Below are 144,179 nucleotides of genomic sequence, written 5' to 3' on the forward strand. Positions count from 1 at the left end.
TCAAATATGGACAATATGAAAAAAAACGGTATGTTACTCAATTCTGAACATCAATACTCTAAAAATGATAATATCTTAGAACAAGCTCTGAAATTTCATTTTCCCTAATAAACATCAAGCTTTGAACATCTTCATTCCCCCAAATTCGCAATATTTTGTACATTGCCCACCCTGAAAACCAATGTACAATGCGCTATTATATACATCAATACTTTGTTCCTTGACTGAACAAAAAAAGAGTAAATTCCACATCCCCCAACACACACACCAAAAAAAAAAAAAAAAACAATTTTCACATACACACTCTGTTAGCATTCTGTCCAAGTATTTGACAGAATATGCCCATGTGCTTTGTCAAATATTTTAAATACCCTGAAATCCCTTTTTCTTCATTTGTAGGGTGATTTTACGCTTTTCCATATACTATTAAAAATATGTCTCCAATTATGATCTTCTCCAGTAAATATCTTAACCATCAAAGTAGACCGTCAAAACCAGTCCACTAATCTTGAAAATCCAAGTACCATTCAAAGGTTTCAACTAATCTAGGCCATAGGAATGGAATGGTAGATTAAACTAAATACATGGTCCATCAATGTGGTGTCATAATATCAGTCAAATGATCTTCGTCCTTTTCTGCATCATCATCCAAGTCTTACCCCAACTATATAGGGTCAGCTACATGAATCTTATTTGATCATTCCATTCTATTTAATGTCATATCCATTGTTAAATTATGAGTACTTAAATCATTTTTTACTATTTCAACCCCATATCCCTTTTGCTCTACAACTGGCCCTTCTAGCCCCTTCAACTTGCAACAAATCACTTCTTACATGCGATGCCAATTATCATCCATACATGTGACCAAACCATCTTAGCATACCTCCTCTCATTTTATCACCTCTTAGTGCTACCCCTAGGTTTCTTCAAATGACTTCATTTCTAACCGAACCTTACTAGTTTTTCAACTCATCACAGCATACAGCCATACGCATTTCAGGTCAAGTAACTGATGTACCAAAATCAACCCAAAGATCTATGCCATCAAAGTCATCTCTTAAGATTTGTGAATTAACCTCAGTCATCCAGGTGGTGTACCAAGGTTTCAATAAATCTGAGCACATCCAAATGAATCAACCCAATAATCGATGCCATCAAAGTGGTTTCTTGGAAAGAACGAATTAATAATGCCCATCCAAGTATGTAGTTATATACCAATATTTAAACTGATCTCAACCATCAATATAAATACATTAAGTTAGAATGTGTACTAAAGAAGGCATGAGAAAGCAAGAAATGGAATCTAACAGTAAATTTTGCTTCTTTTCCTTTTAAATTACAAGAATGCCACTCTCTCTCTTTTGCTTTTTTTCTTTCAAATTACAAGAATGCCACTCTCTCTTGCTTTTTTTCCTTCCAAATTACAAGAATGCCACTCTCCTTATAAAATACAAGAATGTCATTCTCTCTCTTGCCATCTCTCTCTCTCCTTATAAATTACAAGAATGCCACTCTCTCTCCAACTAAGGGAGACCTCAGCTCAGCATCTTAGCTGATAGGGGTCTTGCAATCAAAGGTAGTCAAGCTCAAACTTTTGAGCTTGAGCTCAAGTCTCTAATTTGAATCAAGCTCGAGATAGACGATACCTCGACCACTAAGGAAGACCTCGGCTCAGCACCTCGACAATTGAGGGAGACCTCAGTTCAGCATCTCATCAACTAAGGGAGACCTCAGCTCGACACTTCGCCTGCTAGGGAAACCTCAACTCGACACTTTAGCAGCTGATGAAGACCTTAGCTCGGCACCTCGGCTGCTAGGCAGACCTGCAATCAAAGGTCTCAAAAACCTAATCGAGTGTCTACATAGGGTGTCACCTCGGCTTAGCACCTCGATCACTAAGGGAGATCTCGGCTCAACACCTCGACAATTGAGGGAGACCTCAACTCGACACCTTGCCTGCTAGGGAAACCTCAGCTCGACACTTCAGTGGTTGAGGGAGACCTCGGTTTGGCACCTTGGCAATTGAGAGAGACCTCGGCTCGACACCTCAGTTGCTTGAGAAACCTACGATCAAAGATAGCCGAGCTCGAACTTCCTAATTTTTGACTCAAGCCAAGCTCGAGCTCGAGCTCAAGTTTCTAATTCAAACTGAGCTCGAGCTTGATAGTTTATGAGTGAGCCCCTATAACGCAGGGTCCCTTCTGCTAATAAATATATTAAGCTGAAATGTGTACGTAAGAAGGCCTAAGGATGAGGGAAATGGAATCTAACAATATTTTTTTTCTTTTTTTCTTAGAAATTAGAAGAATGTCGCTCTCTCCTACCAACTCTCTCTTGCTTTTTTTTTCTTTCAAATTACAAGAAATGCCACTCTCTCTCCTACTAACTCTCTCTCTCTTTCTTATAAACTACAACACCATCTCTCTCTCTCTCCCCTTATAAATTACAAGAATGCCACTCTCTCCTACTGAGGGAGACCTCAGCTCGGCATCTTGGCTACTAGGAGACCTGCAATCAATGGTATTTGAGTTCGAACCGAGCCGAGCTCGGATTTCTGAGCTTAAGCTCAAGTCTCTAATTCAAATGGAGCTCGAGCTAGACGACACCTCGATCACTGAGGGAGACCTCAGCTTAGCACCTCCGTCACTGAGGGAGATCTCGGCTCAGCAACTCGACAACTGAGGGAGACCTCAGCTTAGCACCTTGTCAACTAATGGAGACCTTAGCTCAACACCTCGCCTACTAGGGAAACCTCAGCTTAACACTTCAATAGCTGAGGGAGACCTCGGTTTGGCACCTCAGCAATTGAGGGAGACCTCGGCTTGGAACCTCGACTTGACACCTCGACTGCTTGAGAGACCTGCAATCAAAGGTAGCCAAGCTTGAGCTTAAGCTCAAGTCTCTAATTCGAGTCAAGCTCGAGCCTGATAGTTTATGAGCGAGCCCCCGCAACGCAAGGCCCCTTCCGCTAGTTCAATTGATGCATGAACTTTTCTAAGAAAAAAATGGGTTTAAGTAAATGGTATATCAAAAAAACCCATAGATCTATCGTTAAAAAACATCCAAATGATGTATCAACTTAACTTTGAAATATGTTAGGATATGGCTAAAATATTGATACATTACTTGGATAGATGATATTAATCCACTACTCTAGGAGGCCACTTTAACAATTGAATTTTTTGGTTGGTTTCATACATTATTTTTGGGGACTGGATTTGCTGATATCTTGGTAATGTTACTTGGATTGTCAAGATCAATTCATTGATATTAAGAAATCACTTTGATGGCCTAGATCTTTGGGTTGATTTGATACATTATTTGGATGGGCCAGATTAGTTGGCATCTTGGTACCTCATTTAAATGAATAGACTAGATGAAAATTTGATAGACCATTTTTTTGGGGATTTTATTTATTTGATAGTTTGGGTCCTTTTATTTCTGTTTTATTTGAGTGTTGGGCTTCATGTATTGGGCCAGCTTAGGACCATCTTTCTTTTGTTAATCCTGTGATGTTACAGTTAAGGTTTCAAGTATTGAGAGAGGACATCTCCAGGAAGGGTATTGACATTAAAAAGTGGCCAGATGTCTTAACTCCTTGTATTTAGCATATTGATGATCCCGAAAGCCAATACATGTCAATTGGTATGCACCGACATTTTACAATATTTTGAACCTCAGGCTGTGTTTGTTTGTAATGCAAATAAATTTGCACTGATGCAAAACTATGATAGTGCAAATGATTTGAGTGTAAATTCTGACCTATTTTTGTTTCAAATTTTAGCTTATTTTATTTGATTGCAGTGCAAATAAAGTAAATAAGACATGAAAATTTTAGCTTATTTTCATGCACTACTTGTATAGCTAAAATTAATTGAAACCTCTGTACATTACTTGGATGGTTGAGATTAATTCATCCATCTTAAGAGAACATTTTGATGGTCTATTTGGCATGATTGGGTGCATTATCTGGATGGGCCAGATTAGATGGAATCTTGCTAAGGTACTTGGATCATTGAAATGTTGACTGATCTTAGGGAACTATTTTGATTACCCGGACTTTAGATATTATTTGATACTTCATTTTACATGACAAGGGTGGGGAGAAGGGGGGAAAAAGATTAAGGGGCTTTTTGATAATGGTTGAAGTAGCTGAACTAATTTACTTATTACATTGTCATTTAGTAGATAAAATAGCTAATTTACTTATTACATAGTAATCAACCCAACTTTAGCTTCAGCCATTAAGGAGCTTACAACCTCCTTAATAACTTATTATGGAGGTTATGTGAATCAGATGGGTTGTTTATTCTTTGTTGATCCTCATGGTAATGTGCTATCACCACCTAATGTTTAACTTATTTTTCTTTTTTACATTTCTAAAACACAAGACATAAGTTATTAAGCTCAGTCCCATTTCAGCTGTTATCAAATGGCCCCTAAAACTTAAAATGTCAACTGAAGTGCAGAAATAGTTCAATGAGCCACTTCTTTGACAGAAAATATATACACAAAATTGGACAACTGAACAACCTTACCCAAAAGTAACTCAATGTGCAGAACTTTTGTAGCTGGAGAAGATTTCAGCAAAGGACTAAAATGAAGATTCAAGTTTTTTGTTTTTTTAATTTAATGTATTTTTGCCTTTCAGAGAGTAGTAATTTTGGGACAACATTTTATATGTTGTTTACAACCCAACCTAAGATTTTGATTTTGTCTAAACATATTTTGTATTTAAAATTTCTTAATCAATGGTTCAATACAAAAGAACCTAGGAGTAGCTCCTATAGGTGATAAAATGAGAGAGTGTAAATTGAGATGGTTTGGTCATGTGTATGGTAGACCATCTACAGAACCTGTTAGAAAAAACTTATCTTCTAGAAGTCAAAGGGGCTAGAAGAGCTAGGGGCATACCAAAAAGAACTTCAGTAGAAGTGATAAGAAATGATTTAAGCACCATAATTTAACGATGGATATGGCACTGGACAGAAGTCACAGAACAGAATGGTCAACAGTGAAACAGGATTCATGTAGCCGACCCCATATAGTTGGGAGTTGGGACAAGGCTTAAGTAGATATTGAATTTTCTCATGATAGCTCAATTCTATAATTCTTGTTTTTCCTAACTCAACAAGATTTACCACCCATATAGCATGTGTATAAAGCACAAAAGCATAGAGTGAATCAAGTTTATTGAGTTCTTAGCTTATGCTAATACTGGTGAGTGATTCTCATGTCCTATTGTGATTCTAGGCAATGTTATCAAACTCATATTGGACTAGATGGTTGGACTGCTAGAATGGGGATCTAGGCACCCCCATATTGTGGTTGTAGGCAATGTGCCAATGTAGTCAAACTCTTAGAATGTTGACTTGGCCAAACTTACCAATTCACACGTTGTAATGTGTTAGGGCAGTTATGGTCTCTTTTTTTTTTTTGTTTTGAAAGGTGTGTATTTGTATTAGAATAAAAAGAGGGAGAAGATCCCTCAATCAAAAAAAGATTATACCAGGCTCCAAAACAGTTCTGTCCAATCTGAGTCTAAAAGCATGGTTACCATTTGCTTATTTCAAAAATTTTACATTTCAATTGTTATATGTTAGGACCACCCATTTCAATCTGAGTCTAAAAGTTGTATAGTAAAATGTGCAAAACATACCTGTGAAGAATCTATATGCCCTTGGCCGTGCCCGTTTTCTGCTACTAACAAATATTGTGCCTTTTGATGCAAGATAAAGGCCTGGATCAACAACGATTTGAATTGCCCTCTGATACCTGTGAAGAATCAATTCAATGTTTTAAAGTTTTATCAGTAACGAGACAAAATCATTGTTAACAAAAAAAGTTCAAGAATATGAAAGGTTTTAACTCTTACTCTTTCCAACCAATGTTACTAGTATGCTGAATGAAGTTAAAGTCCTTTGGCACAAAAGACAGGACATGGAGAAAATCTGTAAAAATAGGCTAAGAATGAAAAAATATACTAAACTAAATGTAGTAACTTAAGCACATTGAAAGAGGAAAAGTTTTTAGCAATTCATGTTATTATAAAACTCCACTTACCTTCTCACTGTCCATCCAGTGCCAAACTGGCCATAGCCCAGGAGAATTACACATATCAAACGGCCCTACTATCCCATAAACAGCATTTTCTTCGACAAATACATAAGAATATGACCAAATCTTTGGGCTCACTTTGCAAAGAGTGCAAATACAAATAAGTATGTGCAATGCAAAGTCTTGTACACTGTATTTCTAATCTTGTATTTGTACTGTACATATTTGCATTTGCACTCTTCCCAACTGAACCTTATTTCCTAAATCCTCGAATCACACTCCAATGGTTGGGATCGTTTGCCCAAAGCGTTACTATGAAAAGTGGCCGACCCTAAATGGGATGATCCTGTAAGTGTATATCATAAAATGAATGGCTAACCAGTTCTGGAAGCATTTAATATGAATGTATTCAGTATATCAAAGTGTACAAATTAACTATTCAATTGACCCGGAAGATGGCCTCAGAATATTAAAACTACCCTACGAAAGGAAATAACAGCAGAAATTATAAATGTTTTTAAAACGAGTAAGATAAGAAAGAATTTTGAAACATACCGTCCTGAGATATCAATGGGTAATCTGACGCAGCAAGATTAACAAACCAATCCCAATCCTTGGCATGCCTCAGCAGAACCGCTGCTCCGTGAAGCAGAGAAGCAATGGGCGTGGACCCGCCAGAATTCACACAGTCTGCCTTACCAACGACATTCACGTTTTCAGCAGATAGAAACGCGTCAACCGAGTTGACCGAGTCGGCGAGTTCCTCCCTCTGTCGCTGCGGCGTGCGGCAGTCAAGGTGCAAGAGGTACTGATTCCTCGGGTGGTACACGGCGTGAAGAAGTCTCACCATACGGGGACCGTCACCATCAGATCCCGATATAAAGTAGGCAACCCTCGGCGGAGGTGGGAAAGGGTTTTCCAGATCTGCATTGGGAGGGAAAATGCGAGGACGGTGAGGTGAGGTTCTGAAAGCGAAAAATAGAAGAGAGAAGATTGAGACGGGAATAATGGAAAAGAAGGGCTTTAGAGAGCGTTTCGCCATGGTCGAGTTATTTTGGGCCTCTCCAAGTTTTTTTCCTTTGTGCAGGGTATTTGGCGTTACGGCAGGGGAGAGACTGTCAATGAGCATGGAGAATGGAGACTTGGGAGTTGGGAGACAGGAGGCAGCGGAGTATTATTCTTGTCCCCAGCTTCCCCGGTTGCCCCGGCTGATAATGGCGACTTAAAGGCGGGCTTTGTCAATTTCCAATCTCCGTATACGATTCTCGGGCTACAATGCCAATCACGATATGACACGTAATACGGATAATAGCGTGATATGCCAATCACGTAATACGGATAAGGGAACGTGTACGATAATAGCGTGGTGTATCATGTCTGGGAAAGATCATAGATCATTCGGACCAAGAAGTGGTTTATTATGAGACCGGATCTGCTCCTACACCGCCGATCTCACACGTACATCCTACCATGCATCGACAACATTTTCCGTATTTATTCACCGTGGATGTATCTGTGAAGCGCCCATGTGTGAGGAGTAGATCCCGTTCCGTTTATTATATCAAAAAAGTCATGATAATAACTTAAGTAATAATCAAGAATCCGGATCTGCTCTCTACAAAGCGCGCCTCACACTGACCTCAATTCTCTGGCCGTACATCAATTACATCTTCTATATTTGAAATTGGGATTTGATTGGCGCCTCACATGCATATCTCATCTTACATTCGGATTCGGATAAGTAAAGGAGATGTCTCCAATCCACGATGAGATGTGCCTGTGAGGTTGGTGTGAGGCATCATGTGAGGAGCAGATCTAACCTCCCATGTTTGTATTTATTATTCATGGTCGTACATTAAAAACGTCTTTCATATTTATATTTATTATTGATGGAGAGACAAGGATGGTAATTTTCCCAATGGTCAACGGGTACCGGAGCTCCCTTACTCGAGTCGGGTATGGGGGTACATTGGCGGGGTCAAGGTAAGGGATGGAGTTATCGTTGAATTCCCATTGGATCCAAGGATGGAGATGGGGAATGCAATCCTCGCCCTGCCTTGCCCTCGATTAATATATATAATATTATATATTATTTATATAATATTACATATTATCCATTTATTTTATTAACAAATAACATTATAACAATTTCAAATAATAATTAATTAAAAGACAACAACTAAAATACTCTCAAGAGACGAGAGTCTCTCTTTTCTTCTAGACTTCCACTCGAGTGACTAAATAGAGGATAGAGAAAGACTCAAAGAAGAAAAACTAGAGGTAAACCCTAGTTCTTCCTTCGTCTATCGTTGCCGACCCCTATTGTCGGCCGAACGTTGGACTTCAATACTCAAAACCCAAGTTCTTTGTCTATCGATGTCGTAGGCCCGCAACTTGCAACGGTTCTCTCTCTCTCTGTCTATCTATCTATCTATCTCTATCTCAGTCTCCATGCTTTTGATTTTTGATTTTTGATTTTTTAAATTTCAAACAGATTACAGGTACATATCAGAATCTACTCTAGATCTGAATCTATTCGCAAGTTTGAAATATCTCTCTCATTTAGATCTGAAGAACAACTTTGGAAGTTCCAATAAAACTCACAAGTCGCAACTTGGTAAGTATAGACTCAGGGGCAATGGCGGTGACGTCAGAGGTGGTGGTCTCGGTATGGAGGCGAACCTTCTTGGAGGCCATTTTCTTCTTCTTCCCCTTTTGCATGCTCCCAAAGAGCTCATCGACGAGGATATCATCCATGACAGCTGCAACAAGTGATGAACTAAGTTATATACAACGCTGAAGTAAAACAAACAGGAAAAAGGTACAACAGTTAGCAACCTACTAGGAGGGCTTAGACCGGCTTGCACGAGCTTTATCCAAGGTCATGAAGTTTAAGAACTTCAAGCCAAGCTTTGCCCAAGATCAGACCTCCTTCATTGTCTTCGGGTACAGTTTGACGCCGGTAATGTTATTACAAACTACGAAGTAGCATCTCTTCCAAGCCGGGACTTTGTTCGGGAGCTCGTGCAACAGCTTGTACCCATGGCAAGGAGACATATAGTAACTTCGCCTATGCTCGGGTAGAACATAAGACAAGTTCTTTTTTATGGAAATGATCGAAGAAAATATGTTGAGGTCTAGAGGTCAGTTGTAATCATGGAAAATGGCAATGGTACCTACGATGTTACGAATGGAGTTCGGATGTAGCTAGTCTATGGCAATGTCAAAAAACTTAATGACTTCGATTATTAAAGGATGGAGTGGAAGGCCCAGCCTGACAACGAGTTACTCCTTGAAGACCACGATCTCGTCATGACCGTGATCCCAAGGAAAGTTGCCTAAGGGAATACTATATACAAAGTCATTGGGAAGTCTGTATCGAGCTACTAAAGGTAGGATCCAGTCCGTTGTCACCGTAGATGGACCAAAGCTATCCGGCAGGCAACCTCGCTGTGAGGTGGAGGCCGACTTGTCAGAGGCTTATCGCTCTCGCCGAGGTGAATCCGCCTCAGAAGGATTGGAATTCACATCCTATGTCGAAGTGCCCACCTCGACAGGATGAGGCTCCGTGGTCTGTGCCGAGGTCCCCACCTCAGTCCCAGCGGACTTACCGCTCCCATCTAAAAGGCTATCTAAGCTAAGACTAGACATTCTAATAGAATTGAAAGCAAGGGGAGATAAACTCACCAAAAGAATACCGAAGAAACAGGACAACCTTGGACCTAGGAATAGCTGACACTGAGCTGGGATACTTAAATGCAACCTCAAGGACTCTAGATTCATGGTTTTGTAGCAAAAAAAAACGGGCCCTTCGGCCCCTACTTATAACTAGTATATCTGGGAATCAACGACCAATATTTGCACGATCCAACAACTCATAGGAAAATCGGCTACAAGATTCCTGAGGTTGAAATCAATTTAGCGCATGTTTTGGCATCCGCGGAGACTATAATCGGCTTGATGTTTGTGCGTACCTAATATGCGATCTGGGTCACTTCCTAGTTGAGTCGAACGGTTGAACAAGTCCGACCAACAGTCTGCCCTCCATATCACCTAGACTTCGTGCCAAATCCACATGGTTTCGTTATGAACTCCTTGCGCCAGGTCAGGACCTCTGACACGAGGAGTGGGGGGCAATTGATGATGGGTGATTTGGCACGACCTAGTAAGTAAAGGTCACGTAGACGCGATTTGCCTGAAGAGTGACAACCAGGCAAAAGGAGCCTAGTCAGCAATTTTCAGAGTTCGGGTGTTTGGTCACCTCGACAGAAAACTATATCGGCATAAAGTCACCTCGGCATAGAGTCACCTCGGTGTAAAGGCACCTCGACACCTAATATAGTTTGGGGCCCAAGAACCGAAGTGACACGTAATCGACTCCAAAAGCTTCCTGATGGACTCCGAACCTCACGGGATCACATTGCATAATGACAGGCCTTATCCTCTCCCCACCCGGATCGGGCAGAGACAATAGACTTCATTAACTGATATGTTACTCCCCGACTAAAGCAAAAACGGATCTCATCTACTTAGGCCGAAGATCCTGGGACCGTTTTGTGAGACTCACGTTAACTCTGCTATATAAGGGCAATAACCCCTCTGGGCCTACGTACGCACGATTACTTACATTCAAGCTCTCTATCACTCAAACTTTATCTTGCAACAACAATAAGAATACTGACTTAAGCATTGGAGCAACCTCACCGGGTCATCCACCCTGGTCTCTCTGATCTTTGTTTTACAATTTTTTCTAGCTCGCCATGTGAACATACTCAAACAACCTTCCAACTATGAGCTTCCAAATCATGTATCATCACATAAAATGATAATTCCTATTGGTACCCGACCGGACTCTGGGGCTACCAACCATCTTAACGCTAATCTTCAAAATATGAAGCTGCACTTTGAGTACAAGGGACCTGGCCAGATCAGTTTGAATATCCTTCATACTATACTAGAAATCCCTTTATTCATCCTCCTACTCGTTTATTGGTTCTAGGTGACATACTACATGTTCCTGCTATCGTCATAAATAATTGACAGATTTTGAAAAATTAGGTATTGGGGTGGCACGATTTAAAATTTATTTATTAACTTGACACTACCCCTAAAATACAGGGTATTAATATTGATTTTTTCCTTGAAAGTTATGTTAAATTGTTATAAAATCATCTATTTAGTTCCTTACAATCCACTACTTTTTTCCTTGACAGTTAAATACAAAATTCATTCTTCGGTATTCTTTGATATATAATACCGCCACCCGCGACTTGTCAGAATTCAGAGGCAAAGCCATGAGCTCGGACGAGGTAGGGGCTACCCCTTACCCAGAGACTTCAAGCTCCCACCTCTGGACAAGTACAACGGGTCCTTCGACCCCAACGACCACGTTGACGCCTTTCAGTCGCAAATGCACATCGCCAGGGCTAGCGAATTGTGCATGTGCGTGGCCTTTACCACCACCCTCAGGGGGGTAGCCCGCACTTGGTACAGGAACCTGGCCCCCGGGTCGATAAAGTGCTGGGCCCAGTTCGTGCAAATCTTCACCACACACTTCATCACCAGCCGACGGTGCCCCAGAACAGAGGAAAGCATCTTCGGAGTGGTCCAAAGAGAAGGAGAATCTATTCGGGGCTACATCAAGCAGTTCAACGAAGCATGCTTGCAAATACCGCGGTTGGACCCCGTAGTGCAGCTCGCGGCGGCCAAAAGAGGAGTGACGCACAAAGAGTTCAAGTGGCACATGGTGGCCAACCAGCCCGCGACCGTGGCCGAATTCCTCAAACTCGCGGATAAGTTCATGAGGACAGAGGAAGAAATCAACCAACGAACCGAAGGCGGGAACGAGAAAAGGAAGAGAGAAGGCGAGCTCTCCAACCCGGTGAATAGAAAAAACCCGACCCGGGAGCCGAAGCCGAACCAGTCCTTCCGGGCCCCCCTAGCAGTTCGGACGGACTACACGTCGTTAAACACGAGGCGGACAAAGATCTTAATGACGATCAAAGACGCTCCGTACGTTAAGTGGCCACCTCGCCTAAAAGGAAATCCGAACGAGAGAAACAAGAATTTGTATTGTAGTTTCCATAAAGACCATGGTCATAGCACCGAACAGTGTAATAACCTCCGGGACGAGATAGAGGGACTCATCTGTCGCGGATACTTGAGAAACTTTGTACAGCACAACAATAACAATAAAGCAGGTCGGCAAGGGGAGCACGAAAAGGATGCCCCCGAGTCTAGCAACAAACTTGCCGAACTGTTGTAGAAGCAGCCTCCGGAAGAGAGGCCAGTTCGGGGAACCATCCATGTAATAGTGGGAGGTTCGATGGTAGCGGGGTGTACCTCGGCAGCAGCCCGGACTTCAGTTCGCGAAGCGGCACTCGAAGAACGGAACCCCTCAAAGAGACCAAAGACCGAAGAACCAATCTTTTTCACGGAGGACGACGCGCGAGGAGTCCACTACCACCATGATGACACGCTTGTCATTAAGCTAAGGATCAGCAACTTCGAGGTCAGGCGCGTTCTCGTAGATTCGGGCAGCTCAGCAGACATCCTCTTCAAATCGGCATTTGACCAGCTGCAGTTAAAGAGGAGCGAGCTGAAGCCCGCGAACACTCCCCTAGTAGGTTTCAGCGGAGAGGAAGTCAGGCCCCTCGGAAAAGTAACTGTCCCTGTGGAAGTCGGCACATGGCCTTGTGCGGTCAGACTCAACCATGATTTCCTGGTGGTCGCGACCCCCTCCCCATGCAATGCCATAATAGGGCGGCCGATCACGCATATCCTACAGGCGGCGGTCTCCACCTACTATTTGGCCATGAAGTTCCCTACGGACTTCGGTATAGGGGTAGCGCGGGGCGACCAGCTCGAGTCCCGCAAGTGCTACGTTGCCACCCTGAAGGGCAAAACCAAGGCGGCCGACGACCTCGAACTGGAGCGGCCGGCGGAGCAAGGTGAGGAGCGAGCTTCGCCTACGGAGGAAACAGTCGCAATCCCGACTTCAGCTACGGACCCAGCTCGCACACTAAGCATTGGAGCTTCCATCGAAGATCCCCTACGAGCCGAACTGGTGAGTTTTTTACTTCAAAATTTAGATATTTTTGCCTGGTCCGCGGCCGACATGCCTGGCATTAACCCCGGACTGATAACTCACAAACTTAATACTGACCCTGTAGTCAGACCCGTTAGACAGAAGAAACGCAACTTAGCCCCAGAACGCCGGAGAGCGGTCGACGAGGAGGTTGAGAAGCTCATCGCAGCAAACTTCATAAGGGAAGTCCACTACCCGAGCTGGGTGGCCAACCCGATGTTGGTAAAAAAGGCAAGCGGCAAGTGGCACATGTGCGTCGATTATACCGACCTAAACCGAGCTTGCTCGAAAGATTGCTTCCCCCTCCCCATAATTGACCGCCTAGTGTGACGCGACCTCGGGAAACGAATTGCTAAGCTTCCTAGATGCCTACTCGGGCTACAACCAAGTTAGGATGGACTCATCCGATGATGAGAAAACCAGCTTCATTACCGAGTTCGGCCTGTATTGCTACAAAGTCATGCCCTTCAGACTAAAAAACGCCGGGGCAACTTTCCAAAGACTTGTAAATAAGCTATTTCGGCCCCTGATTGGCACAAAGATAGAGTGCTATGTAGACGACATGGTCGTCAAGACTCAGTTTTCACAAGAGTTAATACAAGACTTAGATTTTGTTTTCCAATTTCTGCGTCAGTTTAGTATGAAGTTGAATCCCAACAAGTGTCTTCGGCGTCACCTCGGGCAAGTTCCTAGGCTACATTGTCAATCGGCGCGGTATTGAGGCCAACCCGGACAAAGTAAAAGCCATTCTAGATATGAAACCACATCGGAAAGTAAAAGAGGTTCAGAGGCTGAACGGTCGCACAGCCGCTCTAAGCCGCTTCTTGTCCAAGTCAGCAGGCCGCTGCCTACCCTTCTTCAAGGCAGTCAAAGGCAAAGGGTTCGAGTGGACCCAGGACTGCCAGTTCGCGTTCGACGAACTAAAAGGTTACCTCGCTAGTGTGCCAACCTTAGCTCGGCTCGAGGTGGGCGAGGTCTTACAACTGTACCTCTCGGCCAGCGACAAGGCAGTCAGTTCGGTACTAATAAAGGAAATAGACCGGGTCCAACAACCCATATATTATGTTAGTAAGATTTTGCAGGGAGCAGAGGCAAGGTACCCGGAGATAGAAAAACTAGCATACGCCCTAGTAATAGCAGCTCGGAAACTCCGCCCGTACTTCCAGGCTCACACAGTCATCGTCCTAACTGACAAACCTCTCAGACAAGTTTTAATCAAACCCGAAGTCTCCGGTCGACTGACGAAATGGGCCATCGAACTCAGCGAGTACGATCTCCAGTACAAACCGAGAACCGCTATCAAGGCCCAAGCTTTGGCAGATTTTATCGTCGAGTGCACTTTCAGCCACGAAGCCCCACAGGTCGAGCCCGAGGTCCCCATTTGCGGCGAACCCGGAGCTCTTGAGCCCATAGAGTTCGAACCCCGTGAAGTAGCATCCAATGTGGCATCTCTCCTGATTAGGCGAAGAGCGAATTGGGATGAGGAGCCTTGGATCCTTCACGTGGATGGTTCCTCGAACCGGCAGGGCAGCGGAGCTGGAATAGTCTTGTGCGGCCCGAGCGGCACAAAAGTAGAGTACGCACTACGCTTTGAGTTCGCAGCATCCAACAACGAGGTAGAGTACGAAGCACTGATCGCCGGGCTGGACCTAGCGCGAAAGGTTAAGGCAAAACACTTGGTCATCTGCAACGATTCTCAGCTCGTGGTAAACCAAGTTACCGGCGAGCATGAAGCGTGCGATCTCTCCATGATCGCATATTTGGCCAAAGTAAAAGAAGCCCTGCTCAACTTCCGGTCACACATCATCAGGCAAATCCCGAGGTCCGAAAACACTAAGGCCGACGCCCTGTCCCGGTTAGCCAGCACGAGTCACAACAATATGAGAACTGTGTACATAGAGGACTTACCTCGGCCTAGTATTCTCGGGGGGACAGAGGAGGTCGCTCCCATCTTAGAAGCAGAGCCGAGCTGGATCGATCCACTCGCGAGCTTCCTGATAGACGGAACCCTCCCTGCAGAACGCAATGTGGCCAAGAGGGTGCAGCGCCAGGCGGCCAAATATGTCATAATAGACGAACGGTTATACCGACGGTCGTACACGCTCCCCTATTTGCAGTGCTTGCGACCTACCGAAGCCGAGTTTGTACTCCGCGACACTCATGAAGGCCTGTGCGGCGGACACTTGAGGGGCAGAGCACTCGCCCAAAAGGCACTTCGACAAGGATACTACTGGCCAACGATGAAGGCAGAAGCTGTTGAGCTCGTCAGAAAATGCGACAAGTGTCAGAAGCACGCTAACATCCACCATCAACTTGCCTCCGACCTCAAATACCTCGCCAGCCCGTGGCCCTTTGCACAATGGGGCATCGACCTCCTTGGGCCATTCCCACCAGCAATAGGCAGAAGAAAATTCTTAGTTGTTGCGGTAGATTATTTTACGATGTGGATAGAAGCCGAACCTCTAGCAACTGTCACGGCTCGAAACATACAGAACTTCTTTTGGAAGAACATAGTATGTCGGTTCGGATTACCTCGGGTTCTAATCTCCGACAACGACAAACAGTTCGAGGATATCAAGTTCCAAGAGTGGTGCCAAGACATGAGGATTCGACAAAATTTCACGTCAGTCACGCACCCACAGGCAAACGGCCAGACGGAAGTGATGAACAGAGCCATCCTGCGCGGACTGAAAGCACGTCTGGATCGTGCTAAGGGATTGTGGGCCGAAGAGCTACCAAGTGTCTTATGGGCTCACCGAACGACCGAAAAAGCAGCCACGGGAGAAACCCCCTTCAACCTCACCTGCGGCACTGAAGCGGTGATCCCGGCGGAAATCGAAATACCAACATTGCGATTAGAAACATACGACGATCGGACGAACGGAGACGAATTACGCATCAACCTCGACCTACTGGACGAGGTAAGGGACCTCGCGCACATCCGAACAGCGGCATACCAGCAGCAGGTAGCTCGCTACTACAATAGCAGAGTAAAGCAACGAAGCTTTCGAGTCGGCGACCTGGTCCTCCGTAAGATTATGGTGCTCGAACCCGGCGTTGGAAAGCTTGGACCTAATTGGGAAGGGCCCTATAAAGTAAAAACAACGCTCGGGGGCGCATACGAACTCGAAACCTTGGAGGGCAAACGAGTACCCCGAACGTGGAACATCATGAACTTGAGGCTATACTACCTATAAACCACCTAGCGAAGTGGACAAAATCAGGCCATGTGCCACAAGGCAAGCCGAGGAACTTCAGCACATTATCAGCTCGGCAAAAATCAGTTCGCGACATAAAAGGCCACAGAAATTTAAAAACCCAACAAAGAAACAGCTCGGGGAAGGTGAGCAAGGGGAAAAAGACTCCATTGCAAGAAACAATACACTGGCAAAAAAAAAAAATTACATGCCCAGAGCCACTTCTTCACCATCGGAAGGCACTTCAACAACACCCGAAGGCCCTGCCTCTCCTTCAGAGTCCGGCTCGCCATCGGCAGCATTGGCCATCTCCTGAGTTATGCGCGAAGTGGTTATGGCACTTACATCGAGGTCGGGGTATGTATTCCGGATCATCCACCGGCTCAACTTGAACCCCCTCCTATAAGAGTCCACCATTAGATCGTCAAAACGCGGGGAGGCAATGTAGTCTTCAACTGCCTTCTTCTTGGCGTCTTCAATGCCTTGGGAAAAACTCTGTGTTCTCTCCCTAATGTCCTCCTGAAGATACTTGACTTGATGCTGCAAATCCAACTTCAAGTCCGCCATATGCTTGACAACTACCCCCATGGCCTCGGCGTCACGCTGAGACCTCGCCTGTTTGGCCATCGCGACGCGAGCAGCATAAGCAGCCGCCTCAGCAGCCCGGGTATTTGCCTCAGCAGCATGAGCGGCAGCCTCAGCAGCTCGCGCCTGTCGCGAGCTCCTCTCCACTTGGGCCGCCAATGCATGAATCGAAGAATTCACCTACCAAAAGAAACAAGTGAGCAAAATGACAACATAAGCAACAGAATAAAAAAGGAAGACAGAATCTAACTTACCACCATGGCATGCGTTACGGCACGGCAAGCGACCTGATTCAAGGGAAGATCGGTCCACGCCGCGACCTCCTCGGGGAAAGTAGCGTCCCTACTCTTCTGAAGAGCGTAGTTCGGCGTCAACACGCTCCTGAACTCCCCTTGAGCTCCCGAGCCTGAGGGCCCAGCCCGCGTATGAGCAGACCTGGAGTGAGCAGGAGCACTTGAGTACGCAGGAGCGCCCGTATGAGTGGTTTCAGCGTAAGGCGCCCCGGCAGTCTCGTGCACCGGTGGAGTCACTTCGGGCTCCCTAGGCAAATCCTCTGTCGTATGGTCTGGGGCTTGGGGCTCCTCATCCAGGGGCAGCTCGTTACGAGTTCGCTTGGCAACCCGCTTCCTCCTCTTCATACCTTGGAACAAACGCCCGCCGCGAGTTCTCTCCGCATCCATCACACCTACAGAAACGAGTTCGACATAAAAAAAAAAAAAGAAAGCCGCATAGCCAGAAACCTACCCGAACTCAGGCCGGTTGCAAAAAGCTTAGCCTCCGTTAAGTAGTGGTGGCACTTTGAGCCTTGCCGTGCCCACTGTCGGAGACCCTTCATCGTCTCTTTATCAAGAGTTACGCCCAAGTCGGGAGCAGCCTCACCCCACCCGGTCTGGAAGGGCCATCCTTGTGCACTTCGCACGCCGAAATAGTCCCACTTCCACGCCGGGACCTTGTTTGGAAGATCGTGCAGAAGCTTAAAACCCTGGCGAGGAGTAAGGTAATACGCCCATCTTCCCCCAGGAAGAGGACCCGCCTGTCTCTTGAGCATCAAGATAGAAGAGAATATCTCTAAGTCCAAGGGGAAGTTCTGCTCGCAAAAATGGGATATTGTCCCCACCAGGTTCCGAATAGAGTTCGGATGAAGCTGGCCAATGGTGACACCGAAGTGGTTTATGACTTCGATGAGGAGGGGATGGAAAGGAAGTCGCAACCCTGCAGCGAGCTGCTCTCGAAAAATCACGATCTCGTCGGGACCGTGTTCCCAAGGAAAGCTACCCGAAGGAATTAAATGTGTACCCCCCAGGAAGATTGTAGGACAGAAGTATGGATTGAAGCCCCTCAGGCGTCATGGTCGAAGGACCAAACCTGTCTAGCATCCGACCTCGGCGGGAGGTAGATGCCAAATTGCCCGAAGCAACTCGGCCCACGAATTCATAGTCTTCAGGCTCCACCTCAGGATCACTGAGGCAGTCTGGGGACACGACTCGGTTGGTGGAACCTACGTCGGCCCTACTCGAAGAATCGTCTGAGCTATCAAAGCTAGACATTGGGGGAAAGATAGATTCAAGAAAGTACTCACCGGAAAGTTTGAAGAACAAGCCAAAGAACCGTGAAGACTGTGTAACCAGCCTCGACGTGAGCTGGAAAAGACTTGGATGCGAGTTGAAAGGTTGGACGCGAACTTAGTAGACAAACCGCAGAAGTGACAAACCAACCGGGGTCCCCCACTATTTATAGCTACAGTAACCAAGAATCGACCGTGCAGACTGAAGACGATCCGACGGCCCACGTTCTTACCGACCGCACAACCCTTAAAGTCGAGACGTGATTGGTGCACGTCTTTCCGGAAAAAGCGAAACGTCAGCACGTCTTTTTTAAACCGACGTCGCTTCGACACACGTCTTTTCGAAACTGACGCGTCCCTGACAGTCGACGGCGCACGTACAGCAGTGGCGTGCCTTTTTGAAATGGCCCGCTGTCACGTCCCAGCGGCGCGAGTGGGTTTGAAATTTAAAAACCCACGGTCACAACCACCAGCGTTCTTGAGTATGCACGTTTCCTGCCTTCTCGAAAACCGAAAAAAACCTAGCAAAAGCGTGTCATACAGTGGAGGTTTGAAGGACGGGACAAATCTACGACCACCTCGTGAAAACTCCCCGCACCATGGCAAGGCCCTCGGCGCAAGGAGTGGGTAGGCAATTGATGAAGGAAGATTTGGCCTGACCTCTTTATTATGAGACACGTGGTAGAAACGACAGCTCGACAAAAGGGGGCCAAGCCTAGGCGGGAACAAGGGCACACTTCGTCGAACTAACCCCCCTTGTAACAGCTCGGGATAGACTTTGCCGAACTGCCACCTTGTAACAGCTCGGGATACATTTCACCGAACTGACCCACCTTGTAACAGCTCGGGACAGACTTCACCGAACTGACCCACCTTGTAACAGCTCGGGACAGACTTTGTCGAACTGCCATCTTGTAACAGCTTGGGATAGACTTCGCCGAACTACCTTGTAACAGCTCGGGATACACTTCACCGAACTGACCCACCTTGTAACAGCTCAGGACAGACTTCGCCGAATTGACCCACCTTGTAAAAGCTCGGGATACCTCCGAGCTCAAGACCGCCTCGCTCAGCACTTCGCATCATCTTTTAGGCACCAAAGCCAAACAAGTCGTACCATGCCTGACACCAGGGAAGTCCGTGCCCGAGGGCGCCACGCCTGACTGACTTGGGATCTGACGTTTGGCAGCAGCACTCTAAACGGCCACCTGCCACCGCCACTGACGCCGCCATCTCCAGTTAGACGGTTAGGCAGTGACGGTTCTGTCTCAACAGAAGGGACAACGGCCGAGTTGACTAGCGCAAGGGTAATCATACCTGATCTGACAAGGGCCTCGGGACGAGTACACGAAGTGACTATAAGAGCCCCCTGCCCCCCGACAACGGAGGTATGCAAAACTTTGCGCTATCTGGTATTACCTTGCTTTTGAAGGATTCTAACTTGAGCTTCGGAGCCTCTACACCAGGCTCCCCCCGGAGCTTTCCCACCTCTTCCGTTTCAGGTTCCCTGCTACCCCGTTCAGAAGCAAGGCAGCGGACAGCTAAGATCAACCGGATCGTGCTCCACCAATTTTCATTCAGATGTTTTAAAATTTTTAAAATTTTTTAAATACCAAACTACTATTTTTCTTATTTATTTGAGCAATTTATGATAATATAATATTGAAGTCATCTTGAATGGTCTAACAGATCGTTGCAAACTTTTGGTTAGATTCAATATTCAAATGAATCAATAGAGGGTTGTTTATGAAGAGATACATTCATGAAGGAGTGGATAATTTTTATATTTTGGGACGAAGAGAGACGTTCATGTATGTGAAACGAAATGAATTACTGCTATTTTAGCTGGCTTCATTTAAAGAAAAATAGAGGTATATTTTGGGTCAATTAGAGTTTTAAGAGGAAATGGAGAGGAAAGGAAAACAAGGACAGTTAGATAGGGTATTTTATGTTATCTAATTTAAAGACAAAGAGTATTTATTACAAAGTAAAATTTCAATAGGATCTCTGTTGCCAAGGCTTCGGAAAGAAGTAGAAATACAAATATTAGAGAGTGCAAAAGCTTGTATTTTGTACTTTGTACATTTGTTTTGTACTCTTGCCAAACTCAACCAAAGGACCTGTTTGGAAGGAGTGGAGTATAAATACAAATGTGTATAATGCAAATGCACACAAAATACCAGATTTTGTACTCTACATATTTGTATTTATACTCTTTTCAAATTGAGCCTTAAAAGGCTGCATTTGGTTGAAGTTCAATTTTGTTTTAATTAGCAAAGTGTATAAGAGTGTAGATGAAAAAAAAAATACAAATTCTGGTTTAATTTTGTTTTAGGTATTACTTTGTTATGCTTCTTATCTTATTTTACTTCATTTTTTTTTGCAACCAAACAAAAATTGAAAAAAAAAATCAGAATCTACACTCAAATCATTTGTACTATCATAGTTTGATATCACTACAAATAAATTTGCAGTGCAATCAAACGTAGTTGTAGACAATAAAATTTTCATGGGCCCCTAAATGGGCCATACCCCATAAACTCAAATTCGCTCGTGGACCTTAGTGTGAGTCATTTTATTTGGACCATGCCCATGCTCTCAAATATGTGCATCAGCTTTAACATTTAAGCTTTGCATTTGTAAGTCCATTATCATAATGAAATGGTCCACGTGGGACCCACTATGAAGTTATGTTCAAACTCGATTTCAAATGTGAATTACAAGTTTTATTGATTTATGAAAAAATCCAACTATAACCCATCTCAAGTTCCAATGATAAAAACCTAATCAATAATTAAAGATTGAATAATTTATTAAATATCATTATCTCTATAAATGATAAATTACCAACTCTTTTTTTTTTTAAGGCTCAGTTTAGAAATAGTACAAGTACAAATATGTATGGTGCAAATGTATACAAAATACAATGTTTTACACTCTACATATTTGTATTTGTACTCCTTCCAAACTGAGCCAAAAAAGGTAACTATAGCCAATCAAGGCATATCTTCTCGTAAATGGAAATTATAAACAACGATTTAAGAGAAAATAATAGATGATAAATTATTCTCTCAAAAAGTGACCTTTTCACTCTCTGAAAATAGTAAGAATATATGATCAAACTATTAATTAAGATATTATAACAAAAAAACTATAAACAGGGGTTCCCATCAAGAGGGGGGATTGGTCAAGAAAAAAAAAAAGCTAAGTGAAGTAAGAAAGCTCTTGGGAAGAACGAGTCACATATACCATCTTCTTGAGAGTAAAGCAACAATACTCTTAAAGTCTTGCAAAATCCTTATCTTGATCAGGCTTTCAAAGCTCAGTTGAAAATGAAGCGATCTCCATCATTGTCTAAAATACGGGAACACACCATACAGCCAATGGCTTTAATTCAAATCAAAATCTTTAAGTTGTAACAAGTACACCATCAATAGAGAATATGATTTTTTTTTGGGGTAATAGAATTCAAATCGAAATAATTTGTATTTCATTTATTTCAAATATATGAAAAATCAATTTATTTAATTTATCTTCATTTTTTTATATTTAACTCGACTAAGTACCGATGAAATACTACTATGCGTCTGTGGGTCGTCACATATGTACAAGAAAGCTAGTGGCCAAAATTTCAAGATTAAATCAACAGGGCTTAGTTTGAAAAAATACAAATACAAATATATACAATACAAATGCGTACAAGATAATACAAAATATAAGGTTTTGCACTTACACATTTGTATTATTACTCTGAGCTTAAAGCTCCAATTATTATCTCTTGCTTGACCAAGTGACCGTATCGTCGATTTAACTGCATCAAGTAACTGGGGTACACTGAATCCAAAAAATAAAAAGAAACACAAATTCGAGATTAAAAAATGAACTAATAAAGCTCCAATTATGGTATCTTGTTTGACCGTCGTAGTAACTAGTGTGAACTTTAGTAACTAGTGTGAATTGAAAAAAAAAAATCCGGAATTTTAGCACATAAGGGCAATTTTTAGCCCAAAACAAAAGATAAAATGCAAAGGACAGATTATTACGAATATTATCTGAACGCTATGATGTTTAGTGGGTCCATAAAAGTATGTTCGTAAAAGTACTTTTTATCGTAAAAGTATTTTTTTTTGTAAAAGTGCTTTTATAAAAGTATTTTTCTAAAAGTACTTTTGTAAAAGTAATTTCATAAGTGTACTTCCATAAATGTGCTTTTATAAAAGTACTTTTGTAAAATTGCTTTTATAAAAATAAATTCATAAAATTGCTTTTATAAAAGTACTTTCGCAAAAGTGTTTTTATATAAGTGTTTTTGTAAAAGTACAAAGTACTTTTATAAAAGTACATTTGTAAGTGTTTTCATAAAAGTACTTTTGTAAAAGTGTTTTTATAAAAATAATTTCGTAAATGTGCTTTTGTAAAGTACTTTTATAAAAGTGATTCCAAAAAAGTGTTATTATAAAAGTGCTTTCATAAAAGTATATTCATAAAAGTGTTTTTATAAAAATACATTCATAAAAGTACTTCCATAAAAATGCTTTCATAAGCGTACTTCCATAAAAGTGTATTTATAAAAGTACTTCCATAAAAATGCTTTCAAATACAAGTATTTTTATAAAAGTGCTTTCATAAAAGTATTTTTGCAAAGGTAAACATATATGACAATAGTTTGGTAGGTAGGAACGTAAAGTTTCCTTAAATAATGAAATGAACAAGATGGGACATGACTATTTTTCATGATATAGACTAATCAACTTTTGTGTTATGGAGCTGATTTTTCATTTAAAAAAAAATGTAGTAATTGACAAATAATTTGTAACTAAATACTCTATTATTATTCATTCTTGCTCATTCTTAATTAGAATAATCAAGAATTAAGAGAGTGAGGCACAAAACAATAAACTAAACATAAATAAAAATCATTTTTTTATTCAATTCACACCACTTACTATGACGGTCGAAGAAGAGATCATAATTGGAGCTTTATTAGTTATTTTTTTAATCTCGATTTTGTGTTTCTTTTTATTTTTTGAATTCAATATACCCCAGTCCTGAGATTGGTTTCAGTAAGTGCAAGTCTGTACTCACAGTGTTCATAATATATCCGTATAAAATAAAATACAAAAATAAGAAATAAGAAGATATTCCTAATGCAAGGCTCTAAAGCCTATTTGAACGGACTTTGCACTGACTTAAAAGCTGAATCCCCGGTTACTTGGTGCAGTTAAATCGACGATACGGTCATTCGGTCAAGCAGAGATAATAATTGGAGCTTTAACTCAGAGACTCAGAGTATATATAAGTGCAAAACTTATATTTTGTATTATCTTTATATGTATTTGCATTTATATATTTGTACTTGTACTTTTCCAAACGGAGCCCTATTGATTTAACCACTAATTTTTGGCCACTAGCTTTCCCTGTACATCTGTGACGACCCACGGACGCAGAGCAGTATTTCATCTGTACTCAGTCGAGTTCCGGCACCAGGGAGCAACTTCAATCGGATTCCACAAAGTCAGCCAGCCCGTCAAATGTCAACTGGGTTCGCTAGTTTTCTTGCCGTGCTTTGTTTCCTGTCTGCATTCTCTAATGATCCAGTTGAAGCTCGAATTATAGGGTTCAAGCCCAGCTCAGAAAAGCTCGACGTTTCTCTTGTTTATTTATGGCCATTGCCTTCGGAATTAAGTCATGGCAACGCTACGATGTCCGTCGATCCCGATCTTTCCCTCGAATTTGGAGGTGACAGCGGGAATTCCTCCATTGTTCGAGAGGCATTTCAGAGGTATAAAGAAATTATATTTAAGCACAGTTTCAGGTTTGTTGATCGTAGGTCCAGGACGAAAGCAGTTTATGACATTACCAAGATTAAGGTCACCGTCGTCTCCGACAATGAAACTGTGAGTCCAGTTCCCAGCTCCACTTACTTGCGAGATCTTTATTCTGTCCGTACTGAGGCTGCTTCTTGTTCAAAAACCTGTGTGAACAGCTTCATTTAGGTGTGGACGAGAGCTATTTTCTTTATGTAGCCAGAGAAGACGGTCATTCAATTGTGAGACAAGCTGCAATCGAGGCAAGTTGAAAACTTCCATCCTCTGTCTTTGTTTTTGTAGAATTGCAGTAGTTCGTGCACAGGGAGGTGAAAATTTAGATGTAATAATTCTTGGAAGTCATACTCTCTTCATGGAACTGAGACTAAAAAGGCTATTGTGATTACTGGTCAACTTTGTATAAAATGCTCGAAATTGGATTTACTACTTCATTGTGTTTTTTAATGTACAAATTAATAGAAAGATTTTGGACTTCGTGACAGTTTGATGATTGGGTAACTTCACTCTATTGATTTTTGACAAGAACCAACTCTGTTTTATTCCTTTACTACTTATTAATGTCTATATGAAGTTTAATAATCAATCAATAACCTTTCACATCTTCATTTGTTTTATTTATTATTCCTTTTCGGTTGTTATTTATTATTCATGATTTTTTAAGCTTTGAAGCTTGCATGTCCTAATTTCCCACTCTATCCAGTCAAGGGAATCTTTATATGTAATACATTTCAACTTCTTGTTACTGTCCTAGAACATTCCAATATAGTGTCTTGTTTTGTACCAATCCTCCAAAAAAGAAGTTAGTGTTTGACTTATGAAATTTTAAGTCAATTAATTACAAAGTTGGGTTATTTTATTTCTTTTATCATAAGGGGGGAAGTATAAGAGAAATATAATATAGGCTCTTTGTTATATGTTTAGGGAGAGAGTGGTTCTTGGCCAAATCCATATTGGATTTTGGTATGTTCCTCAGGGGTTTGAGAGAGGAAAAGAAGAGTTCTGTACATGAGTTGAAGGTTAGTTTTGGTGAAAATCATAGGGAATCTTAAATTGTTGTCCATTCTTTTTTTCATAGTGAGGAACAAATTTATCTCTTTTGTGGACGTAGACAAAAGATCGAACCATGTAAATTGTTGCCTTTTTTTTTTTTAATGCTTCTTTATCATTTTTTTGCTGTTGTTCTTTATTGTGGTTCTCTGCAGCGACAACGTTTGAAGCCATCGATCCATTCCCCAACATATATTTTTGGTAAAGGGGAAGAAAACATCTACTCTTTCAGAAGAATAATTACAATCCATGTTTTGGACCCTTTATGCAAGTAATTCTGACACCATTGTCATCCCTCAAGCCCGTGGTGAGCTACTGGATACAACATTGTCAGTCACAGGAATAACTCCAGGATTATTGGTCCAGACAGGCACTACCAGGAAACAAACACAAATGACAAAATTGATCATGTGACTGGAATGACCTAGCAATTTCCCTTCAATAAGTAGCACATATATACTCCAATTAAAAAAAAGTAGCACATATATTTACAAATATCAGAAGAATAAACGTTCTTTTATTCTTTTTTTGAATTTTTTAGGGGGGGGGGGACTGGGGATTGATAACAAAAGGTAAATCAATTCTCAGTTGTTGTTAGATTGACATGCCACCAGTTCATTGATCTCCTTGATTTGGAAGTTTAGATGCAAAGAACAAAAGTTTCCTCTTTTTGGTAATAAATAAAAATAAAAATTATTAAGAAATAAGAGTGAAGAGTGCAACAAAGGCAATTAGATATCACCTACACACACAAAAAAAAAAGAAAAAAAAAGAAAAGAAAAGAAAATAAACAACCCCCAAAACCAGCCTCTCTCCTCTAAAACCTTTGGACACAACCTTTCAAAGCCATATTAAGGAATAAAACACTCAAACCAGAACACACAAATAAGTGAATAACCCTATAATCACAACAGACTTGAAACTCAACCCTCCATCCCACAAGACATATTACCCACTCAACCTGACAACAAAACCATCAAACTTCCAACAGCTGACAAAAAATCCTATTACATATGACCACCATACTCCAACTTAACACTGCACAACAGATCTACCCTATTTCTGCACTGTTCTGTCTCCACTACAATCTGGAACCATCTTTTGTTCCTCTAGCATCTCCATTGGGCTATGCAAGCCCCTGGTGACTGTTTTAGGCCATATAAGGATTTCTTCAATTTGTAGACTTTCTACTCACTGCCATTAGCACAAAATCCCGGAGGTTGAATCATGTATACTTCCTCCTCCAAATCAACATTCAAGAAGACATTTTTAATGTCTAGTTGATGAAGTCCCTAGTCAAGGCTTGCTGCTAAAGAGAGAAGAACCTAGACATAATTCATTTTTGCCACTAGAGCAAATCAACCCATACACCTGTGTAAAGCCTTTTGCTACCAACCTAGCCTTGTATCTCTCAACTGTTTCATCTGCCCTATGTTTCATAGAGAGTACCCATTTGCACTCCACGGGCTCCTTTCCTTTAGGAAGGTCTACCAACTCCCATGTGCCGTTTTTGTGTAGGGCATTGATCTCTTCTTTCATAGCCTTTGTCCACTCAGGAACAAGTAAAGCCTCTGCAACACTCTTAGGGAGAGGAACACTGCCAATTTTTTTTATCAGTAAATGAGTATTTTATTTACAATAGGTTTAAGACAAAGTTTTACAACTTGTAGATGGGAATGTTGTTCCCAATTTAGTACACATTTCTGTCCCACTTTAAAGTGCAACCCAAAACATTTGTTGCCTTAGTGCCCCTTGTCTGGCAAGAAAATCAGCTAGCCCATTTGCACTCCTTCTAACCCATTTGAAATCAGCCTCTACCTCATTTGCAATATTTTCCACTTCCCTAATCACATGTTTGAAGGTCCACGGAGTAAGTCTATTGTTTGTAGCCCAAGAAATGACCACTTTTGAGTCCCTCTCCACCTCAATATGCCTAAGTCCTAGCTTAGCTAGCTTCAGCCCTTGTATTAGTGCCAATAATTCAGCTTTTAGTGAATTGCCAATGCCAATCAGTCCTAAGAACAAAGCCAATATCCTCCTTCCAGAATTTTTGATTGCTCCTATACCTGATTGTCCCGGATTTCCAAAGGAGCTTCAATCAAAATTCAGTTTAATCCTGTTGCCTTTTAGAGGTTTCCACTCCATCCTTACTTTCTCTTTCACTCTCGAAGACTGTGGTACTTTTGTCTAGGTTCTTAGAATGTCCATGACTGAGAAAACTTGAAATCTATGCAAGTATTTTACTTAGTGAGCTACTTTAATCATTATTGTGCTTATCGCTTCCTCCACTGCTCTACTTTTCTCCAAAAATATTCTGTTATTCCTTTCTTCCCATACCACCCAACAAATTGCTGCTTTTGTGGATCTCCACATTACCATCCCTCTTTTCTTTGGTTGGCTCAAGAAATCACTATTGAAAAGGCCTGCCACTTCTTGAGGGGGAACCCACCTGTAACCAAAGAAAACACAAAAGAACTCCCAAATGTGATGCACAAAAGAACAAAATATTAATAAATGTAAAAGGGTCTCACCACTTTCCTTACAAAGGAAGCACAAATGTGGAGAAAGAAAAGCAAAAGGCTTTCTTCTCTACAATATATCACAAGTATTTACCTTGCCAAGGAAAAGTTCCCAACATAAAGCTTGAATTTTGGGGGGGATAGGCTTACTCTAGATTTATTTCACAGGGAAATCCCCAATTAGGATGCTAGGTGAAGCAAGAACATTGAAGAAAGAAGAACAAGTAAATAGACTATCTGATGAGCCTACCCAAATTTTGGAATATTCCAAGGACAGGTCCAAGTGAACTTGTCCTAGTAGATCTAGTAAATGAACTAAGGACTCAAATTCATTTTCCCCAAGGCCCCTTCTGAAACCCAAATTCCAATTAACCCCATTTGGATTAGGTGTTACCAAATTAGACACAATTTCCCCCTTAAGGTTTGAGAGAGTATAGAGATCAAGAAATTGATCTTTAAGTGGGATTTCTCCTACCCAAAGATCTTCCCAGAAATGAACTTTATTACCTTGTCCCACATCAAATCGAATGAAGCTGAGGAAAGTAGGGTATTCATGAATTTCTTTCCAAGAAGAAGGTAAAGAAGCTCTCATAGGACAACAAATGGGTCATGGGGTGGTGTTTAGTGCATGATCTGACTCCCTTCCTTTTTACAATAGGGAGGTCCAAACCACAATTTGAGGTGTCAACATCAATGGGTTCAGGAGTTTCAATTGGAATAATAGTACCTGGGTGTGGAGAGGGAACCAACTCATGAGAGTTTGGTGGCATTGGTTGCATAGTTTCTGGCTGCTCCGTGGCTATTGAACTTTGTGGCCTTGGCTTTTGTAACGTTGTCTCTGGAAAACACAAAATGGAGGAGGGTTAGGAGGATAAGGCAATAAAATTGGTGTCTGTTTTTGTTTCTCCTCACCTAGACTCTCCCCTTGAGGGGAAATAGGAAAATAGGGAACATCTTCAAAGAAAGAGGCATCCATAGAGGCAAAATATTTTTTGAAAATGGGATCAAAGCAACGATAACCTTTATGAGAAAGAGGGTACCCGAGGAAAACACACACAATAGCCTTGAGATCAAGTTTGCCACAATTAGGAGAGAGATCATGAACAAAGCACTGACACCCAAAAATACACATAGGTATAGGGAACATTGGGGCCTTAGGAAAGAGAAGCTGATGAGGAAACCTATATTTCAACAATCAAGATGGTGCCCTATTGATAACATAGGCAATAGTCATAACAATATCCACCCAAAATCTTTTTAGAACATGCATTTGCAACAATTGTCCCTGAGCAACTTCTAGAAGATGGTGATTTTTTCTCTCTGTAAGACTGTAACCCCATTCTGTTGAGGGGTTCTAGCATAGGAGCTTTGGTGAAGAGAGCCATAGGAAGCAAAGGAATTGGTGAGGTCACCATGAAAGTACCCCTTGGCATTGCCTGATCGAAAAACTTAAATCTTTGTTTGAAATTGGGTGTAGACCATACGTTGAAAATCTTTACAAGTTTAGGGACTTCTTCTTGTGAGCGCATAGGGTAAACTTAAGTATATCGAGAAAAGTCATTAATAAAGGAGATAAAGTATTTGTAGTCATTCTCAGTTGTGATATTAATAGGTCCCCAAACATTAGAATACACAATGTGATATTAATAGGACTCAAAAGACATATGACTCAAACGATGGTGCAACAAAATGATTTGACTCTTACTTGACTGACTCAAAGACCCTGAGATCGCAAGGCCAACTTTATTCCCAGAACATAGAGACCATCAACCATGTTCCCTTTACCAATTGTTTTCCTAGAGGCCAAGTCTTGAAAAATACAAGAGTGAGGAAGAAATGTTACTGAATAGTTCAAAGCATGTGTAATACTGGTAATGGACAACAAGTTAATGGACAACCTTTTTTTTTTGATCAGCAAAGAAAAAATTTATTTGATATTAGATTTAAAATTTTACAACTTTGTGTATGGGATTCGAACTCCCACACTATTACATATTCCTGTCCCTCTTTACATTGTAGCCCAAAACAATTGTTGCCTCAAAGCCCCTTGTTTAGCAAGATAATCAGCTATCCCATTTTCACTCCTTCTAACGCATTTGAATTCAGCCTCTACCTCTCTTGTGACTTTTTTCACTTCCCTTATCACTTGTTTGAAAGTTCAAGGAGTAGTTCTATTGTTTTTAGCCCAAGAGATGATGACCTTGGAGTCCCCTTCAACCTCAATATGCCTCATTCCTAGTTGCTTAGCTATCTTCAGTCCTTGTAGCATTGCCATTAACTCAGCTTTTAGAGAGTTGCCCATACCAATAGGTCCAAAGGATAATGCTAATATTCTCCTATCAGAATTTCTGATTACTCCCCCAATACCTGATAGTTCCGGATTTCCGAAAGAGCTTCCATCAAAATTCAGCTTGATTCTGTTACCATTTGGAGGTTTCCATTCCATCCTTACTCTCTCTTTCACTCTTGAAGATTGTGCTACTTCTGTCTAGGATCTTATAATGTCCATGACTGAGAATTCTTGAAAGATATGCAAAGATCTTACCCAATGAGCTACTTTAACTTTAATTGTGTCGATTACCTCCTCAATTATTCTACTCTTGTCCAGGAATATTCTGTTCTTCCTTTCTTCCCAAATCACCCAACAAATAGTTGCCTTTGTAGCTTTCCATATAACCTTCCCTCTTTTCTTTGGTTGCCTAAAAAAATCTTGGTTGAAAAGTCCCGCCACATCTTGTAGGGAAACCCACCTGCAACCAAAGAAAAAGCAAAAGAAATCCCAAATGTGATGCCCAAAGGAACAAGATAATAATAGATGTGTCAAGGTCTTATCACTTTCCTTACAAAGGGAGCACATGTGAGGAGAAAGGCAAGCAAAAGGCCTTCTTCTCTGCAGCATATCACAAGTATTAACCTTGCCAAAGAAAATTTCCCAACAAAAGGCTTGAATTTTTGGGGGGATAAGCTTACTCCAAATTTCTTTTACAGGGAAGTCCCCATCCGGGTTATTAGGTGTGGCAAGAACACTAAAAAAGGAGGAACAAGAGAAGAGACCATCTGAGGAACCTTTCCATATTTTGGAATCTTCCAAGGATGGGTCCAAATGAACTTGTCCTAATAGATCCAACAATTGAACTAAAGATGCACATTCATTTTCCCTAAGACCCCTTTTAAATCCCATATTCCAATTAACCCCATTTGGTCCAAGATCACCCAAAATGTTTACTGTTTCCCCTTTGAAGTTTGGCAGAGTGTGTAGGTCAGGGATGAGATCTTTAAGTGGACTATCTCTGACCCAAAGGTCTTCCCAGAAACGAACTTTATTACCCTAGCCCACATCAAATCAAATGGAATTAAGGATTGTTGGGTAAGTTTCATAAATTGCTTTCCAAGGAGAATATGAGAGGCAACTTTTGCATCCCAACCATTTCCAAGTTAATGGACAACTTTAGAACTTGTAAAACATTTGATAATGAAAGGCCAAAAGGCAAAGATTGAATCCCTGACTAGCAACGGAGGAGAGTGATCCATCAACTAACTTTACTTTATCTTTGCTAGAGAGAAGGATGTATGATTGGAAAAAGGTTGACTTACCAGTCATATGGTTGGAGGCATTAGAATCAGTAGTCCACGGGAATTCCGGGGTATTAGTAGACACATGGAAAGCAGAGGCTAAGTGCCTGTTTGTTTCCTCTTAACTCTTATCTCTTAAGAGGAATCTTTTAACTTTAAGAGAAAAATGGTTGTTTGTTTCCTCTTATCTCTTATTTCTTAAAGTGCAATCATACAACTTTTTGTTTTCCAATGATACTCTCAAAAAGACAAACAAAAACTCTCATATATGTGGTCAAAATGGATATTTGATAATTTTTAGAATTCATAATTCAGAACAACATTCTCTGCCTTCAAAGTTTAGAGGAAAGAAAAGTTCACCAATACCAATATACTTCTTAATGTAATTATTGCACTTTCAGATGTCAAACTTCAGAGCAAACGAATAGGCCCTAAGTTACTTGAGAGGAAGAGGCAAACAAGGTAGAAGGTGTGGATCCAGAACCGCCTAGTTGATAGCCCTACCATATTGCTCCAAATGGTCACGGAAGGAGTTGATAATATCCTCATTGAGATCAAAATTGGGGGGGGGGATCCTAAGGAGAACTCATGGTAGAAGAACCACTATGAGGCTCATGAGATGCAAAGTTGGCTGAGGTGAACTTTTGGTTTGGCTTATTGCTCTGTTCTTGTGTTGATTTCTCGGTTAGATCATGTGCCCACTTTGGTTTCCCATGCAATTCCCAACATGTCTCACGGATGCGCCTGGATTTTTGACAGTGAGTACACCACAATTTACCTCTTACAGCTAAAGCCATGGTCTCCCCCTCAGAAGGATTTATAGCAGACCTCCTATTTTCCTTAGATTGAACCAATGCATATACCTCTTGGATGGAAAGAAAATCCTTGCTGCCTAAAACCTATACCTGAATGGGCTCATACATGGGGTTAAGGCCTAGTAGAAAAGCAAACACTTGTTGCTGGAGACCAACTATTTATAGGCTTTGGCATCTTTCTCACTCTCACATTCAATGCTTTGGTGGTAATCCAACTCTTTCCAGACTGATGTGAGGGCAAATAATAAGCTGATAAACTCCTCTCCCCCTGCTTACATGTTGAGATTCTGCTTGTAATTGGTAAATCCTTGCATAGTGCCTTTGTTCTGAATATGTTGCCTTGGCTTGTTCCCATACTTCTTTTCCTGTCTCAGCCCACATGAAGTTTTGCTTGACAGATGGTAGCATTGAAGTCAAGAGCCGTGACATAATCATGCAGTTCTCTTGGTCCTACTTATCATATTCAGCAGTACCAGCCCAAGGTTCCTTTATTTTTCCATTGATATATCCTGCCTTACCCCTGACTGTAATATACAGCTGCATCTCCTTGGACCAAGCCAAATAATTTCTGCCATCCAGGGGGTAATAGTCATTGGAAAATTCAAGGACTCGTGACCACTGTTCATCCCACCTTGATTAGAGGTGGTTCCTGAGGTTGCAGAATCCTCAGAATTCATGGAAAATGAGTCTACGTAGACAACGCTGTTTTTCTGCAGCCCACACACACAGAGAGACTCACACAGCCCTCACTTTATTGTGTTAACACAAAGAACTTCTAAAACAGAATACAGCCCCTGCTGTCACACTTATTCACAGATCTGATAGACCTCTTCCAAGGCTAATATAAGCCACAAAAAAAGATGCCATTCATGCAATACTGCTGCAACCTGTCAGCCAAACCAGGTCACTTATGACCTACAGGTTCCTTATACATACAGATTTCTGGGTCTTGAGACCCACAAAGAGGGTTAACTCCCCTTACACCATTCGGTCAAGCAAAAAACTTAACCTGTTCTTGGTAGCAGTACCAAGAACCAAGAAAAAAAAAGGTTTGGCTTCTGTCCCTGCTCAGTCCGTGAGGTTCTGAAGTTTCCAACTCAAGTAAAAAAAGAAATGAATAACACAATGACCACCAACCTCTTAAGAAGCCTCAGTCAATCCTCATCCACCGATTTCCGGAATCTATATTACACAGTTGCAGCCAAGAAATAGGAGAAGAAGATGCAGCTGAAGTGTTCTCAGATGCAGGTCGTACTTGTCCCTTCCATTCTCAGTCCAAGGAACAAGTGGAAGGGCTTCGATCAGAAGAGAAAATATTTACAGAGCACTGTCCCGCTTTGATACCATGTTTTCAGTTGATGAAGGGAAGAGAGAAGAGAGGAGGAGGAAGGAGAGAAGAAGGGAAGAAAGAATTGAGAGAGCCCAAAAAGTTGTGCTGGCGGCGCCAGACTTTATATTTATAGATTAGGGCAACCATACAATATAAAAAGGAAGAAAAGACCAAAGTGCCCTTTGCGGCACACAACTAATTATTTTTGTTGTTAGTTGTATTTAAGGTTCAAAGTATTGAGACACCTGATACACACATGTGTATATTAAGTGTTTCAAGCATGCACTGGAGCTTTTTCTAGAGTCTCTTTTTTTTTTTTTTTTTTTCAGAATTTTACAGGGGGTCGGCCTTACCTTGACCTACCCCCTGAAAACAACCAAAGCCTTAAGTGTTTAGCATAGTGGGGTGTATCTGACACACCCCAATATGTTGTGATTTTTTGAACCTTGGTTGTATTTATATGTACTTTCCCTAATTATTAGATAATCTGCTGTCACAAATCTGAGCACTGCCAGTGTGTTTGTTTTATACACCATTTAGTTATTTTTTGGAAATTAAATATATTACTTTGGTTTTGTTGCAGGCAAATACTGTTTATGGGGCATTACGTGGATTAGAGGTATGCAAAATGATGTATTTGTGGCCATCAATTGGAGACTAGAGTGATGCATACAAATAGTTATAAGGTTTTTTAATCAGGTGAATCATGTGGTCAATCCCGACCATTCATCCAATGCTGGACCTTTTGCATTGGCTATGTATTTAAGTGCTGTGCCCGAATCATATATTTACCTTATTTTGTATTGATGTTTAATGTTTTGGATGATTAATATTTTTAGGTTTAAAATGCCAATAAACTAAGAGTTAACACGTGGAGAGATCTTATGATCTGAAATTTACTCCATGAACTAAGGAGAGGAGTCTAGGAACTTTGTTAGCCCAAACTAAGTTGCCACATGGAACTTTCCTGGATTTTGTTCAGATTTCATCACTAAATGATCCTATTGGAAAAGTTATACGTAGATCTATGTTACCTGAGTATGGGGTATGGGCCTTGGTTCTGGCTTCTAAGTGTCAAACTTACTTGACCTTTTAGTCTTAGACTGTTGGATACGTCTATGGGAAAATATATCGTTTGAATTACTGTATGCACCTAGTTTGTTTTTCTAAATGTAAACGAGGTATATACTTTAATTAGGTGGATGGATACATAGCTAAAGTCGGGTGTTGCAGCCATAAATGAAATATGCATGTTTTTAATACCTCTCTTGTGCCATTATAAAAGGCTGCCATCTCTTAGTAGGTTTGATGGATATTATACATGTTGGCTTCAGTGATTTACCTTTTTTTATCTTTTTCAGACATTCAGCCAATTGTGCAGTTTCAACTATGGCACTAAAACTGTAGAGGTATACAATGCACCATGGTACATCCATGATGAGCCAAGATTTGTATTTCGTGGCCTTCTCCTTGGTATGATACAGTTTTATCTTAGATGATGACCATGTTTTGCATTCATCAACTTTGTTTAAGTGGTTCTCTTTAAATATCTTTGGGATGTTAATTCTCTCATTTGCAGATACTTCACGGCATTACCTACCAATTAATGTAATAAAACAAGTAATTGAGTCCATGTCCTATGCTAAACTTGTAAGCAATGTTATTTGTTGTTGCTTGGTCTTCCTCTATTGCTGTTTAAATTTTCAGGATTAACAAAATCCACTAGTTTAGTTCTGATCCTTTTGTTTTCTTCTATTGTTCTTCATGTACTTCTGATATTGGGAATCGCATTCAGTAGAATGTTCTTCATTGGCACATCATAGATGAACAGTCATTTCCTCTAGAAATACCTTCATATCCAGATTTGTGGAAAGGAGCTTATACAAAATGGGAGCGCTATACAGTTGAGGATGCTTATGAAGTTGTTAAGTAAGACAATACCTTTATGTTCACTTCTACTTTTATTTTATTTTTCTTGAGGAGTAACTGAAAATAAAACTGTACAAGCTCTCAAAAACCTAACTAATAGGCTGGCCACAGCCACCCAACTCTGAGTGAAGCTTCTTGTATCAGCAATCCTTTTTTGGCAGAGTCTGGACTTTGGAGTCTTTAAGGTAAACACAGATGGGGTTTTTTGGGGCCCAAATAAAGCTAGCTTTGGTGCAGTTATTAGAGATTGGAATGGTGCTTGTTGTTGCTTGGTTTGGTCCATGTTTGTCCTTTTCAGCCATCCAAGCAAAGGCAACTGCAATCAGGCAAGGTGTTTTGCTAGCTATTTGGTGCCCACATTTTCTTATCCAACCTGGAAGGAGAAAGAAACACATTTTTTAGGCTTTTGAAAAGGTTAACTTAGAGTTTATTGATAAATGATTAGAAAGTGAGGTATTTACAAAATAAGTAGTTTCTCAATCACTAGTTTCAGGCTAGCTCATCCTGGGGACTTGGATCTTTTTGAATGTATGCTGAAAACTAGAACCACTCCCAAACACTGTACCTTGTTCTACATCATGGGCTAGGATAGATCTCCAAAAAGTTGTTTTAATGTTTACAAGGAAGGACAAGCTTCCACTAGTAGCTCCAATAGGTGATAAAATGAGAGAGTAGATTGCGATGGTTTGGTCACATGCATAGAAGACCATATGCAGTACCTGTTATAAAAAGTGATCTGTTACAAGATGAAGGGGCTAGAAGAGCTAGGGGCAGACCAAAAAGGACTTGGGTGGAGGTAATAAGAAATGAATAAAGTGCCCATCATTTAACAATGGATATGCCAATGAATAGAACAGGATGGAAAAACAGGATTTATGTAGCTGATCCCGTATAGATGGGACAAGGCTTTGATTATGATGATGATTTATTTCATAAAATACATATTTGGATTTTTTAAGTGTTTTATGTGTTTCATGTTCGGAGAGGCGGCATCTCGCGCCTTCCCAAGGGACTGATTATGTAATTTCTTTCTGATTTAATGGAAAAATGATCTTTTATCTATAAAAAATACATATTTGGATTGTGATCTTAGCTTTTCCCATGTTTTGTGTTTTCTAAGAGATAATAAGGGCTGTAGATGTGATTTTTTTTTAATATAGTTTTGTTCTTTTTGTTTTATTGATAGTTTAGGGAGGTTGCTTTTCTTTTGATCATTGAATCTATTATACTAGGCTGTTTAATAGTTGATATAGGATTCAGATTAGTTAATCGGGAGTTCCTTGTTAGGGTGGGTTTGATTGAAGTTTAGCTTTCTGTTCTTCTCCCTTGGTGATTTCCTATCACCACCTCTTGGAAGAGAAAATTTTCTGAAGTGCGATCATGTACCCCATATTTCACACACTCTCTATTCTCTAACTTCACCTCCACTTCTCTCTCTCTCTCATGTGATACCAATCAATATAAATAGCTCTCCTCTTTTACTTACTTTGACATACACTAGTAAGTAGCAACATGTATATAATATATTCACAAAATTATGGTATTATGCACAACATATACACATACAACACTCAATGGATGCTCCAAAAGCTAGGAGCTTCTCAAGGGTGGTCATAGGTTGGATGAACATCAGAAATCAGATACCATGGCAACACCAAAATATGATGGAAGAAATACAAGATTTGGGAAGGGGCAGAATTTTAGTAAGCATATGGGTTCATAGATCAGCCAACTGTATAGCTCATGCTTTGGCTAGCCGGTGTGTAAACAGGGATCAAATTTTCTTGGGGATTTGTAGTGAGATTGGAGGGGGGGGGGATAAAAAGTGAAAACAGGGTGGGGTTTAGATGGCTATGCCAGACTAAAGTGAAGGTTTCCCTTTGTAAGTATTCTATTCATTCTTTATTTCAATATCAATAAAAATCAAGTTATCCATCAAAAAAAGCTAGTGGCTTCTGAAGTTTCAGAACAATACATTCCATGATCTGGCTACTTGGTATATAATGTTCCCTGAGCATAAGTTTATCCTCTCCATGCGAAAAAGCAATGGTTGGAAAATTATAAACTGGGTATAATTATTTATTTTTCCCTTTTTGAAAATTATACTCTCATTTAATGTGAGTTTCACCGTTCTGAGTCATAATATCATTTCCCTCTCTAAAATCATACATGTCTATGTCTGTTTAGAGAAGATAGAATTCTTACACATTTCTTTGTTATCTTATATACTAGGATTATTAGATATATTATAGTGAATCTTCTGTAGAATGCATTTTTCCAAGCTTTTTCCTCTTTCATGCTTCTTTAATTGGCTATCCCTAACAGTGCTTTTTCTGCTGCATGTCCCTTTGATGCATGTTATCCTGTGAAGCTTTGCCAAAATGAGAGGTGTGTTCATTAACCCTTTTCCAATTTGGTGACATAACCTCTTTACATACTATGTTTTCCCTTTTTGCATTGCTTTTGAAATCAAAATGTTTTTAAGGTGCATGGTGCATCCTGTTGTGAGATCCAGGAATTATAATATTCAAAATTTTTATACATAAAATGACAAAATCTAACTTATCTTTTTATATAGCATTCTTATCATCCAGTGTTTTAAAAGCGCAAGGTGCAGGGGTCAATTTGCGCCTGAGGCGCAAGGCACAAGGCGTGCGCCTTTTTGAAGCAAGGCGCAAAAATACAAAAAAAATGCTAAAAAATAAAAAAGTCAGAAAATTAAAAAAAAATATAATATTACTAAAAAGATAAAGTTAAATTTAAAATAATGCTTTAAAAAACCTATTATCTAAAATTAAAATACATAAGCATAAGATGTAAAGCATATTCAAATGAGAATTTAAAAATAAAATCAAACATATAAAACACTTTCAAGCATATAAAACCTCTAATCTCTTTTTTCACTCAATTGCAGTACTTCACATAGCTATGTAATGTAAAACATATTACATTTCTGATTCTACAAGCCACCTTTGTGCCACGCCCCTCGAGGCAAGCCCAAACAAGTCCACGTTAGGTCTTAAATTCTTTGTGCCATGCCTAGGTGCACCAGGCGTGCGCCTTTTGAAAGGGCTGTGCCTAGGACCTAGGCGAGGTGCATACCCTGAAATGTGCCTCACCTGTGTGCCTAGGCGTGCCTTTTAAATCACTGTTATCATCAATTATAGAAATTTGAAGTTAATTATCTTTCTGGTTTGAGAAGATGCCCTTGCATTTTTCTTTGATTATTTTGCTCTTGTATAACAGGCATCAACGTTATGGCGGAAATAGACATTCCTGGTCATGCAGAATCATGGTAACAAACAGTTTTCCTTTGTTTTTGTTTAATGATTGTTTCACAATAGCATATTAGGAGGGCTTAAGATTAAGCTGCTTAATGATAACAGCTATAAAGAGTCAGGCAACGTTTGGTGAGAACTTGGATGCTTTTGTTATTAATAAAAGATGATGGCAGTACAAAAGGAAAGAAAAGAAGCTACAAAATTTTAAAAGAAACAACACAAGATCTAGCCAAAGCTACAAAAAGAAACTTGAAGTAAGAGACATTCAAGTGGATGAATGGCATCCACCTCTGGCTCTCCATGTTTTCTACCAAACATTGCTTTTCAGATTTCCATTCCTGGAAGTTTGTGAAGGCTGAAAAGCAGTGGGGTAGCCATCTTATATTAGGGCTGAAAGTCAGATTATGCTCAACCTGAGCCCGCTCAAGTTGCAGCATTATTATATGGGTACTAGCTGGGAAGTAAGTAAATTCCCTGGAGAAGGAGATTTTTAAATGCTCAGCCTTTTCAACTTATCTATCTTATACATTCATGTCAACACCTAGGGGTTATGGCTTTGAAGTTTGTTTGTGCTGTTACAGGGCATACTGGAGATATCTTCTCCTCTTCAACACTTTCTTTGCTTGCTTCAACTTGACTAACCTCTTCTTCATTTCAATTCTTGTTGTCCTTATTGCTGCTCCAAAATCTTCTGATAAACTGCTCCAGAGCCTCTGTCATAATCTTCCAGTGGTGCCCCTCTCACCCTTCTTGTAAGCATATTGTCTCCCTCCTATTTCTACCAAATCTTTCGCAGAGTATAATGAACCAACCTTCAATATTATTTCATTTCAAAACCGTACACTTCTTGCAATCCCTACTCAATTTGTTCTTCCACCCTAATGTTTTTACCGACTGCACTGCTCCATCCAAGAAGCCTTTTTAGCCATTCAACTGAATCCCAACACAGCAGCACTGCGGATCTCTTATCCTCTGTAATCTTCAATGTTATGTTACCTCTGGCTTTTGTTTCTTCAAGTAGAAATCGTTTCTTCTCCATCATGATCTCCCTCTTCCACCTGGTAGCTGGGACAAAACCCTCTCCTGTTGTGATCTCAATCTCTATCTCATTCATGCTACCTGTAATCAGTGGATGTCGTGACCCCCCCATCATTGATTCATAGTCTTTTTTGCAGGCACTATCCTTTTTCTTATAACATTCTTGTGCCTCTATTATGTATAAAATCTGCTTGATCTGTTATTGACAAAAAAAATTATTTACTGTTATAACACAACAATATATGCAGTCAGTTGTTGCCAAGTTGAGTGGGGTCAAATGCAGTGTTATGCACTCTTTTGACCCCTTAGCAACAGCAAATCAAAATTTTGTTGGAATGAGTGGAAAGTCTCATTCTAGAAGATTGAATTGGCCAGAGGATGAAGTACTACTTACAAGAGAAGCTAGAAGGGTGTCACCTTATTAGAAGTCCACCTTGGGTGTGGTCCCCTCATATTCAGTTTCTCCCTAGTCATCCCTCCCTTGAAAGAGCATCTGTTATTTCCCTATCTTGGCATTCACCCGAGTGACAACTCAGGTTTGATAATAGTTGAAAATTACACCTACAGTAAATCAGATAATGCAAGAAAGAAGAAAAGAGAGAAAGAGAAAGAAGAAGAAAAGAAGTTTCAGCAATAGGTTGTGGAAGAAGAAAAGAAGGGAAGAGGGAAAAGAAGAATTCGAACCTCTCTCTCTATCCCCCTTCCATCACTTTTATTAATAATTCTAAATCTGAGTACAATTACTTGGATGTCCTTAATGGGGCGGCCAGCACTAAAGAAATAATTAAAGAAAATAAAATAAGGCCCATAACTAAGAAACATAACTTTTAAACACTACTTAAAAGAAATAAAGAACACTATGGCCCATTTGGCCCATTCTCACTACACTCCCCCTCAAGCCGAGCATAGAGGTCAATCATAGTTGTCAAGGTGTTGCCTAGGCGTCGCTTAGGTGACTAGGCACCCTTGGCTGGGCACCTCGCCCAAACGCCTTGACTTTTAGCAACTAGGCGCCCTTCTAGGTGACTAAGCGCTTACCTAGGCAACAAAAATGACAAGGCGGGCGCCTTTTATAATCTCACTTATATCAATTATACTTTGTTTTGATGTACTATTGAAATTTAAAAGATCAAAGGGTTTTGAGAAGAGAAAAAGAAAGAAAGAGGAAAGAAAGAATATAATAATAAAGTTCTTTTTTTCTATTCTCTCTCTAATTAAATAAAATAGAAACTCTATCCTTGTTTTTTTTCTATTTTACTTTCCATCTTGAATATTTATCATATAAAGTTAATAACCTTCTCTAGCTACAAATTATTATGAATTTGCTCTATTAAATACTTATTATAGTAGTATTGTTTTTGAAAATAATGAAATTAATATATGTAAAAGATTTTTATCTTTTAGATGTGATGATTTGCCACATTTTTAGAGGAAATTTAATGTTCTTAATAAAGAGATTTGCTATTTTTTCAATTAACATACATGTTGAATGGTATACAAAACTAGGAAACTAACCAAAAGTCAGTTTTTTATATTATAAAATTTTTATCGCCTAGGCGACTATGCACCCTAGTGTCGCTCAGAATCGCCTAGATGCCTTGAAAATTATGATGTCAATCATGCCTAGCTTGCTTACACAATGTTGAAGCTTTGCCTTTAGGACTCCCTTAGTTAGAAAATTTGCTAGCTACTCTTCTAATGCAATGAAAGGTAGGCACACCTCTCCTGAAGCCACTCTCCCATATAAAGTGTTTCTCTACTTCAATGTGCTTAGTTCTACCATGTTGAACTGGGTTGTGAGCAATGTTAATAGCAACTTGGTTATCACAATACAATATCAGTGGCCCGTCACATGAAACACCCATTTCATTAATGAGAGATCTAAGTCATAACAACTCAGAAACACCATGGGCCATAGTTCTATACTTTGCTTCGTCTGAAGATCTAGCAACCACTGTCTACTTTTTGCTTCTCTAGGAAACAATATTTCTGGATACCACAACACAATATCCTGATGTGGATCTCCTGGCATCCGCATTTCCTGCCTAATCAACATCTATATATGCTTCTACCTTCATGTGTCCATGTTTAGCAACTAATATACCCTTCCCGGGGGTTCTCTTAAGGAAGCATAACACCCTTTTTGCAACAGCCATATGTGTGTCTCTGGGAGCATGCATGAACTGTTTGATGACACTCACAACATATAAAATGTCTGGACAAGTCATACATAGATAAAGAAGTTTCTCTAGTAATCTCTGAAACACTCCCTTGTTAGCTAATAGTTCTTCATTCTTAGCTGAGAGTTTATGATTCACATAAATAGGGGTAGAGGCAGGTTTAGCGCCAAGTTTTCCAATCTTAGTAAGAAGGTCTAGCACATACTCCCGTTGAGAAATAAAGATACCTTCCTTGGACTTAGCAACCTCAATGCCTAGAAAATACCACAATTCTCCTAAATCTTTAATTTCAAATTCAGAATTGAGAAATTTCTTGAGAGCACTAACTTCTTCTGTATCATTGCCAATAACCACAATATCATCTACATAAACTATAAGAAATGCCACCAGAGTGCCTTTTCCCTTAACAAAGAGGGTATGATCTGATTGAGTCTGAGTGTATCCGAATTGAATAGAGCAGCCCTAAACCTGTCAAACCAAGCACGTGGAGATTGTTTCAGGCCATAAGTGATTTCTTCAATTTACACACCTTACCTTGCATTTCCTTGCCATATATACCAGGAGGAAGGGACATATATACCGCTTCAGTGAGATCACCATTCATGAATGCATTCTTAACATCAAATTGATACAGAGGCCAATCATAGATTACGTCTAAGGATAAAAGAACTCTCATTGAAGTCATCTTAGCAACTGGAGAAAAGGTCTCAGTGTAATCTATCCCATATACTTGGGTATATCCCTTGGCAACAAGCTGAGCCTTATACCTCTCAATTGACCCATTTACATGATACTTGATAATGAAAACCCACTTGCACCCAACATGTTCCTTCCCAACTAGCAAGTCAACAACATTCCAGGTATTATTTTTGTGAAGGGCTTTTATTTCAATACTCATAGTATCCCTCCAATCTGGTGTGGCTAAGGCTTCTGAAACAAACTTTGGGATGGATTGAGAGGAAATGGAGGCTAGAAAGGCATAGTAGGATGGGGACAATAAGTTGTAGGAAAGGTGTTTGGAAATACAATGAGTTGTACATTTTCTCTTACATTTTCTCAAAGCAATGGGTAGGTTAAGGTTTGGAAACGAGGGTGCTGGTGGGGGAGGTGATGGACATGTCCTCTCTTCAGTAATCGGGAGTACCTAAGTCTCAACTGGAAGTGTGGGATCAATCTGTGTTTGCCTTAGCCTTTGTCGCTGGTACAACATCTGGAGAATAGGATGAGTGGAAACAATTGGAGGACTAGCAGGAGGAGGGGGAGGAACAGGAGTGGAAGACCTCAAAGGAAAATACCCCTCCACAGGAATGAGGGTAATTGTGGAGGGTTTGGCACAAGACTCAACTGGAGTTGGCAAAGGAAGGGATGAAGAAAACAACTCGAGAGATCTCTCCCCCTCAGAAGGATGGCTATAAAAAGGAACTGACTTTGCAAAGGTGACATCCATGGAAATGAACCGGGTGCCACTAATGGGATCAAAACAACAATACCCTTTCTATGTGGGGGCATAATCAAGGAAGATACACTTCTGATCCTTGGGGTCAAACTTGTGTCTTTTGGAATTGGGAATTTGGACATAACAAGTGCAACCAAAGACCCTCAAAGGAATAGAGAAAATCTCAACATCAAGAAAGAGGACTTCAAAAGGAGATTTTAACCCCAAGACTCGAGAAGGCATGCGGTTAATAAGGTATATAGCTGTTAAAACTGCATCACCCCAAAACTTCACTTCACTAGAACATGGGTAGCCAAAAGAATGCTCCTTGCAACTTCCACAATGTATTTGTTTTTCCTCTCCTCTACTCCATTTTGTTGTGCAGTGCGGGCACAAGAACTTTGATGAATAACACCAAACTTTTCAAGATAGGAGGTAAGGTCATTATCAAAATATTCCTTAGCATTGTCTAACTGGAATATTTTGATGCAGGTATTAAACTGAGTATGTGTTCATGGAACTTCTGCACAAGTTTAGGCACTTCAGCCTGGGAGCGCACAAGGTAAATCCAAGTATATCGTGAAAAATCATCAATAAATGGATGAAATATTTATACCCACCCATACATGGTAAATGGTAAGGCCCCCACACATCAGAGTGAACAATATTAAAAGGAATAGTTGATCATTTTATTACTTGGAGGGTAAATGCTCTTACAATGCTTTGAGAACTCACAAGACTCACAATGAAGACTCGATAGACTAATTCCTTTAAATAACTTTGGAAACAACTGACTTAATAAAGAAATGGACAAATGACCCAAACGACTATGACATAACATAATATGACTAGTGGACTCTGAAACAAATACAGTTCTCTTAGATTGTATTTGGCTCTACTCAGGCATGTCTAACAGATAGATCCCATTCGCCTCATAGCCACTCCCAATCACCTTATGAGATTCCATGCCCTGAAAAACACAATATGAAGGAAAAAAGGTCACACTGCAATTCATGAATTTAGTCAAATTACTAAATGAAAGCAAATTGGTATTAAGTTTAGGTTCATGAAAAACAGATGATAAGGTCAGGTCATTAAAGGTCTTAATGTCTCCCTTTCGTGATAGGGGCTGTGAGCCATCAATAAGGGTGTTAGACAGTGTATGCCCTTAGCTCCAATCAGCCTGATGTACATTATGACATTTATTGTAAATGAATAAAGTACATATTTGATTCATGTTATTGTGGTGTGTTTCTGTGTAATACCCTTAAACTGGACACATATGTCACTCGTGTTAGTTTAGAATCTTCACAACCGTTGGATAGATCTGGGGAGATTTATCCTACCAAGGCTGACACTGGTGTACTGCTAAGTTGGTTGGGGTGGCTTGTCTCAGCTGCCAGGGTGAGACCTGAGGTACATGTAGTGTGGGTTTTCTTGAAACCCTGAACTAGACTAAAATTCCAGTATTGCCCTGAACCTTAGAGATAGATGGGCAAAACTGGAATGTTACACCTAACCCCTAGACTCGATTATGATATTGCATTAGGTGTCGGATTGGGCTGTCTTTGATGTGCCAATCAGTGAGAGATCCTTAAAGGGGGTCAAAACCTGGGTATGTTGGGACAGTCCGAGAATTCATCTGAGTGGGTGATCATAGTGACATGATCAACCCCTTTGTTGGACAAAGTGAATGATTGGGGATGCACTCTCTCTGATGGAAACCTAAACTGCTGGCAGTTGATTTCAATCGTTGAAATTTGGTTTTGCAAAATATATTTATATAGAGATATACTTATATATATTATGGTTTCAAAATGTTTGCAAAATGTTTTAATTCCCAGGATCCATGTGAGTAGAGAGTGCAACATTGTACCTTGTAGCCGAGGAAGAGGTCCTCTCTTGTCGGGTAGTGTTTGATCATTAAGGGCTGAGAGGTTAAGTATAAGACCATTGAGGGTTATACTTGATGGGCTAATCTTGTATCTGCCCACATTCCTTGGGCCTTCATAAGATGGCTGGACCCAATGACCATTTAATGTAAATGTTGGACCCATTAAGAACCCATGGTGACGGACTCAGGGGTTCACTGTATTTAGCAGTGAATTCGGCCAGGCCTTGTAACAGAGGCTAGGCTGAACCCATGTGGCTGATGTATAGATCAAGATAGGGTCCTACGCCGTACAAAGAGAGCCAAGCTAGCCAACATTGAAAGGAAGTGAGCCTGAAAGCTTAATGGGCGTAAAATCCCATTTTGAACTTGGTTAATTGGATTAATTAAATAGGGACAGATCTGGGTTTGGATCAACAGATAAGTCTTATCCACTTAAAGAGTCTAGATCCAAATAAAGATTTGGATAAGGAAACTCCTAATTTGATTAGGAATAAGCTGATCTTGAACTGCAGATAAGATAAGGGATTATCCTTATTACTTAAAGAGTCCAGATCCAAATAAAGATTTGGATTAGAAAACTCCTAATCAGATTAGGGGGTTGTCTCTTTGAGGTTATAAATAGAGAGCAGGGTGGACCTAAAAAAGACACCAGACACAACACTGAGAGAAGACAACTCAGTTAGAATGATCTTGCCTTCAGTTCTTTTTCTTCCTGCTCTTGCCGTCCTACCCTATTTGATATCCAGTTCTTGGATCTGATCAAGATTTGATCTTGATATTGTTTCTTGCTAGAAGAAACAATTATGAAACTGTGCTCACTACCCCATTCAATTCTTGCTGAAGAATCACAAGTTCTTGGTGAAGAACTACCTGCTAATCCTACCTCATCCTAAGCTGTGTCATCTTCAGTAGAGGGAGGACTTGGTACACTCTTTGGGCGTGAACACCTACGTTGGGAGGAGCTTCTTGCATGGATTCCGTATCAGGTATATCCCTCCCTAAACTTGGTTTCAGATTTGGTCCGGTTTGGTTACAAGAATGAACTTTGAAAATGCTGTTTTCTAAATTGGGAATAGGATTCCCGGATGAGAGTAAGGAAATTTTTGAAATTTCGCCCAACCTTCCTGTAGGGTTTGGCTATCCATATGGTGGATCTCCCATCCCTTCAAAGGGATATCTTATCCCGGCTAGAAAGAAGTTGGTAAGAAGTGAATAAGTGTGAAACACTGGTTATATGGTCAAAAGCACTAAAATCAATTAACCAAGGGGTTTTATGAGTACCTGAGACAGAAGCATGATGTGCAGCGACACAAATACCTGAGTGAGCATATGTAGAGGAAGGAAGTCTCTGAAGGAGCTATAGCAGTGGATAAGTGATTGATGATTCGGCCATACTTCTCATATTCAGCCCTGGCGACTGCAAGCTGTTCTCCCTCTGACTTCTCTCCACCCTGTCTTTGTTCACCTCATGAAAAGGTGGCTACATTTACATTTCCACCTTTTCCAGTTTCAACCCTTTTCCCACCATTTTCCTTCTTGAATCTGGTAGGTACGAGCTCTGAATGCAGCTTCCAACATGTGTCTTTAGTGTGTTTAGGCTTCTTGTAGTATTCATAGATAACATCTTTCTTCCCAGTGCTAGCCTTTGGCTTCATCCCCGCATTAGCATAGTGATCAACCTGCGACTCAACAGACTGAACCTATCTTTTGCTTTCCTCACTGCTCACCATAGCATATGCCTGAGACAAAGTCACCTCATCATTTGCTAAAACATTCTGCCTCACAATATCACACTTCGAGTTGAGTCCGGTGAGTCCTTTGTGCAACCCCAAACAACAATCTTCATCAGATCAATCTCTTGCCAAAGAGACTTTAGCATAGAGAAGTAGACTGCTAAGGGCTTCTCCCCTTGTCTAAGATTATTCACATAGTGTTTCAATTTGTAGGCCCAAGCAACATTAAGCTTTTTTTTTTTTTATCAATAACAATGAACTTTTATTAATAAGGATTTGGATAATCAGAGTTACAAAGGAGGGAGCTAAATAGTCTTAACTCCCAACTAAAGGTACATTATGACCATGAAGCAATTACAATTACAATTACAAAACAGCTGATGTGTTGCTCATTGTGACACTAGCAAGTGCACTAGCCGTTCAAGTAATAAAGTAGAGAGTGAAGTATCGTTCCCACGAGGATTTAGGAAACAATTACCAATACTAAATTGAGCACTTCTTATCTGATCAACAAATAAATCTAAACTCTAATGAAAGCTAAGAAATCCTAAATTAAAATCTATCTAAATCATTGGTCCAATTGCCTTCAATTCAGGTTAGAAGAGTAAGCAGTAAATGTCAATCTCAGAATTCAGCAATCTATCAATTTGGATCATTCGAATGAATCATGATTGAGCCTTGGTTTGGTGAAACCCCAAGGTCATGAACAGCCTCTCTCAAGCGCATGTCCATCCTATGCATGAGTGATGGTTCTTCTATCTCTAGCAAGAATCTAATCCCCATGCATGCATTTCTTCAAACACTTCTAAGGCATCAATTCAAATCTGAATTGATCACCAACTGAATTGTGCAAGTTATCTCTAACCTTGCACTCAATTCAGTTCTTGAATAGTAGATCTGAATTCCTAGAGTCTCTCTCAAGCATTCTAGGAATTCCAAGCTATAGATTAATTCGCCCAATCTGAAATTTGCAGATCTGAATTCTCTTTCAAGCAATTCAGATCTTGCAATCTCAGATCTGAGAATTCAGATCTGAGTTTTGAAGGTTAGTTGGCCGAATTGATCTGCAATAACACCCTTATTCAAGAAACTTCAAGTACAATCCATGATCATTTGAATGAATAAAAAAGAATTAGATTGCTGAACTGAAATTTTACAAGCTGAAATACATCAAGGAAGAATGGAAACAAGGAGAAAGAAGAAAGAAAATATAACTAAGAAACTGAATTCAAATCAAAAGAGAATGAAACTACAAATGATTTATTACAAAAGATCTTTGAATCACAAACCCTCAATTCGAACTCACCTTCTTCTTCTAGCTTGCTTGTCTTGAACTTCCTTCAGCCCTTCTTCTTCTTCTTCCTTGCGCCTAGCCTTCTTCTCTTCTCTTCTCTCAAGGTGGCCGAACCTCTAAGAGTGGGAGAGCCTTCCTCTCAAGCAATTGAACACTTTCTCCCCTCCTAGAGGCCTCCTTATATAGTTTTTCAAGGGGGCTCTTGCCCCTTCTTGAAGCCTCTAGAATGGGGTATATTACACCCCTCATGAACCTTCTAGAGTGCTCCCTCCTTCTCTTCAAGAAACATCTAGGAGTTGCCGCCCCTAGCTCCCTTTGGGCTGCTATTTGGGCTACAACTTAGCTTGCTTTTGAGCTCATGTGGGCTACACTCTAGGCTGTTATTTGGGCTAAAAATGGGCCTTCCTTGCTGGGCCGAATTCTCCTCATAGCTAGGCTTTATTTTCTTGGGTTTTCTCAAGGAATTCACTTGCTCTTTTTGGGCCGAAGTGCTCTCTCTTGCTTCCACGACCGGGCTGGACTGAAATAGGTCTTTTTGAACCTTCTTTTCTTGCATTTTTCCTTCCTTTTCTTGGATTGATTATCCCTGAACTTATTCTTAGCATTAAGCTAAATTAAGGCAAAAATTAATAAAACCGGCATAAAAATCCATGCTAAAGTCCTAAAAAATTATAGATAAATTGTAAGTTCATCAACAGCCCATAACATGGTATTCCTGTTTACCCCTTGTTTAGCTAAACCATCAGCCAATGCATTTGCAATTCTCTTTATCCATGTACAATGTATTTCCATGTCCTTGGTGAGCCACTTAAATTTCCTCTTTTCATTGTTGTATTTCCAGAGCATAGAACTGTCCTCTATTAGCCAATGCACCACAATTTCAGAATCACCTTCTATAATAAGCTTTTTAATATTCAGTTCTTTGGCCCTTTGAATCCCTTCAATAGCTCCTAGAATCTCAGCCCTCAAAGAGTCTCTACCCCAAACGGACCATAGTACATAGCCAACAAATTTCCTGCTTCATCCCTTATTACTCCCCCTATTCCAGATGGCCTTGGATTGCCTATGCTGCTACCATCGAAATTCAGTTTGGTGAACCCATGAGGTGGAGGTGTCCAACAAAAGTTTATGTTCTTCCTGTTTGAGCGGTTGAGCCTGTTTCTGTAATCTCCTTCCAGCTCCTTATCATCTCATCAACTAAGAACACTTTAAACAATTCCAATGTTTTCAGCCAATGCATCATCCTAATGTGGATTGTCTCAAGGATTTCATCCATACTTCTCTCCTTATCTGAGAATATCCTTGAGTTTCTCTCCTCCCAAATAGTCCAACATATTGCAGCCCTACCACATCTCCACATGATCTTGGCCCTTTTGGTTGGTCAGTTGGGCATGGAAGTAAATAAGCTTTGCACATTCAAAGGAGGAGTCCACCTACACCCAAACAAAGAAGTAAACCATTCCCAAATTACCTTAACAAACTGACAAGAAATTAGTAAATGGTATCCAGATTCACCATCAGATTTACAGAGAACACACTAGTGAGGAGACAAACAACTGTTGGGTCTTTCTTTGGAGTAGAGCCCTTGTATTAACTCTTTCCAGAAAGGCTTCCCAACAGAAGCTCCCAACCTTTGGAGGTATAGGTTGACACCATACATCTTTGACAGGAAAAGACAAACCAACCGGAGGAGAGGGTAACAGTGCTCTAAAGAAGGAGGCACAAGTGTAAGAACCCGAGGGAGTGAGTGTCCATATTCTACTATCTGACTTTACTGGCTCAATGAAGACCCCTTCAAGAATGGAAAGTAAGGCTAAAATACAGGCCAACTCTGTGTCCCTGACATATCTTCTCAGACTCAAATTCCATCCAAGCTCAGAAGGTGAATTAGAAGGAACAAGAAAAGAGGAAACTGATTCATTTTTAAAGGTAGAGATAGCATAAAGGCTTGGAAATTGATCTTTCAATGAGGAGTCCCCAACCTAGACATGTTCCCAAAACTTAATGAGGATACTTGAGTGCAAATCATACCTGATCCATGGAGAGAACAAGGGCAAAATGGCTTAAATAGCTTTTTAAGGAGAAGCTACTGTGGCCCTAGCTAGAATCCTAGAATCCCATCCATTGTCTGCCAGCCCATGTATAATTCCCACTATCTTAACCCACAATCTTTCTTTCTCCACCGAGAACCTCCACAGCCATTTCCCTAGTAATGCTAAGTTCCTAGTTCTAATGTTCCCAATCCCCAAACCTCCCTCCTTTTTGCCCCTACATACTATCTCCCACCTAACCCTATGATCCTTCTCCTCCCCCGACTCCCAAAGAAAGTCTCTCATTAGTTTTTCCAGTCTACTAGCCACCCTAGCCGGAATCTTAAAACTGACAAAAAATAAGCATGAAGGTTAGCCAGAGTAGGCCTTATTAACGTGATTCTCCCTCCAAGAGACAAATAGTTTTTCTTCCAGTTAGCAAGTCTCTTTTCAAATCTCTCCACAACAGGGGCCCAAAAATCACCTTTCTGAGGATTATCCCCTAAAGGTAGACCAAGGTAATTTAATGGCCAATTAGAGACTACATATCCCAGTATGTCTGCATACTCACCAATCTCCCCTTCCCCCAGATTGGCTCTAACTATACAACTTTTCTCAAAGTTCACCCTCAGGTTTGACATCTGCTCAAAAAGTTGTATAGTGAGCTTCAGGTTCCTGATCCAATTGATATCCCCTCATTCACAAAACAAAATTGTCTCATCTGCAAATTGTAGGTGTGTAAGCGGTATACTATCTCTTCCAACTCTCCACCCTCTTATTAACCCAATCTGCTTTAGAAATTAGTCCCCCTAACACTTCTGCTACCAATGTAAACAAGAAAGGGGATAAGGGGTCACCTTGTCTAATCCCCCTCAAAGCTAAGAAATAGTCCACCACTGTCCCATTCACCAAAATGGAATAATGGCAATCCTTAATGCCACCCATCACCCATTTACACCAGATATCTCCAAACCAAAGTTAATCATCACCTCCAGTAAAAAGGACCAATCAACCAAGTCATACGCCTTTTCCATATCTAATTTACAGACCACGCCTCTTCTTTTCAATCTCTTATAGTCCTCTAAACTCTCATTTGCTACCAGTATCTGATTTGTTATTTGCCTCCCCTTCACAAACGCTCCTTGATTTCTAGCTATGATAGTTGGAAACACCTTTCTGATTCTAAGGGACAGCACCTTAGTGATGATCTTGTAAAGGCTATTTACTAGACTGATCGGCCTATAATCCTTTGGAGTATTTGCATCACTTTTCTTGGGAACTAAAGCAAGGAAGGTGGAGTTTATCCCAGGGTTGATTACTCCTTTGGTATGGAATTCGTCAAATACCAACATTAAGTCCTCCTTTAGTATCTCCCAGCAGTCCTGGTAAAACGCCATCGTAAAACCATTTGGGCTCGGAGCCTTTGATCTATCCATTAAGAAAACCACCTCTTTTATTTCTTCCAACTCAAACTTCTTTTCCAGCCACTCCCTATCTTCTCTCTTCAGTGTTGGCCAATCCAATCCTTCTAGCCACACCCTTTTATTCGGGGGCCTTCTAAATATATGCCTAAAATGATTTGCAAATGCTTCTGCAGTTTCTCTGACTTGTGACAGATTCCCCTTCAATCTCCAAACTTGTAATGGAATTTCTTCTCCTTCTGCCACTTGCCAAGGCATGAAAGAACCTAGTGCTCCGGCCCCCCTCTTTTAGCCACTTGCATCTCAACTTTTGTCTCCAGCTTATTTCCTCCTGAAGACTATAATCCTCTAACTGTTTATGCAATCTCCATCTTTGTTCCTTATCCTCTACAATTAGGCTGCCACCCCCTTCTTTGCTGTCTAGATCTTCGATTTCTGAGATCACACTCTGCTTTCTTTCCTCAAATCTCCCGAACTCTAATAGATTCCATTCCTTGATTCTTCCTTCCAGGTATTGGAGCTTTTTATGAAACCACATTCCACACCACACCACTGCAGGATTACTTTCAGACCACCACTCTTCTACTTTCTTAATGAACCTCGGGTGCTTTAACTACATGTTTTCAAATCTAAATGGAACAAGACCTGCATTTCTCACCTCCTTGCAAAGTACAATAGGCCAATGATTGGAGGTCACCCTCGGAAGTGCTTTAGAGTTCAGATTCCCCCAATGTTCCTCCAGATCATTTAAAAATAGGAATCTGTCCAACTTAGAGCAAATTGGGTTGGCTTGGAGATTGGACCATGTATAACACCTTTGTGATAATGGGATTTCCTTCAGTTCAAAGGCCTCAATGAATTGGTTAAATCTCCTCATACTTGTGGTAGTTCTTTGTCTAGGGCTGTTTGTTTCTTTCACAAATATGATTACATTGAAATCACCTCCTAAGCACCATGGCCCATCCCACAGACCCCTTATGTCAGCAAGCTCTTCCCATAGTAACCTCCTTTCTCTGTAATCATTTGACCCATACACATTGGTTATCACCCATTCAAATCCATCTTTCACTTGCCTAAGTTTGATAGAAACTGAAAATTGTCCTATCAGTTCCTCTAGCCCTTCAACTGCCTTCTTCTTCCACATTGTCACAACACCCCCTGCTGAGCTCCATGAAGGTAAAACCGCCCAACTTATCCCCCTACCTCGCCACACACTCCTAACCCATTTAATGTCAAACTCTACTCTTTTAGTTTCCTGCAGGAGAACTATATCTGGGTCTATTTTCTGGATTGCCTCCTTTATTATTGCTCTCTTCCTTGCACTACCCAGTCCCCTCACATTCCAGCTAATAATCCTCATTTCTTTATTATCCATCCCTTACACCTATTACCCTTATTTTCTTCCTTTCCTCCTTTCCCCCTAGCTCCAGTGCTCCTGTCTCCCACCCCATCCTTCACCAGCCTTTCCACCTCACTCATTTTTCTCCTTTTAGTCTTTGCTTCTTAGGAATCTTTCAGATCATTTGGATCTTTCAGTTTACACCCCAGCTTCTGTACAAAAGCTGCCACGGATTCCTCACTTCCCAGCTCTCTGTTGTCAATCTTTCTATTTCTCTCCTCCTGGCCTACATCCCTACCTCTACCCTCTTCCTCCTGACTTCTTTCTATCTGAAATTTAGCTATCCTTCCTCTAGGGAATTATTCTCCTCCATTTCATTTGTCAGATTCTCAATATTTCCCAGAATTCTGCTTATATTATTTGCTTCCACCTCTTCTTCTACCTCCCTCCCCCAGTCTTCTCTAATGCTGCTCCCACTATTTGCCCCTCCCCCTGCTACATGGGCTACAGCATCTGAACTGGGATTGGAATCTGGCACTCAAGACACAGAGCACTCATTAGTAACGAAAATTGAATGGACACATTTACCTGGGTTTACCTGGGAGTGAAAAGGGGAGCTGGATTTTGGAGCAGTCAGGTCCTGATTAAGTGTATGAGTGTCGCCTAACCCCTTGGTTCGGGTCTGAGATGGTATCCTTCCTGTCTCCCTTGTTATACATTGGTCCCTCTCTGTACCCACCTGTTTGTTCCTAACTGCTTTGTTCCTGCTTTGCTTCAGGAGAGTCTCGGACACTTCCTTACACACCTCCTGTCCATTAGCAAGGTTTGGTTATGGAACTTCTAAGTTCCAAGTCATCATTTTCGCCCCCATCAATGATGATGTGCTCTGCTAATCTGTTAGTCACCTGATGTAGTGGTTGCTCTGAATCAGATCCATCTGCTGCAACTTTTGAGAACAAGACGCCAAGATTTAATGTTGTCGCAATCTCAGCCTCTAACTCTTTGTCTGTCTCAACACTACCTATGCTGGACTATTCATCGGAATCCTCTTCCATCTCTGTGTCGTCCATCTGACATTTTACTCAGCCCACATCGATTTCCTCCTTCTCCTCAACGCCGTTCCATACATACCTGGGGTTTGGATGGTCCTGTACGGAGCGACTTCCTCCAGAAGGCCCAAGCACTGGTCTGGGAACCCAGTGTAGAGATTCGCCGATTTTCTCTTAAAGCCTGTTCGCAGCTGATACACCATCAACAGTTCTTTTCGAGGAAGAAGAAGATAGACGCTTTTTAGCGTCTATAATCCTCTTAGTTACGTCATGGGCCACGTGCTTACTTAAACAAGCACGTGGCCCCAGGTTCGAACTCATGGTTGACCCGCCGACTCCTCTTACCGGTTCGGAAAACCCGGACCGCAACAAACCCTTAGTTGGTCCAACCCCCTTCTTGACCACTTCAGCAAAAGAAGCGCGGGCCCCTATCCTTCGAGTGACTTAAAAAGTTTTTAAAATATTTTCCTTAATTAGCTTGCGTGTCTCTTGGTTTCCCACCTGCGCCTTTCCAGTTTCCTCCTTAGACCATGGCTGGTCAACCTCCATTTCCTCCAACCCATGGTTGCCACCTGTGAACCATCCCGCCACGTCACCTTCATCTTCTTCCTTCGTGCTTCGCCCCCAGAGCTCCACCTCCTTCTCTGAAACCAGCCAGATCTTATACCAGACTTCATCAGCCAACATTTCGACTACCCTTGGGACCAATTCTGGTTCCACCCCCTTAACCCTAACCTCCACAGCTCGAAAATTTTCCGTATTAATTTCCTCCACCACCTCACCCAACATCTTTACTATATTGTCCAGGTTTGATTCGTTCCAGAGGTGAAATGGGAGTCCAACCATTTTTAGTGTGAAGCTCCCTCTGGGAGGCACCAACTCATTACACAGAGGTTTCCAGTTTTGTATGTATACCAACCCATCTTCCCATCCAAAAGCTGTGAAACCTCTGTTTTTTCGGTCTTCGATTTCTAAGACTGCCTTCCGGTTTGAAAATGGCTTCAAGGCTACCTTCGCATCTCGCTTCCGATTGTTCACCACAGCATTCAACACCTTCCTCCAATCCTGTACGTCCTTGCTGGTTGTAATCACCATCCTCTTCTCCCACTCACCCTTCTCAGCCTCAAACCAGACTTTCAGACCCTTGCTTGAGAGTGCTATTGCCTTTCCGCAGCTGAAGGAGTCCTGTTTCAGTGCCTGGCTCGAGGTCTTACGGATACTCTCATCTTTGCTCTGTTCTTGTTCGTGTTTCATTTGCAGATGGTTATCGACCGTAGCCAGGAACTTCTGTAACTCAGCCGCAAAATTTATCCAACCTCGTATATTCTTCCCTTCCGGTAAGCAGACCATTTGTTTCCGGTCCCCAAAATACTCGGTGATGGTAATGAACCATCCTTTCCTGTTGCATCTTAGTTCCACTACAAATTTCTTCCTTTCCAATTCCAATATATTTCTCCACCTTACATTTTTGACGGATTGGAGTACTCCATCGATGAAACCTTTCAGCCAGAGGACTGCTTCCTCCAGTAGAATTATCGTGGTCCTCCTACCTTCTCTTACCTTTAAGAGATTTCTACCTCTTGCCTTTCCGCTTTCCAGGAGAAGTTTCTTCGCTTCAATGTCTAGTACTGACTCCCGCCTATTCACCACCTGAAACTCTGTGTCGCTTCCTCTTCCCATCCTAAAAGTTCCCTTTTTTAGAAGTTTTTGGCCAAATGGAATTCTTCAGATAAGCAGCTCAAATGCCTCAACTAGGCTAAGAAAAGCAGTACCTTGCATTTTTCCTCACTTTCCAATCAAAGAGTACTGAAGAAGACCAATCAAATGCAAATGGAGTTCTAGCCTTCCAGGTTTAGTATGCATCCATAACATTAAGCTTTTGGAAATAGGTCTCTGTGACACTATCCCACACTTCTTTTGCAGTTTCCATCCACAGGTAATGTTGACTAATGTGTGGTTGCATAGAATTCACTAACCAACCCACTACTATGTAGTTTTCTTGCATCCACCTTTCATAAGTAGGATCATCATCCTCTAGTTTCTTCTTGCTCTCGGTAATATAAACCCATTTTCCTCTACTACACACATGTACCTTAATAGATTGAGACCAAGCTAAATAATTGGTCCCATCTAGCTTCATAGTAGTCACATCCCCAAAAAGATTCTCCACTGACTCCCATGTCCAAACTTGAAATTTGTGGAATATTTGGTCTCTCCTCTAGTTTTCTCCATTGAGTAAACGGATGCAAACGAAAATCACATTAAGGCCTTACTAGGCTAGATTTACAGTTCTAAACAAAAAACAACCTCTCAACCCCCCAAAATTAGGGTTTCACAGGGTCCTACAGGATGGGGAGAAAGAGAGAAACTTCAACTGCCCCTTCCAGAGGTTCTAGAATTCAATCCAACCAAAACCACCCCTAATAGAAATCAAAAGCCTTACCTCTGATCCCCAAGCGCCTGGTTCAAACTGTCTCTACGACCTGTAACATGGTTTCTCCAGTTATCTAGGGTTTTTGGGAAAAATCTTCAAGAACCTGCCTCGGGCTTCAACTAAAGATGAAAAACCTCCACAAAACTCTCCAAAAACCTTCATAATTGAGCTTCATAAGTAGCTGATTGATCAACCGATCAGTTCTCTATACACACTATGTATGGGCAAAGAAAGGAGAAAAAAGTCGAAAGTGAGAACCTGCTCTGGTATCAAGTATAAAATTACACATAGAGTAATTCAGATAATGCAAGAAAAGAAGAAAGGAGAGAGAGAAAGAAGAAGAAAAGAAGTTTCAGCAATAGGTTGTGAAAAAAGAAAAAGAAGGGAAGAGAGAAATGAAGAATTCTGACCACTCTCTCTAGCCCCCTTTCATCACTTTTATTAATAATTCTAAATCTGAGTACAATTACTTGGATGCCCTTAATGGGGCGGCCAGCACTAAAGAAATAATTAAAGAAAATAAAAGAAGGCCCATAAGGCCCATAACTAAGAAATGTAACTTTTAAATACTGCTTAAAAGAAATAAAGAACACTAGGGCTCATTCGGCCCATGGAGCTTCCATTCTGGTTTGAAAGTTAATTATCACATTGCAGTTATTTACTATTTAGGTTGACTTCTCTCTTGTTATTTCTGTTTGACAGTTTTATGCTCTTTCTTTTGGTGAAGCGTGGTTTTAGTGGCTCTATTTTGGGGGGCTATGGATTGTTATAGATGCCTAAATGTTGGCCTATCATTCTCTGAAAAATCAAAGGACGGAAACCTGCCAAATGCTTTATTTTTTTTCATCCTTTTTTACTTCTTTTTGCCAATGCTATTTGGCAAATAATGTCAATTTTTACCATTGTGTGCTGTGCTTTTCTGTCTCTAAGTTCCTAACCTGAAGGTTTCTTAGTTTCTACCAAGGGGAGAGTTATTTATTTATTTATTTATTTTTTTTTGAGGGGGGAAGTATTACCATAGAACCAGGTTTCGATTACTATATGACATTTTCCTCCTATTTTTTCTCCCTCTCAATGACTGCTGATGGTTAGAAAAACACTGCAGATTTCTTGTTGGTTGCTGTTGTTTCTAGTAATTTTTCTTTTGGGTTAATTCATCTCAAATACTATCAGTTATGGACCTTACTAGAACAGGGGAAACATGGGAAATGTTGTTTTAGACTTGATCTTCTAGATTGTTGTCCTTGAATCCATGCAGTTATAGTTCCTAAATTTTTATTTAAGTTTTTCCCATCCTTCTAGATATGATTTACAGATGCCTAGTTTTCTTTTTACCAATGCAGGGGTATTGGATATCCTGATCTTTGGCCTTCATCCACCTGTAGGGAGCCACTCGATGTCGCAAACAATTTTACCTTTGATGTGATTTCTGGCATCTTGACAGGTTGAGATTCTTTATGACCTTACTGGTTTTGGTTCCTGTTTTTTCTGCATTTGTGTAATTCTTTTGATTGAAGTAGAAAGGTTTGGACAACCTGTTTTGATATAAAAACTGTAAAAGAAAGAAGAAAAGAATGAGGAGAAAAGGTTTCAGCTAAGAAAGAGAGAGATGAGAGATATAAGAGAATGGGAGAAGCTCAGAATTAGGTCTGCCCGCCCTTTTCATTAGATTATATACTCGTAAACAAAAGAGAATACAAAGACAAGTATGCCCTTAGTAAGTTGGCTACTTGTGAGAACTTAAAAACACTCTTAAAACATAAACTAATGGGCCTAAGGCCCAATAACTCTCTAACTATGCTATGTAAACAAAAAACATGTTATATCAGCCAAAACTCAACAATTGACAACAAAATTTTATCCCAACTGCTTATATAGTAGTTTTGTTGAGTCAAATTAATTGTTTTAAAATTTCTTAACTTGGTTCAGATAGGTTAGCTGATCAGATAACAATCTTGCTGGCTGGCCTGTAGGCAAAGAGGGGAGTTAAAGAGGGTGGGATTTTATATGAGTTTCGTGTAGGACTGCAAGCGCACTGAATCCAATTTGAATATTTGAGTTCGATTCAATAAAAGTTTTGGGATATCGGAATTTGGTTTGAATCCATCAGATTTTGAAACTCCTATATTTGAATTCAATCTGATTAAATAGTTGGATTTCCAATTAGAGTTAGATTCAATTTGATTTTCTCATTATTCTTGTTCTTCCCCACACAAGAAATTGCAGAATAATGGATAAAGCATAAAAGGGAAAAAGAAGAAATAAAAGAAAGTTTCTTTTATTATCTTGCTGTTTATAGTCAAGATTGTAGGTGACATAACAAAGATTAGAGGCTGGAATCTTAGAATCAATGACTGTAAGTAACGTTTCTATCAAAAAAAAAAAAAAAAAAGACTGTAAGTAACATAACAAAGAGTAGCAGCTGGCCAGCCATTCCAAGTTCTCAATAATACCAAAGTTTCTCTCTTATAGGCTTGCAATCCTGCCAATAATCCAGATAATCAAGTCCCAATGGGTAAAACCTTTAAAGATTTTGCTAAAAAACTAGACCACTAAAAAACCAAAAGTTAAAAATTGAAAAACCAACAAAACTCTTCAGATTTCAACTAGCAGTGGTGCCAGATGCATTAGCAATGGATTATGAAAAAAAATCATTCAGTTTTCTAATCCTCTCAATATTAGTGAAGGCCAAAAAGAAAGTGGAAAGAAGGTTGCTTGTATTGAAAGAAGAAAAGACTAGGATTTGGAAGAAAAAAGCATTTAGTTTTATCTTGGTAGAGAACACCTGTAGAAGGTTTAGAAGAAAAACCCCTTTTTCAATTCTTCTTATTAAGACTAGGGTTTGGAAGAAGACACCCTTTTTGTCTTCCAGTTATTGAATAGACTATTTTCTTTTTTTTTTAGTGCCAGTTTGGTAGGGCTTTCGGGATGTGGTTTCTGGTGTTTCAAGCTGGGCCCCACACAGGAACGCCAGAAGCTGTGTTTGGTAAAAATCCAAAAATCCAATATGGGCTTTCCTAACACCCAAACCATTGCTCAAATATGAAGCTACTCTGAGTAACTTCTCCAGAACACTGGTGCTCAACCATTGCAGCTCAATTGACACAATACACCCCAAACACAGAAGCCCTCCCAAACAGGCTCTTAATTTTTGATGGTGTATCATCAAATAAACTAGGTATTTTTCTTCTTGGTCATATGAATAAATTACTCTTTTATACCCAGTCATTGAAAATGGCAAGGTCATTGATTTTTTTTTTTTGTCTTCTGTGTCAACTATTAAGATCTTAATACCCTTGTGTTCAATAAAAATCCTTTCAAAAAGTTTCTACTATTTAAATTTTATGAAGGGTATAGTTGCCCACGTGTGTGTGTGTGTGTGTGTGTTATTTTATATTTAATCCAATAGAATTAGATGATATTGGATCCAACCATGATCTATCCAAATTTGATTCGTTTCTTATAATCAAATATTTGTATCCTTCATAAATAGATCGGATCACAGATTGAGTCAGATCAATATTTGACTTATTTGCAGCTCTAGGTCCACTCTACTTGGTTAGACTGTTGGGTACTGTTTTGGTTCTTTCTTAATAGAAGTATTTTGACCTGCTAATGATAAAAACTTCTTGATTGCTTGCTAAGATGAGGCTCAACCATTTTGTCAAATTTTGTGTTAGTTTAGCCATACATGCACAAATTACCTCCAAAACAGTTATTTTTTAAGTTATATGTCCTTATAGATTGCATGCCAAATCTTCCTCCCCATCTCTTAAAAAAATGAAACAAAAGGGGGCCAATGTTTGTAGTATGTTGATCTAAAATTTGTGTCTACAGATATGAGGCAAATATTTCCTTTTGAGCTCTTTCACTTGGGGGGTGATGAAGTCAATACAGGTTAGTTAGTTTGATTTTTCCTTGTGGTAGATCAAAATGCTTTTACTACTGTTTAAAGTTAAAGTAAAAAGTGACAAGAAAACTGCATGCATTTTTATTTTCAACTTGTAGCCATCAAACTACAATGAGCTCGATTGGGGGGGGGGGCAGTTATCCATTATAGAGAAAATACTGATTTTTGAAGCTAAAGACATAATGTGGAAGCATAACAAAAATAAAGGGCTCTTTAAAAGCAATGGGTGAGGGCAGTTATTTTGGTGGTGGCCTCCTCAGCTACCATACTAGGGTATGCTAGTAAATACTCCTTTGTTCTCCTAATATAATAAATTGATGTTATCTATCAAAATAAATAAATAAATGGCTCTTCTGGATTATCACATCCACCCACTCAGCATGAGGTCCCATTTCTAGATTGCATCATTATATAGGATGTATTTGCCAACATAAGCACATGGTCCTATTTAGAACCTTTTTGTCTTATTTGTAGAATCCTCTTTGTGCCTAGAACACAGATACCTATACATGCTTAGTGCACCCATGATTCATATAGTGCCCAATATGGCCACCGGGTACTGCATGGGCACTTTTACATCATACTTTATGGCATGAACACTCATAAAGAATGATATATTTTAGCAAATCATACAATATAAAATTTGTTGATGATAAGTGTAATTCCAAACCATTTGGGAGCATATTATAGAAAAAGTAGACAGGAAATTGGCTTCTTGGAAGACAAAATATCTCTCTAAAGGTGGGAAGGTCACAGTGTCACACTAATTAAAAGTGTTTTGACATCCTTACCAGTCTATTATATATCCCTATTCCCTCTTCTAGCAAAGACAGCAGCTGTGTTGGAGAAAAAGATGTGAGATTTTTTGTGGAGAGGGTGGAAGGAGGGAGCTAAATGTTGTTTGGTTAACTGGAAAACACTATGCCAGATCCAAAGAAAAAGGGGGCTTAGGGATTAGAAAGTTGAAGGAGGTCAATACCACATTTTTAGGGAGTGGTTGTGGAGTAATGAGCAACCGAATAGTCTCTGGAGAAGATTAATTCTATCGAAGTATGGTTCTAGTAGCAGAGATTGGGAGACAGAAGCTGTAAGATCCCAATATGGTTGTTCAGTGTGGAAGGCGATTCAGAAAAGTCGGCCCCAGTTTATGAAGGGCATAAATATGCAGTTCGCAATGCTCGAAGGGTTCTGTTCTGGAAGGATCATTGGTGTGTTGACAGTCCCCTTAAGGACTTGTATCCTTAGCTGTATGAGATCGCAGTTAACAAGAATGCAACAGTGGCTGAGTGTATGGAAGATCAGTACGGGGGTTGTGTATGGAACCCTCAATTTTGGAGGAAACTGAAGGATAGGGAGGTGAATTCTCTAATTCGCTTGTTACAGTGTTTATATAGCATGAGAACAAATGGCCTAAGGAAAGAAGAAAGGTTGTGGAGTTTTGAAAAATCAGGGGAGTTTTCTGTAAAATCCTTTTACGACAGCTTATCAAGGGAGAACTTTGAATTTCCAAGTGGAAGGATATGAATTATAAGAGGTATAGAAGTGGCTAATGTGGGTTTTAATTTGTGTAGTAGAAGTCTGGAAACTATTAATCACCTGTTGATTCATTGTAATTCCGTGTTCTGGATTTGGGGAAGAATTTTGGATCTGTTTGGAATCAGGATGTGCTTCCAGGCTGATGTGAAGGAATTCATGGGTGCATGGTATCTCTTGACAGTAAATCCGATTGAAGATTACAGCAGAAGAGAAGAGAAGCGAAGAGAAGAGAAGAGAAGGAAGAAAGGAGAAGGATTAGAGACAATGGAACAGTGCTGGCGGCGCCAGCTTCATTGTTATATATAGGGCGGAAAAAATAAGAAGGGAAATGACCCTTGTGCCCCTACTAAGTAAAGTTACAATAACAGATTGAAATAAAAAAGCTTTAATCAGCCAAACAGACCCTAACAAAATAAAAAACAATTTATTTCAACACTCCCTCTCAAGTTGGAGCATATATGTCAATCATGCTCAACTTGTCACACAAATCATTATGCCGCACATGATGAAGACCTTTGATGAAGATGTTTGCAAGTTGTTCTTCTGAGTTAACATATGGGGTGCATACTTCTCCATTTACAAGTTTCGCTCTAATAAAATGCTTGTCCATTTCAATGTGTTTCGTCCTGTCATGGAAGATTGGATTAGTTGCAATGTTGATAGTAGCCTTATTGTCGCAATAGAGTGACATAGGGTTGTTAATTGTAAAACCCAATTCTCCTAACAGATTTCTTATCCACATGATTTCAACAACTCCATGAGACATAGCTTTGTATTCTGCTTCAGCATTAGATCTAGCCACCACACTTTGCTTCTTACTTCTCCATGTGACTAGGTTTCCCCCCACAAAGGCACAATATCCACTGGTAGACTTTCGGTCATCAACTGCCCCTGCCCAATCAGCATCAGTATATACTTCCACCTTTAAATGTCCATGTTTTTGGAACAGCAAACCAGCTCCAAGAAACTTCTTGAGGTATTTGAGGATCCTCTCTACAGCCTCAAGGTGAGTTGTCCTAGGGTTGTGCATGAACTAATTAAGGACACCCACTGCATAAGCAATATCGGGCTTGGTCATAGACAAATACAAGAGTCTCCGTACAAGTTTCTGAAACTTCTTCACATCTTTCAAGAACTCTCCCTGACTGTCTCCTAGTTGATGGTTAGGTTCAATTGGTGAGTCAATTGGTCTCGCCCCTAGTTTGCCTGTATCTTCTAGTAGATCTAGTACATATTTCCGTTGGGAAATCAAGATGCCCTTGTGAGAGCGGGCAACTTCAATTCAAAGGAAATAGGTAAGGGGCCTAAATCTTGTACCTCAAATTGAGTGGCTAAGAACTTTTTTAGTCTATGTATTTCAGCCTCCTAATCTCCTGTGATCACAATGTCATCCACATACGCAATTAGAGCTGCAATTTTCCCTTCACCCTTCTTCACAAATAGTGTGTGATCTGACTGGCATTGTTTGAACCCCATCTGTTGAACTGCTAAGTGGAATTTACTAAATCAGGCCCGAGGTTGGGTCATGTCCACTTTCAGCCCGTATAAAGATTTTTTTAACTTGCACACTTTATGTCCATTGCCTTTGGCACAAAAACCTGGAGGTTGGGTCATGTACACTTCCTCTTCTAAGTCGCCATTCAGGAAAGCATTTTTGATGTCCAATTGGTGAAGTTCCCAGTCAAGATTTGCTGCTAGTGAAAGGAGAATTTCGATAGAGTTCATCTTGGCTACTAGGGCAAAAGTCTCTGCATAGTCCACTCCATATACTTGTGTAAAACCTTTTGCCATCAGTCTGGCCTTGTACCTTTCAACAGTTCCATCAACCTTGTGTTTCACTGTGAACACCCACTTGCACCCCACTGGTTCCTTCCCTTGAGGAAGATCCACCAACTCCCAAGTGCCATTTTTGTGTAATGCATCAATCTCTTCCTTCATTGCATCTTTCCATTCAGGTTTAGATGAAGCTTCTGCAACATTCTTAGGAACGGGGATACTATCAACAGAGGAGAGAAATGCACGATATGAAGATGAAATGTGATCATAGGACACAAAGTGAGAGATAGGATGATTAGTGGTACAAGATCTAACACCCTTTCTCTTAGCTATAGGTACATCAAGATCATTAATAATAGGGGAATCAACATTGAGAGGAGCAGGTATATCAATAGGAGCAAGTGTACCTGGTTGATGGAAATGATCAACCTCCGGTGAAGCCGATGATGTTGGTTGCATAGTGTCAGGTTCCATGGCTCTTGAACTCTGCAGGCTTTTGTGGCGGCGAAGAAAGACACGTAATGGAGGAGGGTCAGGTAGAGGAGGTAGTTGAGTTTGAGCTTGTTCCTCCTCAACCCTACTCTCCCCCTGAGGAGAAACCGAGAAGAAAGGTTGATTCTCAAAGGACATGTCGATTGAGACATAGTACTTACGAGAGGCGGGATCATAGCAACGATACCCCTTTTGAGATAGAGGGTAACAAAGGAAGACACAAGGAATAGCACGAGGATCAAGTTTACCCTGAGTAGGTGACAAGTTATGAACAAAGCAATGACACCAAAAAACACGCATTGGAATGGGGAACAATGGAGCTATAGGAAACAAAAGTTGATGTGGGGCCTTATACTCTAGTAACCGAGATGGCATACGGTTGATGATGTACGAAGCACACAGAACAACATCCATCCAAAAACATTTTGGAACAGTCATATGGATTAACAAGTCACGAGCTACTTCAAGAAGATGACGATTTTTTCTTTCAGCAACACCGTTTTGTTGGGGTGTCCTAGCACAAGAGCTTTGTTGAAGTGGTCCACTCGAAGCAAAGAATTTCGTGAGATCATTATGGAAGTATTCCTTCGCATTGTCCGACTGGAAAATATGGATTTCAGTTTGGAATTGAGTGAACACCATGCGTTGGAAGTCTTTCACAATTTTAGGCACTTCATCTCTAGATTGCATAGGGTAAACCTAGGTGTATCTAGAGTAATCATCGACCAAGGTAATGAAGTACTTATATCCAGCCTCAATAGGTAGAGTAATAGGGCCCCAAACATTAGAATAAACAATATGAAACGGAAATTCAGATATTTTATTTTTCAAAGGAAAAGAGCTTCTACAATGTTTACTCAATTGACATGTCTGACACTACAACTGACTGTGTCATAAATAGGTTTGACTCTCATAGGACGAACTCAAGGACTCTATAGCCACAAGACCAGCTTTATTCACATAGAGACCATCCACCATGCTTCCTCTACCAATCGTCTTCCTCGAGGCCAAATCCTGAAACACACATGAAGACGAATAGAAAGTAACTGAACAGTTCAAGGAGTGAGTAATATTACTAATGGAAAGCAAATTTATAGGTAATTTAGGAACATGTAGTACATTAGAAAGGGTAAGGCCGAGTGGGAGAGATACGGTTCCTTGGCCGGCTATGGTGGAGAAGGAACCATCAGCTAGGTTCACCTTATCTCTTCCATAGAGAAGATTGTATACTTGAAATAAATTTGACTTACTAGTCATGTGGTTTGAGGCTCCGGAGTCAATTACCTAAGGGGAATCAGAGGTATGAAATGACACATGGAAGGCAGTGGTAGTGTTACCTGATGCAAATGCAAAGGAGGTAGAAGGAGTAGGACCAGAATCCATCTGGCGAAGAGTCCTACCATATAACTCCAAATGGTCACAAAAGGAGTTGATGATCTCTTCCTTAGGGTCAGAACTGGGATGCCTTTCCTGAGTTACCATGGGACTAGTCTCTTGAGATGCCATATTACCTGAGTTATGCTTTTTGTAATTCTACTGACTTGGTTTCTTGCCCTGATCAGTTGTTGACTTCTTACCTAAATCCTGTGCCCATTTAGGTTTTCCATTGGAAATCCCAACATGTATCTTTGGTGTGTCTTGTCTTCTGGCAGTGAGTGCACCAAAGTTTACTCTTATCATCTGTTCTCTCTGAGAGTCACCCTTCTTAAAACCACCTTCGACATTAGTATCTGAACTTCCCCGGACAGGTAGGGCAACTGGCTCCCCCTCTGTACAATTCATCACATTTCTTCTGCTCTCTTCTGACTGAACCAAGGCATAAACCTCCTGTACTGATGGCAAGTCTTTACTTCCCAAGATCCGCACCCTGATAGACTCATATGAAGGATTCAGCCCCAAGAGGAAGGCAAATACTCGTTGCTGAGATACAAGTGATTTGTATGCCTTTGCATCTTCATCACACTTCCAGATAACATTCTGATAGCGATCAAGTTCTTTCCATATCGATGTCAGATCTGAGTAGTACATCGAGAGACTCCTTTCCCCCTGCTTGCAAGTGGACGACTCAGCTTGCAGTTGGTATATGTTGGCATAGTGTCTCTGCTCTGAATAGGTGGACTTTGCTTGTTCCCATATTTCACAAGCAATTTCAGCCCACATAAAAATTTTTCTCACTTGTGGCAGCATGGAAACCAAGAGCCATGACATCACCATACTATTTTCTTGGTTCCATCTATCATATTCAGCACTTCCGCTCTTCGGTTCCTTCACTTTCCCATTAATATATCATATTTTTCCCCTAGCAGTGATGTAGAATTTTATTCCCCTAGACCATTCAAGGTAATTCAGACTATCAGAGAGAATAACAGCCATGGGGAAACTCATATCCATTCCCCCACTCACTCCATTTTGACTTCCAGAAATCCCTGAAGTAGCAGAATTCTTAGACGACATGGTCAACACAGATTTTTTTTTTTTTTTTTAATCTAAAACCTCAACTTAGGATCCCTCCTTATATCAGACCAAAAAGCTCCACACACAACAAGTGATCAGTCCACACACACTTCAGTTTTTTGGACTTAATCTATGCACAAGATCAGTACCAATTTCCAGAAAAAACAATATGACAAATCTGATTTTCAGACCTGTATGGAATAACAGCCCCATCCTACTAGTTTTCCAGAAGGTCCACAAGCATTAATCACAAGGGGAGATCCTTACACACAAGACATCAAGCCAACAAGTAGAGAAAAAAGGTCATACATAACCTACAACCACCTTTCACAGGTACAGGATCACACGATCCAAAACAAACAGAGGTAAAAACCTCACAAGGGTCTGCCGACATTCAGTGGTTCAGATCCATTCGTTTTCTTCTTGGTACACGACCAAGGGAAGAAAAAAACAGGAAAAAATAGGGCGATACCAGTTGCAGATCTGATTCGATCAATCCAGATTTACTCCTCCATTCCACCCTGATTCAGCAGTTTTGAGAAGACACTTGATCGCCCAGATTCAATGGCCACGCTCTGATACCATCTTGACAGTAAATCCGATTGAAGATTACAGCAGAAGAGAAGAGAAGAGAAGAAGGAAGAAAGGAGAAGGGTTAGAGGCAATGGAACAGTGCTGGCGGCGCCAGCTCCATTATAATATATAGGGTGAAAAAAATAAGAAGGGAAATGACCCTTGTGCCCCTACTAAGTAAAGTTGCAATAACAGATTAAAATAAAAAAAGCTTTAATCAGCCAAACAGACCCTAACAAAATAAAAAACATTTTTGCTTCAACAATATCAAAGGGATTTAAGCAAGGTGGGTACGGTAGTGTTAGAGAATAAAACCTATTCAAGGACTTCACTTAACAGCTTAAGCTTTTAGGTCGAATGGTTCTTTAAGATGGTATCAGAGCCACTTTGACCAAGTGGTCTAGTGTTCGATTCTCGTCACCCCATTATAATATAATTATTAAGTTTCAGCACAAGGTATGGGCAAGCCTGTGCTGTCCACGCTTCAAGCCTAATGGGCTTTCGTGTGAGGAGGCATGTTAGAGAATAAAACCTATTCAAGGACTTCACTTAACAGTTTAAGCTTTTAGGTCGAATGGTTCTTTAAGAGGTAGCATGGAACATCATCTCATTTGTTGTGTTCTGGGCAGTCTGGAGCAAAAGAAATGACAGAACATTTCAGGAGAGGCAGAGTTCAAAAGAAGAGGTTTTCAAGAAAGTGATGGGCATGGTATTTTCTTGGTTGGCAAACCACTCTTTGTTCAAGAACAGACACAGAAATACTTTTTTTGATCGGGGCTTTCTTTTTGTAAGGAAATAGTAGGATTTTTTTGTTGTATTTGGGCTTACCAAAAATGGTTGATATGGTTGTATCCTTGTACAGAATCTCATTGTACATGGTTTGTCTTTTGTGTTTTTTGGTTTTATGAATGAAATACTTTTGCCTTGCAGTTTCAAAAAAAAATGTTGATGATGGAAATTTAATTAAATTTGGCAAGATATAGGTATTGAGGATTTTTTCAGTTTCTAAATAGTTGGGTTAGTTGGTCAGATGTTAGTAGGGACTTGGGTGGGGACGGTGAAGGATTGCATGTGAGGTCCACTGGCCATACCCTGAGAGCCTGCAGTTCCATGGGGTTCATCCCGTGTGTTTTGGCAGTGATGCCAAGTGGCCATCTCAACTACTGGGTAATTGACAGTATTACTTTTTGTTAATTTCATTGCTCAAGAGGAAATTACAAAAAGATGTAATCTCAACCCCCACCAGCTGCGAAGGACTATACATTGTGTAAGTTACTACATCTGTTCACGCATATACATTATCTCCAAAAACAATTTCCTCCCAATGATTTGTAAAACATGTCATTTTCAAAACAGCAAAATCCTTCTCTATGCTTGCCCATCTTACCATGCACCTTTCAACCTTCCCAGTCATCCTTTCTTCCACCCACCAAACTGATCAAAGATTCTCTTATTCCTTTCTAACAACACTGACCAGCATAAGGCACCTAGAACCATCCCTCAGAACAAGTTAAAGTAGACTATATATGGAAGCATGATATCAGAAAATTAAAGTAGACGCCTGCATCCATGTCCTGGTTCTAAAGAAATTAAGTCATATCTCTGTTTCTCACACCTATATATGGGCATTTAGTTCTGTATATGTGATTTGTATATCTAAAATTATATATGAGCTTTCTCTCTAACACAATATACCAGGCATAACCTAACCAGCCAGGCTAGGTTGGCTGGCTAAGGATCTATCTGAAACATCTTCTAGCCCTTTAATTAGAAAAGTATATGTAGACATTCTAGAATTTCCATAGTTTTGAGTAAGCCTTTATGAGGAATATCCAATGATATTGATTTTGCACAATTTTGAGACACATTTCTTCTTTGAAAGTAATGTAGAAGTTTCTTTAAATACAGTGGTTGTTGTAGGACTTTTCATCCTTGATTAGATGGAATTGAAAGTCAAACAAACTGTTTCACAATCCTGATTACTACAAACTGGAATATCTGTTTAAAACTCTTGGTTGCTGAATGGAAGTCTATATCACACTCAAACAAGGTGCTGCTAAACCTAGTCTACAGTAATGACAATCAGTTGGGCTCTGTGCTTTTATGCAAAAGAACCAAGCATTGCACTAGTAAAAGCTTTTACTTTTAGGGCTTGAACTATCAAGTGGGACATTTTAGTACCCTGAACTTTTAGAAATATGAAGTCCAATTCTTTTAAAACTGCATTACAATGAGGACAAAATTACAAAAATGATCATGTTTAGATTCTCTTTTGCTGACTGAACTTTTATTTTACTCTTTTTTCATATGAAGCCATCTCTATACTTCTTTTAAACAAAGAATAAAGGCAATTGAATGGAACAATGAAGAATAGTGAAAAATATAAATAAATCTGAAGATGGGCATTTTTGTGAGCTGGACTCAAGTGTATGTTTCTAAAAGTTCATGGTACTAAAATGTCACAATTGAAAGTTCAGGCTCTTTAGTGTCAGTACCCCCAAAGTACAGGGTACCTATCTGTAATTTATCTTACTTTTATTTTCTTTAAATATTTATTATTCTAAATGGCCCAATATTTGACAGATTGTTGGAGCTCAACTCTGCATGTCAAGGAATGGTATGCCTCTCCTCTGCTTAATTAATCTTCCATTATTTTGTGAAGCCAACATGCAACTCTTTAGCATTTTGGGTATAAGATTTACCAGAAAATGCTATAATGCATTTGTCAAACTTATGCATCTTGATGAGTTATGAAAATGGCAGGAAAAGAGTTGAAGGTTGACTTTTATCATTGTTATCTTATCTGTAATTTATATCACTTTTTGCCCCTTCTGGTCAAAGACAATGCAACTTCTCTTGCTCATATTGGATGGATTAGTTCTCTGAAGAGATCTGTCTGAATTCAGGCTTCAAGAGCATAACATGACTGGGAAAGATGCTTACCAATATTTTGTATTGAAAGCTCAAGAGATGGCCATTGTAAGAAATTGGATCCCAGTGAACTGGTATGTTTTAAATTGTCAATAAATAGCTATCTGTATATTTCATTTTTCATCCTTAGATGATGTGATCTTATGTTGTATTTTATTTACCTTTATGCATACCCTTGTCACAAACTTTACTGGATGTTTTCTGCAAGAAAATTCTTTGGAGTTTTGAACATTCTTTTCGTATTTGGGTTTTATCAGGAACAAACTAAGTCAGTTGGTAGATATGGAGGATGCGATTTTATATTTGAAACCATTGAGATTTAAAATTTTACTCATGCTTATAGGAACTGGATCATACAACATCTTCCTAGGGTATTGTGATTAAATTAAATTTGAAGGATCAAATCTTTCAAAATAATCTAATTTCTTAACTCTTGAGAGATTTAAGTCCTTATAAGCTGTTGAAAATATTGAAATTTTGTAATGATATTTCTGAAAGAATGGTAGGATCCATCTAATGGACGCCAAGAAGGGTGCGGAATGGAGAGCGAATTTCAAAAAAAAATTTCCTACCTTCTTCCAACTGGGAATCATATTCCCTAAATTTAGAATACATTATTCAATTATCCTACTTGAACCATGAATAAACCCGATCTGAACCAAAAGGAAACAGGAAGGATTATACCTGATCCGGAGAAATAATATCTCCCAAAGTTGGTGTTCACGCCCAAAGAAGTAACCAAGATCCGCTCCTGCTGAAGATGACACAGCTGTGGATGGAATGGAACCAGCAGGGTGCGTCCTACACACTGGATTCTTCACAAGAACCCTCTGGAAACCTTGAACACCGAATCCTTTTGTCTTTCTTGCAAGACTATTGTCAAGAACTGATTTCTTGACTTCCTGTTGCTGCAAAGATCCAATCTTCCAACAGGTAGTGGCAGCGGCTGAAGGAGGAGAAGTCCAGGGACGAAGAGGGCAGAACTGTCTCTTCTCTCTGGAGTCTGTGAGAGATCTGATCTCAGATTGCAGGATGTGTTTCTTGCTTGCTCAAACCCCTTAGCTCGAAATCTGATATTTTTGCTAGGGTTTTCTCCTCTTTCTTCTTGATTAAGAAACCTCCCAATATTTTGGGAGTTATCCCAATCCAAATCAGTATTTGGATATAGGTTAATCTTAACCCTATCTGCAGATTAAGTTAGTTAACTCCTGATCTTATCAGGAGGTTACCAGATTCAAATCTAATTTGAATTTGGTCTCTTAGAGTGGATATGGTCAAAGGCCCAATCCTTTTACTAACACTAATCTCAGATTCGCCCCATGAACTGGTGATCATATCAGCCCAGTTCAAAATGGGCTTTTGGCCTATTAAGTGTTCAGTGTTTAACTAGTTTCCAACCTGCTGCCCTGTTGGGTTTCTTTGTATGGCGCGGGACCCAAACATTGATCTACACACCAGCCACATGGGTTCGGCCCAGCCGAATTCACTGAAAGACTCAGTGACCCCCTTGAGCCCATCACATGGACCCTATGGGCCCAACACTTACATTAAGTGGTCCCTGGGCCAAGCCATCTTATAAAAACCCAGGGACTGTGGGCAGGTGCAAGATTAGCCCATCAGGTATTATCCTAAATGGTCTTACACTTAACCTCTCAGCCCTTAATGATCAAGCACTGCCCGACAAGAGAAGACCTCTCTCTCGGCTGCAAGGAACAGTGTCGCACTCTCTACTCACATGGATCCCGGGAATTAAAACCTTTTGCAAATCTTTTGAAACCGTACATATACATATATATATATATATATATATATATATATCTTATTTTTGCAAAACAAAATTCCAACGTTTGAAATCAACTGCCGGCAGTTTGGTTTCCATCAGAGAGAGTGCATTCCCGATCATTACCATTGTCCGACAAAGGGGCTGATCCTGTCACTATGACCACTCACTCAGATGAATTCTCAGATTGCCCCAACATGTCCAGGTTTTGACCCCCACTAAGGATCTCACTGATTGACACATCAAAGACAGCCCGATCTGACACCTAGTGATGTGTCATAATTGAGTCTAGGGGTCAGGTGTAACTTTCCAGTTTTGCCCATCTGTATCCAAGGTCTAGGGCAATACTGGAAATCTGGTCCGGTTCAAGGGTTCAAGCAATCCCATACTGCATGTGCCTTGGGTCTTACCCTGATGGCCGAAACAAGCCATCCCAACACTTGGTGGCACATCAGTATCAGCCTTGGCAGGATAAATCTCCCCAGACTTATCCAATGGCTGTGAACATTTAAAACTAACACAAGTTTCTATAAGTGTCCAGTTTTAGGGTCTTACACAGAATTATACCAAACAATATGAATCAAACATGCACTTTAATTTATTTCCACTAAATAACAAAAGTACATCAAATCCGATTGAAGCTAAGGGCATACAAGACTGTCTAACAATTTCAACAATATAAGGATATACTTAAGGCAGTTATCTGGAAATCTCATTTCAGGGAAGAAACCTTCAACACATTCAAGGATAGACTTGATCCACAGACAGTGGTGCATAACTGGTAAGTTAAGTACACATACTTTGTACTTGGTTTATTTCCAGCAGAAATTTCTTATTGTCTTTTGCATGTAAACAATTATACTTATCCTCTTCTGGAAGGTTGGGTCCGGGAGTCTGTCCAAAAGTTGTTGCAAACGGTCTCAGATGCATTTACAGCAATCAAGGTGTATGGTATCTTGATCATCTGGATATTACTTGGGAGAGTTTCTACAATAGTGAGCCACTGGAAGGAATAAATGATACTTTGGAGCAGGATCTTGTTCTTGGAGGTGAAGTTTGCATGTGGGGTGAGACTGCTGATACCTCGGATGTCCAGCAGACAATATGGCCCCGTGCTGCAGCGGCTGCAGGTATACATGTGATGGAAATAAATCATTGATACTAAAGATGTTCTTTCAATAATTATTGGGTTCTCTCTACCTCATGAATTAATAACTGATATCTAAAAGAAAATTTGATTTTATCAGTACTTCTTAGGGTTAGTTATCCTTCTCCTGGATGCATTACTTCCTGGGACCTGGGATATTTTAGGCCATAAATAATTCTTGAGGGTTGGAGTAATAATGTTGATATGAGAGAAAACCTCTTATTTTCAGTAGAGATGCATAGGAGAAAAGGCTGAGAAAGCCTACCATCCTTTTAAGGGTTCTACTACAGTGTGAAAATTTAATGGTAAGGGAAAACCTCAGCCACTCAATACATTACACACTACCATTTGCATCTTTTTAATATTGCTTTGGTGAGTGAAAACTTAACTTGGGTTCTAATAGGAGCTTGTATATTATTTTCTCAATTTCATTTTCTTTGGGCCTTTGAATGGGTTTTATAGAGAACACTGATGTGGACCCCACTGCTGTGGTCCCCACTGTGTTCGTATGGCAGCATAGCATATGTTTTTTTGTTAGTTGTGTTAGTATTAGTTGGTAGTTATTTCAGTTTGTTGTTACAGCTTGTTATTTCAGCTTTTTTATTAGTTTATTTGCCATATAAGCAATAAGGGAAATTTAGCCCTTTTACAATTTTAGTCAACATATATAATATTCAGAGTGGGTCGGCAGATCATTATGATTGACCCTCTCTCTCTTTTCTAAAAACCCTTCGTGTGCTTCTTCTTTTCTCCCTCTCTTCTTCTTTTCTTCTGAAATCGTTCTTTTGCTTTCGAATTCAAGACTGATTGTAGTCTTGATTGACTACATGGTATCAGAGCAAGGATTAGGGTTTCTCATGCGAGTCTGATTCAGACAACCACATGAGAGTTGCTTAGGGCTGGAAGATTAAGAGGATCCCTTTTTTGGCTGATTCTTGAAGGTTATCAGAGACTGTAGCAGCTATCCAAAGAGTGGATTGTGTTCTTGATAATCAGGAAGAATCAGAGGAAGATAAAGAGTCCAAGATCAGTTTCTTTATCAAGACTGAAGGTGGCGATCAGAATTTCTGTTCAAAACCTAAAACTGGTTGCAGAGAAGGAGGTCTTATGTTAGTCTAATTAGATTGACTACATGAGAATTTCCTAGGTTTAGAAGTTTTTCAACAAAGAAGGAGGATCAGCTGATTCTTGGAGGCTACTGGTAGTGTGCAACTACTACTAAGAAGATTGTAGAAGGCTGGGAGAGTTCCAATAGTTAGGAAGAATTAGAAAAGGCTTCGGATCCCCAAGATTAGGGTTCTGCATCAGACAGAAGGTGGTGGCCAGAGATTTTCTTTCATAAAGTAAGTTTTTTTTTTTTTTTTGCTTGAGAATAACCTTGAAAGAATCATCTTGGTCTATTCTGAGAGGTGCGGCTGGAAAACCTTTTTTCTTTCTAGGGTTTTGAGAGAAAACCCTAAAGTTCAGAATTGTCGTTGGTTTCAGATCAAATTTGAACTGGTTTCATACAAAATTCTGTTTTTCCTTGTTTTTGGAAGACTAGGCTGGCTGCTATCAGTTGTTTAGGTGTTGTTTTTCTATTACAGTAGCTTCAAAAGTTTTTTATTGCTAATTCTTGACCAAGAATGGAGTTCAAGAATCAGGGGGAAGGTGTTTTTGGGACTAGCAATTCTGGTAACATGTCTGAGAATGCCTTTCAGATTACAACTGTGAAGTTTGATGGATCCAACTACTTAGAATGGGCCCAATCGGCCATGATGGCCATTGGGGGTAGAGGAAAACTTAGCTACCTGTTGGGAGATGTGAAAGAACCATCTAAGGAGGACCAAATGTATACCAAATGGGTTCAGGAGAACTATTTGGTTATGACATGGCTGTGCAACTCTATGCAGCCAAATATCAGCCAGAACTATTTGTGGGCAAAAACAGCCAAAGAAATCTGGGATGTCATGAAAGAGACTTACTCCCAACCCCTTAATGTTGCTAGGGCCTATGAATTGAAGTGTGAGGTTAATAACCTTAAGCAAGGAGAGAAACCAATCTCCGTTTACTTCTCTACTTTGAATCTTTGTGGCATGAAATTAACCACCTAGAAACACTTGAGTGGGAAAGTCAGAAGGATGCACAGACTCATAGAAAGCAAGTTGAAACTAATAGGGTTTTTGAATTCGTAGCTGGTATGAATCCTGACTATGATATGGTGAGACAACAAGTAATAACAAGGGACAATGTGACCTTATCTCAAGCCTTCTCCTTGGTGCATAGTGAAGAGACTAGGAGAAAGGTTTTGATGCAGCATCAACCCTTCCCACCAGCCTTGGCAACAATTAAACCTAAGTCTGGGGGTGATACAGAAAGGGATATAAAGAAGGTAGATAAGCGGGATCTAGTGTGTGAATATTGTAAGAAACCTAAACATACTAAAGACACATGTTGGAAGATGCACCCTCATCTAGTCCCAACAAAACTGAGGAACAAAGGGGTAATGCCCATATGGCTGTTAATACCGATTCTGCATCCTCATCGGGCACAAAAGACACGCCCCTAGACACCTTAGCTGTTGTTCAGGCTGCCTTAACTCAGTTGGAAAAGGAAGTTGGGAATTCGGCTCAATCATCTCAGTCATCATCAGCTCCTTCCACATCAGTGTTCTCTACACCACAGCAGAATGGGATTATCCACATCAAAATCTTCAGATCTGATAATGCGAAAGAATACTTTACCAAGTCACTGGCCTCTTATCTACTTGATCATGGGATTATTCACCAGAGTACTTGTCCTTATACACCACAGCAGAATGGGGTTGCTGAGAGGAAGAATAGGCATATATTGGAGGTGGCTAGAAGCATTATGTTTAACTCCAATGTGCCTATCCATTTCTGGGGCGATGCTATTCTTATAGCAGTGTATCTCATTAATCAAGTTCCTTCACGGGTTCTTGACATAAAGCCTCCCTTTACCCTTCTATGCTCCGATAAAGAATTATTTATTGTTCCCCTTAAAAACTTTGGTTGCACTTGCTTTGTTCAGATTCTTGGACCTCATCGTTCCAAATTTGATCCTAAGGCCTCCAAATGCATTTTTCTCGGTTATGCACAAACTCAAAAGGGTTATTGCTGCTATGCACCTACTTCTGGGAGGAGATTTGTCTCGATGGATGTTACTTTCTTTGAGGAGGTACCCTATTACCCTAGGGTTTCTCCTTAGGGGGAGAGTAGTGAGAGTGGGTTTAATGAGAGTGGGGTTAACTCATCAGAAGTTCCTTTACCTGTTCCATTGAGTGATGAGGGATGTAATGGGGAGGGTTGTCAGAGGTGTCAGGATTTGAGAGTCTATCACAGGTGGAGGCAGGTTGATTTCGGTCATCAGTAGTCTAGGCCAGCCCCAGTTCCTTCTGCGGATCCAGATCCAAGTACCACAGTCCCTTTATCAGATCCAAGTCCCCCTGAGATACCTTCCATTGTTGCTACTTTACCTTCTTTGGATGACCTTGACCTCCCCATTGTAGTCCGTTAAGGCAAATGGCGTTGCACCACATCCACAACTCACTGCATTTCCCAGTTTTTGTCCTATGATCGCCTATCCCCCTCTTACAGGTCATTTCTCACATCCATTGATGATATTCCTATTCTCAGAACAGTGCAGGAAGCCTTGTCAGTTCCTGAGCGGAAAGATGCAATGAAGGTTGAAATGGATGCCCTTCTGAGGAATAATACTTGAAAGCTAGTTAACCAGCCTAAAGGAAAGAAGCCGGTTGGATGTAGATGGGTATTTACTGTGAAACATAATGCTGATGGTTCCATTGAAAGGTATAAGGCATGGTTAGTTGCAAAGGGATTTACTCAGACTTATGGTATAGACTACTTGGAGACTTTTGCTCCAGTAGCAAAGATGACCACTATTTGAGTTCTGCTATCCCTTGTAGCCAGTTATTCTTGGCCCTTGTTCCAGATGGATGTTAAAAATGCCTTCCTCAATGGAGACTTACAGGAAGAAGTCTACATGTAGTTACCTCATGGATTTTATGATGCAGAGACAGGTAAGAAGGTTTGCCGGTTGAATAAAGCCTTGTATGGACTAAAACAGTCCCTTAGAGCTTGGTTTGATAGATTCAGACAAGCCCTTGAAAAATTTGGCTATGTACAGGCCCAATCAGACCATACATTGTTCATTAAAAGAGTGGACTCTTCCTTGACTTTGCTTGCTGTATATGTGGATGATATTGTAGTGACAGGGAATGATAACAGTGGGATTGAGTCTCTTAAACAACTCCTTCATCAAGAGTTTGAGGTGAAAGATCTGGGAGAGCTACGATACTTCTTGGGTATTGAGGTTGCTAGTTCTAAACATGGGTTTTTTATTTCTCAGAGGAAGTATGTTCTAGATCTATTAGCAGAAACTGGAAAGTTGGGTGTTAAGCCTGCAGATACACCTATTGAACAAAATCACAAGATCAGTGCAGAGGGTGGAGAGCCTCTTGAAGACAAAGCTATGTTCCAAAGGTTGGTTGGAAAACTCCTCTATCTTTGTCTCACACGACCGGACATCAGTTATGCAGTCAGCGTTGTCAGTCAATATATGCACTCTCCTAGAACTACTCACCTCCTTGCAGTTGAGAGAATCCGAAGCTCAAGTTAGTATTCTCTCAAAGGCAAGATAAAACCAGATTGCACAAAGTTCACATACCTTGTTCTTGGGGGGGTAGAGAGCCTTTTATAACCACTTCGCGCACTCACTCCTAAGCTTCTGTCAGGTCGGGTATGATTGCCTCTGCGCTTCTGCCAGTTCGGGTGTCATCACCTCTGCTGGGGCAGAACCGCCACTGCTCTCTTTGCCGAAGCCGTCTCTGTAACTGGAGATGGCGGTGGCAGGTGGCTGTTGAAGTGCGGCTGTCAAGCGTCAGATCCCAAGTCAGTCAGGTGCGCAGCCCCTGGGTACGGACTCCTTTGGTGTCAGGTACGGTTGTTCAGTTCGGCGTCCTGGAGGCGAAGTGTTAGAGTGGTGTGCGAGGTGAAGTCTTGAGTTCGGATAGAGGTGTGGCCCGAACTGCCATGGGGCAGGCCGCTAGGAGACGTGACAGCGGACGTCTTTTCAAATTTGAAAAAGCGCGTCGTTGCCGCCTTTAACGCGAGGAGATGTGCGCTGACGCCCTTTTCAGTTTCAAGAGACATGCGGCCAGTCACGTCTCGGTCTCAAGAGACGTGCGGTCAGCGCGACTGCGGGCCGTTGGATTTGCTTTGATCAGAACCGTTGATTCTCGGTTACCGTGGGTATAAATAGTGGGGGACCCCAGTCGCTGTCATTATCCTGTGTTTTGCCTCTTGAGCTCGCATCCAAGTTTCAGCTCGCGTTCAAGCCTTTAGCTCACGTTCACATTCCCGTAGTCCATTTGCTTTTTTTTTGGGTGAGTGCTTTCTTGGAATCCTTCTTCTCCTTCCGATGTCTAGCTCGGATAGCTTAGACAGTTCTTCAAGGGGGTCAGATGCAGGTTCTATGAACCGAGTTGCATCCCCCGACAGTCCTAGTGAACCTGAGGTAGAACTCGAGGAAGAGTTCGAACCCGTAGGCCGAGTCGCCTCGGGTAGTTTGGCGTCCTCTCGTTGAGGTCGGACGTTAGACAAGTTTGGGCCCTCGACCATGACGCCTGAGGGGCTTCACTCCCTTATTACCTAGTTCAACTTGCCTAGGGAGTACACCTACTTCATACCCTCGGGCAGTTTCCCTTGGGAACACGGTCTTGATGAGATCGTGATATTCCGGGTGCAGCTCGTTGCGGGGTTGCGCCTGCCTTTCCACTCCCTCATTGTCGAGGTTATGAACCACTTCGGCGTTACTGTCGGCCAGCTTCACCCGAACTCTATTTGTAACTTGGTGGGGACAATCTCCCTATTTTGCAAACAGGTCTTGCCTTTAGACCTGGAGATCTTCTCTTCCATTTTAATGCTTAAGAAGCAAACGGGTCCCCTTCCCGGGCGTAGGCGGGCGTATTACCTGTCTCCTCGCCCGGGTTTTAAGCTTTTACACGAACTTCCCAACAAGGTCCCGGCGTGGAAACGGGACTACTTTGAGGTGCAAAGTGCATTGGGGTGGCCATTCCAAACCGGGTGGGGGATGGCTGCCCTTGACACCGGTGTTACGCGTGATAAGGAGACGGTGTTACGCCAGATTACGCACCATCAATTGGCGTCGTCTGTGGGAACGCTTCTAAAAGCCTCCCTCTAAAACTCTCATAACCTCTTTTTTCCAAAAAAGCCCAACACTCATGGCTTCCTCCAGCAATGCCGGACGTGGCACGGAGATGAACACCACCGGGGAACAACTTCAAGTCCTCGTGGTGTGCGTCGGACAGTTCACCATCCCCCTACCGGTGGATGGGATCCCTAGCCTGAACGCACCACGAACAGTGGCGCCCGTAAACCTTCCCGCCATGAACATCCCCTTTCCTCTCCCTGTTGAAAAAACCTTTACTGAACCAACTGTTGTCCCTTCGCCGGAGGCCCTTTTCTGTCTCCTTATCAAGCGTAACACCGACGTCAGGGGCAGCCATCCCCCACCCGGTTTGGAACGGCTACCCCAATGCACTTCGCACCTCGAAGTAGTCCCGTTTCCACGCCGGGACCTTGTTGGGAAGTTCGTGTAAAAGCTTAAAACCCGGGCGAGGAGACAGGTAATATGCCCGCCTACGCCCGGGAAGGGGACCCGCTTGCTTCTTAAGCATTAAAATGGAAGAGAAGATCTCCAGGTCTAAAGGCGAGACCTGCTTGCAAAATAGGGAGATTGTCCCCACCAGGTTACAAATAGAGTTCGGGTGAAGCTGGCCGACAGTAATGCCGAAGTGGTTCATAACCTCGACAATGAGGGGATAGAAAGGTAGGCGCAACCCCGCAATGAGCTGCTCCCAGAATATCACGATCTCATCAGGACCGTGTTCCCAAGGGAAACTGCCCGAGGGTATGAAGTAGGTGTACTCCCTAGGCAAGTTGAACTGGGTAATAAGGGAGTGAAGCCCCTCAGGCGTCATGGTCGAGGGCCCAAACTTGTCTAACGTCTGACCTCGACGAGAGGAGGACGCCAAACTACCCGAGGCGACTCGGCCTACGGGTTCAAACTCTTCCTCGAGTTCTACCTCAGGTTCACTAGGACTGTCGGGGGATGCAACTCGGTTCATAGAACCTGCATCTGACCCCCTTGAAGACTGTCTGAGCTATCCGAGCTAGACATTGGAAGGAGAAGAAGGATTCCAGGAAAGTACTCACCCGGAAAAAAAGCAAACGGACTACGGGAACGTGAACGTGAACGCGAGCTAAAGGCTTGAACGCGAGTTGAAACTTGGACGCGAGCTCAAGAATCAAAACGCAGGATAATGACAGCGACTGGGGTCCCCCATAGTAACCGAGAATCAACGGTTTTGATCAAAGCAAATCCAACGGCTCGCAGTCGTGTTGATCGCACGTCTTCTGAGACTGAGACGTGACTGGCTGCACGTCTCTTGAAACTGAAAAGGGCACCAGCGCACGTCTCCTCACGTTAAAGGCGGCAGCAGAGCGCTTTTTCAAATTTGAGAAGACGCCCGCTGTCACGTCTCCTAGCGGCGCGCTTTTTGAATTTTGAAATAAGCGCGCGCTGTCACGTCTGTCAGCGCTTATAGACAGATTGGTGCGTTTCCCGTCTTTTTGGCGCTTGAGAAACCCAGAAAAATCCGTATGAGCGCGCACGCTATTAGTCAAAACCAGTTCGAAGTACGGGACAAATCCACCCGCCACCTCGTGAACTCCCTGCGCCAGGGCAAGTCCCTTAGCACGAGGAGTGGGGGGCAATTGATGAAGGAAGATTTGGCTCGACCTCGTAACCACTCAACACGTGGCAAGGCAACAGCTCGGCACAACAGCACGCCCAATGCGCGAGCTCCGAAAGGAGGAACCAGCGGTCCGAACTCCCTACAAGGATCCTGAACTCCCCGTAAGGAGCCCGAGCTCTCCCTTAGGCCCCAAGACTTACGAACACAAAGGGCAACAACCCGAACTGGCCTGCCCCATGGCAGTTCGGGCCACACCTCTATCCGAACTCAAGACTTCACCTCGCACACCACTCTAGCACTTCGCCTCCAGGACGCCGAACTGAACAACCGTACCTGACACCGAAGGAGTCCGTACCCAGGGGCGGCGCACCTGACTGACTTGGGATCTGACGCTTGACAGTCGCACTTCAACGGCCACCTGCCACCGCCATCTCTAGTTACAGAGACGGCTCCGACAAAGAGAGCAGTGGTGGTTCTGCCCCAACAGAGGTGATGACACCCGAACTGGCAGAAGCACGGAGTCAATCATACCCGACCTAACATAAGCTTAGGAGTGAGTGCACGAAGTGGTTATAAAAGGCTCTCTACCCCCCAAGAACACGGTATGTGAACTTTGTGCCATCTGGTTTTATCTTGCCTTTGAGAGAATACTAACTTGAGCTTCGGAGCATTCTCACCGGGTTCTTCCCCGGATATTACTCGCTTTCTCCCCCGTTTTAGGCACCCTGTGCTCCAGCCCGAGGCAAGATCGTTGACAGTTAGGATCGGCCGGATTGCGCACCATCAATTAGCATACTTGAAGAGATGTCCAGGTAGAGGTATATTATTCAAGAATAATGATCACATGAAGATAGAGGTCTATACAGATGCTGATTGGGCTAGGAGTGTTGATGACAAAAGGTCTACCTCAGGATATTGTGCATTTGTAGGAGGTAACCTTGTCTCCTGGAGGAGTAAGAAACAAAGTGTTGTTTCGTTCTAGTGCTGAAGCTGAATATAGATCTATGGCTAATGGTGTGGTTGAAATCCTATGGCTGAAGTCATTATTTGAGGAGTTGGGTATTGCTTATGAGAAGCCATTAGTGTTGTATTGTGATAATCAGACTGCTATTAATATAGCTCATAATCCGGTACAAGATGACAGAACTAAGCATATCGAAGTCGATCGGCATTTTGTCAAAGAAAGGGTTTCGTCTCAAGAAGTGTGTCTCCCGTATATCACCTCCAGCATGCATGTCGCAGATCTTCTCACCAAGGCTGTTCCAAGGAAGAAATTAGAGGCAGACCTATGTAAGTTGGGAATGACAAATATCTATTCCCAACTTGAGGGGGAGTGTAGAGAACACTGATGTGGACCCCACTGTGTTCGTATGGCAGCATAGCATATGTTTTTTTGTTAGTTGTGTCAGTGTTAGTTGGTAGTTATTTCAGTTTGTTGTTACAGCTTGTTATTTCAGCTTTTTTATTAGTTTATTTGCCATGTAAGCAATAAGGGCAATTAAGCCCTTTTACAATTAGTCAACATATATAAATATTAAGAGTGGGTCGGCAGATCATTATGATTGACCCTCTCTCTCTTTTCTAAAAACCCTTTGTGTGCTTCTTCTTTTCTCCCTCTCTTCTTCTTCTTTTCTTCTGAAATCTTTCTTTTGCTTTTGAATTCAAGACTGATTGTAGTCTTGATCGACTACTGGTTTCATAATGGGCCAGCTATCATGTTTCAACATGTTTGTGTAAAACAAGGTCGCATAGTTTTCAAGGTGCCATGGTGAGGCTAGGTGATAGGGGGTGCCTTTCGTCTAGTTGCCTAGCCAATGGGTTTTCTTTTTGAATAAAAGCCATGAAGCCTAGGGTACTTCCCTAGGTTCCATGGCAAGCAACAATCGTATCTCACTATTAAATGTCTATAGTCTTCATAAAGAAAATGTATAAACTTCATTTAAAGCATAGAGAATCAACATATTCATGAAAAAATGGAAGAAACAAAAAGAAATCTTAGAAAACAGAGGAGCTGAGCCTCGAACTTTGTCCTAGGAAGAAAATAGAGATTGTGACAAAATTTGAATTCTTCCATGCTTATTAGTTCAGGTTTTGAAGCCTTTGAGGATTCAAAACGATATACATCTTAATTGAACCCTACCAAATAAAAGGACACTAGTATTTTAACTCAAACTGAATAATTTAATTTAATAGTGCCTGTTTTATTTATATAATCTCAGAATGTTATGAATATAAAAGTATTCAAGAGCATCATGTAAATAAAAATATTTTGGCAATTAAGTTAGCATTTGTGTTTTATTGAGTGGTCACAAGCAATTCTTATGACCATGAACTTATGAAAAACAAATCACCCAAGCATGCATTCACTAGGTGATTTGGTTTATCCCTTGACTTATATGATATCTAGCTTTTTATAGAGGCTACAAGAAAGTATTACGATTATGTGAACGAACTCATTGCTCCACATGTTAGCCTACCTTTGTATTTTTTATATTCCTAGTAAGGTAATGGATCCTAGAGGGAGCCTCCATTTCATCATATGATAGTGGATAGTTCGTGCATCACTTGGGGTAGCAACAATAAGCATGCACTCACTGGACAAGTCCATCTTTAATATGATTGACAAAATGTTTATGTTTTATTGAAGGGCTCAAAAAAGTGTTGTGACCATGTGGACTAATCGAAACCAAATCACCTAGGCATGCACTCACAAGGTGATTTGGTTTTAATTTGATTATTAACATGTTTGTCATTTATTGGAGGGTCACAAGCAAGATGCCAATTCTGTCTAGCCTTTCTAAAATTGGGTTCCATAGACTTTTAGAAGTGCACTTTTCCCCCAGTGGTAAGCAAGCCCAAATACATTTGAAACTTCCCTCACTGCCAATTCTACCACCATTGAAACTCTCCCCCAGTGGTAAGTACTTTTAACCTTGGAGCCCAAGATCTCAGCCAATTCTACCACATTTGAAACTTCCTCCACTTCCATCATCTCATTCTTGACCAGATTTACTTTCAAACTTGATACTACTTTGAAGTTTGAACCAGCATAATAAGCATCTTAGACTGAAAACCTGATTCGAATGTGTCGCATAAGCATCATCTGCAAACTGTAGGATTTCCACCTTTGAGCCATTGCTACTTGCGTCAAAGCCTTCCAAGAAACCCATCTCTGAAGCTCTAGCTGTCATCTTACTTAAACCCTCTATCACCATTCAGAAAAGAAGAGGAAACAGTGGGTCCCCTTGTTTCAATCCTCTTGAACTTTTAAAATTCCCTTGAGCCGTGTAAAGAGACTGGGCCGAATGGGTCCTAGTATCTTCTCTTGTAATATATTTTCTTTTATTGTTGGCTAATGGGCCTCTCTTAATGGGCCTGTTATTTCTTTTGTTTAATCTCTCTATGTTACAGCCTAGTTGGCCGCCCACTTAAGGGCATACTTGTCATTACTCTAACTTTAATTCTTAATAAAAAAAAAGGGATTAGTGGAGAAAGGGAAGATAATTCGATTCTTCTTCTTCTTCTTCCTTCTCTTTTCGCCATCTTCTTCTCTTGTGTTGCTGCTCTTATTTCTTTTCTTCCTTTTTCTTCTAATCTTCAAATTTACACCTAATATTTGATGACTGCTTTACATCTTGGTATCAGAGCAGGTCTGTTTCTTCCTTTTTTTTCTTTCTTCTTCTTTTCCATACACCCTTAGATTTAGAGAGTGTATGGAGAGATAGGTTCTCTATAGTTCAGAGGATCTCTGGCCTAGTTGGTAGAGGGTTTGGAGAGTTTAAATCTGGTTGGATATTGCCAAGAAGCAGTGTTGTTCTGTTGTTGCCCAAAACCCTAGCCGATTAGAGATTTTCGAAGGTATAGGTAAAGGTGAAGCTTTGGGTGTGGCGCTCTATGCTTGGGAGGTGTCTTATGACTCCTAAAGGAGGGTGGTTCTATTTTGGAAGAGATTGGGAAGTTTTGGTAGGAGCGGCTGCATCTTCTCTCTTCCTCCCCAACAGCTGGATGGAGTAAAACCCTAGTTTTCAAGCATATGGGTTTTGGTTTGACTTCAAGTAAGTTTATATAGACAAAATTTCTGGTTCTTTGATTTTTCGTTTGATTAATGGAGCCATACGGAAGTGAGTTCAAGCAAGTGTCGGTTTCAGGCCTTGGTTCGGTAGATTCCGTTTTGACTGGTGTAACCACAATCAAGCTAGATGGGACAAATTATCTTGCTTGGCACAATCTATAAGAATTTATGTTTGTAGTAGAGGAAAACTCGGGTATCTCACAGGTAGTAAAGTGAAACCCGAAGAGACAAACCTTGAATTTGAGAAATTGATGCAAGAAAACTATACTGTCATAGGATGGTTGGTCAATTCTATGCAACCTCATATAAGTCAGCATTATCTCTGGATGTCTTTGGCTAAGGAGATATGGGACAGTGTTACTGAGACCTATTCACAGAAGTTGAATGTAGCCAGAGTCTATAAGTTGAAAAGTGATGTGAAGAACCTAAGACAATGGGAGAAGGGTGTAGCAATCTACTACTCTATACTGAAATCCCTATTGGCAAGAAATTGATGTTATGGAGACAGTTATATGGGAGAGTAAGAATGATGTTGAAATGTATAGGAAGTTGGTGGAGAGAAATAGGGTGTTTGAATTTTTCACTGGACTCAACCCTGAGTTTGACATCATTAGGCAAAATATCCTGGCCAAAGATGAGGCTACTCTTTCTCGGGCATATGTTATGATAAACGGTGAGGAGAGTAGGCGGCAGGTTCAATTGCAGGGTCCACCTACAGAACACTTTGCACATGTTGGAATAAAGCCAAAGGGTCCTATTGAGAAAAAGGAGCAGATATGTGAATATTGCAAGAAACCAAGGCATACAAAGGACACTTGCTGGAAGCTTCATCCTGAGCTTCTTCTTGATAGGTTTAAGAATAACAACAGCTCTAAGAAGGGCAGTCAGGTAGGAAAGCCTAAGGCAGCTAATGTTGCTACAGTACCTGAAGGAGGAAAATAAGGAGAGTGAAGAGAAATCAACCATTGAGCAGTTGGCAGCAATGAAGGCAGATTTTGAAAAGTATGGGATGCTACTAAATCACTTGGAAGCTACTGTTTCTTCATCTCACTCTTCCAGCAACAACACATCATCTTCATCAGCATTTGCTCACTCAGGTATTCGTGCTTCTGCAAATCATGCTTCAGTTTCAGGTAATCATAAAATCCCTTGGATTATTGATTCCGATGCATCAAACCATATGACCAGCCTGTCTAATTTCTTCCGCTCATACCACCTTCTCTCTGGCAAAGAGAAAATATCCCTTGCTGATGGGTCTCTTGCTCCCATCTCTGGTAAAGGAGATATAAAGACCTCTGACACCCTTTATTTATCCTTTGTCCTTCATGTCCCTAAACTTAACACAAACCTTTTATCTGTTAGAAGCTTAACTAAATCCATGAATTGCAACATAACTTTTTTTCCCACTCATTGTGTTTTTCAGGACCTGCAATCTCAGAGGATGATTCGGAGTGGCTATGAGGCGAACGGAATATACTTGCTGGACACATCGGATCGAGCTTTGGGACCACCTCATGGAGTTGCCTTAGAGTCAGTTTTGTCAGAGTCTGTTAACAAAGTCTTGTTATGTCACTTTTGGTTTGGTCATTTGTCATTTTCTGCTTTGAGTCATTTGTTTCCAGATATGTTTAAGGGAGTGTCTTTATTGAGTTTTCATTGTGAGTCGTGTGAACTGGCAAAGTATTGTAGACATTCTTATTCAGTAAGCAATAAAAGATCTCTTTCTCCTTTTCATATTGTTCATTCTGACGTGTGGGGGCCATATCATTTGCCAACTATGGGGGGTTACAAGTACTTTATCCTTTTTTATTGATGACTACTCTCGTTACACTTAGATTTATCTCATGAAATCCAGGGATGAAGTATCAACTATTGTGCAAAAAATTCATGAACTCATCCTCACCCAGTTTAACACTCATATCAAAATATTCTGTTCTGATAATGCTAAGGAGTATTTTGAGAGAACCCTCTCCACCTATCTTGAAACTTTTGGGGCTATTCATCGAAGTTCTTGTTCCTACACTCCACAACAAAACGGGGTGGCGGAAAGGAAGAACAGACATGTGGTTGAAGTTGCCAGATCCCTCTTGTTTGCATCCCATGTTCCTTGACTTCAAAACCCCCTTTAGCCTTCTCTTCCCGGATGATGATATTTTTCTCTTCCTCTCCGTGTTTTTGGGTGCACTTGCTATGTGCATATTCACAGTCATCAAAGGCACAAGTTTGAACCTAAGGCTCATAAATGTGTTTTTCTAGGATATGCTTCCACACAGAAGGAATATTGCTGTTTTGATCCAGTTCGTGGCACCCGCTTTGTATCTCGGGATGTCACCTTTGCTGAGTTGACTCTTTTCTTTAGCATTTCTCCTGAGGGGGAGAAATCTGAAGAGCCCTTTGCTATGTCTCCAGCTATCTTTCTTTCCATTCCTCTTGAGTCCTATCATGAGGTGTCTACTTCTCCCACTGGACCTACCTCCGATATTCCTATTCCTCCTCCTCCTCCTCCACCTCATTCTCCTATAATTCCTCATCCTTCTGTTCTCCAAAGTACCAAAGGCAGAGATTCAAACATGGGCAGGTTGTTTCCACTCCTACAGAAGAGCCTCTTGCTCCTCCCATCATTACTGAGGTACCAGGTCAGCCTTCTTCTGACCCATCTACAGCTTTCCCAGACCTTGACCTTCCTATTGCTCTCCGCAAGGGCAAGCGGAAGTGTACAACCCATTGTATCTCCAAACACCTGTCTTACAACCTTCTCTCTCCTTCCTACTACTCTTTTCTTGCATTTGTTTCTTCCCATGTGATACCCAGGTCCGTACCGGAAGCCTTATCTCAACCTGAATGGAGGGGTGCTATGATGGCTGAATTGGATGCTTTGCATAAGAACCATACCTGGAATATTGTTGACTTGCCTGAAGGGAAGGAACCAGTGGGTTGTAAATGGGTGTTTACCATTAAATATCACTCTGATGTCTCTATTGAGAGGTTTAAGGCTAGGCTGGTTGCTAAGGGCTACACTCAAATGTATGGCATTGACTATCTTGAGACATTTGCTCTTGTCGCTAAGATGACCTCAGTCAGGGTTTTGTTATCTCTAGCCGCTACTTTTGACTGGCCCCTACACCAGTTTGATGTTAAAAATGCCTTCTTGAATGGAGACCTGCATGAAGAGGTCTATATGTCTTTGCCTCCAAGGGTGTATGGGAAGGAAATGCAAGGCAAGGTGTGTAAACTGCAGAAATCTATTTATGGTCTCAAACAGTCTCCTTGGGCTTGGTTTGAGAGGTTTAGGGCTGCTTTTGTCTCCTTTGGCTACACACAAACTCAATCTGATCATACTCTGATTTTGAAGAGAAATGGCTCTTTGGTGACCTTTTTGATAGTTTATGTTGATGATATTGTGGTCACGGGTAATGACACTCAAGAGGTCAGTAAACTAATAATGTTTCTCAACTCTGAATTTGAGATCAAGGATTTGGGAGATCTTCGGTATTTTTTGGGCATTGAAGTTGCTAGATCTAAGGATGGTATCTTCATTTCTCAGCGTAAATATGTCCTTGACCTCCTTGCTGAGACTGGTAAACTTGGAGCTAAACCAACTTCCACTCCTATTGATCCTAATCATAAGCTTTCTGCTACAGATGGTGAGCTTTTATCTGATAAGGGGGTGTTTCAAAGACTGCTTGGGAAGTTGTTATTATCTTTGCATGACTCGGCCAGATATTTCCCATGCAGTAAGTGTTATTAGTCAATTTATGCATTCTCACAGAGATGCTCATTTAGCTGTTGCAGAAAGGGTTCTGTGTTACTTGAAAGGTACTCTAGGGAAAGGTATTCTGTTTGCTAAACATGGACACATGAAGCCGGAAGCTTTCACTGATGCTGATTGGGCAGGATGTATTGATGATAGGAGATCCACCTCAAGTTATTGTGCTCTGGTCGCTGGGAACATTGTGTCATGGAGGAGTAAGAAACAGTCTGTAGTTGCTAGATCCTCTGCTGAAGCAGAATACAGGGCAATGGCACATGGTGTGTCAGAATTACTGTGGCTACGATCCCTTCTAGAAGAATTGGGGGTTGACTACGAGAAGCCAATGATGCTTTACTGTGACAACCAAGCAGCTATCAACATTGCACATAATCTTGTTCAACATGACAGAACTAAGCACAATGAGGTTGATAGACATTTTATAAGGGAAAGAGTTTCCTCAGGAGAAATTTGTTTGCCATTCATCACATCAAACGAGCAATTGGATGATATCTTGACCAAGGGAGTTCCAAGAGGGAAAATGACACTATATAAGCAAGCTGGGCATGATTGACATCTATGCTCAGCTTGAGGGGGAGTGTAAAGAGACTGGGCCGAATGGGTCCTAGTATCTTCTCTTGTAATATCTTTTCTTTTATTGTTGGCTAATGAGCCTGTTATTTCTTTTTGTTTAATCTCTTTATGTTACTGCCTAGCTGGCCGCCCACTTAAGGGCATACTTGTCATTACTCTAACTTTAATTCTTAATAAAAAAAGGATTAAAGGAGAAAGGGAAGATAATTTGATTCTTCTTCTTCTTCCTTCTCTTTTCGCCATCTTCTTCTCTTGTGTTACTGCTCTTACTTCTCTTCTTCCTTTTTCTTCTAATCTTCAAATTTACACCTAATATTTGAGGACTGATTTACATCTAGTCAGACTGTTAATAAGAATTGAAAAGCTTGGAGTAGTAAAACATACTTTTATCCAATCCTCCATCTTTTGCCCAAAATTCATTCTTGCCATCATGGAATCCCCCCATCACGACACTTCTTGAGTCAATGAGATGAACTCATTCGCTATGAGGACTCCATCGTGTATGTATTTGTTGTGGACAAAAGCACCTAGGAAAACTGATATAATGCCATAATGTTATTTATCACTTTCCTTAGCCTTGTAACTAGCACCTTGGCCAAAATCTTGTAAATGCTTCTGATCAAGCTGATGGGTCTAAAATGTTTCATTTCAACTGCTCCATAAATCATGAAATTCCTTCGTTACATTAAGAAAGTCCTGTTTAACAATATCCTAGTATTTCTTATAGAACTTGATGGTAAATCCATCAGGTCCCAGTGCTTTCTCCCCTTCCAGCTCCTCTACTGTCTTTTTAACCTCTTCTGATAAAAGTTTTCTCTAGATTAGCCACTTGATGCTCTGGCAACATCTGAACATGTAAACCATCTAGCTTCGTCCTGTTTGTGGGGATCGATATAAAATTTTCGTTGAAATTTCTATGGTGTCCTTTATCTTGTCTTCCTCCTCAATCAGCTGCCCCTCATTCACTAGTTTTTTTTGGGTGTTGGATCTCCTTCTGGCATTTGCTAATAAATCCTCTAAAAGTTATTATTACATATTTTTTTATTTATTGTTATTGTCATATGTAGAGAATGTCTGCTGTTAAGATAAGGAAATCTTAGAAAATAGGGCTCTACGACAGTGGTCACTTTATGTTTAAGGAAAATCCCAGCCTCTAAATTCATGGGAGCTAAGGTCACAAGTGGGCAAGCTTACCAATTCATGGGTTGTGTGGCTCAGTTTTTCCCATCACCGTAGGACCCATTCACTGTAGAATTTGCCTAGGAAATATGGTGCTTCTAATTTGAAGGCTAACATTCTCTTTTAACGAGCAAATATTTCATCCTATGAGTCTATAAATAGGACAGATTCTTTTGTTCAATAATTAGTGAATGCAAATAGTAGCTTTGATTGTTTTGTTTGGTTACGGACTCCAGACATTTTTAAAGGTGCAGATTCCTTTAGCCATTAGGTACTGACTAAATGCCCGTTTGGGAGGGTTTTCATGAAGCCGCTTATAGTGTTGCAAAGTAGGCCTGACACAGAATGTCATGAAGCTATGTTTGGTGAAAACCCCGGAAAGCCACGAAATGCTGTAATTGAGCCAAGAAATTTACGTTCTGGTGAAGCTTGTTTTGGTAGCTTCTCTGAAGCGTCCCAGGCAAAGCAGCTCAATAAACACTGAAACCCTCCCTAATGGGCCCTAATTATAGTAGATGATTTAAATTTAAATGCCGACTTCTAGGGTATGCTATCCTTTTTTCTTCTTTTTTTTAAGTGGAAACTACTAGCTGGTGAGAACACACTGTATAGGAAAACCTTGGCCCCTCATTTCATGGGAGCTGAGGTCATGACGTGGGACCTGGGATCATGAAGTGACATGCATGCGGTACAGGGGGTTGTGTGGCTCATGTGAACAGTATTCACACATACTAGCATTTTCATTTTTTTATTTATTCTACAAACCTATTGAACATCTGATGTACAATCTGACTTTATGGGGTCAGCAAATATCACCATCATTACCAAGCCTTATCCTAACCTTATGGGGTCAGCAACGTCTGATGTAAATCATTCTTGTTTCTAGAGTGGGTTCAATGTTGACACTTATCCTCAAAGAGGAACCTTTTATATAATATATTGTCTCACTTTTTGTCTTACATGACATTCACCCCTGCATCTTTTTCCCTGTAGAGCGCCTGTGGAGCAGGAGGGAGGCCACATCTGCGGGAAATACAAGTTTGACTGTATTACCAAGGCTGCACTACTTCAGATGTTTGCTGAATAGACGTGGAGTTCCAGCAGCGCCAGTCACGAATGAGTATGCTCGAAGCCCTCCTATTGGTCCAGCCTCATGTTATGACCAATAACTTCCAGTTTCCAAGTTTATCATTTACCAACTTTCTAAGCTTCGGCAGGTCAGGTTTCCTTTGATAACAGGTTTGCTATATTTGGTGTACATGTGTAAAGTGTCAAGGTCAGATGGTTTGAATTCACGAGTTTATAAAAGTGCTGGATTGGGATTTTTTATCTAAGGTATGGTATGGTATGAATATGATGCTTCACAAGTCGGTGTGTATTGCAATTTGCAACTAGCAAGCACCATTTCACTGGATTCTTTCGTTCCAGCATCAGAGCCTTGAGAAATCCTAGAAATTCTAGAGATTGACGGTCCAAGATAGAGATGCAACTTGGGCAGGTTTGAGGCCAATCGGAGTCTAATTGAAAGCACTAGGTCTTGGTCCATCAGAATTTTCAAGATACATATAATATGTAATTCAGAATTTTCAATTAGTAGTCACTAAATACTAATGTAATTATTTTATTACATACTTATTGCGAAAAAAATAATAAAAATATCATTTTGACATAATTTATTGATGAATCAACAAGTTTAATAAATTACTAACAGAAATATTTTTATGAAAGATACTAATAGAAATCATTAACATTCAAAATAAATTATTCTTGTAATTTTTGGATCTTTTTTTCTTTTGTGAAAATCCCTAGATCTACTAATAGTTATAGAAGCCTAAAATATCACAAACCCAACCATAAATCACCAAATTTTTGCAGTAGAAACACCAAAATACATAGATCCAACCTTAGGGGCAGGAGGAGAATGCATGGCAATACAATGTGATCTGTTCTATGAGCACCACTTGTTAGCGATCTTGGATACCAGTATGATACGATATGTATCAATCATATTGTGTTGATATTTTTAGCCTTGTCTCCACCTATTCCAGAGAAGCTTCATAATAACAAGTCATGTAATCAGTCGTCCAACATATTATTATTTTTTTATTTTAATGCAAGTACTATGGGGCAGCTAACAACTCATATGAATGAAATAGTGTGTCTTGTATATATACTCAAAGGCGTTACTAGTCCTGAAATCCATGAGCAACAAAAAGTCCTGAATTCGATTATAATTTATAATCATTACTACTTGGTCTTTGTGGATTTATGATGGGAGAATGATTGATCAGTCCAGGTCAGGATTTTGTAGCTCCACAGTGAATTAATGTCAAATTCAAGGGCAGGATGCTGTTTATAGGGAGGTTACTAGTAGACTATGGGGCTGTCATTCAGATTATTTAATCTGTTTATGAATTTTTTTTTGAGAATGACGGTTCAACCCTACACTGGTTGATTACGGGATTTGATTCCACGTCAATGCTGGAATAATCCGGCTAACACCCCAACGAGCCAGCCCTCCGTTGGTTGATGGTACTATATTCGATCAGGTATATACAGAGTTTGTCACGATGTCACTAGCTTTGAGGTTGCATTCATTAATTAGTATTGAATTGATGTGTGAACTCTGAAAATTTTACTTCAAAGAGGTTAGGCGGTCAATATGTTAAACATTTGAATAGATTTTTGGATTCTGAAAATTACTCTCAAGTTCTAAGAAGGTGAAGCCTTCTTCACTGAAGTGAGAAAGTAACAGCTTTGCAATAGATTTTTGGTTTATTTTAGGATACCAAACATGCAACAGCTTTACAATATTTGGAGCCATAAGCGTTATAGATAGTTGAGAGTTCAAATCACAATTATTGCGGGAACTTTTTGCTTCATACTGGAATGTCATTTGCATAATGAAATGAGTTTAGACATTTGTCTTCCCTCTCTCTCTCTCTCTCGTGTCTAATCAAAAATAAAGAACGGTTGACAATAATTAGAAAAATAGATTAACACTTCTCATGCTATCTGTGTAAATCAAAGGCGCCTTCACGATCAATATAAGAAGTGTCGTATCGTACGAGCTCTAGATATTTCTATATTATATTAGAGCATCTACGTGGATGCCTTCTCTTTTCAGGGAATGGTATCTGCACGGTACACTTTGTCGCACGTGGATCTAAGGTTATTTTGCCCTTTTAAACGAACCTTCACTCTCTCTCAAAAAGTCAAAACAGTCAAACGCGTTGTCTGATTGTCTCCTCCTCTTGCGAATTGGGATCTGCTCCATACTGAGCGCGCCTCACACCGACCTCATGTAAGACAATTTGTGTGTAGAGCAGAATCGGATCCCTCTAGCCAGTTCGGATTTCCTATTAATTTTAATGTACTCTCCTTCCTATTAACCCAATTAAAATATATCACCTGTCACTACTCATGCCGCAAGAGGTTTAACCTTCCAACAACCCATCAGACCTTAACCTCCGTTAAAATAAATTCCTCTTTTTTAGTTATCCATAAAACATTCCTTTCCCCTTTCTCTCTTGCATGCTAAGGACAAGTTTCTAGAAATGCAAATTTCAAATCAAGTCATATAGATTCACACCAAATATTGAACATTCGGTAGCTTCCAACTTCATACTATCAAATAATTGTTGTTTTTATTTATTTGGTGATTTTGTGACCCTTTTTCTTTCCTAGCATTGCGGCTTGACAGAATAAAATTCTCATTTGCCAATTTAGGAAAGATTGCTTGGTTAAAGAGGAATTTATTATTGACTTTCCTAAAAGGCTTTCAATTGAACTAAAATGTGTATATTAGCACAAGAAGCAACTTGTTCATCTCTATTTGAATTAAGAACATTGAACATCGTCACTGTTATAGGTTTGAGGAGCCTCAAACTGGAACCTCATAGGGCTTATTTTGATTATTGCACTTAGCATCATCCACAAAAATGTGTCATTTTGATCGTTTATTATGTTATCAAACTTATCAATTTCTGGCTTGAGAAATGGAAGTGGGGAGTAAATTCCTCAACTGGGCCAAATAGATTTATATATTGTGGAGAATTCAATTAGAGACCTGTAATAGTTTCTTATAGAACATTACCAAAAACTTGGGAAGAATATCTGATTCAATCAACTGGAGTTCGTATCTTCAATAGATAGTTTTAACCTTGAGAATCCAAAACTGAAGAAAAACGTAAAAGTTAATAACAGTTCATGTTGTGTTTAACGACTAGAAGTTTTAAGAAATTTGTCATTTCTGAAAATTCCTATATAAAGCACAAGAGAGAGAGGAAAGGAAAGGAGAGTACATATTTATGCATAAAAAATAGATATTTTGTTTTTAAAAAGTAGTAAGTAACGGAGGTTAAGGTTTAATTAGTGGGTTGTTGGAAGACTAAATCTCTTGTGACATGGATAGGGACAGTTGATGTATTTTAATTGGGTTAGTGGAGAGGAGAGTAATGCTAATTGATGAAACAAAAACAAGCCACCAATTTCATAGTTCAAGGGTCTTTTATTTAAACCCGTGGTTGAAACTAGAAGCATCAATCTCGACGTGAAGTCGAAATTTCATAACTTCTTCAAACTCCCAAAACAGCAAGTTAAATCCTACATGACTTTGCACAGTTCGAGTTTGGACTTTAATTATTGGAGTATTAAATCTTCTGCATTTGGTTGCAGTACAAACACAAATATGTATCACCGTTCAAACTTATGTCATGCTCGGTTTATGAATACAAAGTGGGCCTACTATTGAAAACCCACCTTGTATTGTTGTCATTTGTTTCTTATCAATACAAACTTTAATGCATTTTTGTTGGTATTTGGTAGTTTGTATCGATGTAAATGTTTTTGTTGGTGGAGGTGGAGCCGCAGTTGGACTTGCAGCAGTGGCAGCATTGGTGGAACAGAGCAGGTGAGTGGATGGTGGGGGAGATTTTTCTCTGTGTTTGATCGCGGAGATGGGGAAGATGGAGTTAATGGAAAGAGTTACAGCAGCGGAGTTGGAGAGGTGGACTTACCGTTGGAGTTATAGCGGCAATGAGTAGGTTTATCGTTGAATGGAGAGAGTTACGGCATGGGGAAGAGGCCTGCTATCAATACATTTGATTGGCCTATTTACACCTCTTGGTCAAAGAGAACGTTAGTGTATCTTGAAAATTGATACAGTTTTTGTATTAATTCAGGATGCAAAGACGTCAGAAAATTCATACTTGAATCGGTTGATGATACAAATATGTGTCTCAAACAAGAGCGTGACCGGGGCACATATATGCATCGGTCAAGCATTTGTACCACAAACAAACAAGGCCTAGGATTTATTTGGTTAAAGGAATACATGTATAGGATCGAAATCATTAATTGGTATAATGACGTTTCCCCATTGGAGGCCATTTGAATCTCTTTACTCGACAACATTCATTCCTTCCCTCCATCTCTATCTGCACCCCTCCTCTCGACGCTAAAGCTTCAAACTCCAACAAGGTAAGTCATCGTTGGTCAACCCTAGCCCATCGACCACCTTTTCCTTTTTGTAAAGGACTTAGGCTGTCTTTGGTTTCTTTAGGTGTTTATTAAAAAACCGCCATCACATCAGTGTCACGTAGGCGTTGGTGTTTATTGCATATGAAGCAAAATAAAATAACTGTTTGATTTCACCATTTGTCAAATAAATGGTAGAAAATTGAAACATTTTGATTTTTGTATGTGGAATTTGGGGAAATGTCAAGCTCTTGTTTCTCCCAATGCCCAAGCATTTCTTAAATCAATTGCTGATGTGACACACTTTAATGGGTATTAGCCTAAGGTGAAGGAGAATAAAAAATGTTTAAAGTGAAAGCCAACCGAACAACAAAAGCAACAAATGTTTAAAATAAAAAAGTACAAATAAACGATCTATCTATAAATGCCCACAAAACAAACACATACTTAAACATACCCTAGGTTCCAATTCCTGCCAAATAGAAACAGAAAAAGGTTATTTAGGTTGATGTTTTACAATATGGCATTATCAGTGACAACCATGAGAGTGATAAACCCAATCTCATCTTACCAACAACGATGCTAGAAACAAATGAATTCACCCAGAAAGAAAACCACATTTTGAGCACCTAAAACCAAGTGACTAGTTGCATAGCTTCTGGTTTTTTAGTGCTTTGAAGAAATCTCGTTGATTCAAGTACACGGTGCTTATGGTATAATTTTTTTACTACATAATTAAAATTTCCATTCGTTGAAAAAAAAATGCAACTATCACCAAAATGGAACGTCCTCTGTACCATAATTATTACAAAAAAAGATGCAATAATAAGAGATTGAGATTAACAATGTTACAAAGTCTTGATACTACAAGCTAATAAATTCAATAGGATTTAGTTTGCTATTTTTAAATTGATTCCTGTTTCGCCATTTTCCGAATTTCCTTTATCATTTGCAGTGACGGTTTGAGTGCTAAAGCAGAAACTGCCTCTTCTCACCCAGCCATACGAAATAAAATAAGTGCCTCTTCTCACCCCTTTTGGAGCATGAATAGTTTCATCATATCAACATTTTCTATTATGTCTCATGAGATTGTGCGTGTGAAAGAGAGTGTGTGCCCACCACTTACATGAGCTTGATAAAATATGATATATTTTGAAAAATTGGAAGAAAATGATGAGCACCACCTACATGAGCTTGAAAAGTTCATGATATATTTTAAAAAATTGAAAAAAAATGATGGGCAAAAGAATCATAATGTATCTTTAAGGCCTCATTCATTTTTCGATAGGCCAGTTACCCAAATAGGTATGCTTACTCAGGTAAATATTTCTTAAGAAACACTTATTTGAATAACTTCACTTATCCATATTCTTTTGATTATCAGGCAAATTATACAATTATTTTTTTTTTAACATTGTTGTAAAATAACTTTATTGTAGGACACATAGCTTATCGAATGTTATTTATCCACTTTGGAGATGATAAAATAAAACCTTACTTTCTATTACTATAAGACCCATGGTTTATCGAAAAAATAACCTTACTTTTTATTACTCTTCTTGTTTTTAGTCAGCATATCATTTTGCCCCTTGTTAGCCCCCTCCCCCAACGATTGAACCTTACAACTTCGACGGGGAACCAATTGGCCTTTCATCCCAATGTATAAAACCACTTTTTTTTATCTATCAAATTTATTTGTGTTTTTTTTTATTATTATTATTTGACCTCTTTTTGGTCGATGCAAGTGACTTGTGATCTTGTAGCTCTGTGGCAATCAGGTTGAGATCATTTAGGGTGAGGTAAGGGCCTTCTCTTCTACTATGGTGAGGTAAACCATCGGCATTTATTCTTTGATCCGTTATTTTCCTATTTTTTGAATTATTTTATTTGCACTTTCAAGAAATTCGAAGGCTGTGTTTGGAAATGATGCAAATAGGGAGTAAATCACGATCAAGGTTAATTTGCACTCTTGTTCACTTTTGTCTGTGCTTGACAACATTACATTTATACATTGACAAATGACAAACCAATGCATATTTACATTGATAATAAGATTTAAAAGTACATCAATAAAAAATAAGTAAATTTGCATTCAAGTGAACTTTTGATAAAAAAGGCATATGCTTATTGGAATTCGTATTTGCATCCACTACAGTTAAAAATCCATTTGATAAGAAGATGAATTTGTCGGTGCAAAACTAACCCGACTTTGTAATATATATATATGATGATTACGGAACCAATCCAAAAACAAACTATGGGATTGCAATGCCATGATCGCTACCAATTAATGTAAGTCATCTGAGCAGACACACCTTAAATAACACAAGAACAATGGCACCTACCAAGAACCAACCATGTTTGTCCACTAACTAATGTCCTCAATGTCCATTGTCAAGGACATTTTGTGTTGTGGTTGGTGCTTTGGTGGCTTGGCATGTCTCCAATCTATTCCATTGCGACTGTTCAAAGAAAACTAAAGTCTTGATTTAAAAGGATGTTAAATTGAAAATTGAAACTAATGATGCCGATTTTTCTCGCAAGGCCAAGTAGGAATACCATTTTAAGAATGGCGGGTATCATCTAGGGCTGCAAGTCGGGTTGAGGCCAACTGTAGTCCAACCCTAAGTTCTAAATCCCAACTCAATCAATCTAACCTTAACCTAACATTAACTAAATTCTTTCAACCCTAACCCTAACCCAACCCAACCCAAAGTCAATTTGGGGGCCCAACCCAACCTTCTTCCCATCCCTTAAAACTTCATAGAATTTTTCGATTTTAGATCTTAACTAAATTTTTCCTACATATATTAATTCTATATTTCATTAGTATTTGTTGACTTTTTTTTTTGTTCTTTTGATACAAAATACAAAAAAAAATAAGTGTTAGAAATTACTATAATTTATTGTGAGTTATAACTTATGATAAAACATAAAATTTTCAAAAAACATAAAATAATGTTATCAAGGTTTTAGTCTTTCTGATTAGTATTGAGTAGAATTATTATCTTAAAAGAAATACATGATACTATATGATAGGGCTATAAAAATATCATGCATCTAAACAAATCATGTTATATATAACACATACTTATATATGACATATACTATAGATTCGGGTTTTGATTAGATTGAACTGATTAAGGGATCAACCCTAACCCAACCCAAAATAAAATCGAATTCATGAATTTTAACCCTAACCCGAACATAAAACCAATCCAATCCAACTCAATCCAACTTTTTTTCGCGTTGAATTCGGTCCACCCCGACCCAAATTGCAGCCTTACTATCATCATATCTGTCTGGGTGACATTAAAATTGAAAACTTTGGTCGTAGGGGCGTAGTAGGGCTTTTCTTGCTTCGCTCCTTCCTTCACGTGCACGTGCAGCAGCTCCTTCCACCCACTTCTACAGTTCTACTTCCAATTTTATATTCACAATCACGCTTCACTCGGGACAGTTGGAGACCTCCTCAGGGGGCTCGTCTTTTCACGTCGGATCGGAATCCCATAGATGCACCAATCTGACGATTAAGCCGCGTTTAAAACTCGCCAGTCGCCAGTCATTATTCCTCTACCGTCTACTGTCTAAACTCGTAAACTCCAAACTGTGGTTAATTAAACTCAAGCAGCATTTTCCCACTATATATATAAATATATTTGTTAATTTTTAAATAAAAATACAAAACGAGAAGGAACGACAATAGACCTGGTGTTGCTGGTAGCGGTGGTGGCTGGTGTGTTCTCCATTTTCTCCTCTTGTCTCTCTCCTCTTCTGCTACTGCCAGTAGTCCCACCTTCTCTCTCTCCACCTGTTCCTCATTTTTAATCTTTTTATATTTCTTTTCATTTTCGAATCGAGCGGCATGGACTTATTGTTTACTTTTTGCCTTTCTACGTTTCTGTGTTTTACAATCTTTCATTCTTTTTCTTTATTTATTTATTTCTTTTTCTGACTTGGTTCTGCGGTTTACCCTCTTTCGGTTAGGGTTTTGTTTTAAGATTTATCTCTTTTTGAACGTTTTGATCTGAAGCTTTTTCTTTATGAATGAAATGTTTAGTGACGCCAAAATTGTCTGCTCTGGATCTCTCTCCCCACTCTTCTCTATGGTCCATATGCAAATTTTAATCAAGAGTTGTAGAACTTCTGCCGGTTCTGGTTTCCGTTTTTTAAGCTTCCTTTCTTCATCTCATGTGATTTCTTGTTCCGGGTTGTAGGCTAAGGGTATGGATGGAGCGAGCGGGTATTGGTCGTGCTTCTGTTTGTTTCATTCTTTCTATTTCTGCTCCGCAATGTCTTAGTTATTATGATCGCAAATGATTCATGACGGTGGAAATTAGGTTTACCGGTTCGAATTCGGTTGGGGTTCTATACTGAGGATTTTGTACTGGGCATGGTAGGGGAGGAGGATGCCGCCGGTTCTCGGGGGCAGTGCCAGATTTCCGGTAGCCGCAAAACGTTCTGGAGGTCTGCATCCTGGTCTTCTAGGTCTATGCCGCAGGCCACTACACATTTTGACAATGCCAAAGATTGTGCAGATCCACATGGCACCGACAAGAACTCTGGGCAGTGCCGGCGGTTTCCTGTTCCTCTTACTCCGAGGTCTCAAAACAATAGCAAGGCTCGGGCTTGCTTGCCCCCCTTACAGCCTTTGTCGATTTCCCGCCGCAGCTTGGACGAGTGGCCAAAAGCTGGTTCGGATGATGTCGGAGAGTGGCCCCAACCTCCAACCCCAAGTGGTAGAGGAGATTTAAATAAGTCAGGGGACGGATTGAGGCTCGACTTGCCCTCCTCGTTCCAGAAGAACCAGGATCCAACCGGCACTCTTGTTAAGAAAGATAGGATTGCATTCTTCGATAAGGAATGCTCCAAGGTTGCAGATCATATCTATCTTGGAGGAGATGCAGTTGCTAGAAACAGGGATATTCTAAGGCAGAATGGTATCACCCATGTTCTCAACTGCGTTGGTTTTGTTTGCCCTGAATACTTCAAGTCAGACCTTGTGTACAAGACGTTGTGGTTGCAGGATAGCCCGTCGGAGGACATCACCAGTATACTCTATGACGTCTTTGATTATTTTGAGGATGTGAGGGAGCAAGGAGGGAGGGTTTTGGTCCACTGTTGCCAGGGAGTTTCTCGTTCCACATCTTTGGTGATTGCATATCTCATGTGGAGGGAAGGGCAGAGCTTTGATGATGCCTTTCAGTATGTGAAGGCAGCGAGGGGAATTGCAAACCCTAATATGGGCTTCGCCTGTCAGCTGTTACAGTGTCAAAAGAGGGTCCACGCCATTCCACTTAGCCCCAGCTCAGTACTGAGGATGTACAGGATGGCGCCACATTCTTCATACGATCCTCTCCATCTGGTCCCCAAAATGTTGAATGATCCTTCTCCATCTGCCTTGGATTCTAGAGGGGCATTTATTATACATGTGCCGTCTGCTATCTACGTCTGGATTGGCAAAAAATGTGAAACCATCATGGAAAGGGATGCCAAGGGGGCGGCTTTTCAAGTTGTTCGCTATGAGAGAGTGCAAGGTCCAATAATAACTGTTGTGGAAGGGGAAGAACCATCAGACTTTTGGGATGCCTTTTCCAATCTACAGCCTTCAGTGAGCAAGTCGGAAAATGTTGTCGAGGTTGAATCAGCTGAGAAGATTGTCTCAGGTGAGAGAAGAGTGGATTCCTACAATATTGATTTTGAGCTTTTCCATAAGGCAATAACCGGGGGTGTTGTTCCTCCATTTTCATCTTCTGGGTCTGGACAAGAAACCCACCTTCCTGCAAGGGAGAGCAACTGGAGTGGTTTAAGGCGTAAGTTTGCCTTTGCCAATGTGAAAGAGTTTGTCTCGGCTTCTAAGGTACCTCTCTGTAGAGTCTATTCTGATTCCATGTTGATAGTAGACTGCAATAGTTGTGTAAACAATGTTCCGAACTTGTCTACTAACTCATCATCATCATCATCATCATCATCATCTTTTTTGCCTCCTTATATTTCCCCAAGTTCTATCTCTTCTGATTCAAGCGCTAGTTCCAAATCTAGTTCAGAATCACCTTCGCTATCTCCTTCAACATCTTCATGTTCTCTTACACCAACACCTCCTTCCTCTGCCTTGTCTGACTTGTCACTCCTTCCATTGCAGAAGTCTCCCTCACCTAACAGTCCCGAAGCCCCTGGATTAGATCATGCTTCAAAACCTTGTTCTCAAACAGTTCCATCATCTAAGAAATTTATTATATCTCTTGCTGAACGGAGAGGTGGCTCGTCACCATCTTTAAAACTGCCAACCTCAACTGATGGTGCCTCACTTTCATATAGGAGAATGAGAAATGCTTCTTTAGCTTCTCTTGTAACTCAAAGAGACAACAATGAGAAGGACAGCTCTTGTTTATTAGGAAAATTGAAAGAACAAGTTTTAGAATCTGGTGAGGTGATTGCAATTAAAGAGGAAGATGGGGTTCAAGGAGTCCAATTTGAATTGTGTTCAAGGGGATTATACAGTGATGATCCACACAGCATGCAAGAAGCTTTGGTGAAAATTTGTCATGCGCAAGAAGTCTCAAAACACTCAACTGGATTGATGGATGATGGTTCAGAGTCTTGTGGTCAAGTGCAGCTCACAGTATGCCGATGGCCTGATTTAGAAAGGGTAGCAGCATTTGGTGCATGCGATCTGGATTCAGAGGCTGTTTTTCTTTTCTTAGTTCCAACTCCAAGTACAGGTGTAGAAAAGCATAAATATCTTCAAGATAAGGTTAGGGTTCTATATTTGTGGATAGGAAAATCTTTTGAACATGGTAAAAGACAGCTCCAGCTAGATAACAGCAGAGATGTAGGCGATGTAAAAGAGATTGACTGGCATCAAGTTGGTTCATACTTTCTTACCAAAATGGGACTGCGGAAGGATATCCTGATTAAGGTATGAAAAACCATTGATCCTTTTATCAGGTCATATGTATTGATTTTTTATTCCTACGTATAATGTATCTTCATTATGGTTAAAGTTATACCTTGTTTCTTTCTGAAGATCTGTTTACTGCTGGCCAAAAACTGAATGATACCTTGTTATCATCTTAAGCCTGGATGTATCTCTCTCCTTGTTGTTATTGATATTGTAGTAGATACACTTTTGCCTCTGTTTGCTGTGGAAACATGAAAGCTCAGTTTGGAAGGAGTACAAATGCAAATATGTACAATGCAAAACCTTGTATTTTGTATTATTTTATATGTATTTGTACTGTACATATTTGTATTTGTACTCCTTCCAAACTGAGCCGAAGTGTATAAATTATGTTGCTTATCTTTGCTAACTTGTAGCATCGTTCAAGTGTTGCCAAATATGTTCACCTAGCTATCTGTCTCTCAAATCAATGTCTTGGTGATAAACTGCTTTGTCTGTCAATGGACAGTCATCTGCCATTTCAGGTGATTGCCTATGTGAGTGGATAGTCTGCTAAGTTTGAATTCCTTTTTGTCTTTATATTCTAAATACTTTGTAAAAAGGTAGGAGGGGGTAGTTGTTGCATCTTGTTTCTTAAGGATGAGTTTTTCCTACTCCATTTTATGGTACTGTAACCAGTGATCAAAATTTTGCAATGTATTAGCCCGTATCGGCCGATATGTAGACAGTCCTTATACCAATCCCCCTGAATAGGTTTAAAAAAACCAAAAATAACATAAAATGCATGGTGTTACAATGTCCGATACGCTCCATCTGGCATATTGGACTTTATCTATACTTGGAACCTTGATCATAATTAGTAGAGGGAAAGGTCCATTTTCGTCATTGCCATTATCCGATTTGAAGTGGATCCAGCCTCATTTGAATCCAATTGGGTCTAGGGCTCTCAGATTGGATTCAGATCCAATGTAAATTGTATAGAAACTTGAATAAAATTGTGTTCATAAATAATAAGATTATTTATTTTTATTGATAAAAAAATAAGATTATTTATTTTTTACAAGCTTTGTCATAAAATTAAAAGCAATATGAGTAATTTTGCCAAAATTTTAATCCATATCTACCATATATTTAATTGAAACATTAAAGTATACCTTGTATACACTGAAAGCCTAAGATTATTAATCAAGTTTGATTTGAAAGTCAACTAATTCACATACAATAAGGTTTCCAAAAGGTGCTAATAAAAAAAGGTTTCCAAAAGGTTTTAAATGACCTAAATAGATAATTTCTAAAAGGTTGTTTGAGGTTGTTGAGGTGAAATTTTGGAGGGTTAGGAGGTCTGTCAAGTGTATTTTTGGTGGTTGTTAATTATGGGAGTTCTTGAATTGTTGGCTGTTTTGATTCTGGCTGATGTGTTGATTCTTCTTTTGGTCTGGTGATTGTTTGTATGGTGGTGTTTTGTTTTGAAACAAATGTGGAGGGGGTTGTAGCTTTTTTAATTAGGATCTAGGGTTGCGTTTTTTTCTCTTGTGTGACTTCTTGTCACCTTTCTTGTAATCTACAATTTTCTTTTAATATTTTTTTTATTTACTATAAAAAATAAAAGATAATTTTCTAGTGAGTGCTTTAAAGAAGTCTCCCTTGAAAAATTAAAAGAAGCAACGATAAGATGAAGTAGAAATTTAAGTTTTGAGCGAATTGATTTCAAGCACATGAATTGTATAAATTGTAATATTCATGAATCAAACCATAGGATTCAAAAAATAAAGAGAAAACTGAACATTTTAGAAATCTAACACTTTCTAACTTATGCAAATAGGATAAATTTATAAACTGATATTAATACATGTCATATATATTTTAATTGGAGTTGTTCGGTTTGGAAAGGAATTGAAAAGAACTACAGTTTTTGTCAGCAAGGAAATCAATTTTGAAGTGGTGAGGGGAACCGGGGTCAGATTCTGGATGGATTTCTAGTGTGGAAACAATATGTTAAAGGATGGATTTCCCGAACTCTTTGCAGTTGCTGTTGATAAAGGGGCAAAAGTGGCTGAAGTTGTGTGGCTTCAAAATGGGGAGTATGTTTGGATCCCATGGTTCAGAAGAGCTTTGAATGATTGGGAGATTGAACCATTTGGTAAGCTACTCCAGAAGCTGTATTACATGCAAACTGATTTTAACTCAGAAAACAAGAAGGGTGTTGTCAATGGATAGCAAGGGCTAGAAGGGAAGGTGCTACATTGGCAATCGGGCTATAGCTGGGATGGGAGGGGTCTTCGAGACTCAGAAGGGAAGGTGCTTGCTTTATATTCAGGACCTATAACCAATGGTGATTACAGTGACAGCAGACTTGTATAGTTTTCTTCAGGGTCTAAAATTTGCTAAGAAGTTTGGGTTTCTTAACTTGGAAGTAGAAGGGGATTCTCAAGTGGTTATCTCATGTACAAGGTATAATACCCAAATTCCATGGACAGGCATACAGTCCGTGAAATAGAATCCCTAGCAAGGGGGGGTGAATGCCACTTTTAGACGGGTAAGAAGAACAACAAATGGGTTGGCGGATACATTGGCTAAAAAAGGGGCTACAAAACAACAGATTTTTTGGGCAAAAATCTAAAGTTTCTTCTGGTGGACCTTGATGTAATTCCTTCTATATGATACTTAATAAAATTTATCTTTATTGATAAAAAAAATGGATAGCAAGGGCCAGTTCACAGTAAAATCCTTTTATAATCAGTTCGCTCAAGAGGATGAGCAGAATTTTCCTTTGTATTTAATCTGGAGCAAGCATATCCCTTCAAAGGTGGCTCTTTTTTTGTTTGGTCTGCCTACCTGAACAATATTCTTACAAAAGACAGCCTGATTAGGAGGGGAATGGTGATTGATTCACCTGAATGTGTGTTATGTAACAGTGTAGAAGAATCGGGTGACAACTTGTTACTGCATTGCAGTTTCACCTACAAAATTTGGGTGAAAATTTTCAGGAACTTTGCTATCAAAAGTTGGTACCCAGCCTCAGTTGAAGTTTTTGTGAAAGGTTGGTGGATCCAAGGCTTGATTCAGAAAAAAATTTTATGACATTTGTTTTTGTTTTTTTGATAAATAATTTTATGACAACTGGTTCTATGGGCATTTTTCTGGTCGATATGGCAGGAAAGAAACCTAAGGCTATTCCAAAGCAAAGGCTGTCAAGAGGAGGAAGTGTGACAGAAAATAGTGGGGAAGCTGTTATCCTATTCATCTGCACAGTTAGCTGTAGAGAATCTTTTTGTAACCACAAATGGGATAGTGGTCTAACAGCGGGTTGAAAACATTGATTCAGACCACTGGAACCATTACCTCTGTTCATCAAATGAAACCTACCATTAGGGTCCATGGTCTCTGACACTGCTGAAGCCCCCTAACCTTACGCAAAACAATCTCTCATCATCCAATGCTCACTTCCACCTTCATCCTATCAAAGTTCAACCTGAACACCATCGGATACCTAATGCACTTTTTCTAATCAAGTCTATTGCTTCTTGATTTTCTTGACATGATGATTGAATACCATCTTTCACTGCTTACCTTTTTGCCAGATTCAACTGAACTTCTATACATGATTTTATAGTAAGATCTGTTAAAGTTTAAAAGTCTACAATTCTATATATTCTTAAAGTGTTTACACTCTATACTCTGGCAGTATACTTTGACAAGTCATAGAAATGATTAAAGTTTGAACACCCAGTGCATGAAATAGCTTGGACATTTATTGTGAGCTTGCACCTGAACCCAGAGTTTTTAGTGATAAATTCTTTGAAGTTCAAAGTTTCAAACCATGTTTATACTGTACATACATAGTAAAGTATGTTTAGCCACCTTAGTAGACCAGCTCTGACCTCTTAGACTTTGGGCTTGATATAATTCTTAATAAATCATTATCAATAAGATATTTTAAGGTTGTTGAATAGATGAGAGCATTGGCATTTAAGGAGACTCTAATATATAAATTACAGCTGTGGATAAAATAGGCATGTTTTTATGTATTTCATTTCCTGTACAAATTCTATGTATCTTCTTCTTGCCCTGGATTGTTATATAAATTATCACTCTGGCTGTATGGGCATGCTTCATGTATTGGCATTTTTTGCCCATTCTGTGCTTCTTATCTATCCTCGATGTATAAATTTTTTCCACCTGGTTTAGATTGGTTATTGTTTTGGATTCATGGGCATTGTTGTATGCTTAGTACCTTCCATTTGCTGTTAGGTTAGCTGAGCCATTAACTATTATTCTTTTTGCAGTTTCTGATGGTGATTCTAACTCTGCGTGTTGGATGGTGAATGAGGACAGGTTGTTAAAGAAGGAAAGGAGCCAGAGGAATTCATTGAATTGTTGAAATCCTTGTAGCACAGCTTGAAAACGAACAAAAGCTTCTGCGTGCTGATGAAATTCTCTACCTGCCTTCTCGGTTCGAGTATCATACATTTTAATACGAGATTTCCCAAACAAGATGAAATAGGTAAAGTTATTTGGCCTATTATTCAATTGATTATGGAAAATTCAGAAGGGATCTAGTCTTTCATGAAAGCTTTCTTTCCCTTCCTCATGACAAAAAAGTTGAAGGCCTCTATACCCCAGATCTAGCAGCTGTTTCTGTCAACCCTATGCCTGGAGACTGCTTTCAAAGTCCTTATCAACTTTCACATTTTGAAATAAATTCAATATGGTTCAACTTTTGTCATGGTTCAATCCATGAAGTGAAGTTTGTCATGCTGACCATTGAATTTTGGTGGAAGCGTGGTTGATCTAAGTCACTTAAAATTTCCTTGAAGCTTCTGTATAAAAGGGGCAGAAGCAAGTTTTGCCATGAAGGGGACAAAATATATTTAGTTTGATTGTTTCCCGCCCCTTTTACATTGAAAGTTTGAAGCAAGGAGATGTAAAAGTAGTGGTCTTTTGTTTACTTCTTAAGGTTTTATTCTTTCCTTTTTCTTTGACAGGGGGCTGCAATCAAGTCGTTTGTGGCAATTCGTTTGGATGTACAGTACTCAGATGCCTCGCAAGCGTGGCTAAGCAAACTCTTAATTTCCTACTGACATAGATAGAGTATCTCCTTGTATGTACACTCTTAAAGGTGATTGACTGGGCCTTCTTCGGCTGAGTAATATTGAAATTCCCGTCGTATAGGTTTTTGACGTTGTTCAGAGTTTTAATGTGTTAAAATCCCATTAGCACAGATGCATAGGAGTGCAAAGTCACTTGCACCAGTACAGATGCATAGGAGTGTATGTGAAGAATGCAAATTGTGGTTCGTTTCAGGTTGTACTTTGCTTCAGATTTCATCACCGCATTTGCATTGCAAACAAATAAAAACATACTAAATCATTAAATCCTCAAACAGTAAGTCAGAAATTGCAATGCTAAATGGGTCGAGAGGTTTCTTACTAACGAGTGATAATGTGGCTAATCGTAGCATTAGCATAGATTTCATAGCATTAGATCGAGAATATTCTGGAGCCCGGATCTGCTCCTAACGGAACGCACCTCACACCAACTTCACAGCTCCATCCAACTGCGTTGAGAGCATTTTCTGGACTCTGTATTGTTATTCTGGCTCAGTTTTGAAGGAGTACAGATACAAATATGTACACGTTGGGAGTGCTCTGGAAGAGCAAATCCCGATATTCCAATTAACTGACATCATAAACGTAACAATAAGGTGGTATTTATTAAATTTACAGGTGTGTTTTTATTTGTCAAATCTCATTTTGTACCACCTCTTTCTAGCGTTATAAATGTCACATTCATTTAGTTGCACATTGGGAACATTTATTATACCGAAAAAAATCCTCAATCCAGGATATAAATATAATTGGACCCGTAAGTCTTGGTCATCACGAATCATCATTATCATCATTTAAACCTTTGTGATTTGACTGATATGAATCAGTTTTTGGGGTCAGCTTTGCTAAAGGGTAGCTAAGGCTAGCCTTTTAATAAATATATCAATTGTTTCTATGAATTTTAAAGTTTTAGGATTCTTAACAAGACCCCTTCGAGGTCTTTCTGAAGATGGTTTTTTGTTGGCTCTTCCCCTGTGGGTTACGAGTCTGATCAACATAGATGTGGCAAATTTGGCTGTATAATCTTTTTGTGTTATTGAAATCTATTTATTACCAAAAAAGACAAGACGCTTTGGTTATAATCATACTAAAATTTTAAAATACTTAATATTGAGCAGGATCCATAAGATACACCTAATATTCTGTAATATGCGATGAAATTTTTAACTTTACTAAGTATGTATTTAATTTTATTTATGTTTTTTCATTCAATGCTTATGTTTTATTTGTTTGTAAAATTAAAAAAATTGTAACCGTTTTTTATAATTAGGCGTCATTGGGCTCTACACCTGTATAACAGTGAAAAAATGTCTAACCGTTTATAAAAACTTTAAAGAATAATTTTCTCAAATGGTAAATATGTACAAAAATTAAAATTCACTTTTACCATTCTACAGAAAAGAGAGAAACTGCTGAAATAAAACATATATAGCAGCGTTTATATGCCCATCGAACCAAACACTTTGTAAATCAATGGGTCTCGTGCGTAAGGAAAATGAGTTCAGCTTCAGTACAGGCAAGCTATATACGTGTACCGTTTGCACGGCGCGAAGACGCGCCACGCGTCTTTTAATTCGTGAATTGGCTTAATACGTGCGAAAGGAATTAATGGAGTCTATCCTTTATGCCGTTGGCCTCTCATTCATTCCATCCCACTTCCCGCTCAACTCTTGGACTCTGCCCTCACTAGTCACTCTCATTCTTTCCCTCTCCAACCTGCGGCGATCAACAGTCATCACCGGCGATCCCCTCAGATATTTTGTACTCTGCCCTGATAGAAGCCGGACTGTTGTCACTGGCGGAAAGAGTACAAACAGTCATCACCGGTGCGCGTATTAGCTGTCACCAAAACCTGATAAAATAAAATAATAGAAGAGCAACCAGAAGTGAAGGAGACCAGAAGAAGAGAAAAAGAAATACCGAAATCACAGACTTGAGTGGTTATTGCAAGTATCCATCCGGCTAAGAAGGAGATGCTTTTTCGGTAGAAAGCCTTTATAATGTTGACGATGCCGACGGCATAGGCGTATCCACTCTCAAAAGCGCTCCCGGCATTAGCGAATATGGAGATGAGAACATGTTTCTTCATGTTAAATGGTCTCGGATTCAGAGAGAATTCCGTCGACCCAAACCTGGTAAGCGAAATTTGGTGCGCGGTAGGACAGAAGCCATGAAGCGGCCAATTGGGAGGGTAGCCACCTGAACGGTGATCTGGGTTATGATGAGGGACTCCGTTCGGTAGGCGAAGAATTGGTTGAGGAATGACAGTAGTGCGCATGATATCAAAACCAGGAACCACATCCGGAAGGTCCAGAAGGGGAGGGTTGGATCGTCGGTGTTGGTCACCGTTAACCGCACTTGTTCGATCGGGGAAAGCTCATCTTCATCAACTATTTGAAGTTATCGAGGCCAAGAACTCCATCGCCTCGCTTCTTCAAAGCCAGTGAGCAGTGGGTACCCACGAAGCCAGCGGCCCCAGTGACCAGCACAGAGAAGCCATTGGATCTGCGGGGAGTAGACGAGTGGCGGACTTGCTTCTCCCTCTCTCTCCCCATCCACCCGGCGACGACTTAACATCCATTACCGCCAATGATGGTTGTTTATCGCCGGCGGCAATGGAAGTTAAGTCACCGCCAGGTGGATGGGGGGAGAGAGAGGGAGAAGAGAACGAGCCAATCGAGGGAGAGAACGAGTCAATAACGGCGAAAAGCATTCCTCGCATACTTCAACCATTTAGAGGATGCGTGTTACGTCCTCCAATTGCGCGAATGGTGCCCTCACTGAAGGTGTCTGGACTGAAGCCGAACTCAAGGAAAATAACATGCATGTATAATTGGAGTGCTTTTCGTACTTCGGATTCTTCTATGTAACCAAACAAGCGTCTCCCTTTTACAAAAGTTGGAGAAAAGTCATGCATTTCATGATTTTAATCACGCCGAGTCTCAGTCTCAGGCTCTCAGCTTTTGAAGCAAAATTTTGAAATGGTGACCCGCTCCCGAACAAGCCGCCCGGGGCGGTACTCGGTAAAGCCGTGCAGGGCCAGGTAGTATTATAAACACCCAATGCGATTATTTAACAGGGGGATTGGAAGAGAGAAGGTAACATTTTAGTGAATTTTCCTAGACGACCCAACAATCCTCTACGCGACATTTTAATCGAAAGGTCCCACATACTTATCTTCTCGGCAAATTCCAACACTAACACTTGCGGTTTGCATTAATAGAATTGCCAGGTTGTCACGGGGTAGTTCTACAGCAGAAGGACCCGTGCGGCGTCCTGGCCAAGGCAGGCCAGAACAAGTCTTTATAACGTATAGAGGCTAGGAGTTGCCCGATGGGATGACTCCACCAAAGTCAGTAGCACTGGATCATGACCTCAAGTCCAATGGTCAGGGTACTCTCCTGACTCAGACTGGTCCATGGGAGGCGTCGCTTACGTGCTAAAGGGGGACAACCATAATGGAAGGCGACCATGCGCCGATGGGGTGACTTGGCACCGATGTGATGGATCTCCTATGAGTCGATGATGACAGGCACCTGTGTGCCATGATGATAGGCAACCGCTTGGGCTGGAACACACCCGTGCACCAAGGGCAACGGGGTAGCTCACTCAGCTTGGGCAAGGGACTGGCGTGGTGAAGGGGCGTGCTTGAGCCAAACCTGCATGCCAAGCCTCCCTTGAGTATCGGTAGCGCAGTGCCGGTCCAACATTATCCCCATGAGCAAGTGTGCGTCCATGAGGAACCCTGGTAGCCATGCTAGCCGTTAACCAGCACCGCCCCACAAGGGGATGATGGTCTAGGAGTGTCAAGGTTAGGCACCCAATGAGGTCGACCACCCCTCCTCAAAGAGTATGTTAAGCTTCTAGAGGTCTGCCTGAAGATGACATCAGTTCTCCCAAAAATCTTACAGGCGAAAAATGACGAGCATGTCCCTAACGTAAGCCTGCCAAGCATAGGCAAGGCTAAGCCTGTGTCAGACCATCACAGGCTCCCCCACTCAATCCATTGTCGACCTCGACAATGGTCTTCATGTGAATGCGCGTCTGTGTCCCATGCCATCCACTACTCCACCAGTTCCTGGGCTCACCTGGTCAACCCGGGTGTTGCCTATGTTGGTGTCCATTTATGGGGATGGAACCATTTCACCATACCGGCCTGCCTGAACTTTACCCCTCCAATGTTGAGGTTACTCAAACCGCGCAATGGCTATGCCGTTGATTTGTGAAAGAAGGGCCCTCGAAGAAATGTGTGTGGTGCTTCGCAGAGGTCTGCCCCATGTATCATCTTACCTCAAGACTCAACCGTCTTCTTGGTAGCTTTTCAATGATGCTACCGAACACACTGATAGGTCTACTCCTCTTGTTGGCGATGACCTGGGTACCCTTTTACCATGTTGGCCTGCAGACTTCACCTCGCCCTATGCGGGTTACTCAAACCTAGCCATGGCTTATGCTCTCCTGGCCCTCGAAACTACGCTTCGCCTCACCGACTTGGGCTACATCTTCACTCTGAGGGGGCCCCACTGTTGCTGCCTCAAGGAGACTTGACCGCAATCTGTGCGAGTGTGGCAACTTTTACCCATGAGTTGTCGAACATGCATTCGCCTTGTGATGCGCCTTCGCTGCTGCAAGTGATCCACCTGAAAACTGAGCATGTCCACCTGAAACATTGCCGGTGTAGGGCCGCCATGCTCCAACGGCCAGCGTAACCACATTCCTAACAAGGCCCACGCGTCTGCCCCCGCATGAGGACAACAACCAATGCGTCTGCACCCGCAAGGGAAGCTGTTTTAGGGTCATTGGAATGGGAACGCGAAACAAAGAATGGCCTCTTGCCAGGCCTGATAAGCAATATGCTCAGGCAATGTACCCACATTCCTATCAAGGCTCACGCGTCTGCCCCCGCATGAGGACAACAACCAATGCGTCTGCAACCACAAGGGAAAGCTGTTTTAGTGTCATTGGAATGGGGACACGAACTAAGAAATGGCCTCTTGCCAGGCCTGATTTGAAATCTGCTCGATCCTAGGTGGAAGTGCCTAGGGACCGCACCCCACAAAATGCTGCTTGTCGAAATGACCGCTTCAACTGGCTCTGGGCTAATCTGCTGAAAACCAACTGCGGCTGCAATTGGCCAACTTGCTCTAATACCAACTGTCACGGGGGTAGTTCTACAGCGGAAGGACCCGTGCGGCGTCCTGGCCAAGGCAGCCCAGAACAAGCCTTTGTAACGCATAGAGGCTAGGAGTTGCCCGATGGGATGGCTCCACCAAAGTCAGTAGCACTGGATCATGACCTCAAGTCCAATGGTCGGGGCACTTGGGGTGACTTGGCACCGATGTGATGGGTCTCATGTGAACCGATGATGACAGGCACCTGTGTGCCATGATGATAGGCAACCGCTTGGGCCGGAACACACCCGTGCACCAAGGGCAATGGGGTAGCTCACTCAGCTTGGGCAAGGGACTGGCATGGTGAAGGGACGTGCTTGAGCCAAGCCCGCATGCCAAGCCTCCCTTGAGTATCGGCAGCGCAGTGCCGATCCAACACTGTCCCCATGAGCAAGTGTGCGTCCATGAGGAACCCTGGTAGCCATGCTAGCCGTTAACCAGGGCCGCCCCGCAAGGGGATGATGGTCTAGGAGTGTCAAGGTTAGGCACCCAATGAGGTCGACCACACCTCCTCAAAGAGTAGATTAAGCTTCTAAAGGTCTACTTGAAGATGACATCAGTTCTCTAAAAAATCTTACAGACAAAAATGACGGACATATCCCTAACGTAAGCCTACCAAGCCTAACTAAGCCTATGTGAGACCATCACAAGTGTCAATATAAGCCTTCTCCAGGCACACTTGAAAGCATTACAATTCAAGTGGATGGATCGTATGATCAGAATCCATCTTACGTGAGTGTGCCAACATTGCAATCCAAATGGACACGTATTGACCAGCAAGGCTGGCTGTCGGCATCAATCCATCCATGAAATTAGACATGTGAAAGTGTAGGAGATCTACTGTCTGGATAAGTTTTAAGGTCCAATATTAACTACGGTTAGTTGCGGGTCTGGTTAGGTATAGCTCTCGTCTCGCTTAAAACTTAAAACTAGGGTTACGAAAAGCCAACTTTATTGCTGGTTTTATCCTTCAATTTTATTTGGTATATTTTTTAATACATAAAATTGTAAAAAAGAAAATAAATTTTTGTTTTGGTTTTTCTTCATCAGATCTTCGTCTCTGTTATTTGTCACTCTTCTTTCTCTCTGCAACTTCTTAATTCCTCTATCTGCGAAGGGGCAAATTTTAATGGGGACAGAATGGATTAACGGATTTTCTCAGTCGAACATGGATAAGCGCCCAAGAAAACGGCCTAGATTAACATGGGACATGCCTCCGGTTCCTCCTTCCAAGGTACGATTCTCTTCTGTTTCCTCATAAATTACTTTATTTTTCCTGAGTTATCATCGGCTTCTCGTAGAATTTTGTTGCTTGTAACCCTAAGTGTCGTTCTTCGTTTTTAATGTTTCATGTCAGCGATTTATAAAAAAAAAAGAAAGAAATTGTCGGTAATTGTTTCCTTTTCCCCATTTTAATCCTCTAAGGCGTCAAAACCTCATGATCTAAATGATACTTCAAATTTTAGAATTCTGTTTTCAACATTTTGATCTCTATTTATTCCTATTATTTATTTCTTTTGTTTTATTCCCTAAGAAGTCAAAACCTTCATGATCCAAATAATGCTCGAATTTAATTTTAGAATTCATTTCTGAACATATAAATGATATCTTTTCAATTTGGTTATCTATTTTCTTTTGTTTTGTTTGTTTATTTTGCTGCGGATCTGTCTTTGTATATTTTAAATATTATTACTGGAATGCCTTTTCTTGCTAAATCTGAATTTTTGCTGGCGTTATTTTATCCTCGCCTTCCTAGTTCTTTTCAAAGTTGCCATTCTCCCGATGCATTCTATCAACTTTTTGTATGAAACTATGATGGTGTTTTTGAGCTGAATTTCTTGTTAGAAAAAAAAGGAAATTGTGGGGGGTTTGATGCATTTGCTAGATTGAGTGGTTGGATTTGTGCAGGTTCTTCCAGCTATATATTGTGGCCAAGAATATGTGACGGGGGCCGTTTCCAGCTATGCCTATTCTTCTTTGTATTACAAGGGAATGCCTCGCAATGGATCACCTCCATGGCGAAATGACGACAAAGATGGCCATTATGTCTTTGCCATTGGGGAGACTTTGAACCGACGCTGTAATTATACACAAATTTGTATACTTTTCTTGTATTGTTAATTAATTCTTTGTACCTTATTATTTGCTTTTGGTACATGCAGATAGGATCCTTAACAAAATGGGTGAAGGTTGGTTTTTTAGTTTTTCAATCATTGAACTCATTCTTTTCCAATTCTCTCTCTCTCTCTCTCTGTTTTGCCTGTTGACTCTCTTCCAGTGCCAAGTACTTCATTTTTTCTCCCGTGCACATGTTTTTATTGCAATTAAACTTAAAAACTGGGGAACTCTGTTCTCACGCCATTTTCTGGGATCATCTTTCCTTTATCTCATTCTCTAATGGTGCAATTGTTGCAGGAACTTTTGGGCAAGTCCTGGAATGTTTGGATTATGAAATCAAAGAACTGGTTGCAATTAAAATAGTGCGCTCTATTCACAAGTATCGTGAAGCTGCTATGATTGAAATTGATGTCCTACAGAGGCTTGCAAAACATGATGTTGGTGGCAGACGGTAGGACATTTGTAATCTATCATTTTCCATCCCTTTTTAGCTGTAGCCATTTAAGGTGAATTTGGTATAAATGGTTTTATTCTTTGCAGTTGTGTGCAAATACGGAATTGGTTTGACTATCGTAATCATATTTGTATTGTAAGTATTTATTGGTATTTTTGGTTCATTTTGGAGGGCGGTGCATTTCCTCCACGACTGAATATTATGCGAGTTAAAACTTGCGGATGAATTTAAATGGTTTTAACAGGTATTTGAGAAGCTTGGACCAAGCTTATACGATTTTCTCCGCAAAAACAGCTACCGTTCATTTCCCATTGATCTTGTTCGGGAGTTTGGCAGACAACTTTTGGAGTCTGTAGCATGTGTGTGGACAATACTTGCACCATTCTTTCCCATATTGCATCTCATTTGGTGCTTGAGTGCTTTCTTATGGCAATTTGAGTCTTAAATATCACTTCTATCCATTTTTTTCAGTAACGGGAACTTTTGTTAATTTCTGAAAAAATGTATGTCATGTACAAGAAAATGCTTGGCATCCCTCAGCCCAGATCTCCTGCTAGCAAAATCTCTGCTCACATGGCATCTTGCAACACATTGATAGTATCTCCCATACGTGTATGTTAAATTCATTGGGAGATGTTCCCAATGTTCGGCAGGATTCCCATTCTTTCAGAGTGTATGCAGAGTTTTTGCTTGCATGGAATCCCATCACGGCATCCCTCAGTTTTGGATAATAAGACTACGTAACCCATCTTCTTTTTAATTTTCTGATTTACGTTTTTCATTCATCCTTCCTAGGAATGATCCCCCAAATACATTTGTGTCTTGGTGACCACCCCTTATTTGGTAAGGCATCTGCCAAAAAAAATGATAGATCTTTGAATCTTGTTGATTGTTGCTCCTACCTTTCTAGCAAGGTAACAGATTTCTCTCATTACGTGAGGGCACTGCCACAGTTCCTCAGTTTTGTTTTCAAGCCATCCCACAATAAACTTTGAATCCCCTTCTAGCACTGGCTGGTTCTAATTTTTATCTCTTCGTATTCTTAATCCTTAGAGTATGGCCAATTACTGTGATGAGATTGTGCCATCATGGTGTCTAAATACACCTTCAATGCCTGATTTCCCTCAGTTTCCAAAGCTGCATTCATCAAAGTTCAACTTAACATTGCTCTCTGAAGGAGGGGTCCAAATTGAGGCTATTGACTTAATGGCCAAGGTTGATGAAGCATGAAACTCCTATACTTTAATCAAATCATCCACCAAATAGAGGTTAAAAACTGGTAAGGTTTTAACCCAATGTACCGCCTCCATTGTGATGTTCTCAGTCAATGTCTCTTTAGAATGGTTCTCGTCCTTGAATAATCTAGCAATTCTTTCTTCCCTTACCGGCCAAAGAATCGCAGCCCTTGTCGATCAGTGCTACCCCATTTCATCATTCAAGCATTTCCATTATGAGTAGCATTTTCATTTCCTCCCTTCATTGCAATTTTTGTTAATATCTGTTGGACAAGTGTGGCAGTTGAGAATCTTGAGTAAACTCATTATTTTAACGTTGACTCATTCATTCCATTTGTTATCCTTGCAGTTATGCATGATCTAAGACTCATTCACACCGATCTCAAGCCAGAAAACATTCTTCTTGTTTCCTCCGACTATGTTAAGGTGCCTGATTATAAGGTAGGTATTGGTTTTTGAATAATTGGACTTTCTATTGAAAATTAAGGTGGCATTTGGTTGGACTATCTAAAAAGATCATTCAAAGCTCAAAAGGATCCTTAGGATTCAAAAGATGAAGAAAAAGCTTGGAAAGTTTGTTTGGTAACGTTGTTCTCCAAATGCTTTCTTTTCACCTCGTAACAGTGGTAAATGACCAACAGGTTTTCTGGGTGCCATATTAATAACAATCTTCATAATTGTCGTCAAACAATGTTACCATATCTTAATCTCTCTGTTATTAATGAAAGATTTTTACTGATAAAAAAAAATCTTCATAATTGTCGTCAAACATGGATACATGTGTACCTACCTTAGATACATGTGTAAGTCTGTTGTAATCTATAATATTTATTGTTTTATTGTTATTTTTGTATTTTCTTCTTTTGTTGAATTTTTAATTTAGTTAGTTGAACAATTTAACTACATGGTTGGACTGCTCAGTTCATGACTCAACAACAAAAAAAATGGTTTATGTCCAGTTTAAATCTAACAAAATTATGTGTAACTAATTCACACAAGTAATGGTAAGATGTATCTCTTATACATCCTATATATCCTTCCCTCTTTTTGTTGATGAAAGTTATCTTTTATAAAAAAAAAGGGTTTCAAAGTTCTAGCAATGTTTTCAACTTGCAGTTTAACTGAGTAGTTGGAATGATTGACCCGTGAAATGGCTATGTTTCCAGGTCTGTTTATTCACCAAAACATTTAGATGCAAAAAAAAAAAATGTTGATTCAATCAATGACCTGGTGATTGATCAATTGAGCTTAATCAGCTGATCAACCATTTGTCCAATCAATGGCCACTAGTTAGACATTGATTCTCAGTTTTTTGTATTTTTAGTCGTTTTCGTTAATAAAATTAGTTCTCATTTATCACACTTATTTTTGTATAAGATGATATGCATATAATGTTAGATTCATGTCCTTTTTTTTTGCAAAATGTCTATAATTTTTTGCAATTTATATATATTTTTATATTTTATTATATACTGCTTAATTATTATATTATGGATTAACCTGTTTGACCCAGATTAGTTGAACCACTGGTTGTACAAAGGAAGAAGCGGTTCCATTTTTATTTATTTATTTTTTAACATTCATTGTAGAATGGAACAAAGCTTCAATTGAAGCTTCCTGATTTTGGTTTTTTGAGATTAACTTCCACATGGCCGTGGCTTTCAAAGAACACCTTACCAAACCATAAAAGATCTTTTTTGAGCTTTTATGGCTTTTAAGACCCCATTCATAGCCCAGCCAAACAAGGCCTAAGAATCACTAATGTACCTAATGTTTTTTTAAGCAACATATTATATTTTCCCAAATTGTGGAGTCACTGGAGTGATTTGTGCTCATCAAGTTGTACAGTTACTTAAAGTTCTTATAACTTGTGTTTGTTGTGTTTTCTTTTGGCTGTGACCTAGTTTCTGGCACGACCCACAAAGGATGGCACCTATTTCAAGAATTTGCCCAAGTGCAGTGCTATTAAGCTCATTGATTTTGGGAGTACTACATTTGAGCATCAAGATCATAGCTATGTGGTGTCAACACGACATTACCGTGCACCAGAAGTTATCTTGGGTAATGTTTTTTTATACAGTTTGTTCATTGTTTTTGGCTACATTTGAGATTTACATTTCACCATTTATTTGTAGTTGTGGTCTGACAGTCAGTTTATATTCTCTTCTGCAGGGCTTGGATGGAACTATCCTTGTGACTTGTGGAGTGTGGGTTGCATACTTGTTGAACTGTGTTCGGTAAATTAAGTTGAACTGATTACATTTTCTTTATCGAGTTTATATATTTGCAATCAATTTAAAAAGTTTAATTAGTTGTCATTTATTTGTCAAGAAGGAAAAACTGTTGCCTCTCTTTAGTTTGTATTTAACTGTTTCTATTTAGATGTCTATACTGGGTAACACTTCCTAAACGGTAAATTGGAGAAAACAATTAAAAAAACTGTTGATTGGAAAATGTTTGAAATTCACTTACTTCATTCATTATGGTGTAGCTTGCATAATACATTCAGCACTTCACGTTACATGTTATGTACAAAAAAATATGCCTAATTTTGATATACTGATGCAACGTTGAAGTTAATAAAGACTGATATGCAACCTGAGCACAGCCCAGGTTGGATTGGGCTCAACCTGAGCACGGGTAGATCGGGTTGAAGGTCGGGTTGGGGATTAGAACTTAGGGTTGGGCTAGGGTTGGCCTCAACCCGATCTAACCCGGCCCAACTTGCAGCCCTAGTTGGGCTTGGGCAGTCAAGAACCAACATGAATGAGTGGCAGAAATGCATATGCTGAGATGGCCATCAGCTAACTGGTTGATGTTTCAATCTGTATGGCCATCATCTAACTAGTCATTGGCTAGTTGAAACCTTGGTAACAGTGTATTTATCAATGAGTAATTGTTTTTTCTGTGGTAATTTGACAATTCCAATTGAGTCTATGAATCTAAGGTATGAATATCTTGTTCTTATGTTCTTTGTTGAATGTATAGGGAGAGGCCCTATTCCAAACCCATGAAAATCTAGAACATCTTGCTATGATGGAGAGAGTGTTGGGCCCACTGCCTCACCATATGGTGGCCAGAGCCGAGTAAGTGTGATTTTTTGTATGTTTTACCTTCTCAATTTTGTGTCTTACTTCTTTGACATTCATTTTGGCAGCTACCATGCTGAGAAATATTTCAAGAGGGGTGCACGATTGGATTGGCCTGAAGGTGCAACTTCAAGGGACAGCATGAGGGCAGTTTGGAAATTGCCCCGCCTCCAGGTAATTGTTTTACCACTTTGTTCTGCTTCTGTATTGTAAGAAACTCCAATATGCTCTGGTGATGGTTTATAACCCTTTATTCTGTAACGAATCTCTAAATTCTTTGGCTTCATAGTTCCAGTTAGGAAAACTGAGAGGAGATTGAGGAATGTAACTAGGAGTTGCTGTGATTCTTCTCTAGATTTTGTCAGAAATGTTGTTATTGTTATTACCTTGAGAAGCACATGATGCTTGAGAGTTTACTAGGTGGTCTGAGAAGTTGCTGCTTTACTCATCAATATTTCTTTGAATAAATACATCTAGCACTTATTTGTAGAGACAGGGATAGTGAGGGCTAAAGCTGTAATTTTACTTCTTACCCTGACTGTAGAAAAATATCTCAGTTTTAATCTGATATTGTCGTGAGATGTTAGACTGTTGATAAACCTTTTCCAGGTATTCATGCATCTCCTTGGAGACCCCTCATAGGGAAAGCAACATCTGTAGTGACTGAGCTAAGGATCCAGGATGCAATCTGAGCATTATTAATCTTCCAAGTCTGCAGCCTTTTTGCATCAGTTGCTTCAGGTATGGTAGTGGTTCCATCGATGTAGCCCCACAACCCCTTTCCCTCGACATAGAACTGAAAATGGAACTGCCATAATGCATAGGTTGTTCCATCAAACTTGATAGGAAGCACACCACCCTGTTCGGATGCCGTTGTAAGAAATAAGAATGGGAAAACAACCTCTAACAGGCTGAACACCAGTAGCAATTCTGTTCACAGTAAAAAAAAGGAAGGTTCACAGATGAATCAAACAAGATAGGGGATCAAAACCCTACAAATCAGGTCCAATCTTCACCAAATTTTTGGGGCTGAAGGAACAGCCTAGGGCTACACCAGATCTAGAATTTTAGAGCAAACCGATTAGCTACTTGAGAGAAAATCCCAATATACTAACATGACTGACGTCCCAGTCCAGGAAAAATAGGATTTCTTATCTTGATCAGAACAGTCCAGAAAGAAACATATACCAGTCCAAAAAAATGCCAAAAGAGAGGCCCAATCTGATGCTGAAAATTGGAGAATAAAAACTGAAATCAAAACCAAGAGAATCGAACCTGCTGTGAACCTGTGATACTATGACAGTTAGACCTGGCAATTGGGTTGGGTGGGTCGGGTTTGGGTTGGGTCAAGACACTTCGGGTTGATTTTGGGTTGGGTTATCAAAATACTCGACCCTAACCCTAAATATCTGGGTTAGGGTTGACCCATGTGTCAATTCGGGTCATCCCAAAAAATAACTGAAATTAAAAAAAATAAAGAAAAACTATATGAAAAATGTCAAAATTAAAGGAATTAACCTTAAAATTCCAAATATAAAATAAAAAAACTTGAACATTTAACAATTTAAAGAGTAAACAATAAAGAGTAAAGACTAAATAGAAAAAATTGAAGAGTGGAAACTTCTAACAATGCATAAATAGTCCCAATTAGACTTGACAATCGGGTCAGCGGGTTGACCCATGACCCAGCCCAGCCCAACCCAGTTTTTACTGGGTCGGGTCGGGTCATTCTCACATTCAGTTTGCTAAATATTAGACCCTAACACTGTTTTTTCGGGTTTGGTTGGGTCAACTTTTTGCCAGGTCTAATGACAGTGCAGTAAGGTAAAAGGACACACCAAGAAAGTAATATTTATATTAATGAAAGGTAAAAGGGCACTTCTGTCCTTGTAGTGCAATTAGTAATGTACAAACCAAAAGAATAAAGAATTAATGGTACAATAAGAGGTAAAGTTACAGCTTTAGCTCTCACTATCCCTGTCTCTACATTATCCGCTGTGAATGAATGCAAGTTTTTATTCGAATAAAATGTAGTACATATATATTTCTTCTTTATGTGAAATCAATTGTAGGATAATTATTGTTTTTTAGTTCATCTTCTTCCTAGTGGGTGTTTTGTAATTTTGGTCATGGCTGTTGGGTGAGTTTTGAGTTTTACAAATAAAGTTTAGGACTTTTAGTTAAAGAAAATTGATTATTGTATTTGGTCATTTTCAACCAAACTTTTGAGCATGCAGAAGAGGACTTAGAGAATGTAGACAAATATACCTCTTTCGTTCTGAACTACACCTCACACCTTCAGGTAGTGGAATGCTTCACATCATGCCTCCATGTGTTAATACATTGGTATGTAGCTATTAGTTTGAGAATATTGGAAGATGGATTTCCTGTATAGTGTGTTTACATCAAGTTTAAGCAATTAACCTATTCATAATTTATTGGATAAGTTGACTCATTTGCATGAGGTAGTGTGTTTGCTGACAACCTGGCAACATAGTATCTGTATCGATTGATGAGAGTAAAGTGGACTCAGTGCACAATTAATATGGAATCAGAGGTTTTTTAGATAAATGGGAAGAAGGAAAAAATTATAAACTGCAAATTCAACAAGGATAATAGTAGAATTGAGGATCCAATTAAGATTGGCGACCAGGAGTTACCTTAAGTGACCATTTCTATTATGGTTTGATTATCCATAGGGACGTGAGGAGGCAGATTGCAGAGAATGTTGGTCACACAATTGAAATAGGGTGAATGAAGTGTCAAGGTGCATTTGTAGTGTTGTATGATTGGTTCTACCGTTCAGATTACACTAAAAAAGCATCACATCCATAATGTGTATTGGAGATAAAAATGTTAAAGATAGATCAATGACAAAGACTGAAAGGCTACAAAGCATAGATTTAAAAATGGATTCATTCATGGGAATCAGGAGAGCTTTAATGTGTGTGACAAAATGAGGGAAAATAGACTTGGATGGTTTTGAGCATTTGCGTTGAACTTGTACTGGTAAAAGCAAGATCTGATGCAAGTTGAGGGTTCAGAATGAGTTGGGGGAATGCTAAAAAGGACATTGGTTTGGGCCTCAGGGTAGTGAAGAAAGATATCAAGGATTCATAATTTAATGGTGAAATATGGTCCCTTGATAGAGTTGAAATGGTGAACAAGATTTTTGTAGCTGATCTAATATGTTTTCGTTTCTGCTTCTTTATTTTGAGTTCCATCTAAACTTCAGTATATATTAGTTGAAGTGTTCTTCACCAAGTGCAAACACAATTCAGTTCAAGGCTTTTTCATACGGCTGCTGAAAGGGCAACTATTATACCCTAAACTGGTAAGATTGGATATACTTGTTGCTTCCAGAATTCTCCCTCAATATCTTCTATCAAGGGGCAGTTTCGATGGTATTCTAAAATCTTGCTCTATAAATCTCATATAATTTGGATTATTTGGTATGGTTACTGAGATTTTGATCATTAGGTAGAAACATTGAATATCTTAGCCGCCTCCATATATGATATTTGTCGAAATTGGAGATCAGTGGCTGATTCTTCCACTGCAAAGAAGTCTTTACTTGCTGTTTGGAGACCTCCTCCGGAACCTTTTGTCAAAGCTCAATTTTGATGGCTGTAGCCTTGGTAACCCAGGGAAATCAGGAATTGGTTTGGGTGGGTTGAGCTTCAACCCAATTGGGGATGGCCACGAGCTGAGCTCTTTACGAGCTCGACTTGGCTCGGTTTCAATTGAGTTTCGAGCCAAGCTCGAATAGCTACATATATAATAATAATAATAATAATAATAATAATATATAAAATTATAAAAAATAATACATATAATAAAAATATTATAGATATAATATTTTTATTTTTTATATATAATAGTAGCTAATTATTATAATTCTTATTTTTTTAAATATCAAATAAAAAACATTTATATGTATATTTTTATTTTTGTAAAACATTTTTTTTCTCAAGTCGAGCTTGAGCCGACCTATCTCGAGCTCATGGTTGTAAGCTCAAACCGAGCTCGAGCCTTGTACTACCTTTGCGAGCCAAGCTCGAGCCTCGTACTATTTGGCTTGGTTTGGCTCGAATCAACCCCTAAACCCAATCCATCTAACATACCAACCCATTAACAACCTAGTTATATAAAATTAAATGGGTTGGGTTCAACCCAAACCCGCCTTGACCCTACCCAACCTGCTCAAACCCATTAATCTTATATTTTTGTTCTTGAAAGTAAAAACCAACTCACTTCCACAAATAAGTTAGTTGTAGTTTGGTGGTCATGGAAGCTATTGTTTACATAATTGGTGAAGGTTTAAATCACATTACATCCATGTTATTTTTACAAGGAGAATAAAAAGCAATTAACCACTTGAAGTTATTTGACTACGCTTGGGTTTTGAGTTTGACCAAACCACTGTTGATTTGGGTTTATGTCGATTTGGGTGAACTAAGTTGATTCGAGTCAAAACTACTTTTAGTTAATAATAAATAGAAAATTAATGCATTACTTTTAAACTGTTTCACTCAAATGAAGAAAATTAAAGAAAAATGGTTAAGGAAATCATATTTGTATCATTAGTGGTTAACACAATGGTTATTCATCACCCAACCCGACCCGACCAAACCCATTTAGATTCACCCAATGGGTGATCAATCAATTTCCAACCCGCCAAGTAAATGGGCGGATTGGGTGGGCTCAAAGGGTTGGGTGAGAGATTGCCACCCCTAGGAATTGGAGGTGTGATTGGAAGCAATGAAGGCAACTTAATCGTACTCTTGGTAGGGGTGAGCAAACGGTTTATTTGGTTAAAAATCGAATCGAATAAATTAAAATTTTAAATGAAAAACTGAATCAAAACCGAAATAACTGAAACCAAAATTTTTGGTTCGGTTTTTAGTTATTTCAGTTAAAACTGAATTTCAACACTATATATATTTTAATATATATAATATACTAAAAATATATATTATACAATGTATATAAAAATTATATATTTTAATACATAGTATAATATAATATCATATATTTTATTATATTATAGACAATATAGTATATAATATAAATTATATATTATAGACAATAAAGTTCAGTTAATTCGGTTTTTTCAGTTAACTGAATTTCTAAACCGAATTAAGTTAACATCCGCGGCAACTAGCCAAGGCTACACGTTTCTAAGCATATAAATAATGTACCAGTAATTTAAAACTGTCGCGGTGAAACCATTCGACCTGGGAATCAGTCAAATATCCCTTTTATTCACCTGGTTCCAGATTTTCCCAAAAACCGTTGAGTTGAGAGGATCCAAACTAGAATGCTATGCAAAAAGCTACTAAGATGTGGTCAGGCTTTTATATCGATACTTGTGACAACCTGAAAAAAATGGGGTTTTCTGATCTCTTCTAGCAAGTACCATTCATTTTCAACTTTTTTATTTAGTAAAATTTTGTTTATTAGCCATGTAAATTTTGTTAAGCTTATAAATCTTCAGACTTCAGTTCGAATTGAGACAGCAACCAACTAACCTTGTTTTCTGCTTGTGAATTTCATTTTATTGTTCACTTTAATAACCACCTCAAAATCTAGTTTCCTGTGGCATCATCATTTTTTCTGTCCTCTTGTACATTCAATTTTTATTATTTTTCTTTGGCGTCGTAGAACCTGGTAATGCAGCACGTGGATCACTCTGCAGGAGATCTAATTGACCTCTTGCAAGGTCTTCTTCGTTATGACCCGGCAGAGAGAATGAAAGCAAGGGAAGCGTTAAGACATCCCTTTTTCACAAGAGACCTGAGGTGTGGTAATTCTTCATAAGCTAAAGAGCTTGAGATGGCCTTTATGAAGAAATATGAGCGACTCTGTTTACTTAACATTCTACATGCTGACAGCTGCTGGGTTAATTGTAAGACCATAATTTCTGTATAGTGAGTTTCTGCCCTTATGAAGTTCCTTTTTGTCCTTTTGTGCAATCATTTAATATTTGCTGAACGGAATGCAACGGGATTTTTTTTTTTTTGGATCAAGATGATAAATATAATCGATTCTGTAATATTTTTTTTTCTTTAGTTGGCATCTGTTCCGGAAAGGGTCTTACGCACTTTTTGATTGGAAATTGGTGCAGAAATGTAACAAGATACATAATCCTAGATTTGAAAGGGTTTAGATCTTTTGCCTCCAGCCAAGTAAATCTGATTATCTCTACTAAATGCTTCATGATGTGTAAAGCAAACTAAACTTGATACAAGATCGTATAGTGGATTAAAAAAGTAGGGAAGAGGTAAGTAAATTGGAAGTAAATAAGAGCGCGCGCGCGCGAGAGAGCTTTTGGTAACTGGAACTCTGGATTTCGAATTCTCCATGTGATTCTTTTCTTTTTTTTGCCAATTCTCCATGTAGTCGAGAGCTTTTTCTCCACCATGGATAAAGTCGTCTTCGGATAGAATTTATCTTGTCCCCCAATAGGGGTGATCATTCTTGGTCCGGTCCAGAAGTCCTCCAGCCCAGGCCCAGGTTTTTGTGTACAAAACCTGGCCTGGGTCCATATTAAGGTGGAAATTTTTGGACGAGTCTTGGACCCAACATTTGAAGCCTGGCCCTGACCCAACCCAAACCCCAATATAATATAATATATATTCTTAAATTATTTATACTTAATATTATGCATAATTTATATAAAATATAAAAAAGCTTAATATATAAATATTTACGAGTTTTCACGTGTCAATGCATGTGCTAGTACATGAGTTTAACTCAAGTACTACTAGATTTGTCTTTCTAAGCAAAGCCTTGTAGGAATGATCTTCATTTTCATCGAGCAATGAGGCCCAGGTTGGGCTTCTGCAGTGCATTTTTTCACTAATATATATTATTTATTTTAAAATTTTTATGCAATTAAAAATTTTCATTAGGCTTGGAAAGTCTGGGCTGAGCTCGTGTGGGCAGGTCTCAGGCTTGTAACATGAGCTGGGGTGTGGGTTGGTCTTGGGCCTAGACTGAAGCCTTTGTTATGGTAAATATTATTTTTTTCGGAGAAATGGTAAATATAATCACATTTAACTTTTATGTGTGTGTGTGTGTACTTTTCACATGATAAATTTTGTGATATAATATATTTTGCAATTTTTTTTTATATTTTCACATCTATAAAAATTATTCTTATTTATCACATTGATTTTAATATAAAGGTGTGTCCAAATAAAATTCTTGTAATAGTAACAAGAATTAATAAAATCCTTGTTATTCTTATTTATCATTAATAAATTCTTATTTTTCTTATTATGGTTCATTAATAAAATTAATAAATTTTATCAATTACTTTCGTTAGATTTTTTTTTAATTCTCGTTCCTTTGCAAGAATTAACTTCTATATGATAAATCCAACTTCAACTCCTTCAACCACTGGAAACCTTACAATGAACTACTATAAAAAATATTACTTACACATGCAAATATCTTGCCATCCAATGATGTGGGCTTTAAGGTAATGGAAATGAAAAATTAACCCACTATATGGTGGGAAATAAAGAAGATAAAGTCATCTGTTACATTAATGATCAAGAATTGAACCAATGAAAATAGGTTAAAAATATTTAAAAAAATCAAGAAAATAGTTTAAAGAATAAATTGCTCATCCATTTGCAAGTTGAAAATCTCTTCATGTTGGTTAATGTGACTTAACATTGGCTATTGAGAACATAAGATGTACTTTCAGTTTTTTTTTTTTTTTTAAATTTAAATAAATGAAAAGGTAAATTGCTAAAACCTCCACAAAGTTTGGTAAATGCAATCAATTGCCATGAACTTTTTGATATAATTGCAAGTAGATCCTTTATTAGAATCTTCTAACACAAAGATCAAAAATGTCCAAAATACCCATGTAGTTACTCCTGACCAAAATGTTTATTTTCCAAATTTTCATAGTAACCACTACCACAATCCCTTTTAATATTTTTTTATTTGATATATTTTCCAAATTTGCCCTTCATATCAATTGCTCAAAGGTAAAATTGCAACTTTGAACTCTCTTTTTTTGTTCTTCATAACATTTATATTGTTTTTTATGTATAAACCAGCCTTAATAATAATTACATGGGCATTTTGGGCATTTTCATGCGTCTTGTTAGATGATTTTATAAAGGCGGTCTACTTGCAATAGTGTCAAGAAGTTTACGGGAGGTGGTTGCAATTACCAAACTTCAAGGGAAGTTTGGGCAACAATCAAAAACTTCAAGGGAGGTTTCAATTATTACCATGGACTGTTTTTCAATTATTAATAAAAAAAAGGGATTTTTGTGCATTTTCCCTAACTAACATTAAATGGGAATGTTAAATAACATTATTGCCATTGACTTTTTTACAATTATGAACAAAAAGAATAGAGTTTTGTGTCTCTTTTGTAATAAGCATTAAATAAGAAAACAAAATTACATATTTACCATTGCTCCTTTTCTAATTCAAACTTAAGAGATAGAGCATTTTAGTCTAGTGAAAATTCAAGAAACCAGCCACATGTATTCGTACTTATATATATAAGAGTTTTGACCAATCAAAACCCACCCATGAACTTTGATAAATAACCATGGTTTTCAAAACTGGACTAGAAAAGTTGGGTCTGGTTCCATTTTCCCCCAAAATCGTTGATTTTGGTCAGCAAACCACTGAACCAGTTGGTTAACCGGTCAAATGGTTGACTGTTTTTCATTTTTTTTTTGTTAGAATGGGCCGACTGTTCGGGTTAAACGGTCAAACTGTTCAAACTGGTAACCAGACCCCTAATCGATTCAGTCATCGGTTTGGTTTTAAAAACCATGTAAATGACACCTAATTTGCTACCATGTTTATAATTCCAATTGACTGGTGAGAAGTTTTTCGGTTATAATATCTTTTCCATATCATAGTCGAACTCTATTATAATTTACCTTAATGATTCATCTACCCCCAAAAGCTCTCAAATACCTGAATAATGGAGAACCAATCATCAAAATTCACCTAGGTCTAGAGTCTGGCATCATAAGTCATAACGTTGTGGACAACACCTTATAGCTGGGAACATCTCTTTTATTTTTTGTTTAGGGCTGTCAATGAGTTGGGTCTAGGTCATGATAAGGTGATCTTAGTCTCAAATTAGTTATCAATCGGGACTAAAATATGTCTATCAGGTCTAGACTTGATTATATTGAAAATTATAATTAATTACTTATTTAAATAATAACTTAAATTTTAAATTTTGATAATATGACCTTAATAAAAATGATAGTAAAATATTAAATTATTTATATGTTAATAAACTAAATATTTTTAACTAATATTATCTATCAAATCTCTAATTTCAAACATAAAACATGACAAAAATTATAAGAAAGTAAGAAAATCTTATATATTTAATAAAATAATCAGTTTTTAGTCAGAATCGTTTCAAGACAGACAAGAACCAGAATCAGCCCAATTATTAATTGTGATAAAATCATTGAACCAGAACCATTGGTTTGGTTCAGTTTGGGTAGTTGGGCAGAACTGACCCATTGACAGTCCTATATTGTTTAAGGCTGCAAAGAGATCGGATCGAATCGGATATAATTTGATTTGTTTAAATTCGTATCCGAATCGAAACATATCTAACAGAGTCGAATCAATTTGGATTATAAATTAGTGATATGGTGTTTTATCAAGTTCCCCATAAAACAACGTGGCAGTAGATTTCGTTTTGAATTGGGGCCGGAATTCAACAAATCGGACTGGGTTAGGATTGATGTAACCCGGCCTAACTTGCACCCTAGGTAGGAGGATTAGAGGACGGCACTATCTGGTCTAAGTATTATAGTGCCTTGGAAATTAGAATGTGAAACCAATAATATCCATCTGTGGTTACACATCATCACGACTGTATAGAGGTCTAGCTCGCGGGCAGTTCGTGCAAAGTGCGGGCTATGCCATGCTGGCTCGTGAATTGTTTTGGGTTGTGTTGCTCTCCTTTGGGATAATTTGAGGGTTGGCCTGGCATGGTTCATAGTCCAAGCCCATGCGGGCCTGTGCCGTGCCGTGGACTGGGCTGGCCCATGGGCCAAGCCTTGGTCCAAGCTGGGCCGTAAACCAGGTCAAAGCTATTTTTACCTATTTATTTAAAAAAAATTAAAAACTTAAAATTCTAATTTTATATGAATTTTGATGTATACAATTGCTTATATATACAAAAATTAAATAAATTAGTATAATAAAATTGAAAATAATTGTTTACTTTATTAATATATTATATAATTATAATCTATATAATATGTTATATATATATATATATATATATATATATATATATATATATATATATATATATATATATAATATGTTTAAATAGTATATATGGGTTGTGTCGCAGATCGTGCCAACATGCAAGCCGCAGGTGGCACGGCCGACGGACCCAAAACCTTAGGCCCAGCACAACACAGACCATCAGGCCAGGCCGGTTCAAAGCCATACCGGACTACGAGCAACACGGCCAGATTTACACCTCTACGAGTGTTTGGCATAATATGGAATCTCTCTCTCTCTTGAAAAAACAAAGGTAGAAGCAGAATTTGGCCATTCAGACTCTAGAGTCACACTCAGTTATTGTTTTGTTTTTCTGAAATCAAAAGTCAGCTTTAACTAATGCTACATTAGTCCTATGGGCAAAAATAAAAAAAAAAGCATTATTAATATAAATAAGCTTAATAAACTAGTTCCCTTAGGCTTTTCCGTATGTTTTTTCTCCGTGTCTGCTTCCCTACCCCCATCATTTCGTCATCTCCCTTGACTCTTTTCTCTGCCCTTTCTTTTTCTTATTTGATCATGGCGAATCAAATCACCCATTCTTCGGTTGTTGAAAATTTTGTCAAAACTTTAAACCTTGGTTTTGTTTCCTCTATACGATCCAAGGTTTCTGATGTTCTTGATCCAAATGAATGGCAGAAAAATATTATTGTCAAAGTCCTTACAGATAGGACAATCAACTTTGCTGGGTTAAAAGAGAATATTATGAAGATTTGGAAACACAAAGTCAAATCAATCGGTGATTTCGGCAAAAATATGTTCTCGGTGAAGTGTTAATCCACTGCAGATGTTGAATCTATTCTGCAACGCAGCCCTTGGTGTTTCAATAATGATCTTATTGTTTTACAGCGTTGTGAGCCAAATCTGGCACCTGCTAAATATTTATTGGATCGTGCAGACTTTTGGATATATCTTTCTGGACTACCGGTTGATTATCTGACTGCTCCAATGGCGGGCTCTTTGGCAACCAAGGTTGGTGTACCTTTTCCTATAGCCTTCGATGAAGACACAGTGCCTCTTGAACTCCTCGACGAAGACACTATAGACATCGGAGTCACTTATGAGAAGCTTCCGCGTTTCTGCTATTTTTGTGGCCATTTAGATCATGATTGGGATACCTGTTCTTTAAGGGCAGACCTTATTCAATCTATTGATGCTGAAGAAATCTGAGTTGGAGGCACTACATCGTATCCATTTTGAACCTGATTTACGTGTTCAAAGCTCGGGGAAAGGTAACTCTTATTTCACCCCAAATAGAGCAGTCGGCGTCCCCTATTAATTCTGATAGAAGATTAAGATCACAAGGCTTCAACCACTGATAGTGAAGAGAGCTCAGCAGCTAATACCATTGGTAAGATCATAGTTGCTGGAAAAATGACCGGTGTTGTAGAGTCGGTCCCATCCCCGGCCAGCCCACAATCCAAGCAGTTGCACATCCCGGGTTTCTTGGCCACTATTTGGGAACCTAGCACAATCACGAAATTTTAGAGGATTCCACGATTCTCGTAACTGAATCGGCATCAATTGATAGAAGGGAAGTAAATGAAACGGAAGTTATTGAAAATCAGCCATGTGTTTCCTTGGGCTTAGGCCCACTCAATTCAAAAACAAACGTACTGGCCTATTCTTCTCTAGCCCAAGACAAAAGTGAATTTTCACTAGTGACTAGCGGGGATCCGTGATGCACGGGTTTTATTAGGGTCATTTATTAAAATCTATCATATGATTAAAATTTTATTAAAACATCACTTTATAAAGTAGAAAATGATAATGTTGATCCTAATGTTCATTTAAATAAATTTAATCAAAAGAAAATATAAATAAAAATACCATTTTTGTCATTTATAAGACACAATATTGCCTATATTTGGTTAATTTTGTTTTTTGTACAAAATAAGTGTTAAAAATATTTTTAAATAAAAAATCATGGGCCTAATGGCAAAACAAACACTCCTTAATGAAAGGTTGATTAAGTAAACAAGTTGTAAAATATATGGGATGTTTTAATAAAATGAAAACTATAAATTATTCTTAAGTAAATATGTAAAACTATAAGATGTGTTCTAATAAATGACCCTAATAGAATCATATAAGAGTATACAATTAGGTTATATTTTCAACTTTTTAAATAATTAATAATATTTTATATACTACTTTTAATAAATTTTTTAATTTTAATTAGATTTATTCATCAAACTGATGAAACCGACTAACCCAATCAACTCGACCCGAGTTTGTCATTTTTCTAGTATCTTAGGTTGGCTTTGGTTAAAAAATTTTCCAATTCGACCAAGTTGGATCGATTTCACTTTGGCCATTTGTAAACCAACCAAAACTGAATGACCTAACCATGAATATATATTAATATTTTATATTTTAAATATAATTTTTAATATGAAAAAGTGAGAAAATTTTCATATTTCTTAGTCTAAAATGATTTATATCATAAACCTAATTTTTTAATAATTATACTATAATTTTTAAAATTTAATTTAATTTTTAAGTTTAAATCTTTTGAACTGATTGACCAAACCAAAAAATCGACCCAAACCAATACAACTTGAGTGGGTCAGTTTTCATAAAAAATGTGAGTCCATTTCATCTGACAAACTCCCCAACCTGACCAAGTCAATTTGGTTGGCCAAATAACCTACAATTGAACCGAACAAACAAATGAACACTCATAATTTTAGCTAAGTTAATAGTCTCATCTCTGATAAATAACAATAGTTTAATCTCCATTAATTATTGAAAATTTATAGCAAAAATACACAATTATTGAAAATATATTGATAATGAAAAAAATACATAAGTACTAAAAATATATTAACTTAGTCAATAAATAGTATAATCTCAAACAATAGTTTAGTCTCTAATAAATATTAATAAATAAGTTATAACAAAAATACAATAATACAAAAAACTAAATTTAAAAATTTCACTAATAGTAGTTTAATCTCCAATGATTATTGAAAGTTTTCTATTAAATAACAAAACAAAATAAATTTATGCATAACCATTGAAAATGCATTTATCACAAAAACAATAAATAATAACTAAAATACAATAAATATTAATTTTAGTATATATAATTATATAATAAATACAGACTAAGAGTTTAAAATTATTATTAATAAGTATTAATATATTTGAAAGTTATTTTCTCGAATTATTACTTGATATTTGAAAGTTATATGATTTTGTTAGAATATTTAAATAATTCTTAATTTTTTTAATCCAAACTTTATTTAGATGGATATAGATAAAAGGTAGGGGAGAAGATAAATAGGAATTAGAGATAATTTATGAGAGAAACTCTCTACTAAATTAGAGATAATTGTGGAGATAAATAGGATTTAGAGATAATTCTGGAGAAAGTGGGGGAGGTAGTTTGGGATAAATTTTAGGAGAAGAGATTATTTATGTTCTTGGGAAAGTGCATCTAATTGGTTGTTTAAAAAAATGACATAAAATAAAAAAATGAGAATTTCTTGACTACTTTATATATATATATATATAAATAAAAAAGATAATTGTGGAGATAAATAGGAATTAGATATAATTTAGAAGATAAATAGGAATCAGAGATAATTCTAGAGAAAGTGGGGGAGGTAGTTTAGGATAAATTTTAGGAGAAGAGATTATTTACGTTCTTGGAAAAGTGAATCTCATTGGTTGTTTAAAAAAATGGCATAAAATAAAAAAATGAGAACTTCTTGACTACTTTATATATATATATATATAAATAAAAAAGATAATTGTGGAGATAAATAGGAATTAGATATAATTTAGAAGATAAATAGGAATCAGAGATAATTCTAGAAAAAGTGGGGGAGATAGTTTAGGATAAATTTTAGGAGAAGAGATTATTTACGTTCTTGGAAAAGTGAATCTCATTGGTTGTTTAAAAAAATGGCATAAAATAAAAAAACAAAAAACAAAAAATTCCAAAAAATAAGAAAATTTCTTGACTGTCTTATATATATATATATATTGAAATAGCTTGCAGGGGCTCTTGTTAATCCATCTGATAGTTCTATCCCGTTTTCCACATGGGTTGGGGTGGCGGGCCCTCAACCACCCCACATTAATCAATGAGACTCATTGCTTGGAATTGTCGGGCTTGCCGGCTTGGGGAGGGACTTGACAATTCAACATCTTTCAGCACTCCTTAGGAGTACAAAGGCATCTATTGTTTTCCTTTCTGAAACAAAATGTACTTCTTCCAAGTCTTCCTAGTTGCTTAAGAGATTTTCACTTTTTAACTATGTTCTTCATCCCTTCGTGGGATCTAGGGGTGGTCTTTGGATTTAAATATTGTTGTTAGTTATGTGGATGATAACTTTTATAATGGTTGATATCAATTGCTCAGCTTCTAATTACTCTTGGATTCTTGTTTGCATATATGGCATATGGGAGTCGGAAGGCAGTGTGGGATAGACTTTGTAATCTTGCTTCCAATTTCACGAAACCATGGGTGGTGTTTGGCAATTTCAATGCCTTATTCTCGGCAACTAAGAAATTTGGAGGTAGGCCAATTACCCCTTCAAATACTGAGGATTTCAAACAAATGATTAATGTCACAGGCCTGATGGATCTAGGATTCTCGGGTCCAACGTACACCTCGTCCAACAAGCGGGATTTTCATGAACTTTTAATGGAAAGACATGATCGGGCTATGGATTCCCCAGATTGGTTGATGTTGTATCCTTGGGCACATGTTAATCACCTCCCTCGCATTGGCAGTGACCACATTCCTATTTTGGTCAACTTTACTCAGTCCCGAAGGAAAGCTATAAAAGTTAATAGATTCGAAGCTTTCTGGACAAAATGCAATGGTTATCTAGATGAATTCAAACGCTGTTTGGATAACCTCTCTCAAGACCTTTCCTTCGCTAACAAGTGCAGCGAGACTATTAAAAAGCTAAAAAGGCGGAGTCAAGCAGTGATCGATAATTCCAGAAAAAGAATGCAAGGGATCGAACCGGAGTTGCTCAAGGTTCAATCAGACACACCAACCTCTGAATCTATTGTTAAAGAGAGACAATGACAGCAGAATATTCTCACTTTGCTAAGTTGGATGACCTCTCTCAAGACCTTTCCTTCGCTAACAAATGCAGTGAGACTATTAAAAAGCTAAAAAGGTGGAGTCAAGCAACGATCGGTAACTCCAGAAAAAGAATGCAAGAGATCGAATCGGAGTTGCTCAAGGTTCAATCGGACACACCAATCTCTGAACCTATTGTTAAAGAGAGACAATTGACAACAGAATATTCTCACTTTGCTAAGTTGGATGAAATCTACTGGGTTCAGCGGGCGCATTCTGATTGGCTTAAACAAGGTGACAGGAATTCTCAATATTTTCACATTTCTACCACTAGAAAGAAGAATTGCATCGAATTAGTGCAATTAAGAATGTTGATGGATCTTGGTATGTTAATCAAGATACTATTAGAAGTTCTTTCCTTGCCTTTTCAAGAATCTATTTACAACTGAAGTCTGGACCTTTAGAAGATTTTGATGGTACGAACTTGTTCCCCCCTCTTATTTCTTCTGAGGAAAATAGTTTATTGTGTGTTATTCCTTCCCATCAAGAGATCCACGATACCTTATTTAGCTTGGGCCCTCTGAAAGATGCAGGACCAGATGGACTCAACACCCTATTGTTTCAGTCTATCTGGGAGGTGTTAGGACTTGAATTTTGTAATAGCATCTAACATTTTTTTTTTTTTTTTTTTTTTTGTGAAAAAGCTTTCCCTTCTAATGTTAATAACACTTTGTTAACATTGATCCCAAGGAGGCAAAATCTTCGGTTGACTTTAGGTCCATTAGGCTGTGTAACATCCATTACAAGGTGGTTGCTAAAATTGTAGCAAAGCGTTTAAGACCAATTTTGCAAAGGATCATATATCCTTTTCAGAATGCATTTTTGCCTGGCAGGTACATCTCTGATAATTTCATTATAATGCAAGAGATTATTCACACAATGAAGAGGAAGAAGAGCAAGGTGGGTTCATTTATGCTCAAGCTCGACATGGCCAAGGCGTACGACAAAGTCAATTAGTCTTTTCTGATTCAGATCCTATCTCTATTGGGTTTCTCAAGCGAGTTTTGTGCTCTCATCAATATGTTCGTCTCTTCTTCAACAGTTGCTTTTATGATAAATGGAGAGCTTACTTCTTATTTTTAAACCTTCTAGAGGCATTTGTCAGGGGTGTCCTCTTTCCCCTTATATTTTTTTTGTTAGTGACAGAGACCCTCTTTCCCCTTATATCTCATGCGGGACGACTCACTCTAATCAAATCCTCATTGGCAAGTCTACCAATTTATTACTTGTCTAAAACATTGCTTCCCAAAAATTTTTGTGACCAACTTCATGCTCTTATGCGTGATTTTTGGTGGGGTTTTAAGGATGAATGTTCACACACACATATATATATATATATATATATATATATTAAAGCTTGGTCCAATTGCATGCTCCCCAAGGAGTTTGGTGGGTTGGGTATTCGAAATTTGTCCATGATTAACCAAGCTTTAGTCACTAAGTTGAGCAGACAATTCTTATCTGAACCTAATAGACTCTAGGCTCGTGTGCTCCAGAATAAATATGTCTAGCAATAGAATTTTTGGCAGATTAAATTAAGGGCAGGTGCTTCTAAGGTTTAACATGCAATTCTAAGTTGTAGACACATCCTGGCTAGAGGGGCTTGTTGGTAGATTGGAGATGGCTCATTGGTAAATGTGCAATTCAATCCTTGGATCCCCAGTATATCTAGCTACAAACCAATTGTTGCTCGAGACCGACCTCCTACAACCAAAGTCAATTTTTTCATTAGTAGCAACAACCGAACTTGGGATACCAATAAATTGCTTAACCATTTTGGTAACCCAGTGGTAGATCAGATTATCAAAATACCTCTACAAAGCTATGCCCCTCTAGTTCAAGATTCTCTTTGCTGGATTTTAACACCTAAGGGAAGATTTACCACCAAATCAGCTTATAAGGAAATCTCGAATTGCTCGGCTTCAAGCTCTTCTCTCAATGCGCATGCGGTAATATGGAAGAAATTATGCACATTCAAATTTCTCCCTCCAAGAATCCTCACATTTATTTGGAGATGTCTTTCAAATGCCTTCCCTGTCGGTGCCATCCTTGCAAGAAGAAGCACCCATATTGATCCTTCTTGCCCTTATTGTTTAGATGGTTGGGAATCTTTGGAACACCTTTTTTCTGCATCGTCCTATTGTCAAAGCTGTATGATGGGGTTCTATCTTTTGTATAAGATCTGAAGAAGTCAGTGGGTCCTTGTTTAATTGGCTCTGTCAATGGATTATGACATCTAATGATCAGACGATGAGGTTCCGTTCATCATTGTAGCGGCTTTAATGTGGCAGTTGTGGTGTGCTCATAACAAGTTAGTATTTTTACAAAAAATCTTACCATCCACTAGCCATCATTTCGATTGCAATGTCTCTACTTAATCAGTACAAAGAAGCACATCATGATGTCATGAGAATTTCGGAACCATTGATCCAGTCCTCTCGGTCAGCTATGTCATGGATCCAACTTCCCCACCTCCTGTTGGATGCATTAAAGTTAATGTGGATGCTGCTGTCTTAGATTTGGCTTTTGGTATCGGTGTGGTGTGTAGAGATTCCATGGGTCATCATCTTTAGAGCTTAGCTTGTATTGCTCCTTGCTATGCTGGCAGAAGCTCAAGCCGTGTTGATTGGCCTTAAGTTGGCCCTTTCTCTAAATTTTCGTCATATCATCCCTGAGGGAGATACCTTGGAAGTTATCCAATCCCCTATTAGAGGAGTCTTCCTCCCTGCTTTGGTCAATTCATACGTATGTTGCAGACTGCAGGAGGTTTCTCTCTTCCTCCTTTGAATCTGTCTCAATTACCCACATCAATAAATCAATCTGGTTATTTCTTTTGGAATGGTGTCACTCCCCCTTGTATTTCAGAGTTAATTTATAGGATCTGTCCTGCTTTGAAGGATCTGTAATAAAGCTGATTATTATTGTATTTTGGTAATATATATATATATATATATATATAAAAGCTTCCAACTCTGTCCTTAGTCGACATAGGGAATTGAATGAGAATCCTACCTCTCTCAAAAGATAAATCGGTGCGTCATATTTAAAGTAACGAATCATTTGTGTATTTTATCATGCATGATGCGGTCACACAGATTCATTTTCTTTCTAGAGCAGGGGCAGATCTACAAGTATTTCTTTGTCTCGTTGCGTTGAGTTGTTCATTTGTAAATTGGGAAGGATTCAAGTGTAGAAGATGCTTTCTTTCGGAAAGGTGAAAAGCGACGAACCGGATTGGGTCCATATTCCATCAGGCATTTACACTTCCATATAAAAGAGAGAGGATCTGCTAGTGCTACTTCGAAAATTTTAGAAGAAAAGTAATGTACACAAATACATATTCCTCGTCTTCTTAGGCTCCTAGCAGATATGTTAAATAGAAAAAGTTATGGGTGGGCAGTTGGCTGGAAACAATTGTGTGCAACATTTGCTACTACAACACCAAATCCGTTGTACGGAACTACGGATCGGCTCGTTTAGTCGTTTTACTTGTGATCCGGATTCCGAACTCAGGATTTGGTTTATACGCAAACACAATAATTTTCAGCAGATCCGGAATCTGTTACGTGTTGCCCAAATCACCACCATACACGTACCTTCTCCCGCGAATGGGACATCACCCTATTGAGTTGATCAGTTTCTCAAAACGTTTGACATTTCTACAAAAAGAACAGAATCGAGTCAGGTAGGCACACACAATGAGCACTTTCAGTAAGCACTTGAAGTTTTCCTTGTTTTTTTGTTTTTTTTTACTCGATTCTGATATAAACTTGGAATCCTACAACTATACATTCGCTCGCTCGTTCTCTCGTACAAGATATCTCATATTCCTTCCAGCTTTCTAGGGTTTGGTCAGTTCCTCTCAGCGGAAAATGATGAGCCCGACGACTCACTCTGGTGATCCCGATGGATCGGAGGAGCGGCTCTTGCCGGAATCTGGAAGCGAAGAGAAGTCCTGGCGTTTAAACTTCGATGGCTTTCAGCTCTCCGACCACAAAGAAAAGCCGCCGCGTGCCCTTCAAGACTGCCTTGGTGTTCGAGGTCATTTCTTTTTAATTCTATTATTTTATATATTCATGTATTGTCTATAGACGTCTTCTAATTATTCGTCCATTTCCCTCTGATTTTTAAATGGAAATATTATCAGTTGACTCTTGCCTTTTGTCACCGATTTCCTTCATTTGGCATGTTTTGATGCGTTTGGCCTTTTTCTGCTCTCTTTTTCTTTTCCCTTCACTAATTCATGCCGGTCTTATTTTAGTCGCGGTTCCGACTCAATTCTTTATTCTTGATACTTATCTCATAGAAGAAAGAAGAGGCTTTGTACGAGTTAAGTTTGTTGCCGTAATAGTCAACATAAAAACAACATGTAAGTTAGGTGTTGAATTAGTTTAATCTGTCAGTAGCGTCTTGCAACAATTATCTTCTTCTAAGATTCATTTGAGCTGTGCTTTTATTTGGTTAGGTGGAAAAATAGTGTGTGCAGAGATAGGAAAAACATTTCCTCCAAGGACTGCTTTGATGGTCCTGATTCCTGAATCTCCTGCAAAAAATCCACTTGTTTAGATTGAGGATGTTCTTGATTCCGAAATATCTTCTCTTGGAGCCTTTAAGTAGCCTTCTGCTGATTTCCAAGTCTATCCAAAAGGTTGAGTTGTAAGTTCAACCACGGAATGATGGATTTATCCTCTAAATTTCACTTGTACCTTGTAGCTTTTAATGTCTGCATAAAACTGCTTTTATCCTTTTAAACTTCTTTGTTAGTTTTCAAGTGGTTTTCCCTAACTGATTGCTCACTTTGAGATCAGAACTTTGCTAACCTCTTTAGAGGTCGAATCCTTGAGTGCTTGCGGAAGCAAATCAATGAAATAAGAGCCCCCTGTATTTTGGCTTGTTCTTATATTTATTTATGTAAATTCTAGCATATATTTTTGAAAGAATTTGGACAGCTCTAGAACTGGGTTAAAATAGATGCAATCAATCTATAATATTACTGTCCTAATAATTGGTGATATGGCGTGGTAAGATATTGCATAAATATGAACTCAATTGATTTGCTTGATGGTTCCAGGTCCAGAAGATGTTGTGGCTGAGTATTACCAACAACAGATAGAGATGTTAGAGGGATTCAATGAAATGGATGCCTTAGCAGAGCGTGGTTTTCTTCCTGGAATGTCAAAGGTGTATATACCCCTGCAATTGGTTACTCTATTCTCTAAAATCAGGATCAGAGCATTTCTAAGCTTTATCTAGATGGAAATGTCTTGAACTGAAATAATCCTTGTGCTGGTTTCAGGAAGAACGGGACAGGATGGCTAGAAGTGAGACACTTGCCATCAGACTTTCAAATATTGCAAACATGATTCTTTTTGGTGCTAAAGTTTTCGCATCCATTAGGAGTGGTTCATTGGCGATTATAGCATCCACACTAGATTCACTCCTTGACCTTTTATCAGGTTTTATTCTGTGGTTTACAGCATTCTCTATGCAGACACCAAACCCATATCAATACCCCATTGGAAAGAAGCGGATGCAGCCATTGGTCAGTCCCTTCTGCTATCATTTGTGCTTGCACATAAAATGCTCATTGCTTCAAATATTTATTTATTTGTCTTACATTAAGAAGGATTAAGGATGATGTTTTATAGGGTTTAACCTTTTCTATTTTTTGCTTTGTCATTGGAAGGTGTAGATTATGCTTTCTAATTCTTGGCCTTTTTGGTGTTTGTGGTTTACTATGATTACAAAAAGGGTGGAGTGATTTGGACACATTCATCTTAGGTGATGGGGATAATTACTCAAAGAATACATGTCTACAAAAACAAAAAAAAAAAAAAAAACTCCCATGTTTTGTGCATGGTTTATCGGGAATAGGAATAGGAAGTGATCATGTGATAACGAAAAAAAACTCCCATTGCTTGAGAAGTCATGGATTTTCATAGAAATTTGTTATATGGTCTTTTTCCATTCTACCTCCAACATACATTTTGTTTCTCTTCAAGCCTCCAAAATTGTATTATCTAGGTGCAGCTGATGCAGGAGTATGATGTTTTGGTTAATACTGTTTCTTTCTAATTGGCTATTTCAGGGAAAATATTTCAGTCAATTTTCTGTTGGGCCTTGTGAATATGGTTACTACTATGTTTTGAATTACTGCATTTTTCACTGTTTCACACCTATATTTCTTATCCCTTTACTCCTCTCTCTCTCTCTCTCTCTCTCTCTCTCTCTCTCTCTCACACACACACACACACACACATTTTGAGTCCATTCTATTTGTGTTCTGACTTCCTTTTCTTCTTTTTTTCTTTTATAATTTATCTTCTTTAGTTCAATGTTATCACAAGCATCCCTACTTCATTTCCTGCTCCCACCTGGAACACCATATTGTCTGAGTGCTAACTATAGGCGTTGCTAGGGATACAGAATGATGCCCCAAGTCATTTTACCAAGTTGTTGAATCTGATACCTGGACATGCTTGATGCTTGGATTGGCAATTTTAATGGGAATATGAAACATTACAAAGTTTTAACTCTGTTATTTCTATTTTTAGTAATAAAACTGCTTGAGTTGGATACTTAGTTCCTGCTCCACAATATAACGTGCAGGGAATTCTTGTTTTTGCCTCTGTTATGGCTACACTTGGTCTGCAGATAATATTGGAGTCGTTGCGCACACTTTTATCTGATGTAAGTGGCAGTGTTCTTTCTCAAGCCCAAGCAAACCAATATTTTTTTTGAGGAATTATGATTTGATTACTGAGGCCTGAGAGCCATCATGATAGTATGGTTAATTTATAAAACATATATTCTTCTCAACCTTACTTCAGGAGAGTGAGTTCAACTTGACCAAGGAGCAGGAACAATGGGTGGTTGGTATTATGCTCTCTGTAACGTTGGTGAAGCTCTTCCTGGTTTTCTACTGTCGTTCTTTCACCAATGAGATTGTCAAAGCTTATGCTCAGGATCACTTTTTTGATGTCATCACAAATGTCATTGGACTCATTGCTGCTCTTCTGGCCAATTATATTGATGACTGGATGGATCCTATTGGAGCTATTATTGTAAGTGATACAACTTTTTCTCTTTTTGCATGTATTCTTATTGTATTAGGATGGGATAAGTGGATAACTCATGATTGGATGTCCTTACAACTATTAGCATTGAGATCAATCACCATACCATCATACATACGGCATTACACAACATGAGTGCATGATCAACACAGACCTACAGCGCATACATTCACTGATAGCTGGTGGCATTCATATCTCCTTGTACAAGAAATTGACTATATTGGATTATAGTAGCTATTTACAAGATAACCTTTTCTGGGACCATCATTATTACTCTTCCTTTCTGCAACCAGATGTTGGCATTTATATTAGAATGTTGATCAGATGGGAGCAAGTGTATGACCCCCAATGCGTTAATCATTTTTTGGTTCAAGAATCTAGACAGTAAAAATTGTAGAATTTTTAAATACTCTAGTCAATGAGGGGGTGAACACGTGGGGACTCACACTATCAACAGCTATTCCCATGAAAACGCCCTTATCTGATCATCACATCGTTATTAGAGTTGTCTCACAAGATAGGTGGGTCCCGTTTGCTGTGGTCTAGATCCTTATACATAATGCCATATATTAGAGCAGAGACACAGAGAGAGATGTCTTTGACTGTTTCATCTTTTTCTATTGTAAATTTATGAATATGATTTTCAATGTACTGCAGCTGGCTCTGTATACCATCCGCACATGGTCCATGACAGTGCTGGAAAATGTGAACTCCCTAGTAGGAAGGTCGGCAGCACCAGACTTTCTACAGAAGGTGACGTATCTTTGTTGGAACCATCACAAGGCTGTAAGGCACATAGACACCGTACGGGCTTACACCTTTGGCTCACATTACTTTGTTGAGGTTGATATTGTCTTGCCATCGGATATGCCTTTGCGGGAGGCACATGATATCGGGGAGTCCTTGCAGGAGAAGCTTGAGCTCCTTCCTGAGATTGAGCGTGCCTTTGTTCATCTTGATTATGAGTTCACACACAAGCCTGAACATGCGCAATCACAGTCTTAATTACATGGTGCATGGTGCGCGCGTGTTTAAATAGCTATACATAGCCAGGGGAGCAGCAAATATCTTGAAGACCGACCACTATTATTTGCACGTGTTTGGAAAGTGCCCTTTTTACTCCACTTTTTTTTTTTTTTCGTAGTCTCAAAAGAACAACTGGTTTGGGCCTGGGACAAGGGCTTTTTTGGATGTTGCTGATAACAAGGATGATGATATTCCATGTTATGGATCAGTTAAATTTGTGTGCTCACTTTTTATTGTTAAAATTAAAAAGGATGAATTCTTACCCAAAATAAATAAATAGATTATACATTATACAGTGTTTCGGTTTGAAGGCTGGAAGTAGAAAGTGAAAATCCAAGGGTTCCAGCAGTCCTCATGGGTTCATCCTTCCACTGTAACATTGTAAGGTGCAGTAAGAGGGAGTGTTGTAAAACTCGGACCAGATTCTGGTTGTGTCCGGTCACTCTTACCGTAGTA

The 144,179-nt window shown here is 39.6% G+C and overlaps 5 protein-coding genes and 1 long non-coding RNA gene across 19 annotated transcripts in view; 4 read left to right on the forward strand and 2 right to left on the reverse strand.

The window, feature by feature from the left end:
* LOC148868184 (beta-glucuronosyltransferase GlcAT14A-like) overlaps positions 1 to 7,285 on the reverse strand; it is an 8,507-nt gene extending 1,222 nt beyond the window's left edge. Inside the window, exons 1-3 of the mRNA XM_088972802.1 lie at positions 6,616 to 7,285; positions 5,879 to 5,954; positions 5,663 to 5,778 (exon numbers count right to left, since the gene is read on the reverse strand). Of these exons, the coding sequence (XP_088828928.1) occupies positions 5,663 to 5,778; positions 5,879 to 5,954; positions 6,616 to 7,189 (766 nt within the window). The 5' untranslated portion in view covers positions 7,190 to 7,285. The remainder of the gene's footprint in view (positions 1 to 5,662; positions 5,779 to 5,878; positions 5,955 to 6,615) is intronic.
* Positions 7,286 to 23,867: 16,582 nt separating this feature from the next.
* Positions 23,868 to 92,019, forward strand: HEXO1 (beta-hexosaminidase 1). Of its 2 annotated transcripts, XM_088971979.1 has the most exons (15): positions 23,868 to 24,390; positions 24,480 to 24,563; positions 34,189 to 34,224; positions 34,967 to 35,078; positions 35,185 to 35,255; positions 35,404 to 35,534; positions 37,906 to 37,922; positions 38,781 to 38,829; positions 58,006 to 58,106; positions 60,500 to 60,559; positions 69,987 to 70,020; positions 70,310 to 70,408; positions 72,836 to 72,895; positions 72,994 to 73,244; positions 91,646 to 92,019. In XM_088971979.1, exons 1-15 carry the CDS (start codon positions 24,025 to 24,027, stop codon positions 91,819 to 91,821), a joined length of 1,647 nt encoding a protein of 548 aa, XP_088828105.1. In that variant the 5' UTR covers positions 23,868 to 24,024; the 3' UTR covers positions 91,822 to 92,019. The 2 variants fall into 2 exon arrangements, with proteins under 2 accessions (XP_088828105.1, XP_088828106.1); XM_088971980.1 differs by lacking the exon at positions 60,500 to 60,559.
* A 7,709-nt stretch (positions 92,020 to 99,728) lies between these two features.
* On the forward strand, positions 99,729 to 108,341 carry MKP1 (mitogen-activated protein kinase phosphatase 1). Of its 6 annotated transcripts, none has more exons than XM_088973671.1 (4): positions 99,729 to 99,866; positions 100,348 to 103,049; positions 107,318 to 107,535; positions 108,017 to 108,341. In XM_088973671.1, the coding sequence occupies exons 2-3, from the start codon at positions 100,524 to 100,526 to the stop codon at positions 107,354 to 107,356; spliced, it is 2,565 nt and encodes an 854-aa protein (XP_088829797.1). In that variant the 5' UTR covers positions 99,729 to 99,866; positions 100,348 to 100,523; the 3' UTR covers positions 107,357 to 107,535; positions 108,017 to 108,341. The 6 variants fall into 6 exon arrangements, with proteins under 6 accessions (XP_088829797.1, XP_088829795.1, XP_088829799.1 ...); XM_088973669.1 differs by having other exon boundaries at positions 107,367 to 107,535; XM_088973673.1 differs by lacking the exon at positions 99,729 to 99,866 and having other exon boundaries at positions 100,101 to 101,990; positions 102,273 to 103,049.
* Positions 108,342 to 109,439: 1,098 nt separating this feature from the next.
* On the reverse strand, positions 109,440 to 111,071 carry LOC148868187 (uncharacterized). Its single transcript, XR_016108033.1, has 2 exons — positions 110,060 to 111,071; positions 109,440 to 109,978 (listed from the first exon to the last, which is right to left on the reverse strand). It is a non-coding gene; the product is annotated as an uncharacterized LOC148868187 (long non-coding RNA).
* A 3,135-nt stretch (positions 111,072 to 114,206) lies between these two features.
* On the forward strand, positions 114,207 to 126,389 carry LOC148868188 (serine/threonine-protein kinase AFC1-like). Of its 5 annotated transcripts, none has more exons than XR_016107347.1 (13): positions 114,207 to 114,544; positions 115,219 to 115,390; positions 115,473 to 115,499; positions 115,726 to 115,879; positions 115,969 to 116,017; positions 116,127 to 116,241; positions 117,467 to 117,558; positions 119,022 to 119,178; positions 119,290 to 119,354; positions 120,106 to 120,203; positions 120,275 to 120,380; positions 120,816 to 120,947; positions 125,871 to 126,389. XR_016107347.1 is itself a non-coding variant. In XM_088970416.1 (12 exons), exons 1-12 carry the CDS (start codon positions 114,440 to 114,442, stop codon positions 126,024 to 126,026), a joined length of 1,296 nt encoding a protein of 431 aa, XP_088826542.1. In that variant the 5' UTR covers positions 114,207 to 114,439; the 3' UTR covers positions 126,027 to 126,389. The 5 variants fall into 5 exon arrangements, 2 of the variants coding, with proteins under 2 accessions (XP_088826542.1, XP_088826543.1); XR_016107348.1 differs by having other exon boundaries at positions 125,905 to 126,389; XR_016107349.1 differs by lacking the exon at positions 120,816 to 120,947 and adding an exon at positions 122,444 to 122,508 and having other exon boundaries at positions 125,905 to 126,157.
* Positions 126,390 to 139,273: 12,884 nt separating this feature from the next.
* LOC148868189 (metal tolerance protein 11) lies at positions 139,274 to 144,014 on the forward strand. 4 transcript variants are annotated; one of them, XM_088970790.1, is made up of 7 exons: positions 139,394 to 139,990; positions 140,087 to 140,269; positions 140,693 to 140,802; positions 140,918 to 141,163; positions 142,231 to 142,311; positions 142,452 to 142,685; positions 143,355 to 144,014. In XM_088970790.1, exons 3-7 carry the CDS (start codon positions 140,737 to 140,739, stop codon positions 143,700 to 143,702), a joined length of 975 nt encoding a protein of 324 aa, XP_088826916.1. In that variant the 5' UTR covers positions 139,394 to 139,990; positions 140,087 to 140,269; positions 140,693 to 140,736; the 3' UTR covers positions 143,703 to 144,014. The 4 variants fall into 4 exon arrangements, with proteins under 4 accessions (XP_088826915.1, XP_088826916.1, XP_088826917.1 ...); XM_088970791.1 differs by having other exon boundaries at positions 139,835 to 139,990; positions 140,087 to 140,277; XM_088970789.1 differs by lacking the exon at positions 140,087 to 140,269 and having other exon boundaries at positions 139,274 to 139,662.
* Positions 144,015 to 144,179: the final 165 nt, after the last annotated feature.

This window comes from Nelumbo lutea, chromosome 2 (genome assembly GCF_056320005.1).
Source record: "Nelumbo lutea isolate HS-2025 chromosome 2, American lotus-T2T, whole genome shotgun sequence".
NCBI classification, from domain to species: Eukaryota; Viridiplantae; Streptophyta; class Magnoliopsida; order Proteales; family Nelumbonaceae; genus Nelumbo; species Nelumbo lutea.

Coding starts and splice junctions, on each gene's coding strand:
- HEXO1 (XM_088971979.1), top strand. CDS start 24,025: ATGTCAACTGGGTTCGCTAGTTTTCTTGCCGTGCTTTGTTTCCTGTCT. Junction 34,225..34,966: donor GGGCATTACGTGGATTAGAG/GTATGCAAAATG, acceptor TATCTTTTTCAG/ACATTCAGCCAATTGTGCAG. Junction 73,245..91,645: donor CCGTGCTGCAGCGGCTGCAG/GTATACATGTGA, acceptor TTTTCCCTGTAG/AGCGCCTGTGGAGCAGGAGG.
- LOC148868188 (XM_088970416.1), top strand. CDS start 114,440: ATGGGGACAGAATGGATTAACGGATTTTCTCAGTCGAACATGGATAAG. Junction 115,391..115,472: donor GGAGACTTTGAACCGACGCT/GTAATTATACAC, acceptor TGGTACATGCAG/ATAGGATCCTTAACAAAATG. Junction 115,880..115,968: donor CATGATGTTGGTGGCAGACG/GTAGGACATTTG, acceptor TATTCTTTGCAG/TTGTGTGCAAATACGGAATT.
- MKP1 (XM_088973669.1), top strand. CDS start 100,524: ATGGTAGGGGAGGAGGATGCCGCCGGTTCTCGGGGGCAGTGCCAGATT. Junction 103,050..107,366: donor GGAAGGATATCCTGATTAAG/GTATGAAAAACC, acceptor GAATGAGGACAG/GTTGTTAAAGAAGGAAAGGA.
- LOC148868189 (XM_088970789.1), top strand. CDS start 139,494: ATGATGAGCCCGACGACTCACTCTGGTGATCCCGATGGATCGGAGGAG. Junction 139,663..140,692: donor AGACTGCCTTGGTGTTCGAG/GTCATTTCTTTT, acceptor TGATGGTTCCAG/GTCCAGAAGATGTTGTGGCT. Junction 140,803..140,917: donor TTCTTCCTGGAATGTCAAAG/GTGTATATACCC, acceptor TGCTGGTTTCAG/GAAGAACGGGACAGGATGGC.